This window comes from Anas platyrhynchos, chromosome 7 (genome assembly GCF_047663525.1).
Source record: "Anas platyrhynchos isolate ZD024472 breed Pekin duck chromosome 7, IASCAAS_PekinDuck_T2T, whole genome shotgun sequence".
NCBI classification, from domain to species: Eukaryota; Metazoa; Chordata; class Aves; order Anseriformes; family Anatidae; genus Anas; species Anas platyrhynchos.
This window is the reverse complement of record NC_092593.1, coordinates 11879628-12023806: the sequence shown is the minus strand read 5'-3', so window position 1 is coordinate 12023806 and position 144179 is coordinate 11879628. Positions and strand designations below refer to the sequence as shown.

General features: G+C 44.8%; 1 protein-coding gene and 2 long non-coding RNA genes across 21 annotated transcripts; all 3 read right to left on the bottom strand.

Moving 5' to 3' along the window:
- Positions 1-4639: 4639 nt before the first annotated feature.
- LOC106016403 (uncharacterized) lies at positions 4640-11101 on the bottom strand. The gene is made up of 5 exons (XR_001189061.5): positions 10912-11101; positions 10212-10334; positions 8412-8569; positions 6558-6752; positions 4640-5044 (listed from the first exon to the last, which is right to left on the bottom strand). It is a non-coding gene; the product is annotated as an uncharacterized lncRNA (long non-coding RNA).
- Positions 11102-46083: 34982 nt separating this feature from the next.
- BIN1 (bridging integrator 1) lies at positions 46084-136446 on the bottom strand. 19 transcript variants are annotated; one of them, XM_013097533.5, is made up of 20 exons: positions 136133-136446; positions 99788-99868; positions 92897-92951; positions 92406-92500; positions 90361-90456; positions 86243-86350; positions 83484-83576; positions 79357-79442; positions 77603-77678; positions 75737-75819; positions 72998-73048; positions 67765-67915; positions 63918-64046; positions 60890-60997; positions 59176-59199; positions 55221-55313; positions 54314-54424; positions 53578-53679; positions 52316-52366; positions 46084-49870 (listed from the first exon to the last, which is right to left on the bottom strand). In XM_013097533.5, exons 1-20 carry the CDS (start codon positions 136214-136216, stop codon positions 49763-49765), a joined length of 1785 nt encoding a protein of 594 aa, XP_012952987.3. In that variant the 5' UTR covers positions 136217-136446; the 3' UTR covers positions 46084-49762. The 19 variants fall into 19 exon arrangements, with proteins under 19 accessions (XP_012952987.3, XP_027317995.1, XP_027317996.1 ...); XM_027462194.3 differs by having other exon boundaries at positions 73004-73048; positions 136133-136443; XM_027462195.3 differs by lacking the exon at positions 59176-59199 and having other exon boundaries at positions 136133-136445.
- Positions 136447-137196: 750 nt separating this feature from the next.
- LOC140002910 (uncharacterized) lies at positions 137197-143018 on the bottom strand. Its single transcript, XR_011810550.1, has 3 exons — positions 142365-143018; positions 141798-141846; positions 137197-137703 (listed from the first exon to the last, which is right to left on the bottom strand). It is a non-coding gene; the product is annotated as an uncharacterized lncRNA (long non-coding RNA).
- Between the last annotated feature and the right edge of the window lie 1161 nt (positions 143019-144179).

Here is a 144179-nt window from a genome sequence, read left to right as displayed (position 1 = left end):
TATTATTTTGACTCAAGGGCAAGACAAGTAATAGCCAAAAGTGTTACTGCCCTCTTGAAATGACAGCATCCATGAACATGGGGAAATCTGGATGCTCTCACTTTTCTGCATAGTTCCTCTGGTACATCAAATCCAAATGCTCGCTTTGGTTTCCTTGTGAAGCCCCATGGGGCCCTCTTCCGAAGTCCACTGAGATAATAAAGAGCCTTTTGGAGCTGCTGCCCAAGTCCTCTCGCAACCCCAAAGCAAAGGCCCTGGAAGGGTTAACACATCCTGAGTGCTGGAAAAGGCACCACTTAAAACATTTAGCAGATGGATAAGACTGTGTGCATGCCTGTTCAGAGACTCACATCAGGAATTAAGCCTGCAGTGCTCATTAATAATAATGGGAGCTAAATGCTGTATTGCATGTGTCACAATGGGAACAGACTCCTTCTGCTACAGCATGGGGCTGTCCTAAACAGCTGATTTAATTAGTATATTACAAGTATTGATTCTGGGAATAAATATGAATTCAGCAAATATCTCTAATGAGCTTCTTAACCCAGCAGTATGTCCTCCACACAAACCAGAAGCATTTTCTAATTTAATATATGCCATATCCCAATACTGACAGGAAATCTTAAAACCACTGTTCATGGCAGGAGCAAAACTAATGGCTGCCTCTTTCAAATCTCTGCTTAAAGTTAACACTTGTAACTCATCTTTCCATATTCTTATTTTAATAGACAGGTTCCTCTGTTAAAAGATTCTTTTTATTTTTTATTAGCAAGCAGAATGTAGTTATGAGCAGTGCAGACAGGTTTCCTGTTTCCCTGTCTCTGGACATCTCCCTTGAGTAAAGATGCCTGTGAACCTGCAGACACCTCTCTCACAGGCTAGGACCATCTCATGCCCTGGGTTAAAATACCGTGTTCAGAGCAGTCCTTCTGTTCCACTGCCAGTTCACGTGTGCAATTCCAATTCTTGCTGTGTTGCTTTTCGTTCTGCACCTCATTTAAACTCATTCTGGGGCTAAATCCTACTCGCTGCTCACTCCGGCAAAAACACAAGTGCAGCAATAAAAAAAAGTTCATCTGGTTTCAACCACAGATCTTTCTCTGATCTGGTAATGCACCGAAGTGTTCAGTGGGTCTCCCAGCTGTTCTGCAAAATATGAGCACTTCCAGATCCTCCTTTGTATGGCCTTCTTTACTATCCATCAGCAAACCAGGCCTTTCCCATCTAATCCTACAAGTATGTAGCCCTGCATAGAGCCTGGAGTTGCATGCAGTGATGCTTGTGGGTCCCTTCCAGATCGAGATTGTGTATGATTCTGATACACCTCTTGATTCAAATTCTTTCCTCTCAATTACCCATTGCACCACCAGATCTTGCATCTGTCTTGCCTCATATGTGTAATTACATGCAAAGTGGAAAGGATGGAAGGTTTCTTGCTACAGCAGTGAAGTAACCGTAGCCAATGAAATAGAAGAGGCTTTGCAAAGATTCTACCCAACGAATCTTTACTTAACAGTTGTTTGTAAGTGTGTGTGTATATATATATATATATGTATGTATATATGAACCAAAACTTTTATCTGATGTGTCTGATTTTTTTGCAAAGGAGAGATTCCCGAGCTTCTGCATACAGTCATTAGCCGATGCTTTCCCATCTGCTCTTTGTAGGGAATATGCATGCTTGTTGATAGTATTAGATGTGTTAGTCAAGGGAAAAATCTCAGATCGTTGTGCATTAGCTCAGCTTTTCTCTGCTCTAGCAAGTTTGACTTATCATTAAACATCCCAGAAATGTCAGCTTTAAAAATCATTTCTACTTTGATGTTATTTTCCACTTCTTAGACATTGCCACTCTATTTCTGAGATTTTATTTTTTATTATAAACTTTTTTTTAAAGGCCAGAAAGCTAGAAATAAATTTAAAAAAAATAAAAAAAATAAAAAATCCACTTCTAATTCAGGAACAGAAACCAAACTCTTCTACATTTGGGCCATTTTTTGGAAAAAAAAAAACATTTTCCAATCTATTTCATTCTCCCTCATTGTTTGCTACACAAATGTATTGAAAGGAAAGTAGATTTTCTAGGCAAATAAAGTAATCAGATATTATGCTATGTAATAGCTAGTCTGGGTTTAAGCAAGTGTCTAGCCCAATGTTGATCCACAGTACATAAGCAATTCCCACTGGAGGTCAAGACAGAATACACAACACTTCAGCCCGAGCATTCCTTTGATCTGTGCAGCCATCAGAATTTTCCTTCTGTTCAGTAACCCTCAATTGAGCATAATAACTAATCAGATATATAGTCCACACAGCTCAAATTCAATGTTAACTTATGTTAATCAGCTGGTACAATGCAGTATCTGGCCTTGCACATGTGTGTTATTCCTACTTGCAGGCTGGAACAGAGTTTTTTTGGTTTTGTTTTTTGCTTGCTTGTTTCTATTGATTGTGATATTTTAATGCTAAGACTTCAGGGCTTGATTGTTCTCTGCAAGCCTTTCCTATAGACCTAAATAAAGATCTGAACTATATAAAAATCGTAGCATGGAGGCTCTGTGGAGACCAATCTTGGATCATTGCTACGAACACTTAATGATCCTTGAATTCACAAGGAGGAGAGAGGGGATTACTTATCCCATGAGTCCACTTTCACTGTATAGATTCAGACCCAAAGAAAAAGATGGCAATTTCCTTTCAGGAAAATTTCTGCAGATTTGATTCTGCAAAGAAAACACCGAGATGAAATGTAATTGAAATTAGTTGTTTGGTTGGCTGTGTTTTTGGCTGGATTTTCTGGTGTCTAATAGTGTGTGAGCTCTGAAGTTTTTTCCGAAGCTTGGACTGTAATAACAGCACACTCTTGTGTAGACTCACTACTGTCTAGTAAAAGCTGTGACTGTGCACTAAGAATACAGATAAAGTCTCCTTGGCCTCTTTCCGGCTGCTTCTTTTCACAAAACGTGTAAGAACCAGCTATATTTGAGATTTATACCCCTCTGTAAAATTTGGTGATAATTCAACTCACTAAAAATCATGCAGGCAGAAGATGGACACAGATGCCTAAGCACACACAGAACACGTAGTCACACAAGCCAAGGAGAGCAGGATAGAGAGAATCAAGGAACACAAATACAAAGGGTAATGAATAAAACAGTGCTCATTGAAAGACAGTTGTCACTTGGAGAAGCAAGACAGACTGGGAATGTAGTTCACAGCTGCATTCTGCTTGCTAGTGGTTTATATATATATATAAACCACTATATATATATATATATATTTATATATATATTTATAAAAAATATATATATGTGTATATATATATATATACACACACACATATATATATATATATACATATATACACACACACATATATATATATCACAGAATTGTCTAGGTTGGAAGAGACCTCAAGATCATTGAGTCCAACCTCTGACCTAACACTAACAAGTCCTCCACTAAACCATATCGCGAAGTTCAACATCTAAATGTCTTTTAAAGACCGCCAGGGATGGTGACTCCACCACTTCCCTGGGCAGCCTATTCCAATGCCTAACAAATACACACACACACACACACACACAGTAACAGAAAAAATGTCTATTAAAATGAAAACATGTTAACTTGCAGAGGAGGCACCCTGCTGTGCTGCAGACCCTGGCTTTGTGAACACCTTTCTTAAACCTATTTCCCTGGAAAATCTTCCCTCTTCCCGCAGAACTCCTGAGATGTGTGAGTGATGGCATGGCAGACACGATCTCATGGGAATGGAACCTGCTTTAAAAAATTAGCCTTTTTTACTCTTTTAAAGGGTCAGGCTCTGTAGTCAGAATTGTGGTAGGCAAATGTTATTTGATCACTAGGAAATTCTGTTTAAAGTTTTTCCTAACCAGGCAGGATGCCCTTGTACATGATACCCATCAAAGCTTTTTTCATGTGAATTTGTCCACTAATGTTTTGCACTCATGTAAACTTCCAGCATCTACACCATCCTGCTGCAAGGAACTCTACAGCCAAACTGTATTTTGTGAAGGTGATTTCCTTTTGTTTGCTCTAAGACTACATCATGACAGCTTCATGCCCCCATATTTAAAGGGCATGGGGCAGTATCTTAGATAAAGAAAACAACTCTTTGAAGTAATCTTCACCATCACAGTCAGTACAAGAAAGTATCTGGCCCCCAGGGTACTCTGGAGACCAACATAAGAGCCTTTATAGGGCACGTCAGATGTTCAAATACCTACAAATCTGAAAGTTACTAGACCTTGGTTTACCCCCACGTCAAGAGCTTTGAAAAGCCTCTGAGACCCAAAACGAGGAAGAGTGAAGGAATAAAAGTTCTCACCCTGAACTCCTTTTCTTTCCCTTTTTTTTTTTTTCTTCCTACAAGCTATCCAGCATGGTCTGAAACATCAGATATTTGATCCTGGCTTTGGAACTTTTTTAAACTATGTAAGTACCTTGACCATCTTCTGTATGTCTGCTATATTAAATATCATCCAGTAGCTATTGGCAGCAATGAAAGCCTTCCAGTTCAGCTCAAAATACTTAATTAGGCTCCTAAAGCATATTTTTATTAATCTGCCTTAAAAACCTAAAAATTAAGATTTGTTTTTTCTTATGAGGCTTCTCAATGTCTTGAAGAACTACTCAATCAGTCTCTCAGAGTAGATTATTTAATAAATTAAAAAAAATAGAGGGAAAAAATAAGTTTAATAAAGTCTTGAAGATTGATGAAGGTGATTTTCACTGACTCTCCATGGAGGAAAACTTAGGGCTGCTAATACCAAATATAATTCAATAAATCATTTTAGTAAGAGTGACCTAATTAACACTCAAGCTCTAATTTGAATGCATGAAGCTCATTATTTTGACACAAGGTTCACTCTCACATTTAAAAAAAAAAAAAAAAAAAAAACAACATTTTAAGGAGCAAAGTTTCTGCACAAGTTGGGCAGCAGATATCTTCCATGCAAATTCTGCTGCTGGTTTCCAAGTCTAGACTAGGAAATGATTTCCAGTAAATGAAGAAGAGGGGTTCCTAGAACAAGAGAAGTAGAGATCAGTAGTTTTGAAATTGAAGCTTGATTTATATGACAGTGATTACATAAAGGCTGAATTTTCTGTGGTGGATGCAGAGCTCTTCTGAGACCTGTATTCCTGCCTTTACATTTAGAAAGCTATACACAAATACAAACCTACGTACATTGTTCTCATTTTACAACTTTTGAGGAAGGTGTATGAAATTGGAAAATTGAATCCATTTATCTCATTAAACCAAAAAAAGAGTGGAATACTGTTCCATACAACTCACTTAATTAACTAACATCTGAATAAGTGCTTGATTGGAAAGACTGCCATTATAGACCAGGAGCCATTACCAGCAATTGTGCTTTTTCTGTTAGAGTAATTGAGGAGGGTGCCATGTGATTAGCCCATGGCTTTCCTGATTAATTTCTCATTTCTTTGTTTGCATTTGATTTTGATTGATTTTCTGTGCACTTTGCAAATGAACAGGTTGTCATGAATACAAAAGCACTCCACACACACAACAGCTACCAGAGCTCGGTTGTCTGTTTTCCTGGTATCTTCTTCACAGCTACTCATCCCTTTGCTGACCACCAGCTTTGACTTACAGCAACTGAACTAATGAGTACACCTGGATGCCGGTTTGCACAGAAACATGGTGTCCTTACCAGAAACACAGCAGGACACAACAGCACGGAGTCACATTGTTAATTTAGTATAAAATGGCAGACTATTCAGACACAAGTCTCAGTGCAGCATGGCACCGGATTTCTGCATACCTGTGGCATTTTTAGATAGCTCTGCTGATGCACAATAGTAAATATTTCAGGAAGGAAACAGAGATGAGGTCGTATCATAGGGCAATACCATACACATACGGTGGTGTCAACTTGCCCTGTTTGGTTTTGCAGTGAGCAGAATTACATGACATTGATAACAAAACCTTATTCCAGCTTTACATAGCTAGCTAGTAAATGCAGTGAGCTCCTTGGGAAGGTTGCAGCATGTTAGTATAAGTCTCATGGCTGGATTAGCAAGGCATATTAACACAACTGTGATGTGGTCTTAGAGGATTGGGAAGGAATTCACTCTTCAAGCTCTGAGGAAGTTTACACAGCATTTCTTGATCAACTCTAAGTCTTTTTGTTAATCAGGACATGTCTGGTTCCTGGGAGTCTGACAAGCTGAACTGCAGCTTGGAGCTTTGCCCTGACTTTGACAAGGGCAGATCCAAACATCTCCTCTAACCCTTTCCTGTAAGGCACAAAAGTGCAAAACATGAGCATGCTGTCCTCCAGGCAGAGTGGTGAGAAAATGTACTCAACTGCAAACATCTAGTTTTGCAAAGAAAGCCTCCCCTCACAAGCTCATTACCTGACACTGTGTTACAGCCCCTCCACACATTACTACCTCTCCTTCAGGTCACCATCCCTAATCACAGACCATTTGAAAGCTTCTTGCACTGACACAGCTAAGTGTTAATAGCCCACCACCAGGCTTGCAATTGTACTGCTCTTGGGACTCACAACACTTCACTGCAGATCAGTCAGTCAGGGGCAACTTGCTGAGCTGCAGTAGGTCTAGCACTGCTGTCACCTGGGCATGATCTTCTCAGCTGCAGATAAAATTCACCTTGCTCATGCACTGCCATATTCTTACAAAGCCAGTGGGAGAAAGTAGACATGTCCTTCCAGAAAGATGAGGATGTGAGGGCTACTGATCTGTAATACAAGAGAGAGTTCAAGGAAAAAGGGAAGGAAGTGCGCCACACTGTCAGTTCACCACAGAGCTTGGGTTTGCCTGGTAAGACAATGATGAATTGCAGCTTAGACTAATGAAGGGAAAGAGATCTCTGGGAGACTGCAGACCTGAAAACTTTCGCTGTTCAGTGACTGCAATAGCTCAAAATTTAAGGCAGTAAAGACAAAATATATCATGGATATCAAAATATCCAAGTTTTGTATCCTGCTTGAGGACTGAGATTTGAGACAGTTGTTTACTTTTTCACTCTTTTTGACCTCGTTTAGTTTCTTTGTGCCTAAATTTCTCCCATGAAAAAGCACATGATCGCATTACTTGACTTTATGTGGGGCTTGTGAGGAAGACGTGTCCAATATGGAGAAATACCATGCCTGTGGTTGGATGAGTGGATGGATAAGGTGAGAGTAAAACAGTATTAACAATCATAGAATATCTGAGTTAGAAGGGACCCACAAGGATCATTGAGTCCAACTCCTGGGTCCCCAAAGGACCACCCAAAAAAAAAAAAAAATCAGAGAGCATTGTCCAAACAATTATTGAATTCTGGCAGGCTCAGTGCTATGACCACTTCCCTGGGGAGCCTGTTCCAGTGATATCCAGCCTGAACCTCCCCTGTTGCAGCTTCAATACATAATACACTGATGTTAGGTAGAACTTAATTAACACTTTTTTCTGGGTAAGGTTTGATGCTGCCAGGTCATTGTATAAAGTCCCAGAAATACTTAAACACTAACTGATCAGAGATGTCTCAACAGTCCACTATTAAAGAAAAAAAATCTTATTAAGCAAAAAGCTTACACGCAGTTTGCTGGTTTCTTCATATTCACAGATTTCTTAGTCTAGCAGGGTAAAAAGCAAGCTGTTATTAAATAAAAAAATCATACTAGAGAAAACCCCAAAGAACCGCTTTCCACACATGCCCTTTTAGAACCGAGACTGGTTTCTATGTAGTTCCAGTTTAGTAATGTATATATATGTTCTTCATGCACTCATTAATAATTAATGTTAACAATATTTCTATATTTTTAAAGTCATATATTTTAAAATGTTCTACCAAATCTTTTATGGCCATATAGTCTCTTCACATTTTATCAAAACCCACCTGTCTGAACATTTAGCCTCCCAACCTTGTTACCAAAATTTTCTCATCACCTGAGAGGAATGCAGTCTTGCTATTCTCTAAACATATTCCATTTGAACAAATTAACAGAATATATTAACCTAATGCCTTTGATATGGAAGAAATCATTTTAATTTGTTTGGAAAAGTAATTGGCTAAACGTAACTGATTCCAATTTCCATTACACAAAGCACCAAAAGGTCCCAACTAGGCAGAACCTTTAGAAATTGAGTTTCCTCTTACTTGAAATTACCAAAGAATATGAACCCAAAATTACAGGCAGCAATATCAGATGGATATGCAAACAGGAAGATGAATTATCTGTTAAATCCAAATATACCATATATGAGTAATGGGAATTTGGTCTGATGTTTAGAAGTTCATCGGTCAAGAAACCTAGGTGTGACTTGTGACTCTTCCTTACATGTCATTAGGAAGGCAATTAATAGTTTTGTGCATCAGTTCATCATCAGCAAAAAATTGATATTATTATTCTCACCTCCAGAGGGAAGTTGTCTTGAAGATAAATATCTTAATGTTATGAAGCATTCAGATACTGCATGGACCAATTGTCTAGCAGGTTATGCAAATGTCAGTACTTTGTGCTCAGTTTCCTGAACCAGCAAGTGGTGTATAATTACCATTCTGTCCACAGCACTGCAAGAAATTAAATCCCAAGTGAGAATAGTTATACTTTTATTATCTCATGCTGCACTGTTGGAAAGATTGGAGGGGTTGTGCAAGTGGAAAATGAAACTGACTGTTAACAAGAAATGAGCTATAACTGTGAAGACCAATTAGAAAACAAGAAAAAAAAACATTCAAGGATATGGGGGTAAAAATGCAGAAACAACCATTTTGCTTTCAACTGTTTCAGAAACAGTGTCCTTTATAGCAGCACCATTAGGAATAGAAGATGGCAATTATGATTTTGTATATATGTGCCTGTGTATGTGTACTGTACTGTGTACTTGCACATTTGCATTTATTCATATTTGTACACTAGTACCTTCAATTGTACTTGAAAGTACACTTCAATTGGTGGTCATGAGTTCTCTATCCATCCCTCAGACATAGTTCACCAGAACAGAATGTATCATAACACGGCCTCTTACTAGTAGTGGTTTTAAAAATATGGAACAAGAGCCAACGTGGTATGATCCCCCTTAATGGAAAGCAGAATGAAGACATGGGGTTCAGGATAGAGAGAAGGAATAAGGATTCAAAGTCTTGAATTACTCCACATTTGAGTTTAGACTAATAGAAATTACATATTACATTTAAAGGATTACACTGAATTTTTAACAGCATGCCACAACACTATTCTAATGTCACCACTCAAACCTAATAGTAAGCAAGCTAGAGATATAGAGAGGTGCAACCCAGCTCCTCAGGGCATCAGAATCTTACACATTGAGCAAATGAGATAACAATTAAAAGCTTTTAGAGTGTGAAAAAGAGCACAAAAGCTCCTGAGATTTTGCACAGCCAGATACCATATTCTAGCATTTGTTGCTTGATAAGATGCTGATATACTCAAGATGATTCTTAAAAGCCAGATAAGTGTCCCTACTATTTTTTTCAGTAAGAAGCTGCTGGAGGAATAGTGAACATGGGATACTCTCCTTTTCACCTCATGAAAGAAACAATAATGATAACGATCCTGGAACTTCCATTCATACTGCCTGGTATTATGAACACTTCACAAAGACTTAAAATAATTAAATTGCCAAATACCTTACTATTTACAATAAGATATCTTTTAAAAGTTTTCAGAATCCCCACCAGACTCATTTTGTGATCTTAGGAAAATAAAGCACTCAACAATACTCCTAGACACAGAAAGAAAGGTGGGTCCTAAGCAGCCTTTTTTGCCTGAGGACAAAAATAACCTGTTGCTTCCAGTTTTAGATCTGATACACAACAGAAAACATCAGAGGGTCAACAAACCTAATTAGCTTCAAACCACAGACAAGCACATCTTAACTTCAGCCCAGATCTCCAAATAGCAGCCAGTTGGCAAAGGGAAGCTCAGCAGGTTAGCCATGTCCTCTCTGCCCACTTGCTAGAACAAATGGTGCTATTTCAGTAGCTATTTTCTGTGGCTGCAGGCAAGAGATTAACTCTCAGACTGACGAATTGAGAGCAGAACTAAATGAATCAACCCAATTTTTCCACTGGGTTCTCTAATTGCAATTCACCACCTAATAGGAAGAAGCACAATCTTTGATTTTTCCAGCATTTCTGCTGGGTAACACCATTACACTGTAAAGCCATAATACAGTACGAAAGTGCATACCTGTATGGATCTTCTGATGGTTTAGTGGAATTGGAAGAGTAAACCCAGCCCATATTACATGTAGAATATCTTCAACCCCCGTGGTAAAAAAGATAACCAGCAAACACAGTCTGCAAAACCTCCCTGCAATGAAGCAACATGGGAGAGGTGAACTCAGCATGTGACAGAAACTAAATTAGTGCATGAGAGAAATCCTAAGATTGTAGACAGGTGAGGGGGAGGAGTTATCTGAGAGGTAGAGAAAGCAATACAAGAGGATAAACAGAGGAACCAGGACACAGGGAAACTGAGGGAGAATTTCAAAGAGGTTGAAAACTGAAGATAGAGAAGAACAAAGATATGGAGATGGGGGGGAGGAGCAGGCAGGTACTTCAAGAAAGGGACAGAAGTGGAGAATGGAGAGTCTTGGTGGTCTCAGTGAAGGAGGCCCAAGACAGCAAATACAGGGTGTGAAAGCCAGATTGTGAAATTTGAGTTGAAAAGAAACAGGGAAAGGAAAGCCCAGGAGAAAGGCAGAGAAGAGCTGAAAGAAAAAAAATGTGTGTAAAGAAAAAGAAATGAATTAAGACTGAGAAGATGTGATCCTTTGGGAATGCTGTGGGATTGACATATGCTGAAGTATTCACAACCTAGCTCAGTGTTAGTTCTGATAAAGGTTCTTCTTTTGGCTCATCTACCACCCTAAACTAAAAACACTTACTAAAAATGTGACACACTTCCTGAACTTATTTTCTGTGGGATGGAACAGTAGGAAGCTTGTTTCAAGGGAGAAGCTGGTGCCATCCTCTGACTTGGAGATACACCTTCTCCATCCAAAAAGCTCAAACCTCACAGTCCTGACAACACCCTCCTATAAGGGAGGCACACAGCTGCCTACTAGACACCTCCGCACCCCCCTACTCAGATCTCTGGGGCTTGCCTGCTCTGTGATTATATCACTTCACTTGGCTCAGAGCAGCTGGCAGGAATAAACCTGATGGCTGTGTTCAGATCACTCATCTTTCACCTCCACCCCAATGGCATCCTCTCACACCCATCCATTAACACCTCCCAGCCTGGAGAGAGGGCAGGGACTGCCTCTGCCTTGCTTCTTGGCTGTTAATAACAGGCAGTAGATGGGAAGCCTGCAGGCTCCCTGGTGCTAAAAGGAAAGTTAGTTCCCTCTGGCTTGTCTGACCTCATTTCTGCAGGTTGGTTTTTTCACTTGACTTTTCTGCTACCCTGGACCACAGTGTTAAGGAGATGGCAAGTCTGTTCCTGCATGTGAGCTTTTCATCAGTTATCTAGGCAGGCTGCAAATAAGAGGTGGCCACAACGTTCAAGTAAAGTTTCTAAAGGGATTGATTTCCCGTTCCCCATGCATATCCTGAGATCATCACACCAGCAAAGAATAATTGCCACAAGTTAGCTATGGTCAAGTAAAGTCATTTCCCTTACTGAATCACATTCTCCAGGGTCTGTGGTATGTGTAAACTGAGTCTAGATCTAAATTGCTTCATGATCAATCAGCTATCAAATAATGCTTTAAAATAGCTGAAACTGAAGCCTTTGGATCACACCAGGAAATACCTGAACTTGTGACCTTATCATTTACATTTCCTACAGAAGCTGTTGAGGAAACAGGGCTAGTTTAATCCCTCCCAGGGAAATGGCAGTCCCCAAGCATGAATGACCCCTTAGGGGAGAGAAAGAGGTGCTTCTAAGGGTGTCCAAACAGCCAGTTCAGATGCAGGTGTCTGCTTTGCATTGCAGGTGGCTACGCTGGCCAGATGAACACCGGGGACTGCACAATAAACAAACAAACAAAGCTAATGAGGGCTAATCCTTCATTATCAGTACTGATTCCACTGGTCTTTACAGCAAGACTTTATCACAAGCCGATTTAAAGAGGAGGAGGGATTAAAAGGACTAATTTTTCTTGATGTTTTAATTGCCTTACCTACACGATCAGCTGTCTGAGACGAAATAGTGTAAATGTCAAAGGGAAGGAGTATCTAGACACAGAAGGGAATCTCCTGCTTTGAGAATTGATCAAACCTCCACAGAAGTTCAGAAACTTTCCAAAACCTTTTTTTTCATTTTTTCTTTTTTCTTTTTTTTTTTCTAATCTCTCCAGAGATCTTATTTATGGCAATATATTGGAAGTCTAATCTTCAGAGTGAATTGGCATACAACCTTTTCAGTGGCCCTAATGAAAGATACAATCTTGTAACGGTTTGCAAAATACTCAATATAAAGTCTTGGAGCACTAACAGAATAAGTTGCTTTGCAAATGCAGATCATTTTGGCAACTCTTGAAACCACCTGAACCACCCATAAACTGGAGCAGTCTGGGGGGAAAAAAAAAACACAAGCGCTACTAAGATGCTTTATCAAAGTTTTCTTCTGAATGTTTAAAGCTCAATGCACCATTAGCATGAAAATTGGACTTACTCGCATCCACTCAGAAGCAAGCTGGGGCCAGCTTGCAAAGGCACCCTGTGCATAACACCTCTACTTGGAAACCAGGGCTTACAGGTACTGCAAAATATTTTGTGGAAAGCCCAATTGCAAAAGGCAGGAACTGTAAAAATTCCCAATGGTGTTTACTGCAGAGTCCCTGCAGAGTCCCTGCCAGTTACACACACACCAGAACCCCTCAAAATATTGAAGAACAAGTTCCTGCCTTCTCTTATGAATTGTCTGAAAAGCTCAAGAAAGGGTGAGGTTGAGTGCATGTTTGCTTTTCCTTCCTACACCTTTTTATACTGCTGCCATGTTAAGGTCAGGATGAAGTGGAAATGTAATCAAACATTTCCTCACTGTCAGAGCAGAGATCTGACCATATCGTGAAATTCTGCTCATATATTCAATAAATCCCTTTAACTTTTAGTAGGATTATTTAGGTGCTGCGTGTGCCAATGTTTCAGAATGCTTGAGACATAGGGCCTCATATGTGAATATAACAGGTCTAACACAATTTGCTATTTTATCTGGCATCAAAAAAACCTTTCTCTACATAGTCTTGGTATGGCAATTTGGATGCCCTTTCTGCTGTACTTCTTATAAGGATTTAATTCCTTATTTCCTAGTGAGAAGACAACACAGCACACAATGGTAGTTTGAGTCCCAGGACATGGGGGTTTCCAACGCCCCTTTTCCCCCAGGGAAAGATAGGGAAAAGATCTCAGGGAAAGAGAGCAGAGATACATTCTCCCTATTTAACGGTGCTCAGCTCTTCTGATATAGGATGTACTGCTGCCAGGGCTTGAGATGAAGGTTGTATGTTTGTGGGAAGGTTTTGAAATATATGAGAGAGAAGCCCTGCTGCATCACCAGCATCCAGTAGAGTATTTTCCCCAGTGTGCAAGTAATGAGATCACACCACATCGAAAGTCAATTAACACTTCGAAGCTCTGAATTCACAAAGACAAACTAATTCTTACAGTTTTTGCCTTTTTGAGCTAGCATTTGTGGCAGGCACCTGAAAAGAAATGCTAACTAGACGGAGAGTAAATACAAACAATTACTGTGTTTTACCCATGTGTTATCCCAGCGGTACTTGCCATTTTAAGAGTTTAAAGTTTAATTACATTTTTGCTTTTGGTACATTGGATAGCCATTCACCTATGAAGAAAAGCATCAGAGAGGGTTTTGAGCTCATTTAAAACACTCAGAAGCAAAGACTGCTGAAGCGTGTGAGGCTGGCTTTGTGTTTTGATGTGCTATAGAATAATGTATGGAATTATTTATACATTCACTAAGTGGTGCATTTTCATTGTGATTTCAGCTAACTTGCAAACTCCACTGGCCCCATCTCAGAAAACTCTTCTTTCCACATTCATTAACGCTTCCAGTAATATGCTGAATTTTTCCTTGCCCCATCACGCCATTGTGTCAAAGGAGATATTTGAAAGTCTGCCCAGACTGCAGATGTTACAAGAAAGGGGGGAAGAGATGATCAAGAACATTTCAGTCACTCCATTGCTCACAAAATTGCTTATTTATTCAGATTTTCCACTCCTAGCTTCCACTGATCACCTTGCTTTCTGAAGCTTTTCCTACCGCTCCTTTGTGAGACGGGAGCTGGGGAACCTTTCAAATCAAATGTCCCTGAATGAGTTCACTTGTGAGGAACTGTCCTTACAGTAGGAACAAGAGGTTGTGTCCACGAGGCCCCCTGCCACACCTGGGTGAGCATTTAAAACTGTCCCATTGCCTGAGAGGAAGGGAGCCAAACCCTCCCTTCAGCATGGAGCCCATTCTACACTGGGCTTAGAAAATTCCCCCCGTGGTGCCTGGATGGATCTGGTGGTTTCAGGGTCCAGGCTGTTTTGGTGAAGCATTGCAGTGGTTTCCAATGCACCTGATTATCTCCAGAGCCCTGCTGCCCACAGGTCATTTGGCTTCTCCAGCCTTCGCTGGCTGTCCTGGTGCTCACCCGCTGCTGTGGGCATGGAGTCCCTGCTGGCCCAGGCTCCTCGAGCCTGTGCTTTGGAGTGGGTGAATTGATTTCACTAACACACATCTACAAACACTGCTTCTCTGCTTCGGTAAATCAACACAGCTCCACAGGATCAGACCAATAAAACACGAAGCAAGCTGGGGGTCTATTTCCTCTGCCTGAAGGGTGCTCCATCACTCCGAGCTATGATTACTACAGCCCCACACCAGCAATCTCTTTCATTTCTCAGTCCAGTCTCAGTAGCAGGGTGTAGGAGCACATGGCTGCTTGTTTTAATCTAACCACCATTTATTTTCAATTATCCAGGGAAAAGAGAAAATCTGTCACACACACAAAGCTCTGCATTTCTTCTCCTCTGGCTATGAGTGGGCTGGTTGCAGAAATACAGGTCCTGGCCACACAGGTTCTGATTTGGGGGAAAGATGAAAACTGTGTCAGTGAGCAAGAAAAAAAAAAAAGAGTATTAAGAAGCAGAGGGAAAGATAAGACTAAAGGGAAACTGTTAAAACAATGCCAAGGATTTTTTATATGTAAAGTCACTGTATACCTATGTATAAAGGGTGGTAGGTCTGTATATAAAAAGTTCACCTTTAGGATTCATTAGGAATGTCATTATTTTCATTCTAATCTAGGAAGGATTCATAGATGCTAACTCCTACATTTCCTTCTCCTGCCTTCAGTGAGGCTTTTTTCCTCACTCATAGATGTCCAAAGGATTTGCACATACAGAAGCATACATGTATACACACATACTATCTCTTTGCTCAGATGCTTGAAAGGCTGTCCTGGCCAGCAGCTATTCTCTAAGTCATAAGGAAGGTTTGTCTCTTAGAAGCATGCTTCGTGAGAGCCAGCTATACTTCCAACAACTCACTGTAGTTTCAGGTTTTGTTACTTTTTCTTATTTAGCTGCAGAAAATGGTTATAGAGAAGAAGTCCAGCTCCTCACAGTGCTTTTCAAAAGTATTTCAAATGTACCCCACTGGGCTGTGACATGTGTTTTTCCCTTCTTTAAAAAAAAAAAAAAAGCAAGTTCACATCACAAAGGCAGCATCTCCCCCACCTCCAGCAGCCTCAAAGCCTCTCACTATTGCATGGGGAAAGGCTGCAAGCACTGAAGATGTTACCTCTGTTTCTCTCTGCACTAGCTCAGGTCAAATCACAGTACAGCATCATGCCACATTACTCTTTGTCCCTGCAGAAAAAGAGGTTATGAGGGCACTTTCACTTCAAGGTCAAGAGCTCAAATGTATCATGGGTCAGGCTGGTTGCTACTGACCCTTCAGTAAACTATCTGAAAAGGCAGGGTGGTTGGGCTCCTAATCCATACGTCCTAATTACACCAGAACTACATGTGCTCTTACAAAAATACTCCAGAGAAACACCGAGGGTCAAGTGAGCACAGTCACTGCTGCACTCCCAGTACGGGCAGTCCAGCCACGTGCTGCCTGAGGTCACCTTCTCAGGTGCTGTAGGTGTTGCACCTACCCTGACCCTACTGGATTTCCTGTTAGGTCTCAGTTCTTGTTAGAAATATTGATACAAGCAATTGCTATGAATAAGGAATTCTGCTATGAATCAGGAATCTGAAACAGACGGTCCTGTTTCAGGATATTCTCATTCAGATCAGTCCTGCTGGCTCAAGGACATGCCAGCCCCAGACTCGCTCTCCCACTAGGGATGTTCCTCACCGTTTTGCAGAAGAAATGAGGTTGTTTGCAAGACCAAGACCTTTGCAGGACACTGGATCATGGACAGGACTGGATTTGACTGTGGCACCTATGCAGGATGCAGAACCACAAATCTTGTACAGAATGTACAGAATGTACAGAACCAGGAATCTGTCTGGTTACATGGGGCTACCAGGCTGATGAGTAATCTTGCTGATATCCAGCTTTATTTTTTGAGGACTCACTTCTCATCAGTAGCACAGGATTTCCCTAGATTGCATCAGGGAGATGAAATTCTTTCTAATTCTGATTTTGTTAAACAAACCTTCAGATTCCAGTTCTAATGGGGATGCTGCTGACGTCAAGAAAAGGGATAAGGAGTGTTACTTGATCAGCCCTTTCTAAAGCAAGGGGCAGATGGGTGGAATTTTAAGGCACTGGAAAGATATCAAAAATGATTTATAATTGTAGCTGTTGCAGAGCAGCTCCAATTTTAAAAAAAAAATAGGACTACTGTTACAGAAATAAAGGTAACTACAAAATAACCTTCCTGAGGCACTAGCATTCCCATGTAACAGCCTGAAACCAAATCTAGACTGCAAAGAAATAGTTTTCTGAAAAACCATGCCACAGTCCATTGGCTGGGTCATGCATGTGAACTGAACTGTGACTCCTGGATCTAATGGCATCAGTCACTCCTGTCAGAGCAGCCTCAGTTGTTGTGAAGCAGGAACCAGAATAAGATCCCTGCAAGGGGACATAGACAGGTTTGGTCAATATATTATTCACTGTGTCTACACTGACAGCTGGATTGGATCCAAACACCCTGGCCACCCTCTGTATTTACCAGAGGCCTTTAGAAACTGCATCTCTGCTTTAGCACAGTGGTGCCCAGAAGTACCAAGCCCTGCTGAGATCCCAAAACAAAGGTTAGAGTAGGTCAGGGCAGCAGTAGCCATGGGAAGAAAATGGCAGGTTTCTGTCAATGTCCAGTTAGAGGATTATCACAGCTCTGTGGGATACTTTTCCTAAAATAGGCCAGGTAATGATGTGTTGCCTCTGAGGCTGACTGAGCTACTGTGCAAGGATGCTGCCAGTTGCAATTGGAAGCAAATAGTTACAAAGAGGTTTTTTAGCTGAATTAAGATCCCTTCCTCTTGTCCAGCAGTGGATACTCATTTTCTCATGCTCTCAAAGAAACACCTATATTGGATTTCTAAAGGACCAACTTTGTGTTCTGCTACAGTGTTCCTGCAGAGACTACCTTGGTTTATTATGTCTGAGTTACCCAGTCCCTGCTGTAGGCTCTCATACCCTTCAATGTGAAAAAGTACAGAGTCAGGGCAGCACGGAAATAGATACTTCATGGAAAGTCCTCCACAAGCTTAACTAAAATACAGTGAGCTGTGAACCCACCCAAGGAACACTCAATCCTAATCACACTCAAAGCTCAGGCTCAACATCAGGTTGGAGCAGAACATCAATTCTATGATTCTGTGATCAAGCTGCTGATCAGTGCTTTATTACACAGCAGCTGTGCTACGGTAACTGTCTGCATGATGCTCCTTAGTCTGCACTAACATCCCAGATAACAGAGCATGGATTATCCCCAAGGGGAAAAAATAAAAATTAAAAAAATAAAATGTTACATCATGCTGCACCATTCACAGACTTAAAACACGTGAGCAGAGGGGCAGTCACCAGTGCCCATCTGCCTCCCAGTAACAGGCTGAGCTGCTTTAATTTGGAAAATATCCAAGCCCTGTATTTCACTGTATCGTTTTTTAATATATATACTGGAGGCAGTTTCAGATGTTAGGCTTTGTAGTTTAGGGCTCTTCTGTGGTCTTTAGAGAAGCACAGTGTAGTACATTTCCTGATAGCACCCTTTGCAGGCACTGGGGAGGATCACACTGCCTGGCATTACTCTCCATGCCAGGAAGACATGCACTGCTCCTCTCAGGCCATTCCCAGCCTCTCCAATTGCACAGGAGTGAGCCCTATGCTGGTTTATACATTTCGAAGTCTCATTAAGACTGACACACTAGTGTAAGTTTCTTATTCTTATTAAAAGAGACATTTAACTCTGAGGTCCTAAAAGAAGAACGTGCGCATGCTGTAGCCACCCAGAAGCCCTTCACATACTTCCTATGTGCTGAGAGAAATGAGTCACTTCCACTGGGCATCCACCTTCATCTCTGTGAGAGTACAGGCTGCCTGTTGAAGGCGAGGCACTGAGGAAAGCCAGAGACACATTGACACTGACTGACTTGTTCTGTACCTGCACCGAGAGTCGGTACAGACAGACATATTGTCCTTAATCTTCATTAGCACAGAGCTCTGCATCTGAAAGGGAAAATCAAACACTGGGAAAAGACAAGGAAAGCCTGACAAAATGAACACAGCCATCTTCCTACCCATTTCTTAACATAAGAGAAAAGGATACTGTGATTTAGATTGTAAAAGGAGCCCCCCTTTGAGAGAGATGTCTAAATGAGCTATTCTTCCCTATGCTCCATCTCTCACAGATGCCACTAAATGATAGTAATGGAGAGCTAAGCTGCCATCCTTTTCCTGGAGTGACTTCCAATTACTTTGGCTACATGTCTGGTTTTGGTCAAATTCTATGTTTTATTAAGTGACCTCAAAATCTCTTACAAAGATGAAAACTAGCATTGACTTTCTTTCAGAGAGGAGAAACTAAGACATATCATGGCATGGGATCTTGTCCATGGTTTCAGTGATTAGGAATAGCTGGAGATGATTTTACAGCCGCAGAGTAATTCAGGCTATATCATTCAGGTTGGTGCTGGGTAGCTGCAGTTAGCTTTTGTTCCTGCAAGGAAACAATTCATTGATCAAGGGATTTCTCAAACACATATATCTTGCATGCACACATGGAATTAATTGTAACTGCCTTCAATCTAAACTACATGAAGTCATTAAAATTCATTCCAATTAATGGCAATGAGCTGAAAACAAGCCCAACACCTGCAAGCCATGGAAGAATCAGCAGTTACAGTAGTTTACATATGCTACCCCACAGTGGAAATTCTTCAGGAGCTTTAATGTGCAGATTGTGCACTGAAAAGAAGGGTTTCTCTGCTCAGAGAGATCTTCCCACCTAAGGAAGCAGTGAGATTAGAGGAGCCAATGCCCAGTGTGCCTGTAGCATACTGCATGGGAAGTCAGGTCCTGAAGCACCTGACTGGGGGACTTTGGAAAACCTTTTATCCTACAGCCAGGGAAAGTGAAGCACAGAAGGAAAGGCTTGCTTGCAGTTGCGGTTGTATCTGAGTCCCACCTTGAGAAAGAGGGTACACAAAATTATTTGCCTGATTAGGGTTGGAGCAAGCAGGCAGAGTCTGCAGTCACAGTAGCTTATGCTGCTTCAGCAGAGAGTTGAGAAATAGGAATAACCAAAAAAAAACAGGATGCTGATAGCAGGCAGTGCTGGTGGTGAGAACAGCCCAACAAGCTGCTGAGGTCCAGTTGCAGCTTCCAACTTCTGCTCAAAACATCTATTTATCAACTATAGCTGAAAGCATGAGAGTACACAGATTATCTGCAACAGCCCACAACACAGCAGCCTCTCCCAGCACTGCACCAGCCTCTGAACTAGAGGGGTAGAGCTGAAAACTCTCCACAAAACCAATTCCCTTCCCAGGGATCTCCCCAGCCAGCTCTTGATATGTTAGCTCCTGGGGATTTCACATTATTCTCACCCACAATGTATATGCAAACTGCTATAAAACCACCTTTGCTTTGTGTCACTCCATCATCCATAGCCTGGGCTGATGGACCTTTTTGGGAAGGAAGGAGGAAAAAAAGGAAGAGAGAAAAATTTCTGAAATTCATACAAACTACTGCCTGTGCTTTTGTAACACAGCAGCACTTCAGAGACAGAAGTGCACATTGTGTTTGCTCCCTCTCCTATCTGCAGCATTGATATTCGCTTTAATGATCTTTTTTTTCATTTTTTCACTGAGTGTTCATTGGGAATCATCTGCGTCTCTGTTCACCTACCAGGAGTGAATGAACCACAAGTGCGTTTTGTATTCAACTTAACAGGCTGATTGACTTTAGACTAAGTTTCACTATTTCCCATCTGACTTTCATTACCTAGAATAAGATGGTAAGTCAACCTGAACTGAAAGTAATTAAGGGAGCTTTGGAGAGGAAAAAGAGAAAGAAAAGAAGAAAAAAGCATTCTTTCTTCAAACACATAATTGTATGAAAATAACACAAAATGCAAATGACTTATACATGCGCCAATCTGACTCTTTTATTGTCACATTGAAGGCAGCAACTACAAAGGGCTAATATTTGTAATCTGCAGACACAGTAGTACTACTAACATATGTTATTTAGCACCTTCCAAAAACATCTCCTGGGTTTGTCTAACAGTATCTGAAGCAAAGTTAAAAATTCTTTCCCATTTAAACCCCAAAACGATGAAACAAGCAAGATGTGAAGCAGACTCACACAGCTTAAAACCCCCCATCTTGTACTTCACAAAAAGTGAAGTAGAGCCTCTTTGTCAGCATGACTGTGTGCAAGATCAAACAGGTGGCTTTAAGGATTGTGTCCAAGGCTGAAATATTTTAAATGTGCTTTCTGCAAACTTATGGAGGTTTATGGGACAGTATGCATCAGCTGGGTGTTTAAGAGTGCTGAAGGAATGGATGGATGCATGAATGGATGGATAGATATCTTATGTTTTACTTACTGTTTTGCTTTTCACTGTTCATGACATGTATGATCTGCCTCCAGCCCAAAATAAATTGAGCTCCTTTCAAAAAACACTTTATGGTGATTTTAACCTAGATATTATGTTGCTTAGACCACAAGGTCTCCAAGAAGAGATAACAGGCTCAATATACAGCCCATCACTCATGTGAACAAGAGAGAGATTAGGCAGAAAAGGCAAGGAGTAATGACAGCAAATCCCCATGAACAAGGCAAGAACTGGCAGCACAAGAGGAGATCTACACGGTACCAACTTGTTTGAATCTTAGTTCAAACACCTGATAAATTCCCACCATTGAGTGAGCTTTGGGTCAGTCTTCTGAATAGCACTTCCCATAAAGGAGAAGGCTTCAGCAGACAGGAAAAGCTAAGCTCTGACATTAAAGCCTGCCTTCATTTCAGCAGCAGAACAGATTAAGGACAGAATTTGGGTCGGGGTTTTTCATCAGGGCAGGACAAAGCACAGAGTTTGTCCTCCCACAGAAATATGTAAAGTAAACAACAACCATGGGGCTGCTGCAGCTGTTGTGAGATGTCTGTGAAATCAACAGGTTTCTGGCCAGTGTTTTGCTCGCAATGCATCAACTGGAACCACACGTTGAATGTGCATCCATAGCCTTTGGGGGCTTGCTTTCGGATAATTTAATATGAAAAAACATTTTCTGTCTTGTTTCCAGGCAAGTCTGTATTGCTGGGGATTTATCCTCTAAGCAAGCTCCTCTGTCACATTAAAAATAGTCAAACCTCTTGTATCTTATTACAAAGAAGAATGTGTCTTTAGATAGTGTGTTTAAGCATCCAACATAATGAAAGAGGATAATTTATACATCAAATAATAAGCTGCCACTTTGTTCTGTGATGTTGAATGGTGTGAAATTCATCTCTTGTGATACCTCCCAGCAGGAACTGCAGGGAATATGGATGTGAGAAGAGTGCCCTGGGTAGCAGAAGTCTGCAAAACAGCATCATCCACCAGTTTTCTGTCAGGCTATGAGGTTCCAGCACCTCCTTTACAGATTTCCAAGCAAGAATTTCCACGTATAAGATACAGGCAGGGGATGCATGCTTAGGGTTGTCTGCTCACTTGGTTTGTTTGTAGGTTCTTAGTCTGTGTTTGTTGCTGGTACCTAAGTGCCTTTCTGTCAGGTAGCAGTAATATGATGAACCTCTCTTATGCTGGGTCTTTCAGCTGTGCTTAGGAAGGGAACATATTCTTGGAACAAGTCTTACTTCGTCAGGAATTTGCTTTCTTCTGTTTTATCAGGAGAGCAAGATCTCGTTTATCAAAGCTGTTGCAAGGCACCATAAGGGCAAGAGCATATTCTCCTTGAAGAGTGTATCAAATAATATCTCTGGAAATCAAGACTCTCCATTATGTGGATGACCCTATTAGCCTCATTTTGTGGGAGAATCAAATGCATAGGACAGGATACAGGATACAGGAAATCTCTGGCAGCTCTGAGAACAGAAGTGGGATTTCTTCACTCTTGGTTGCTGTCCCAGGACCATCATTCTTCAAGTCTAGTGCTCATATATAACAAATCAAATAGAAACAGTTCATCTTAAGCCCTGCCCATCGATACCAGAATTATCTGTTTCTCTATCATCCACTGTGAAATGTCCACCCTGTCCTCGGAGCCTTTCTGTGTAACAACTTTGGCTCCACCTTATGTGATACAAACAATCTTCAGACAGCATGCCCTTGATACAACAGTGCTTATCCTATGTGGCATGACAATGGCCAAGCAGCCTTTTACCATTTTCTGCTAATTTCTAGTGATGCCAGGTCCAGCTGAGCAAAAATGGTATCAGCTTTTCAGAGTTCTGGGTGCAGTGGGGCCATGAGTTGATGTTTTTAGCAGTTACTGCCACCTCCTCCTAACCCTACCGTAGTCTTGTGACCCAAAGGAAAAAAAGATTTTTTTTTCACAGTTTGCTTTTGAACTCATTTAGTTCCCTGACCCTGGTCACAGCACTTTTGCACAAGCAGTGGTGGCTGTGCAGCAAAGATAAGAGCAGGAAAAAACAGCAAAGGGAATGGAGGGGATTGAATACCTGACTCTGAATCATCATGAAAGATTGTCTTGGGAAATCAAACCTCAGTGTTCCCACCTGCTTCTGAGATTTTAACAACCCTTTCCTCTCTAATTGTTTAACTGATTCCTGAAATTAAATCAAAGTAGGACAATTGTGTCTGATGTTTATTTACCTGAAACGTTGCTGCTTTTATTTCAAAGAAAGGCTGTTATGCCTACAAGCTCCTTTGATTATATGTGTGTATATATATATATATATATATATATATATATATATTCGCTCAATGTGGATCTTGATTTAATAAGAAGAAAATATTACCCCTGTCTGCCAATCTTGTCTGGACTATTTATGATGATTATGCTACTAGGTGCTGTAGAGTTACTTATTTGTCAATATCTACTCACTAATTTATTTGTTCATAATATTTTTCTTAATTTACCTGCAAGGCTGGTTTTCCTCCATCTCTATTTCTGTTAAGCAACAGATCTTCCCTTATGAAGAATGGAGGCAGATTCAAGGCCTTTGGGATGACATTGGAGGATCTGGGTAGGTCTTTTCCCAGAGCTGCTAGGAATCTCAATACATTATGCAAATCTTATAGAGTAAGATACTGAAAAATAAGTTTTATAAAGGATTAGTCAAAAGATTTTCCTCCAACTTCACACCTCAGTGCCATCTGTGCCACACAAGGAACTCAGGGGGCTTTCATAGGCCAGGGTAGAGCCTCTGTCTGGAGACAGAAGACACAGGAGGGAGGGAGGGAAGGGAAAGCCATTCTTCCAGGTTGCCTGAATTATTCTTGAGGCAAGTACATACCTCTCAACTGCAGTGAGTTTTATCTTCCATTCACTCCATTGAGTTCCCAGCAGCTGGCTCTCCTTGCTTGTTCCTCCTCCACTCATCCTGGTTTTCAGCCCAATGGCCAGCTTGGCCATTCAATAATTTTTCAGCACCCTTTTTGGTCCTGCCACCTGATACAAGAGAGGCTTTTAGACAAAAACAGTTTTGTGGAAATACTGTCCTCTGTATTTTTTTCAGGCACAAAACCAGAAGCCCCCAAAACCTTTGATTTGGGTTTGCTTTTGGAGGCCATTTGCATGTCTGTAAAATTATGTTTGAATGGCAGGGTGGAGTAGAATAAATCCACATGTTGGGCAATTACCCAACTGTTAATTTTGATAAAAACACTAGCGTTTGATTTGAAATGCACTGAAAGCATGGGAGTCGCCAGCCACATTCAGCATGTTCTGGAGCAATCATTCCTTTAACTTTAGAGGAGCTGTTTTATCTCAGCACCCCAGCAGTGAGCAAGTGGAGGAGCCATGTCAAATGCGAAATAAAAATGAGCAATGCCTATAAAAGAGAGATATCATGAGAATCTGCCACTTGGGAATAATGAAAGGCTCGAGCAGGTTGCGCTGATTGTGCAACCTACTAGAGGCCTGTCAGCTTTGATAACAATGGCAGCCATCAATTCCTGTAAAAATGGCAACAGCATGAATTGGAAATTGTGAAGCACCATTTAGGGTCGAAATGAGATTTTCTTCAGAATGCATTTGTCTGCGTGTTCCCACTCACTTGAAAAGCTCTGGACAGATCAGAAGGAACGTGAAGTAGCCAGGGTTGCAAGGTTGTTGTTTTTTGTTTTTTTTATTCCTCCTTCATACAAAGCAGTTTTAAATGCCAAGAGCTTTCACAAAACAACAGCAGTTTCAAATCTGCCAAAGGGCAATTTAAAAGTGAAAGGTATTCTCTTTAAATTACCTTGGAAAATGATACATGTTATGAAAGGGGTTTACTTTTTGGAGTGTTAAAGAGATACCAAAAATCCAATTTTATTGTCAGATTACTGAGGCAGGCAGTGGCAGGGAAAGAGCTGCGTAAAATTGCCTGAGCTCCTCTTTATACTCCACATATGCCTACTTGCCTTTCATGGAGACCTACAAGGATGTAGCAGACTGGATTGAAATAAAGCTGTGACTGTTTGGAAAGTCTTTTTTTTTTTTTCTTTTTTTTTTTTGATTATTCAAAAAAGAGGTCAAAACTTCCACGAATGGTACATATTAATAATGGTGAGAGCACACAGCTTGAGATAATGCTGGTCGAACTTTCTAGAGACAGCAGTCATGAGCAATTTTTATATTGTCTAAAGGAAAGCTGAGCCAGAAGAAGAATATAAGTCTGTGAGTTTTAATGCCTGGTTCTAGCTACAGTATTTAGGATGTGGATTTTTGCATGTTTTATATATCCCCCTCCCCCCCAACCCTGTGGTGTAATGAAAGGGTTCTTTTAATTTTCATTTTTCTGAACACCTTCACACCTATTATTCCCCATGGGAAAGAGCAAATCAAGTTGGCCTCTCAAATGTACCTCTTTTAAGATTGGCTGAATGGAAAATAACAGCACAGGCCTTAAATAAAATAAAATAAAATAAAATAAAATAAAATAAAATAAAATAAAATAAAATAAAATAAAAATAAAAATAAAAATAAAAAAAATAAAATTAAATTTAAAAAGAGCCTGGAATCTAAATAGTATGAACATAATTGTTGCATTCAATTGTTGCATTGTTGATTTTCTCCCAAGACAAGCAGTGAAACATAAGCCAAGGGATGGGTTCATTCATATGCACTTTATATGCAATAGAGGCTCTTTGCTTATAACTCCCAAACCTATTTTCTTTCTTTTCTTTGTTCTTGAATCTCTTTTGATCTGTCAGAGAAAGAAGAATTGGTAAAAGGAGGCTACATCCTGAAGAGCCTAGCACACTTACTGTCCAGCCAGCAGACTTTTCTCCCTCTGAAACTGCAGAAGGCTTCTGCCTTCTCTTCCAGGCCAGTCTAGCCTGTGACAGCTTTGTCCCTGTGGCTGGAGATGATGCTCATCCACTCCAACCTGAATGTGACAGCAATGGATGTTGCCCTCATCCAGTTTCTAAGAGACAAATTCTTAACTCAAGGAAAGCCGAGGGATCAGATCTGGCTCCCTTGGGGCACAGTGCTCCACTCACTGATGCCAGTCCTGCAGCGAGCGCCAAGTTATCTCAGAGGTAGAACTGGGAAGCCTTTTCCATCTCTCCAACCAAACTTCTTGAAAACAGAACACCACAAGGCACTCTTCCTCTCAGAAAGTCCCTTTTCAGGCAGGATCAGATCTCATGGCCTTTTCCTATAGGACCACCCCCTGTGTTCCCCAGCTCTGGCCTTTGACCTGTGCAAAGTCACAAGGTTTGCTGGGAAGCTTTTAAAGCAAAAAGGCCAAAGTTGGCTTTGTGATTTCTTCGAGTGCCAAGACTTGCCTTCAAGGGACAGAGACAGCAGCACTACCCTGTGTGAAACACCCTGTGTCCTTACAATCCAGGATATTGCAAATAATTGTTATGAAAAAAAAAAAAAACAGCTGCAAACAGCAACTCACTGCTGGCTTTTAACTTGTGTTTTCCTTGCCAGCTTAGGTTTATAGAAACGCACTGGCCTTTACCAGAGAATCTTAAATCAGAAAGAATGACAAGAAAAAAAAATTTTTTTACACTTCCCCTTGTTTCTAGCTTGCTTTGCTATTTGAACTTTAAAATTCTTCCATCAAGTACGCTGCAAATCTGTGTTTTCAGAGTACGTGGTGTACATAGGCACACATACAAAGTCTGAGTCCATTGCATCTGTCAACTGCAGTGGGCTCTTTTCTCCTGTGCTTTTTGGAGATGGCTGGGGACCGTGTTCTCCAGCCTCCGGAGAAATAAGCAGTGATGCAGCTGAGATAACAGATTCAGACTAAGGGGGGATTGAAAACTTGTTTGGGAATTTGTCACATTAGAAAACTGCGTTAAGAGAATGGAAAGTTTAAAAAGCCAAATACACCAAAATAAGGCATTATGTCCTTCTTAAAAAACAAATCCTGATTTGCCATCATATTGAGAATAAGGACACACTTTCTAATTCTGGGACTGTATGAAGGTCTTCTCTTCACAGGACCCAAGTCTCATTGCAAAAGTAAGATGAACAGTGCTTCTGGAGTGCTCAGTAGTGGTATACATCTAAGGAATATCTGTACACACACATATGCACATGGGTATCTTCCCACCACCAGAAGCTCTGATTGTATCTGCTTGTTGAAAGCAAAGTTTGTCAAGAGAAGTTTCCAAGGATAAACAAAGCTCGCTGCAGGAAAATGGCATTCATGATTCATATCAGTGGCAAAATTGCTTCAGCTTGAGGGGCTGGGTGCATGGAGGGGCCATTTCCTCAGGTGGGATTGTGAAAAGCAAGGTATTTGATCATTTGCGGCTAGCCAGGGACTTTGCTTTTGAGGGCCTGAGGGCTCTCAGCCTCCCTGATTATTTGCTGTTCCCGGCCTGCAGCTGCAGCTGAAGCAGTATTTTTCCCATATTGTTTTATCTTCAAATGCTGGCTTTTCAGTCATACCATGTGTAGGTAACAGATGCTTCTCTTTGTTGTGAAGAATATGTTTGGCCAGGTAGAGAGGGCAGCCTTGGAGGAAAGATCAGCATATCTTCCAAACAGAGCTCTTGGAGAGCACTTGGGGCCAGTTGGAGTCTGGGTATCCACCTTATGGGAAAGCCTAGAGAGGTTCACATGGCAGAGATGGGTCTAGGTGAAATCACACAAATGAATGCATTGGGCTGTAACAGGGGCTGTCAGCACAGCAGTGATGGCAAGACATTTGCAGAAGCTACACATGCTTGTGCTGTTCTGGTTGTACTTGTATATTGCAGCCTTTCCCCAACACATCTCAATATCTCCTGGGTGTCCTGTGGTGTGCTTCAGTTGTCCCTTTCAGGTCACGGAGTGATGCAGATTCAGCTCCCTTCCTCTGCCAAGAGATTTCTATTAATTTTCATCAACTCCATAAGCCATATTTTGGTGATTCATTCCCACTAGAATCAAAGGGTTTAAGTTTCCCTTCAGCCCTTGCTTCCTCATTTGTCAGCCTGCGGTGGCACTGTGATAATGAACGCATTAGAGGCTGGGAGAAGTTCACACTCTTGCTGGATGCAGAAGGCTGGCAAAAGCTAATTTTGGCAGGCTGGGAAACAAAAGCCTTGAGAACAGCTTCAGGCTCAGTGTGTGCTTCCAGAACAGTGAGGGCACGTGGTACACTGCTCACCCATCTTTGATATTCCACTTCCATCATAGTCACAAAGAAGTAATCGATTAAAAATTAATACTCCAGCTCCAAGGTAGCAGTATTATTTCCTAATAAGTTTCTTGCCAGCTACTGCAAGGCAGTAAATCTGACATGACATGGTCATAAGAAAAAATAAAATAAAATTCACTTTTTTTTTTTTTAATGTCTGTTCAGAATTTACCCTCGTGCTTGTGGCAGTTTCCAGGTGTGGAGAATCTTGCCCATCCTTTTTAAGCAATGTGTGGAGCACTAGTGAACAACAGCTAATTGCAATATTTGGCCTGATGAAGCCTTTGCAGAGTTCAGCAACACCCACATCATTAGAGGCCCCTCTTTCCTCTAGGGCACGTAAGCCTGTTCATCACATCACCATCTACCCACCTCCTTAGCACTTCTGTGCTAAGCCCTGACAGCTTTAGACAGATTTAGGCTAAATCTGAAGTGGAGAAAGATCTCATACCTGGGGTTACCAGCAGATTCGCCATTCAAACACTCTTACTCAGAATTTCCTCACCATTACTGTTCATAATCCATAACGTAATTTCACCCCTCTGTTTCTCCTCCCTAATGTCTCATCCTTCCAACAGAAAAATGATGCTGAGAGCTGATATGTTCTCACCCCAAAAGCTTGGTGTTGACAGCTACAGCAGTGTTTATCTCTTACTAACTCTGTAGCACCCCCAAATTTAATCTCCATAGTACTTGGATGGACTGACTTACCTGCCATGAACCCAGTGACCCAGTGTTTGGCATCTTTAAGCCATTTGCCAAGTGTGAGCAGACTCTGACCAGCAAAGGGCATTTCTAGCTGGAGAGAGGATTTAGCAATGCAAGTAAGAAACAGCTGCAGTGAAATAAAGAAAATACCGATGTCCATTATGAGCTGAAAAGTCTAACCGTAACCAATAAAGTTCCTCTTCTCCCCAGCCTAAAAATATCTGTTTTTAGGATTAACTCATAGCTAGTCAACCTTCTCACCTTCATCCCTTTAATGTTTAATACACGATATTAAAGCAGAAATTAATGCCCTCAACTCTTTTTCAAGAAACAGTGTGAGGTAAACTATATCTTAATGTGTGTCTTGATCTTTTTGCCAAGGGAAGCTTTCCTCTCTTTCCTTCATAAACCTTCCTGGTAAACTGGTACTGCTGATGACCTGCTCTCTGTTGGACTGGCTTTATCGTTTTCTCCATGTAATTATTGTTTTTGCCATGGCCGTTGTGCTCTGAGGTTCAGTCCTCAAACTCCCAACAACCAACAAATACCTGTGTGTGCAGTTCTTTTCTGAAGCAAAGTGCTGGAGATCTTTGTTCAGATTAATACCAGGCTGGAAGAGGAGAAACCATCCACACCTTTTGGGAGAGCCCTGCCCCTCGCACGAGTGCGTGCGAACACACCTGGTGAGCTCCTGCATCCAACAGCACCGTGGGCCCCTCCCTGTCTCCTGTTCCATGCTGGAAAGTGGCAAAGCTGAAAGCAAAGACAACCAAGGGCAGCGCAAGCACCCGGCTTCCCAAGTGACAGCTGAGCCACAGCAAGGCAGCACGCCGAGCCCAGGCCCCCCGTCACTCAGCCCTCTGCCTAAACCACAGGGCTATTAAGCTAATAGGCATTAGTGTATGATTTTTCCCACAGGAGCATTTATTTCCTTGTGTGGTTAACAGCTCCGTCTTGTATTTCTCACTGCCATTGCTGTGTTGGCATTCTGCAAATCTTCTTATTTGTTGTTCTTTGCCCTTTCCTCTTGGGTTTCTGTCTGCTCTGGGATTGAGGTAGACGGAGGCGCATTTCCTCTTGCCTGCTGCAGTAATGATGTTTGCCATGAGAGAAAGGGTTTGATCAGGGAAAAGGAGGGGGGAGGATTTAGAAGGAGAAAAACGGCAAAAGGAACATGAAGAAAAAGCAGCTGAGACAGAGAGGAGAGATTGAAAATGTTGATTTGACATCTGATGCTTCAGAGAAATTCTTGGCCATGTCTACTAAACAGGAGCCTTTGCGCTCCCTCTCTAGCAGCAGCAGAAGCAGCACAGCAGCAGAGCTGTTCTGCAGAAAGTCTATAAAATCCCTTATCCTCAAAAAAAAAAAAAAAAAAAAAAAAAAAAAAAAAAATCTTATCTCTACACTGAAGGATAAAATGCCCTGCATGGATTTTGCAGGATTGCAAATCCTACAAAACAGCTTGGCTTCATTTTACACATTGCTACTTCTCCTCATTCTTTGTGCTCCACCTTTTTATTTCAAGCCAGAGAGTCTCCAGTGCCTCAACAAAATATCCCTGATGGTTTGTGCTTAGGTGAGGTGAATACAGAAACAGAAAGTGAGTCTTCTCTGATGGAGCCTTCTCCCCTTGGGCAACACCAGGTTTGGCTCCTCATAGCCACAGGGTTGTAGAAAACAGGTCTGGAAACAGGTGAAGATGGTCATCCACCACCATGACAAGCTCTGCCTGGGCACTGCTGACATTCTGCTTTATAAGCACACTGTTTCACCCCCTTATGGCTCAGGGTTGTTACCCCGCAGTTTAAAGAGAAAATGCAAGGGGAAAGCAGGTGGCAGAGGAAGCCTCTGGCTGGCTGAAGAGCAAAAGTCATGATTCAAAAGCCAACTAGCTGTCTCGGGCATTGCGAAGGCTTGGGGAAAGCCCCATGTTGCCTAGTGGAGATGTTTTTCTTCCCAAATCAACAGAGATTCATGGATATCTCAGGCCTTAAATCTGTCATTGCACCAGAACAGGATATTGCCTTTGAGACTGGAATAATCCTGAGTGATGCATTACAGAGGGGAAGCAGGCAGCTCTATATACATACTCACTCACACACCATGCCACACAGCAGGATGCCTGCAACAGGACACCTTCCTGAAGTTCCCTGCTACAAAACTGACAGCCACTGTAAATGGGGATGTGTTTGGATTTATGATTCATATATAGATATATAAATGTATTTCTGTATCTCTTTATATATCCTGAGGGCTGCATTATTTCCATCTGGCAGCCCCAGGACAAATGCATGTGCTTTTAAGCACATGGGCCACAGGTTCCACATAAACTGCACAGAGCATACACACAGCAAATCTGCTGTTCATGGGAAATGGAACTGTACAACACAGGTACTGTAAGTCAGACCACACTGAAAATCCAGAAAAAATAAGGCAACTTCAGAAAATCAAGCTGGATGATGATTTCTGGACAGATAAAGTGGACATGCCTAGGAAAAAAATGTGGTGTCTCAGGGCCTTTTTTCCTGTCTATACAACTGTATCTAACTAGCTAGGAAGGTAGATAATATTAGATAGATAAATAAATCTCATAGATAATAAATTGCACAGGAAAAGAAATTGAACATATTTAGCAGGCAGATTTTGCATCTGTACCTCATCTGTTTGAAGTTTCTCAAATACATGAAGAACTGGCTGTCATCCCTGGGAGACAGGACAGTGCTGAAAGCACAGGTGAAACAGCAACCAGCGCACCGAACAGCTGGGTCCATACAGACACTTGTGCCACCGCCATCTCCCAGCCAGGTGATGCAGAGTGTCCCTAAAAGGCTGTGCTTTCCTTTGGGAAAGCTAATGACTGATGGCTTGGCTTTTTATACTGCCCCTTTCCGATGCTTCCTACAGCTGTAATACATTTTTCCTTTCTATCACTTGTAGCAGAAACGAGTGTTTGGCATGTGCAGTCACTCCAAACACAGAAAATAGAAACAGCCATCTCTTCCTACAGGGTAGTGATTTTATATTGCCAGATGTGCGCCCAAACTCAGCCTTGCCATAAAGCCACTTTAATTCCAACACGTTGTGACTGCAGAGAGGTGTTACCCAACAGGGACTTTGTCAGTGTGCCCTTAATTAAGCCCAGCGTGGCAGGGCACAGCTTTCTGCAGTTTGCATCTGTGTCTTTTTCACGTGAAACCCCTGATGCTCACTCTAGGGATACAACTCTGTGCATCAGCAAGAAACAGATATCAGCCCAGGGAATGGTTCAAACCACAAGGCAGCACTGCCACCCTGAGCTGTTCCTGCAGATCTGCAGACCTGAAAGGTGGAGCTGTTGGGCTGACAGCAAGAAATTTATCAGCATAAGGCAACAGGATCTTTGTGCTTCCTGGCTTTGGCAGCAGCTCCTGTAGTCATAAAGAAAGCTGTCAAACTCCTTCTGGCTTTCCTCTCCACATCACCTTTGGATTACACCGCAGATGGTGTGAGACCCCAGGAATGATGCTTCAGTCCCCATGTACTTTCAGCAATGTGGATGTACTCAATGGCCTGGCTACTCACAATTTGCAGACTCTTAGTTGTCTGTAGGTTGGGTTGTTTCAGAGTCCTGAGCAGGGAGTGTGCCCCTCTGCGTGTATGCCACTCATTCAAAGTCATCCCAATACCATGCATCTAATACTGATGTGGCTGATCTCCTTCCCTCTTTGGGTACGTGTATGACTGAATGCTCGCGTATGTGGACTTATGTGATATTTCAGCTGAATAGATCATGTGGCCAAATAGGAATGTAAACTGGATGATTAGAGTTCACTTTTCTCCATTGATACCCAAGAAAGCTGAAGGGGAACAGGTCTAAATCTATTTAGAACTGGATGGACCTGACAAATCTAACTTCTGCTTTGTAGTCTGACTGCTCTCCTGTTGTGTGCGAATACATGGACATAAGAGGGCATGGAGGTGTCATCTGAACATGAGAAACCTCAAATCTCCTTTAAGCTCATGGAACAAGTCAAACTATTTCTGCCCAGATATGGTACAATTTTGCACCACGCTTAACCCAGCCCACCTTGCTTTATCTGTGCTAACTGGCTCACTTCTGTCAATGAGAACAACATCAGGTCTACATCAGACATCTACCACCAGACAAAAGGTCCCTTTCCTCCCCTCTCCTGTGCACTGGACTGCTAGGTTTATCTGTAGACATTTTCTAAAATAAGTTTCTAAGGTAAATTAGATGTACGTCATTCCTAACATCCAAGTCATATGTCAACCAGACATTGCACCCGTATCTGCGCTGTCTAAACAGAGCTGTCAGGTGTCACCTGTAACACCAGTCCATCAGTCCAGATTCCCTGGTTGCTCTGCACAGGCAGAAAGCGAAGAGGAATTGGAAATTTGGCAGAGATAAGATTGCCTTAACTCCAGCTGGGATGAAGGGGAACTACCCCAGGGACCAGAGGAACATTGCTGTCTCATAATTGAACAAGGTGTGGACAGACTATCCTCCTGCTCAAGCAATACTCATAATTAATTCTGTTGTGGCTGCTCCCAGAGTCCAATCATTATCAGGAATGAATACAGGAGTTTTTATGAAGGTGAAGTTTGAACAGGGTCCTGCTAAGAACTTCTCATGCTCAATAAGAAAGAAGCAGAATAAAGTTCTTGAGGGAAACATCTTCCAGGGGCATGGGTGGGTTTTCTCTGCAGCCACCTCCACACACAATCAATGGCCATTCAGTCAGGAGAAACACCAGGTTTGCTGAGACCCTTCTTCCAGGGCCACTCTTCATGCACCCTGTGCTGCTCACAACCTGCCTTATGCAACTTCCCCCCTTCCAGGAGGCCTCGATATAGCCACACTGCTTCCAGGGGACCTGGCCACATCCCAAGGATGATTTTACATTCTTACTCACAGGGGCTGAGCTGTTTGTAAGGAGGAAATACACCCTTGCACAAGGGGTCAGCAATACATACAGGTTCCCTGAAGGATGGTTCGTGGAGCCACAAAAATACCGTCTGCAGTATCCTGTGCAATACCCAGCACACTGGATATTTAGGCTGAATTCAGGAGCAAAAAGAATGATATTCTTTAAAATGCACAGGTCACTGCCATAAATTTGTCCTTTTATACATGCCTGATTTGATCAGCGCCTTTGCTATCTTTCACAGCATGGCTATAACCAGTCTTGTGGCTTTCACTCACCACAGGGTTTTGCAAATGGACTACATTGGACCAGCATCCCAGGCACTTTTACACCACTGAAATTTGTTTTGTCACAGAGTCCATTAAGAGGAAACGGTGCTGCGCTGCAAAGCAACTCTTTTGTACCCCTGTAAAATCATATAAATCTACCAATCTCACTGCCGGGAACGACTGCAAACAGGCTAAGGGACTTCTGTGGGAAGCCAAGGCTATTAAGTGCTACCGACTGGACTTTAAAACATAGGCCACTGCTGGTTCTTTTAAACTCTGCGTTAATGACTGCAACATACTCTCCCCAGCTCCTCATCTCCCTCCTTTTCATTGGAAAAAAAGTAGCTTTGTCTTCTATCTTTTGCTGTAAAACCAGCCCAGCTATCATTATCCCCTGCCCTCCATCATCTGATGGCCAGGCCACACTCCTGGGGCTGACCCAGCCTCAAATAGCAAAACTTTTATCCTCTGAGGTGCAGGCATCACAACTTCCTTCCTTGTAGTATGAAAGGAGGAGCAAAAACACAAAGCTGGCAGCTGTAGGGCTTTATCCTAATTACAGAGCTCATTTTCCCAGCTGAGATGAGGCCTGTTAGCTTTCCTCCATCCCAGCACATAGACCAGTGACACCTAAAAGATGATTTCCAGCCATATAATGAGGCTAAATGTGGTGACCGTGCCTTTTACTAGGGCTCTGCAGCATCCTTCCTACCCTGGTGGTATTTTTCCCCCAAGCCCAGAGCTGGGCTGAGACACTGCAGAGCTGAAAGCTGCATGGGACACTTGGGTTGAAGAAAGACAGCCATGACATGGCAGCAGCCCGAGGATCATAGCAAAAGCCCCGAAGGCAGTGGTTTTAAGTCCTACGCAAGCTGCAAAAGAACTGACTGTAAGTGAGGACTCATCTTCATCAAAGCCCAGCTCTCAATTTAGCCATGTCCGTGGTTGTAGCAAGAGAAGAGCGATATCTAAATGTTGGAAGCAAGAATCAAGTCTGAAAATGCTAGAAGAGGAGGATGCTGCTAATTCTCTGTGTCTGACAGCTGAAGACGGCCTCCTACCCTGTAACCTCGTATCATAAGAAGTGAGGTCACATAATGCTGTCTCTGGTAATGCAAAAAGACATTTTATCCTTTCTGCAATGTCATTTACTAGAGATGCACATTTCTTCCAGCCTGTCCTGAAAGGAGGATGAACCCCTAGGAGATTTCTATTAGCCTAGTGTGACAGTGGGCCTCGTGACAGTTTTTCAGCTGAGAAAATATGGACAGTATCACTTCTGAAAAGTAAAAGAAGCCCATCTCATCCCACCAGAGGCCTTTGGCTACTGCACAATGACAGCCATCAAGAAAGCATCGCCCTGCAACTGGCACCCACAGCAGAAGAGGCTAGTAACACCACATCCACCTGGATAAAAACACTTAATGCCACGTGGGGCCATTATGGAGGTACGTGGCCATCGAGGGCAGGTTTTGCACATGCCCAGTCAAGCTGAGTCCTGGCACGGGGCTGGGCTTTCCCCTGCAGACATGAGGAACGGAACAGATTAAAATCTTCCATAACAGAAAAACACATTTTATCCAAGCATCTAAAGAAGACCGATGTGTTACTAGCTCTTGATAGAAAACAGACACAGTGGCAGTCAAAACCTGTTTAGGGACTAAATAGCACTGCAGGTCAGAGAGCTTTAAACCAGCATCAGCCAGCACCAGGCCCCCTCAAGGGCCTGGGCCTCTGTAATTTCCTGTCACCACACAGCCAGTCTGGGGGACGGTGAAGACCAAAGTCAGCTCTCCTCAAGATTGCTCCAGCTGAACTTTCCTTCCTGATCCATCTACCCTTGCTTGTAGATGATCTCTAAGACTTCAAAGGCATCTGATCCAAATCCCTTTTCAATGGCATGGCACTCATCAAATTATACATTTATTTTGTTTACTCTGCCTTAGCGTGAAATATTTTTGTAGTTGCCAGCTCTCCATGACACCAGGTATATTACCAACATTTCTTCTTACAGATGGGGCTTTCCAGAAGCATCTCAGCAGCATATCAAAATGCCCATTGATTTCAGTAAGATTTAGATATGGAGGCTTCTCATGCATTGTCAATCCCCTTAGGCACTTATCTGAATCTTCCAGCACCTAAGCACCTTTGAAAATCCAATCCAAACACCACACTGCAGCCTCTCACTAGGATGTCTGAATTGTTTCATAATCGGCATGAAAAACCAGCAGCCTCCATGCAATTATCCAGCTGACAGCTGCTTCCACTACAGCACTGCTAACATTTGCATGAGTGAGTATCAAAGTGGGACAGCTTTTGTGCATCAGTACAGGAATATTTGGCCAGAAGACGACTAAGCAGCCTATGAAAGCTGATGCATGTCATAACACAGATAACAGACGGTGGTTTCCAAGTATGATGCAAGAGATTCATTCACCCTTTTTTCCCCTTATTTTCTTTGGCTTTTTTTTTCTTTTCCATTTTTTTTTCCACTTGAGCAATTGCTTAGAGACAGTCTCACACCTGAAAGCAGGCAAAGCTGAGGTGCTTTAGAACTGCTATTGCTGTGTGAGAAGCAGTGGTGTCTCAAAGACTTACCATGGCTGCCTTTCCTGCAGAGAAAGGCTGCTGAAAAAATTTTCTTTGCTACCATCGTGCAAATGTATCCCCTCACCTTTAGCCACAGAGAGCGTAATTTTGACATCTACAGTTCAAGGTCTTTCTGCTGAGCAAGCAGTATGGTTTGACCATAAAAATAGCTCCTCAGTTGTAAAAATTAGACTGAGTCTACATCCGTTAAGGTCAGAAGTGCTCTGCTGGGTTTTTGAAACATTCGAGTCCCTGGTCACACCATGTCTCTGTACACCATGTAAAAGTTTCTTAGATATAAAATAGCAGCATTCACAGACGTATGGAGAACAGAAGCAGGAATGTCTCGATGCCATCTGTGTATGGTGCATCACACATACACAGAGAGGAAGCATTGCGATCACTACAGCCTCTGTACCCACTATAATGCACCCACTATAGCTAATAGTTTAGGACGCATTTTATTCCTTCAGTGACAGCATCATTTACACACCCATACATTAATAAAATGGGGGCTATGGGAAGAACCACTCCTCTGCTTGTACAAGTGCTTTCACTGGTCCTAAATAAGGCCTTCCAGGAGTTAAAGAGCAACAAAACAGCAGAAAGTTCAAGTAGGAATGAAGAAAAGTCATTACAGATTTAACTGGCTGTGTAAAACCCCCAAAGCTTAGAATTAAAAGCTTTTAAAAAGCTTTGGCAAGACTCACTGAATCATCAAAATTTAAAGGCAGAAATATCGCTAAGGAGATGTTACCCAGACCTTTAACTCAATGATGGAGAAAGAAGTGGGGCAGGAGGGGATTTAAAAAAAAATAAAAGAGAAAAATCCCTTCAAAGCCACTGATAGACTTGGGCTGGTCAAGTTACTGCTAACAGTATTTCAGAATGGCTGTAAATCCTGCACTTAATGTGCAGTGTGGAGTACGAGGGAAATGTACAACTGGAAATTACACGGGAAGTCGCTTGGATGTGCTGGACCACCACACAGTCCCCTTCCAAGCAGCTTATATTAATAAATTAATCATACGTTTTCCTCCCACCAAATGCCCATTTCTTTCTTCTTCAACATCTCTTACATTTCTCCAGGTACTCTGTACCTACTCGCAGTCCTCATGTATCTTGATGTTTGTATGTAAAGCCACCTGTGGTTTTGGCTCCAAACTTTGGCTCCTACCTTTCATAAAAAAACGAACTTTTGTTATAGGAAAAACACTGCTCTGACCATCCCCCTGTAAACTGGAGATTTCCATATTCTTGCTAATTCCTGCACATCAGAATTACAGAGGATTAAAATTAATACACTTTATTTTCATGCTCCAGCTATTAACAATAAAATCATGAACAAATTTGTGCAGCATTTAAAACCAACTATGGGCTTAACCCAAAACCAGCTGGAATCAAACAGATCCTATTATCCTATTTGGTTTGGATCACTTCCTTAATCCAAGGGCCAAAGGCAGCTGTGGACACTGGAGGCTGAGAAGGCCTGCCTGGACCTGTTTGTGGCTCTGAACACTGGCTTTCATTAGTTTTTCCCTGTCCTTTCTTGTTATTTAGCCTAGTAAACATAAATATTATTGCATTTCAGGTCTGGGTATATCCTTCATGAAATTAAGAAACAAGCCTCAAAGAGAAGCAGAGGTACAAACAGCCCCAGTTTTGCCACCTGAAAAGTCTCCATAGGAAACTTTGTCTTTGGGCTATCCTAATCTTTATTAAAACCTCAGGGTTTGGTCATTTCTTTTTCTGGCTATTTTAATATCATCACATTTAATTGAGCAGACAATTGCATTTTCTTTCCCTTTGGATTTCTGTACTCTTGCTAGGCCCTGCAGGGTTCCCTCCTGCTGATGGAGGTAAAAATGGTGCAGGCCTTCTCCTGAGGAGTGCTCCTCTCACAAGCCAAGGAAAGCTGCTCAGCACTCCTCCAGCTGCATCACCTTATGTCAAAACAAGTTGATTCAACAGAATCTTAAATTTTTGTAGAGCTTTACCAACTTTGCTGAGAATTTTTGTAGTAAAAATGTTATGGTCTATAGCGTTTGGGATTTTGACAGTACAAGTTTCACTTCCACAACAGCATCATGTAATTAAAATCAGGTAGCAGACGTTTATAATAAAATGGAAGAGATGAAACAGGAAAATAAAGAAAATACGAGTTTTGTGTTTGGCAGAATGATATGTTTTATCAGTTCATTGAAACTGAATTTTAACTATTCATCTCAGTTTTCATATAAGGCAAATATGGAAGGATCAGGCTAGCCCATAAGTAGAAAGCTGCTTTCTGTTGTATCCAAATGATATCTACTCCTGCAACACCTTCATCACCCAGAATTCTTCCAGTCCAGACAATAATGGCAGGGGAAGACCCCAGTTTTGGCTTTTCCCCAAACTTCCAGCGTTAACAGACAATTGTTATGGATTGAGAAAGTTGCAGTTCCTGCAAAAGGACTTGGAAAATACACACACAGCTCTCTGAGTCTGCTCCTGAGGCCTCTTCACATAATTTATGTCCTTTGGCTTGCAACGAGCCCTTATGCAGATCCCATGCAAAGCCCACAGAAGATGATGTTTGTGAAAAGCTTCAGCACCAATGTGAATACGATCAAGTAACAGCACAGGAGTCATACCTGAAGAGAGGAAGCCAACAACTCAGTCTACTTTCAGACAGAGAAGACTTTCCGGCTGTCCCACACAGGCATCAGGAAGCCATTTGTTTATGCATTATTATTATTTATGATAAATGAAGTGTGCTGTAAACCTAAGGCCAGAAGAGGCTGTGCAGATGGAATAAGATGCTCCTCAGATGGCTGCTCTGGGGAGACTGAAATGTTTTTGCAGAGCTAATTGCCTCATAAATTGGTTTTATTCTCCTGGCTGAGTCTAATGTCTTCTTTTAAAGTTAATAAAAAGAACTCAATTTGCTGATTGTTCTGGACTCAGTACTAGCAAAAAGAGCACTCAGGGACTCTGGAAGGACCCAGACAATTCCTCAAAGCCATTGCAGCCTGGATGCTAAGTGGTGACAAGCGAGGTGTTCCCTGCTGCTCCTTAATCTGCTTTCCAGGGACACTGACACACTGGGCGCCTTGGGGATCCCCCACAAACATCTGTAGGGGAGAGATCACAATTGGCAGCCCCCTGCAACAGACTCCAGGGCATGGGGACTAAGAGAGCAGAGCACACACGTGTGCCAAAATACTATCAGCAGGCATGAGAGAATCTGCAGTGTCGCAGCAGCACTAAAATCCCAGCCTAGCTTCACACAGCTTGGTGCACAGCATCGTGGCCTCCTCACACGCTTCCATTTCAGTCAGATAACTGGCACCCCAGCTGGCACTGTGCCCCGCAGATAACTAGCACACCAGTTAGAGATCGATGCCCAAGCAACTCTACAGAGATTTGTCAAATGGGGCCCACAGAGTTACGCATACAACCAATGCTTACTGACAGAAACCCACACGCAGAGCCCAAGAGAGTGGAAACACCAGCATCCACTTTGTGGCCCTGGTTGGGTGGGACAGAGTGAGCTGCACCCAGCGTCTTGTCCATATCCCAACATCCAGAGCATGAGCCCCTCACAACACAAACTCCCTGCCATTATAGCCAGAAAGAAAATTAACTCCTTACCCAACGCATGCCTGAATGAAATTCCCAGTGAGATGACATGATCCAGACTTTAAAATCTGTGAACCTTTCACTTGTTTCCAGTATTTCTTCCTTTCTGGTGAACAAACCTATCTTAGCTGGGGGGAAAGAAGCGCCAAAACCTTTGTCACAGCAGTGCTCTGAGCAATAACGCAAACTAGTTCAGTGTGGGGTCATCTCCTGAGGGGACACCAGGTCAATTGCCAGCACTGCCAGGGCTTTCCCTCTTGCTTTGGATGCCCAGATTTCACCCAACTGCAAGTGTTGATAGTAGGAAACAGTGAATAACTGTTAAGTTAACCTTTAATGAAATCATTTTGATAGCACATTAATAGCAGGAGGGGCTGGTTAGTGATGGGGCAGAAAAGTTTTCAATGGGCATTTGTGAGGAGGGAGATTGCCCCCCCCCCAAACATTGGAAGGGTCAATTCTTCTCATAGTGCTGAATACAGAGAATTTGGCTCTGACGCTGAGCTTAATTAAATAGAAATATGAAGTAAGAAAGAAAGGCTAATTAGATAGAAATGCAGAGTTACAGGATGTGAATGCTGATTAACCTAATAATAGACAATAATGCTGTTAAAGGGAGTTAAATGGTTTGTTCAATGGATGGAATGATCTATAATATATAATATATAAAGTACTTAACAGTAAACATTTAATTGCCAACTTCAGTTGCATTTTTCTTTACTATGCAGAATAGTGTTTCATATAAGATTACTGGATAGGAACAATTCATAGTCCTGCAAAAAGACAATGTCTGTATCACATGGGAAAGAGCAACAGCATCTGCTTTGCAGAAAGCCTGAGACACAGCTAGTAATACTTGAAGCTGCCAGATAAGGGAGAGAAAAAATAAACAAAACTAACTGTCCTTCTGCTCTGGCACATCACTACCTCTGTGGGCAGGACATGCAGCCTTCCCCACATGCCTGCCCATAGGAAGGAGGGCTTGGGAGGCAGAAGATGAGCACTTCTCACTTCACAAGATGGCTCCAGGAGCAACTTGCTGAGGCTTTTGGAAGGTGACCACTTGTCACAGAGAGGCGAAGCCAGCCTGTGGTGTAGGTTGTGGGGAAAGCTCTTAGAGGGCTGAAGGCATCTCTGGTTAGTGTGATCCTTTTTGTGACCAGTGAGAGAGAATCTGTGGCCCAGTGGATAAAACACCCTGCCTGCTCCCATCATGGATGCTTTCAGCATGAGATTTTCTCAGATTTTTTAAGAGGGCACAGATATTTTTCATGCTTACGGCGTTCATCAGGTGTCCAGGATGTTTTGTATTGAGGTGGGGGACTCAGATTTAATGAGTGCCTTTGTGCAGCAGGATTGCTGCATATGTAACCACAGCATCACCTTCAGTGGCAAACACACCGTATTCTGAAAAATCAATAGTCAGGACTTTTCAAGCAGTCTCTAATAGAATTGAACAGTGGATGTAAGAGAGGGGGAGTCACACCAGTAGGCCAGCAAATAAACAGTCCTCGTTGATCTCAGAGGCTCACACAGATCTCCGAATTGGAGGTACAAAAAAAAAGACAAGCATAGGATGGATGCAAGGCAACAGGCTTGCACTGCTCCTCTCACTGGCACACAGACAGCACTGGTCCTATCACATTTATTTCACACCTCAGACTGCATCACATGGAGCAAACGATGTGAGCGTGGGCAGTTTAATACCTTACACTCCTTCTAGAGCTCTTCTTTCTACCACCACACTGCATGCAGCTGGGAGGAGATCATCTCTACTTGGTGGAGCTCAGCCCCTGCCTGAAAGGGTCACCTGTGGAAGGGATTGATTCACCTCGCTTGGATTTCCAAAACCAGTCTTGCTCACACGTCCTCGTTACTGCATGGCTTTACCACCCCAGGTGCCTGGCGCCTGCTTTGCTGTGTGAATTCATGAGGAAGAGCCCAGACAAGCAGAGTGCACGCAAAGAAACTGCTCAGCCACGGGAAGCGTGTGTGCTCCCAAATGCAGGCAGGGCATGGGATAAAGCCACTGCCAGGGAAAGAGAAGCTGGTACAAGACCATGCCCTGGCCGGAGAGTGATGCAGTAGCTTAGGCTCGGAAAAAAATCACTTCCGACTCTGATTTCTGTGCCCCTGTGGTTGTGACCTTCAGTTTTTTGCTGTTTACCACGGCACCATGTTGTTTACCATCTGCTGGGGGCCTTCATGCTGACCACCCTCCTCTCCCCTGCTCACACATCAGACCTCCAGCTTAAATGCACCTGTAGTCAAGCAACACAGATGGGAATTTCCAAAAACAAACAGTGGAGAGAGTTGGGTACCTGGCTTAAATAACTAGCAACCCCCAACAGATCGATCCCCTTGGATTTAGAAAAAAAAAAAAAAAATCACAAAATGCCTCTCAGCCACACACTGAAACAGCTTGCAGATCCTCCCCACTGCTCCCGGCAGCTGGCTGCCTCCCAGCCCAGCAATGAGCGATGCCAACTCCATTACCTGCACCACGGGGCCAAGGGGAGCAGGCCGGCCATTAGCTGCCCGTGATGAGCTAATTAATCACGGGCACTTGCTGAATTCCTGCTCCTGCACCATTATTAATGGCTCTGTGGATTGAGGCGGGCAGCAGAGGGTCCCCCACCTGCTGAAGCAGCAGTCCTGCTCTGCGAAGGGCACCGCTGCACCCAGCCAGCAAAGAGGAGACTTTGTGGAGAGCGGCCCCAAACTCACATCTCCCCCTTGGGTCAGAGAGGGGCTTCCCAGCTCCCCTCTGGAGCACCTGGGCTCAAACTCCCTGCCATGGGGTCCTCCTGGGCAGTGTGTGGCATCACAAGGTTGAAGGATGGCCCTGGTGGCAACTTCTCCTCCCTTCACATGGGGACACCATGGAGCAGCTGCGTGCTGCGAGTTGGGCACTGGCACCCCGACCCTTTTCCACACATTCCCATCCAGGCCTGGCAGCACCCAGGCACCCAGCCTCACCTCCTGCATCCTCCATCTGTAGAGGCTCCTGGGGTGAAGCCCAGCTCTCCTGCAGCGTGGTGAGGACTCTCGGGGCTGACCGGGGTCTCACAAGCCGGTTCCTGCCCCAGCACGCTGCCAGGGCTCACACAGCTGCAGCCTGTACGCGGCCACCAGCTGCAGCAGCAATTTCAGGTGCACAGCCTGCCTCTTCCCTTGTGCCTGCTGCAGGGTTCAGTTCAGGTCCATCTGAGTGCCGCAGAGGTGAGAGGCTAAAGGCAGTAAAACCCTCCGTGCTGTCTGGAAATGAAGGAACCACACAAACACAGTCTGGCCTGCTCCCCATGCTGGCTCTGAGGCTTGTGTGCCTGCATGCTAAAGCAGAGCCTGGCAGTCCATTCATCAAAGCGCTAATTGGCACCGGTGTGCATCAGATCATATTCCAACCTTTGGCCAGCGCTGGCTGTTTACACGCCGTGCCCTGCATGCTGCTGCACTGAGCCTGTCTGGAACGAGGTATCTGAGAGAATGGCCCCAAAACAGTCAGCTCTAAGAGTAAATCCCTCTCTAATCCCTTCCCTCAGAGGATCCCAAAGCACTCTGGTTGAAGGACGGAATCACTCCCTTTCTACACATGAAGAAATCTCCCCAATAAAAAGCAGGCCCTAGAGCAAGCCTGGAAACTAAGAGCTACCCCAAGAGTGCCAATGGGCAGAAGAGAGCTGGGACACGCTTGGCCGTATGGGGTAGGACACCCATTTGGCGTCACATTCCCATCAACAAACTTGCCTTAGAGCATAAAAATCACCACACCGGGGTTAGTAGCTATTAAAAAGCAAACATCTCCTATCCTTCCCTAAGTTGAACTCACTTGGTGCCTGCTCCTTCCAACAAACAGATTGCTGCTGGAGCAGTTTCTTCTGCTGTTGAACTCCTTCAGGGGAGGACCAGCAGCACCCTTTCCACCCCACGTGTTCGTACAAACTCCCAGCATCAATAGCACGTGGCCAAACCCAGCTCTTTGAGGTTACTCACCTCTTTCAGGAGAAAGGAGAAGTCCTGAATTGTTCTGAAGTTTTCAGGTGGGGAAAATAGAGAGAAACTGACACAGGACTTAGGATGACACAAATTGTATTTCTGAACATTGCCAAGAAACAAAATGGGACAAATCCATCTAGTACTTGTCACTGAAACTGGGCATCACAGCTCTGAATACAATGGGAATTGTTCAGCGTTGTTTAAACAAAACAAGAATTAAAATAATTAAAAAAAAAAAAAAAAAAAAAAACACCCAAAATCCAAACATTTCTCACATCATGGTGGTTAAACCCAGACACTGAATTAACAGAAGGAAAAGAGATTGCCAGCACATTGCCAAAGTCGTTGCAATTTGATTCAGTTAAAGAGAAGCAATAAGCCCAGACCTGCATCTGGCAGGTTTCATGTAGGGAGCATCTAGGTGAAATGCAGACTAGAGACAGGAACAGCAGAATACACTGTAAAAAACAAGTGAAGGAATTATAGCCAGAAGACACATCAAAATACAAACTCATACAGATCAGTCTTAACAGCTGTAGTTTTTCTCCACTTAGTTTCATAAATACAATTTCTGAATTGGCCTTCGAATTCTCAGCCTCCATGTGCCAGCTTACACGGGCTGGTGACACAGCCCAGCACCCTTCTCTGTCAGGAGTTTGCTACTCATAAATGTCCAAGAGCATGCAAGCAGAGGTGCCTGCGACAGCACTAGCTGTGATGGTACCTATGTGGCATGAAACACCTTCCTTTGGCAGCCCAGAGAAGAAAAGCTTTTGCTTGTTTTCCTGCTATCAGCATTATCAAGCTGCACTATGCAGGATTTGCTGAAGTTTTTGCATCTTCTAGCTTCAAGCTGGTTGAGGGTGCCTTATGTTAACATCAACCTCAAAGAGCACAAAAGAGGTTGGGAAGCAGTCTGAAAGACACAGACTTCTGAAGTCAAGAGGACCTTAGGCACCCCACTATTTGTGCGATTTTTGCTCTCACCTATTTTGTAGTATCTCTGGCAACTGCACCTCAAGGTCATACTCTGAGTGGGGCCAACAGCCACACTAAGGGAGCGGAAGATAAATGCCTTGGGCCTTTTCCTTTCAAAAGGCTGATGAAAAACTAAACTGAGCTGACACCCTGATTCCAAGGAGAATATGAAGCTCTTACAACCTGCTCCAGGCTATAAAAGACGCCTCTGACTTGGGGCTGTTTGCCTTGGGTATGGTCTTTGGATAGTGCAACAGGACAGGGTCCTGCTACTACAACCGGCGTACACAGAGCCAGTGGTTCCACAAAGCGTGGCAAACAGACCACAAAGCTGGACTAACTCTGCGCACCTGGAATGAAGCCTGCACAATCCCTTTTGCTCCATGACCTCCACAGCCAAGAAGGGCAAAGGTGGCAAAAGCAGACAGCTGAGGACTGCCCATGGAAAGAAACAGAGCAGGAGGGAGTCTGGAACAGCGCATTCATCTTCACCCTGGGACCTCTTTCCCTGACTCCACCTAGTAAAGATTTATTACTGACATTGCTAAGACAAAGATAAAAAGGGAGAAAGAACAATGCCTTATTTCTCTCATCACTTGGGCAAATGATAATTCTTGCTGCACAATGGGATTAGGCTCAAATAGGAGAAGTGTCATATCTACAGCCATAAATCCATGACCAAACTGAGATTGATAACGAATGTCTAAGTCAGGCTAAAAACCAGTCAATAGCAAGGGCTGAGAGATGCTTTTATTGTTCACCCAGTAAAACAATCCAGTAGAACATGGGGAAACAGCAGGTTTGCTGGTTTTAGATACCAGGTAATCCTTGAAATGCATCCAGTGTACCTGTCAGTGGAGCAGAACCGGGCAACAGGCTTCTTTGGGTTCTCTTCAATGGATAATGGATTCACCAAAAAATGCAGTTTGGGGTTAACTGAAACTATTCATCAGACTAAGAAAAAAAGGCAAAGGCAAAAAGACTATTAACGATAAAACATTTTCTTTCAGCATTTGCAGAACAGGTTTCACATTTGCGCTTCAAAGCAACTTTTTATAGCCCAAGTCATAATGGTTTTAAAAAAGTGAAAAAGCAACCCTAAAAATGAAATGTTTCATTTTTGTTTGAAAGTATTGGTTTATGTTTTGATTTTTCCCTTTTTCATTTCACTGACAAAATGAAAAAAAAAAAAAAATTGTCTCAAGGTCACCCTTACAACTTCAGGTTACCCTTACAGCTTTTTTTTCCCCAGGTTTTTCAGTTCAGCCTGCAAACTGAAAAAACAGTGGGCACAGCCTACTTGGGAGTTTACTGCCCCTCTTTCTATTTGAATCAGTCCTAAGCCAAAGAAAATGGGAATTTTATTTCACCAGGTAATACCAACCAGAATCGAGGTATTTAGTAGATGAAAAAATACTGAAAATCAGAGGAGTTGTGCCTGTTATGGGCTGAACATAATCCAGGAGATAAGAGACGTCCTGGCTCCAAAGAACACTGCCATCTACAAGCTTCCTGCCATGCCATCCTACTCTCATGTAAGGCAATTTACACAGTGCAGGCCCGATCCTGCATTTTTAGAATCTGTGATGTGACGTGCACCAATTTGCGAGCAATGCAACATCTAGGTTACCCAAGCTACCTGCTCTAAGCAAGGGCTTTTGGGGGCTGGGATTTTGGCGTTAGGGGGAAGCAAATGGAGAAAGATGCAACATCAACCCCACTAGCAATATTCGAGCATCAACCATGTGACCTGAAAACAACATCCCTTTTTTGCAGAGCGTTACCACTTCTGCAGGGATAATACAGTACTGGATAGTTGCTTTGCAAGCTCGATTAAATGAAAAGGCCTTACAAGGATTTCTGTTGGGACAGTCATCTGGTTTAAACACAGCAGAAGACATTATAAACAATAGCAAAAAAAAAAAAAAAGAAAAAAAAACAACAACAAACAATAAATTAGGTATCAGCACAGCTTTCTAAACGTTCTAGAACAATTACTTGCAAGACAAAAAAATCACAGCTCTGGTACTTAGAATCTTGTCTTTTTTTAAAAAACAATAATCCACAGGTTTTGCATAAAAATAAACATTTTAAGCTGACAGCATTATGTTAATTGGATTCAACCCGCTTTTTAATATATATATATTTCTATGTATATTTAAATGCATATTTTTCTATGAATATTCTTTAAAAGGAGTAATGGGAGTCACAAACGCATAAAAATAGATACTTTGGAAAGAAAAAGTAATAATAAAGACAACCCTGGTGAAAAAAAAAAAAAAAGCAATGTAACAGGGCAGTATTCTAAAGCAATGGCTCACCATACTATAATGTGTGGAGTCCAGTCCTTCTGTACTGTGAGCAATTACTCCTAAATACTATTGGGGTTTTTAACAGTGATGTACAATACAAATTCCTGCAAGTTTATTAAAAAGAAAAAAAAAAAAAGTGGGGGAGGAAGGGGTATACAGGACAGATTTTGACACTTGCTATATTGCTGTAAATAACTAACACAGGTCTTCTTCCAAGACGAAAGCTGGAGGAACTCCAGCACTTCCTGCATTTACAAAAATATACTTTTGATCAAAATCTGACCTCTCTCAACTAAAATTAAAAAATAAAAATAAAAAAATCCACATTTGCCCTATGTTTTTTTTTTTTTTTCTGTTGTCATACAAGTAATCAAAGCAGATCAGAAAAGGTGGGATTTTTAGTAGTGTGTGTCAGCATTCCATGCTTCTTTGATGAAAGCCAGCTGCTAACGGATATAGGAAGATTATTTCCGAGAGTGATCCTGTCCCTTTACAGCAGGAGGTAACCTCACTGTTAAAAATCCCTTCAAGGCAAAAAAAAGATCATGGGGTAAAGGGTGGGAAGCCATTAAAAAAATAATAATAGCCTGACCTGCTTGCCAGCTGCATCAGTATTCAAGTAAAGTTTAAAGTACCTTTGTAGGACTTCACAGAGTCTTGGAGGGTCAGACCGGCTTATTTTAACAACTGTAATACGCACTTTGAAACAGCTTTGTCATCTGCTTGTTTAAACTTAAAAAAACAAAAAACAAAACAAAACAAAACAAAAAAAAACAACAAAACAAAACAAAAAAAAACAGGAGCAAAGGAAAGGTCAAGGAAAGGTCTCAGCATCAGTATTAGACTGCGTGGTATCTTCTTGACACTGACACTTTGATATTCTTCCTTCCTCTTCTAATGCATTAAAACATCGAGAAGTCATGCAGCCATTTTAAAGGAGTACTTTAAGAGTCCAGTTTTCTTAGAGGTTAACTTGATCACCAGCACAGCACTGGAGAAAGCTGATCTAACAGTATTTCACTTACAGAAGTCTTCAAAGGAAAATAAGAAATACTATTCCACAAAAAAAAAAAAAAAAAAAAAAAGCCAATTAAAAACAGACAGCAAATTGTTTTTTCTCAGTGTTTTTTCTTAGACATTCTTTCAGAAGAAAAGTTTTCTTCCCTTGTCTTTCTTTAAAAGCACATTTTCTAACCATACAGATTTGAGAGCTATCTTCCATATATGTGAATCTAAGCTTTTCTGAAACTGTCTACAGGGTTTGGGAGGCAGGGGATTCCCTTTCCTAAATTTCAGAGCCATCTAAAATGCCATCTGCTCATTTTGTCTTGTTTATTTAATTTTTTCATTCTCCTTAGCTTTTTCCAGGCCAATACACTACCGTGAGAGTGTAGGTGCTTGCATTTGAAAGAATTTTGAACTGAGCACAGCTTCACACATTTCACCTCCATGCCCTTACTGTGTAGTTTCTTCTGTCTTTACTTGTATAAAATCAGTTTGTGTAACACTGTTTTAAAGGAATAAAATAAATGCACACGCACACACACATACATTGTATTGGTGAACACTATACACTAATTTTTTTTTTTTCAACAGCATTAACAGAAAGTTTGGCCTACTGTAGGTTGAACACGTGGGGAAGGCTGAATTTTTATGGTTGCCATGCAAGCCACCTTCAAGACAAAACAGATGAACCCACCCAAGAGCAAATGCAGTTTCTACTCTCTTTTTAGACAAATGCTGCTTTCCAGGGATCAGACTGACATCTCACCAATTCAGTCAATGCAGTATTTACAGAACCACATTGAGCTGCTTCTGTGTCAGTCCTCTGAATCCTAATGCTGTTAAACCAAAGGGGGAAGAAGGTAATTGATTTGCCTTAGTAGTAGTAGTATTCATATATATTGATAATGCTTTGAATTGCAATTTACTTCTGAAACCTTGCCCTTTGAAAAGCACACACCCTTTAAGTTGACAATTTTTTTCAGGCTTCTGTTCCGTTAAAATTATCTTCTTTTCATTTTGCTGCTCTTTTTCAATTCTCTACCAGAAAATTTTCTTTTTCTTCCAGCAGAAATGTGTCCGGTGGGCTTGGGCTTTCACTGCACCCGCTCTGTGAAATTCTCAGGGAAAACCCCTCGGCATTGGTCCAGTTCCTTACGCTGGATCCAGTCAGACTCCTTCACACCCATCAGCCATCCTTCGTCCTAGAGGAAAAAACAGAGATCAGGCACTGAGGAATAAACAAGAGTGGGGATTTTTCAAAGAGTGCAGGCCAAGGAGATGTCAAGGCACATCAAAGCCATGCTCATAGCTGGCTTGGAGACGATCCAGGTAGAGGATGGGGGAGAAGGAGAAGAATGATATTGTTTTCTTTAAAAAGAGAGAAGGCCACTTCCCCACCAGAGTCAATACCAAAACTCATCTGACCCAGTGTCTGGAGGCAGTGAAATGTTGTAAACAATCAGCAAGTGCAATAGAAATGTCATAATTTACCCCCAGTAAAGCAGGAGAAGTTCTCTGGGGCAATGGGATGGGAACCACCTGCCCTACTTTTTACCACCTAAATAGAATCATGGAATAGTTTGAGCTGGAAGGGACCTTAAAGACCATCTAATTCCAACCCCCTGCCATAGGCAGGGACACCTCCCACCAGACCAGGTTGCTCAAAGCCCCATCCAGCCTGGCATTGAACACCTCCAGGGATGGGGCAGCCACAGCTTCTCTGGGCAACCTGGTCCAGTGCCTCACCACTGCAGAGTAAAGAATTTCTTTCCAATATCTAATGTAAATCTACCCTTTTTTAGTTTAAAACCATCACCCCTTGTCTTATCACTACACTCCCTGACCAAGAGTCCCTCATCAGCTTTCCTGTAGGCCCCCTTTAGGTATTGGAAGGCCATTATAAGGTCTCCTAGAAGCCTTTGCTTCTCCAGGCTGAACAACCCCAGCTCCCTCAGCCTGTCTTCATGGGAGAGGTGCTCCAGCCCCCTGATCATCTTTGCGGCCTTCCTCTGGAATTTTTCTAATACTCCCATGTCCTTCTTGTGCTGGGTGGTGGTGGTGGCACTCTCCATCACCAGAAAAGAGATGGGCACCTCCACAGGGCAATTCATCCCATCCATCTTGGGCATGGGTCTTTGGAAAGGATGAATTGTTCCCTGGGAGTGCTCACCCTTGTTCTGGTGCTAATCCTCCAGATCCATAAGCAGGGATCAATTTTCACTGAGTGAGGCAAAGGGAGCCCTGCCCAGTAGGACTTGCTCAGCAGGAGAGCCAGGACTTCCCACAATCTCCCTGCTCTCTGCAGTGCGCCCAGCACCAAGATTTCTACTCAGGAGGGAAATGAGATATTCGAGGTAGGAAGGCTGCACTGTTTGTAGCTCAGGTGTGTGGCTGCCCTGTTGTCTGCATGCCTAGGAGCTTGCAGATTCCACAATGCCACCCCTGCAGCTTCCAAGTGCCACTCATGTCTGCCTTTTGCAGGAGGGCAGCCTGTAGGGCAGGAATGCAGCACGAGGCAATGGAGCTGCATGGGGGACCACCGCCTCCAAGCTTAACAGCTTGCTCTGCATCTGCTCCTCTGAGCGAAGTATACACCAGACTCATTTAGAGATACATCAACACCATTTAGCTACATAACTTGCCAGGGCAGAAACGCTCAGGAAACCAGATGCTATAAGCCGTGGAGATACAGGGCATGCATGTGCGCAGCTCAAACAGTTGTTCTCACACTTCTTTCGTGGAACTGGCAGGAGTTACCTGTGAATTTACCCAAGGACAAGCACTGCCTCCCTTGAAACATACTCTTTAAAAACATACCTGCACGGTGCAGGAGTGAAGCAGCCCTCACACCGGGGAAGATCCACAGGGCATGCATGGCTTTCCGCTGCCATTTTATAGCTTCTGCCCTTGTCCTGTTTTCTGTGCATTTCACATGGCAGCAGCTCAGACCAGCCACTGTACCGAGCTCCCTGCTCCATGCAGGCTGCACTGGGTGCCTGAGGCTCAGCCAGCCCTTGCTGCTGCCTCAGAGTTGAACATTCAGGGGATGTCATGGGAATGGCATGAGACAGGAGCCCATCTGCAGCAGCCAGTTGCAGGGGCTGCAGAAGGACTGACATGCCATATATCAGGAAGACAAACAACTAGGTGGCAGGTGCTGGGCGCAAGTGCCTGGAAGGCATCTTCCAGCTAACAGCACAGCAAGCACAAAAGCTCATCCATTTGCATGTAGCATCTGTGCCATACAGCATGCATCACTCCCACGGCATCCTGCTACCAAGGGTCTCCTCAGCTGGAGGGATCAGGCACCAGGACCCAGACTGACCCCTGCCTATTTTGAACAACGTCATTTGAAGTGCCAGCTTAGAAGCACTGCTGCCTTTAACTCCTTCTATCAAGAAGAAATAAATCCCAGCCTGCCTGATGAACACCGACACCTAAGCTGCAAGACAGAGACCCAGATCACAGCCTATTATCCTAAGCTTCCTCCACTCACGTGCACAGTTCATGCACATGTTAACAGCCAATGCTGTCTGGCTGGGTTTGGTCAGGGTTAGGGAAATGAGCTGTAGCACACAGTACACTGTAGGAGGGTTAGAGGGCTTCAGTGCAGCTACAGCATCATGTTAGCAACACTCAGAGCTCACCCTCTGCAGCTTGGAGAGTCTCGAGTTCATGGCTGTTGCACCCACATCCAGCTAGAGTGCAAACATAGGGCATTGAAAAACTCCACTCCACAAATGCCATCTCCTACCACTGAAGGGGAGCTGCCCCTCATTTCCTGTCCAGAAAGCTTTCTGAGAAGGAAATGCTCACAAATGCTTATGCAGGGCAGTCCCACCCAGTGAAGAGTTGTCTCCAGAAAGAATCACTGCTTCTTCCCCATACAACCCTTCCACCCAGAGCATCAGCTCTGTGGGAACTGCCGGCATATTACAGCTCCCATTTCACAAGCAGCAGCAAGATCTGACCCCAGAGTTCACAAAGGCAACAGCCGAGCCACAGAGGATCCACATGTCCTGTGGCCAGTGCACAACACCTTCCCTTCACACCCCTTGTGGAATCCAGATTTTGTCTGGGCTTGGCCAAAACCAAAGAGCTGGTGACTTCTGAATCAATTTGGAGAATTCCCTTCCTTTTCCAAACAAAAACCTGGAGACTTGAGAATGAATGTTACACAATCACCACCTCTCTCAGGCAAAATAATAAAGCTGCAGCAGTCTCTATCAGCTGGAAGCCCTCAAACATAGCAAGTGAGGAGGATTTACTCAAGGCTTTCAGAAATAACTGAGATTAAAGAAAAACACTGCCAGTTAAATCCACGTTGAAGATGGACAGGGGAAGTGTTCCGTGGAGCTGGGAATCCTGCTCACATCTTTGGCTCTGCTGCCATCTCCTGACCAAACACAATCTTTTAGAAATAGGCATTGCTATGCTGAAGCGTAGCACACCGACCCTAAGCAAGCTTCTTTCTCAGAGCCTCAGCATTTCTTAAAAGGGGAGAAAAACATCATCACAGGCTGTGGTCAGCTCTGGGCCAACACCACAGTCTGCACTGCAGTGGTCACAGAAAATGTTCATCAAGTTTAGGAGCTAGGTATGGGCTCTGTAGGATTCCTGGTCAAGAAAGCCATTGCCTTGACTCAAATGCCCTTCTAAGGGCAGAAAGCCACAGCTACTTCACATGCTATACACAGAATAAGGTCTCCACTTTTGATTCACAAGCAGAGTCCTCCTCTGTTGCGGGAAGCAAGGACAAGGACAAGGACAACCGGCTCTCCAGCCAGCTCCCAGCCACAAACTGATGGCTCTGCACCCAGCCAGCAGGCTGTTAGTGGAGGAAGAAGCAGCTCCAGAAATCCCTTTGGCTTACCCCAGCCCAGGTACGCACCCTGTCTTCTCTGCTCACCTGCTCCTCAGGGTTCTCAAATGGAATCACGAGCACCACGTCTCCGGCCTTCAGCTGCAGCTCGTCACTGTCAGTGGCTGTGTAATCATGCATGGCCTGGACCTGCAGAGAAAGGAGAGGAGAGCCACATGCTTGTTAACACAGCCCTGAAGCCTCACATGACAGAAAGTCTGTATTCACTCAAATGGTGTCCTGTATTATTTTTGCAGCTGGACTTCAAGAGTATTAGCGATTATAGCCTCCCACCTCTAAGCAGGGAGAGAAAACATAGGTAAGAGCATCAGTTCAAATCTTCAAGTGATTGTATTTTGTCATGTTTTGTTGTTTTTTTTTGTACTCGTCTTATCTCCTATCAACATCTGTATTACAGCCTTTCTACTTCAAGCCACAACCCTCCGCTTCAACTGCTGCAGTCTATAGTGCTGCCTGTAACCTGTCTGAATTTGATGAGCCTCCTATGGTTCCTCAAAGTTTTGCAACCCTCCTGCTTTCAGCAGATTTCCCTGAAAAAGCAGTACAGGGACATAACTAAGCAGAAGAAAAGAACTCCTGTAGCAGGTTAGGCAAACAAAAAAGGAGAGTGCCATATCTCACGTTCAGGACATGATGCATCTGTGCTGTCTTGCTACCAAGGCCCTTCAATGTGACATAGCCCATGGCCACGCTGAGCAAAAGTAGTTAACTTGTTACAAGAAAAAAATGTCAGAGACTCAGTGTCCCACCAGCATGCACTCACCTTGAACAGAAATCCTGGGGGCATGTCAGCTCTTTCAGAGGAAGCACCTCCTTCCACGGTGCCATTGACAGTAGCAGGGAAAGTTTCCACAACAACAGCAGGCAGAGAGGTCTGAAAGGCAGCAGACAGGAAAGGAAAAACATCACTGAGAAAGGAAAATCCCAAATGGCAGCTCCTAGACCCACCCTGGAGGATACACATCAAAACCATAACCTATTTGGGTCTCCCAACACTATCCAAGGATTCAGTGGGTTTTCCCAGCACACTAGGCAGTGATGGAAGCAACCGAAAGGACAGCAAAGGCAGCAGCGAGAGGGCAGGAGAGGTGACCACTGCCCTCCTGTGCTTAAGGCTGCAGAAGTGCAGGAGGATTCAGAGCATTTTTCTGGGACCATGTTAGCTACCATTTTCCATTTACTGCAGTCCTTGTAAAGCCCGTGTAGAAATGACAACTGACATGTGACAGTCTATAGGAACCGAGCAACCACGAGATGGGACCTACTCCAGCTCCTAAGAACGCTGATAGTGTCAGAAGAAGAGTGGAAACCTGGCTAGTCAGGGGTTACAGGCAGAGCCCACAAAAGAAAAAGTAAATGATGGGCAAGAAGGAGCCAGGCAGAAAACACAAGCTTAGCACAGCACAGGTCATGGGCTGGCTTCACGGCATGGGTGAAGAGACTGTTCTTTTTTGGGATCCTCCAGCTGAGCTTCTCCCTAAGTATCACACAGGGAAAACACAACAGCTACCTCTGGCCTCTGACTAAGACCACTGTAGGTGCTGCAGTGGCAGGGATGTGTTTTCCCAAGCCATCACACACGTCTTTTGTCAGCCCAACATCCCGCATGTCTGCTGTACAACAAAAGGACATGATGGGACATAAAGGGACTGCTTTATCTTGAGGCTTACCGATCCCGAATCAGCTTCGGTTTTAGACGCTTCAGCTCCAGCTGCTGCTTCAGATCCAGCTGCTTCAGCTCCTGCATGGGCTGCTTCTGCGGGCTGCAATACAAAAGCCATCCAGGTGGAGAGTTACACTCATTACAGTTACCTGTGTGTGTGCAGAAAGCACAGCTCACTCTGTCCAAGTGCTCTACACGGTTGACTGCTGCCATCTGCTGACAAATGTGTGAGGAACTTCAGGTTCTCACCATGTCTGTCTCCTCAGTTCTCTGCAGCCTAGTGGAACCACAGCAGAGCCTGCATTCCCTCCCTCCAGCCACACAGCAGGCGATACTCCAGAAGAAATCAATGCAACCTGCAAAACCTGTACGCCTCCTCCTTTTCAGGGCCTAACTTACAGACCTACTCACACATACATGCGCAGTATCTGTACTACATCTAGGTTTCCACTTGTATTTGAATACATGGCTCTGCTTACACTATTTCCAAGGATCAACAATCATGGAATATTTAAGCCTTTGCATGCTCCCAGTAATAGAAGTGTGTGCTAACGACACTGTCCAGATCTGCAACTTCATCTGGACCCAGCATCCTTATGACATTATTACTAAATCAAACAACTGAAGAACGTGACATTTTTTAATCCAATTAGGTTTTGAGAAGGCCCAAAGAGTCATTAACTTAGATTATGTTTGTAAGAATTTGCTGTGACTATCCTGCACAGTGTCTGAATGGTGGGGAGAGGAGAGCCTAGCACACAAAAGCTACCACCACCAGGGAGAAACATTCAGCATCATCTACAAACCACTGCCTGGCAGAGATTGCTCCTGGAAGCACGCTTCCAAAGCTTCAAGCTTTTAGTCTCTTTCACCTAAAGTCAGTTTAGCTCTGTTCTCATTCAAAATTAAAGAGGTTCATTTCCCGCTCCCAGAAATTGCAGCAACACAGGAATTAAATTAGATCTGATAGCATTAATGCTGCCAGCCAGGCATCATCTGGGCTAACTCCTGACAAGAATCTCAGGGGTTGAGTAAGGGAATGTCTTCATGAACAATCTATATTTGTTCCCTACATCAGGCATCACAAGCACCTCTTTGTATAATCTGCAAGATTCCTACTCTATACAGCACAACAGAGATTGCTACACAGACATCTTCCATTTTTAACACGTGAATAAACAGGTTTTGGCATGCCTACACACCTCACACATTTGGTAAACATGTGTGCCCCTAAACACAACCACATTCAGCACAAGGCATTGTCCTGATTTCTTCATGTTGTAATTCTCATCCTGCCAGCCCTACAGAAGCATTTAAGTCCAGGTTCAACTGATCAGTGAAACCCTCAACTTCCACCTCTTTCCCTGGAAACCCAGATAACTTGGTTGAACCTGGGTTCTGCAGATGTTCCAAGCCATCCCACAGTGACTGAAGCCCAGACACATGGTCTGTGGACTGATCCCCAACATCTCCCCCAACCACGTCTCTTCCCCTGATGAGAACACTGCCCAAGAAGACGATGCGCAGATCTACCAGGTTTTAAACCATGCTCTGCATAAGCACGTTCTTCCTTCACCACATCTTTCTTCCATCATATCTGGGCTGACAACAAGCCAAGATATGGCTCTGCTCCTACACCTGAGCAGATGCAAAGCACCGGTCAGGAACTCCAACACCTCCTGGGTTAACCTGGCCATGCCAGAGGACACACACTGTGTAAAGCACCAGCCACAGTAACCCTCAACTCCACACCCGTCTGGCTACTAGCCACACACTGACACAATACTCCAAGTGGTTTTCTAATAACAATAGAAATCAGCAAGAAATAAAAACCTTGATTTAAGAAAAGGCCATCACATGGCCTTCAGCTGTTCCAACAGTGCCATTTAGCACGTCTTCCTCTCCTGTCACCTCCTTCCTCATGTCCCCCCATCACTGCACCCACAGGCCTATATTGCCAGAGGGTATTATACATAGCAGAGCTGTTCCCATCCTGCAGCTGATTCCCAGAGCAGCTTGGGCAGTACGAAGGTAAACGTATGCATATGAAATGCTGCCATGGCTCCTCCTGTTTAATTAGATTTGCTCCCAGGTTGCTTTCTATATGGATTCAGTGAAACTGGAACAGATGCCAGCCCAGCTCTATCTGGTCAAGCATGATTTTTAATATGGACAAGTGAAAAGGAGTTCACATTTAGCCAAGGGTTTCTTAGAGCAGCTGATTTGCAAGAACAGTATTTAATAACCAGAGAAATTAAACCTCAATGAATTCCCTGGGTTTCAAAGGGCATTTCCATGTCAGCTACTTATTTTTCTATTTTATGTACCCGTGGGTGTGCCAAAGTCTATAAAAGTATTTACAGTCATGGTGAGATACTACAGGGAGAAGAGGGGCAATTGCTCACTGCTGTTGCCAGGTTTGAAAGCTTTATTTATGCCAACAGCAGCATCACGCACACCAGACGCAAGTTTACTGGTCTGCAGAACTAAGCAGATTCTCCAAGTTTCTATGCAGTTGTTAACCCCATAGCATATGGGGCTGTGCACCCTGGCAACAAAATCTCTCATCAACAGCTAAAAACAACATTAGAGCAAAACCACTTCAGAATGCTTGAGGAGCAAAAAGGAGGATTCCTCAGCTATGGGGAGCTCTGCCCTTTAACACTGTATGGGATGCCAAGGTGAGAACTGGGATGGTGAGAGCATCTCGTCTAGTACCATTCCCCAGTTATACTGTCCTTCGGGTTTCCAGAATGGGAGAAATGGCCCCAAACTTGATTGTAAGCACAGTTCAGTCACACACAGTCATACCTCTCGCACTGCCTGTCCACTTGAAAGGCATGATGAGATCTTTCCTTGCCAAAACACAGACTTTTATTTCTTTTTAAGACAGACTGACAATGCACATAAAATGAAGTGACAGATGTTAAACACTGATGGCTGACAAAGCACACAAGGGCAACATCTTTCAACACGACCCAGACTCATGTGAAGGAAAGCACTGGCCACAGTGAGTCCTTGGGCCAGACTCTCAGCAAGCGTAAAGCTGTTTCCTCTTATGCACTGACTCTAGATGCTGATCTGGCCTTTGAGAATTGGAAGGTTGGCAAGACTCAATCCCGTGGTGCAAGCCAAGGACACGTTGCTTACATCTACACCATGGGTTACAGCCAGCTCAAGTCACAGGCTTGAGTGCCCAGACCAAGTGTTTTCTGTCCACACTGCTAGCTGTTTGTGCAGAGGCGCTCAAAAGCAGCTGTGCTTGGTGTATCTCCACATGGGCTAAACTGCAGCACTCCGAGACCTTCCCAGGCCTGATATATCTAGAGGGCACAAATGAGTGTCCAGCTTAGGTTCAAGATGCAGAGCGTGTGTAGAGTCTCCCTTGCCAACAAGCTCCAAAGCTGGGGTTGTGGCAGGTGACAGGCAAGTTTTGGGCCTGCTCTTAACATTTTACTTAGACACAGGCTGGGCTATTTCACATCAGCCTGACAGTGATGGTCAATGAACAGCAAACACTGCAGAAAATCCCAAACAGGTATGTATACCCAATGGTACAAGTAGTAAGGACCAGGGACACCCGAGACATTTATGCATCACACACAAGACCAACAGGACACACAGAGTTTGGGGGATGGAGGGTGAGGATGATGCCACAGTGGGATTAAGTCTGGGGAGAAGGTCACAGCACCATGCCATGGGAAAGGTAAGTGAGTTAGCACTGGGGTGGTTTGGTGGTGGAGGCATTAAGTTACAGCGCCAGACCTGATTTGCAAACATGGCTGCTCCCAGGGCTTGACAGAAGGTGCAAAAGTGGGTTCAGCATTACACGGAGCAACTTTGGTTTGGGGGATGCATGGAAGAAAAGCAGTGAGGAAAATGGAACTGGTATGCACAAAGAGATGGCACTGGCACATGCACAGTACACATGATGAGAGATGAAAGCCATATGAAGTTCTTACCTCCCATAAATCCCAAGGTAAAGACTATGCATGTCAAAGAGCAACAAAAACAAAACATGTTTATACGTGATTATTTTAGTGAGTACAAACATTATAGACACTGATCAGTCTGAAGCAGGCATATGCATTCAACAGCACTTACCTCTGCATGTTTTAAAAATATTTTTAATGCCTGAATTTATCCACTCCTCCCCCCAGCATATCTAAATTAAGTCCCAAGGCTTTTTTGAGTGAGGGTTATTCCTACCTTTGGAATGAAAGGAAACAGACAAGCTACATTCAATCATCACTGGCAGACCACACAGGCAGAAAAAAATCATGAGTTTGTGGTCTATTAGAGCTAAATATGCACCCTTATCTCCCCAGACAACACAGTTAAGAACGATTTCAGATCAAGACTTCAGTTAGTGTCTTTGGATCAGCAGTGAAATATTTTAACCTCTCTGCCATAATGTCTGCACTATAGGAAACAAACTTGACTCCTTTGAAAACTGTGTGGTTTGTGCTAGGTTTTAATACTGTGGTTACCATTACAATTATTAATTTCAGACTCTTTAATGACCTTCTGACGCTAACAACATATATATTAGAACACCAAATAATCTATTGTTGAGCAGTTTTGAAAATCCTACTCAGTGTAATATTTGTTGCTTGCTGGAAGGGTAACAAATAATACCCTTTTAAAGTTGAATTTATACTAATACCTAATATCAATATACCTGATTATCAAAGTTATAACTGGTGGTTCAGACAAAAAAAAAAAATCCTAGTAAAGGAAAAAATAAGCTTATTCTGGGTATGTAGTTTGTTCAGTCAGGCATGCAGTCAGGAAATGCCAATCTGCCCAAAGTTCCAGAAAGTAGCAGTTTGGCACACTGAGGTGTATTAAATTATGATAATAACAAGCATTTTGTAATGTAGCATCTTAATTTAGAAGACTCAAGTGCCTAACAGAGATCTTATTGCTACAAAAATTTGTTTCAAACAGGTCTATTTGACATTGTGATAATGGAGAAATATTGTAAACATCCCAATTGTGTTATTACAAACTTTAATGGAAACCATGTGAAAATAATACCCATTTTGTACATATGAAGTGGAATGTCTGGGTGAAAGACAACAGCTGAATTTGGGTGCCCTTCACAGACTCCAGCCATTTAGAAAGAAATTGAAGCATGGTCCTCCTGGGACAGTAGCAGGTATAGGCCAGAGCAGAATTAGGCATCTTCCTTTTTAATACTTCACTGTGTTAACAGTATGTTCAGGGAAGAAGCTAGTACTTTGATGTGAACAAAGGCTGTTATACCCAGAAAAAAAAATAAAAAAAGAAAGAAAAAAAAGCACTTGATGTTACTTGAGTATCTGTCTACAGCTTTATTCATCTTAAGTAACTGCTATCAAAGAGCCCGCTTATTAAAAATCCCTTTGAGAGCAATTTATAGCAGGCACACAGAGCGTAGATTGAATGCCTATTCACAGAGTAATGGTTTAAGTCCATACAGCACACAGTGGATGCTAATCTACAGATGGATGAGTTGAGTGAGTTGTCAATCAATAGATCCTTAGAGCAAAGCACAGGCACCTAGTGCCAGCCTGTGGCCTAGCTAACAGCCACCTGACTCTCACTGGACTTACAGATCCAGCAGAGAAGATCGAGGTGACCCTTGGCAAGAAGTCAGTTTTGCACTGAGAGGGAATGGTGATATGAACCAACCTGGGAGGCAGGTGTGGGGGTCTTCCCCACAGTGGCATCTGGTTTAATGGGATCAAAATCCAGATCCAACAGGCTGGCTCCCTCCTGGAAGGGCCCAGGGGCATCAAACTTGGCAGCAGTGAGGAAGAAAAGCAGGACGAGCATTAGACACACACATGTGCACAGTAGAGGGTACGCGACATCCAGGAGCTAAGGCTGCAAGCGCAGAGATGTTGTGGGGATGCAGACACCTGACGTGACTCCTGACTGCTTTGTGCCCGTAACCACAGGCAGGAAGCATGCCTTTGCTATCAACCAAACCTGGGCTTTTTCCACGAGGCTCACTCGTCTTCTCACCTGACCAAACAAGCTCACACAGTGTAAGCACCTGACCTGCTACAGGCAAAAAGATCACCACCACTGCCAACTCAGGTGGCCTTCTCTGTATATTTGTTCCTTACAGCTCATCCAGCTGCCTCTGTGTGGAAGGCCCAGGACAGAACCCCTGCCCCCCACTCATAGGAGCTGCCATCCACACCACTTATCTCAGGAACAGGGACCTAGGCAGAAGAACAATGAAACTTCTGGAAGACAAGTCTGAGGGACCTGATTGCTCCTAAATCCCTCCAGAAACAGAAATACAGAGTATGGCAGCTCACCCTAGCTAAGGGATCTGAATCACTTCCCACTCCAAAGTGCCGTTTCCAATGCCTTCCATTTCAGGACATCCCATCAATGTGCACACACGAGACATCTAACACAGCACACACCTGAGAGGCTTAGCTACTCTCTTCAATGCCAGCAGAATACCTTTCTTTGAATAATGCTCTGGCTAAAGATTATGACGACACATTCACTGATTACCACTAATAAAACAGTCACGAAGGAATCACTAGTACTCAAAACAACTACCATCACAGCTGATTGTCAGATTTAGCCTAACCACTATGGCCTTCCTATTCAGCTTCAGAGGAAGCTGCAGTCCAGGAGGATTTGACCCCACTTTCACTGATCTTCCAAGCTTGCTTGCCCTACCCCTTCAGCTACCTGTCCAACAATACACCAAGGCTGGCAGGCTGGTCTTCATTTACATCATGGCCCCAACATGGAAGAACTTGTGGAAAGAAGTCACATGGTCTTAGTCACATGGTCTGAACTTTTGGGTAGACCTGTGCGGTGTCAAGAGCTGGACTTGATGATCCTTAAGGGTCCCTTCCAACTCAGGATATTCTATGATTCTAAGTGAGACATAATATAAGAGAAAGTCCTCTGCATGCAACACGTACCACCATCATCTTCACCTCCTCTAATTTCCTCTTACACCAATGCTCTTTTAGATTTTTCCCTCCCTTATGACCATCCTTACCTCACTCTTTTTAATATCCCCAGTTCCAGGAGGGCAAGGAACCACGTTCACCCGTCTCACAACAGTATGCTAAAACCAACTGGCATTCTAGTACACTCCCCCAGCACACACTGAAGCCATTGGAAAGGTTCAAACCCTAATCTGTAGCTTTTTTTTTTTGGCAGTTGGACACCAAAGGGTCCGGTCATGGAAGAATCTTACCTGCCATTCAAGACTTACATGCAAAGCCTAGCACCCTTTGCCTTTACCCAGATCTCCCACAAGAAAGCTCACTGGACCCAAGTCATCTGACAGGAACAGCCCTGGGCAATGCACTGAACACTAGTGGCTGCTGGGTGCTTCAGTGAAGATTGTTCTGGCAACCATAATACTCCCTCAGAAATCCCATCCAATTGCATGTCACAGCAGATCCCATCCTGGGTCAGGCCACTGATCAGGTGGAGAAGAGCATGTCTGGCTAAAGGCAAGCATTCACATGGAAATACATGATACAAACCACAGGGCACACAAAGTTGTCCAGTATGATAAAGGAGAACAGAGAATGAAAGAGTTGCTCAGCTGCCTGTGGTCCCCCCTTCCAATACTGCAGTCAAACCATCTCTCTGCTCTGCAAACTTAAATCTATCGCAATGCAAAATCTGACATTGACATCCCTTCCCTCCCCACTCCACCTTGGCTCCTCACCAGCTGGGTGGAAGGTGGCAAACCAGAGGCAAAGGAGCAGCATGATACAAAGAAAAGTTAGCGAGTCACAGATGAATACTGATAGAGACGTTACTTGTGCTTTAACAAGCATTTAGGAAATATATATATATTATATATACATGTATATATATAAAAAATATAGATGCATGTGTCTCATAATGCAGCCAGAAATCTGGTCAGGCTCCCCTATACATTAAGGACCACCATTCTCCTAGATCCAATACAGAATTCCCCATTTAGGCATCCTCTCTTCCAGTGATGCTAATAAAAAGGAAAGTGAAGATGAAAAACACATTGTTTGAAAATGTTGCTCCATTTTTAGGGCTTCAAAAGGTGCCATGTGGCTGGAAACATGCATTCTGATGGGAACCGCTGGCTGGTTAAGAGTGACAGAGTCAGGAGTCCTGAATTCACAGCAGGCACGGTCCTGCCTGTCTGTACTGCATCCCCCAATTCCTGTCGGCCCTTCCAGCGCAGGTATGGGCGTTAAAAGTCACCACAAAGCCCATGTATAAAGGCACTGAGATGGTACAAAACTGCCTTCTCCCACCACTGGCACAGCTGCCAGTGTCGTCACTTAGGGATGCACAGGAGCAGAAAACACATGCTTCACCCACACCCAGGATCTGTGGGCCTGGAAGGCACATATCATGGGATGCAAGGTGAGCCAAGCCATAATCCATGTGCACTGCGGCTGAACACAGTGATAACTTCATAGTATCTTCACCAGTTGCATTTTTCACGTTTCTCTGTAAATTAAAGTTCTCAAAGGGCAACGTCTTGGCCAAAGCTGCCTTCTAGCCACACTGCCCACTAAGATGGCCCCCCATCTATCCCTTCGCCGCCTGAGGTCTCATGCCGAGCTCGTGCTCCTCCTTTGCCTGACCAGGTTTCATGGCTTGACAGCTCCAGAGAGAATAAAGATCAGAAGGAAAAGTTCAGAGGAAGACAAGTATAATGCAGGGCATAGCAGCTAACCTGCGAGGGGGTTGTCACACTTATCTCAGGGACAAAATTGTCATCAAACAGACTGATGATGTTCTCTTGCTTGATCTCCTTGGAAGGGGTGACTTTTGGAGGCGGAGGCACCGGAGGCCCTTTCCTCAACTGCATGCAAGTGAGCACATGGCCACAGCACAGACGGCGACACCCAAAAAAACCAGAGACAGGAACCAGGTTAGCCACAAAAACTGAAGGTGGGGGAAATCACAACCACAGTCACAGAGAAGGGTTCTGTCAACTCCATCTGGAGAGAGGGAAGGAGAAGGGCAGAACGAAACGAAACGAAATAAAAAAACAACCACACGCCTCCAGAGAAGGTTTGGCATCATTAGTTACACTTCAGCCGTGGGCAAGTTTCCCTCTGCAGAGGAGAAGCGTAACACAATTAATATGCATCGACAGGACATGCATACATAATTAGAGCATGTGCAACCTTCCAAAGAACCACTGGGAAGGGAGCAGATCAGTTACTCAAAACAGATTCGATAGACCAGGCCAGTTCTGCCACCATTTGCCATACTTACCATACCTAATGGAACGAGAACCCAGACGCAATTTGTATTATGGGATGGCCATGAGGCCAGATTCTGATCTGCCCAGCAATGGGTTATCAGTATACCTTATGGAATGTCAGACGGAACCCTTCATGGCATCTTACCATATCTCAGTTTTGGGCAAGAACAAGTCCAGCTCCTGAGAAGCCGTGACTGCTGTGGGCCCAACTCAGCTCTCAGTTTCACCAATGAGCACTGACACTGATGAAGTCACAAGCGCAGCCCAAATGGAGATCCCAGAGAAGGCTCAATGAAATCTGACCCTGTGACTCTAACCCATCCTAATACCCTCTTATCATGCTGAAAGGCTCAGCCTGACAGTGCATCCACCCTCAGTGGATTTATTCAGATTGCTAAGAATATGTCCAGTTCTCTAATGGGTTAACCTACTTTAGACAGTGTAAGTGAGAATGCAAACACGCATTTTCCACTGAATGGCTGGCTAGAGGAAATGATGAAAAGTAGTGTATTCACTCCCAGCTTTTCACTGTTTGCAGAACATGATGCATCCGTGTCACCTAAAAACAATCCCTTACTGAAAACCTGCTTGCCAGGTACAAGAAGAGACCAGAAATTTCAGGGAAAGATACCCTCAGAACAGAGCCACCACCTGCAGAAATTGAAAGCTCCAATCACAAACCCAAAGCTAAAAAGATCCTGACTCTTTAGTGATTTACTTCTCTAAAACAGTCCATATTCTGCCCTCTTCTGTGCATTAGTGTCTTAGAGACCAGCACTTCCACATTGTCCAGCATTATCTCCAACAGCAGTTTAGTACCACTTCTCAAAGACAACAGGACTGCATACTGATGTCAGGTTATACCTTGAACTGCATGAAGCATGAAGAACTATTTTGCTGACTAGAATAAAATAACCCCCCTACAATCTTCCTGCTGATTTGGATCCCACAGAGCTTGATCTGTTTAAATTCACCACAGCCGTGCTGTTTTCAGAAGTGTCATTAGTGTCTGTCAGTGGTGTAACTGAGAGCAAAAGTCTGACCTTTACAATTTCACAGACCCTTGAAGTCCTGTGTCATCATCAAATTACTCGCTGCAGAGAGTTGTGGCCGCTTCTTCCAAAACACAGAAATTCCAAAACAGATGTTTTCAAGAATTAAAGGAAAGTGACAGTAAAAGAGCTCCTTTTTGGCACAGGGAATTGTTCAAAATCAAGCCAGTATTTATGTGGTCTCTCCTGTTTTGTTGTCTTTTTCTCTATAGCCTCTGCTTATGATTTGCATTAGTTTTTCAGACAGGGAGGAAATGGGTAGAGAACTACACTTGCTTGTTGCTTTTTGATCTGGCCTCCCATACAGTAGGAGGCCCCTTGCCTCCCTTGGAGGACCCTAGAGCAAAACACTTACCCGTGGGTCAAAAGTAATGACACATGTAAAGCTGAATTGGTGTTAAAGTCGAGCACTGTTTACAGACACTTGTGTCTTCCAGCTGGCTGGCAAGCTGACACGGGCTGAGTTTCTGGACCTTGCCATATAGGCACCAGGCTTGGCTCTGAGTACAAAAGCCCTGTCCTTGCCTTCCCTCCCTCTGAAGCAAGCTTCATCTCTCAGCACCTAGTGAGAACATGGAGAGGAGCTCTTGCTCTTCACTGTAGTGAGGCTTAGGAAAATTAATTAAAACATAGAGTGGGAAAGAGCGGCCAGACGGTGGCAGCAGAAGCTGCAAACACCATCTCAGTCTTGCCTTTGACCCATCGGAGGTTCCAGATGGGGCTCTGCTGGAACATTCTGCTTGCTCAACAAGGGGTGCTTCCAGCCCCATTCCTGTGGGCAGGAAGGCAGCAAGTGAATGAGCAAGCACTTGCAGCCTGGCAAAAACAAGGCTTAGGTGTGGTATTTAAAGGAAAGGGAAGAAACCAAACTCAGCAAGACAAGTCCATAGGCAGCACAAGTGAAATCTGCAGTGAAAGTTCAATAGATCTGGACAATGTCTTGTTCCACATTTCCACTTAGTTGTGGTGATCTTTGAAAAAAAAAAAGGAAGGCAGTTCTGGAAAAATATGCACTATCCTCTCTCCTTCTATCCATAGACCCCACTCCAAGGCGGGGTCTACCTGGGGGTGGTGAAGCCACTCTAAGCTGTACAATGCTCAGTAGTGCAGAGACCCTGGAGAAGTCCTGCAGACACAGCCAGACATCCTCAATTCTCAAATCAGGAAAAGACCTTTTGGCAATGTGAAAATATCCCTTTTTGTCCTGCTGAAAATCAAAAACACAGGGGAGGGAAAAATACTGTGAGAGGTTATTCCAGAAACAGGAAACAACCGTGCTCCACAGGCCTGGATTTGGAATCACATTGCTACATATGATAATAGCAAGGAAGTTCTGAGTTACTTTCATCATTTTATTTTATTTGTTTTAGCAGCAATAGGTATTTTCTTACCAGTTTGGCCAGAACACCTCTCAGCTTTAATTCTTCCTGAAGGACTGCTCCTTGGTGTCCCACTTATTGAAATGCAAGGACATGAATCTGGCCCAGCTAGCTTGTCTCCACTAAGCTTTTCCCCTACTCAGCAATAGGGGAAAATATGGAAAATTTAGGAAAAACAAATGTTTTCTTTTCCTTAAATCCCAAAGTGAAACATAACATATGATATGCTAAGTAGCAGCAGCTACATTTCCTATTTTAAACATGCTGCTGGGTGTCCCCCATGTAAGGGAAGTACTAACAAAGGCTGTGTGGAAGGTATCAGAAACCACATAACAGTCTCCTTCCTGCTACGCACCTAATTTCTTCATAGTGTACTATAATGCCTTTATTTTTAATCCCAAGGTAAAATACTAGGCTAAAGTAAAACAATGCAAAATAATTCCATATCAAAAAAAAAATCCATATCAATATTAAACTTTTTTCTTCAGACCCTCATAATTTACAGCAGTTCTTGGGAAGAGGCATGACCATTCAATTCCACAGGTTAATTCAAGTGTAAAGAACAAACTTCCTTGCCTTGCTACACCCTCCCTAGATTTTCTTGGCCATCCAACCTATATTACTGGCCTTCCCCCTGTAGAGGCATTCAGAGACAGCTTTAGTACTTCACTGTACAATACAAAGAAGATCAATGAACAACTGGCATCCTCAGAAACCTCATTCTTGCCCACACTGATGGAGAACAACCATCATGTTATGTTTTCTGTGTTCAGTAGCAGGAAGAGGTCCAAAAAAGCAACTGATGGACGTCTAACTCACAGAGCATGTGTCATCAGTGGTCATACAGCAGAGACATGGTCAATGTCATGGGGACGCTACCTGAGATGGTGACTTTGGGATGCTTGCCCCAGGTGCTTCCAAAGTGGACGGTTCCAGCTCATGGTTGACAGTCTTGGTCTCAGGGCTGGTGATGGGAGATCCATCTGGTGGAGGCGAGGGGCTTTTATTTGCTTTCGCTGGGGTGCTGTCACTGAAGGAAGGGGAGAGACGGAGAGAAAAGAGAGACAGACAGAGAGAGAGAAGAGAAGTCTGAGCCAGGCCTAGGAGAAGTTGTGCTAACCAGCACAGATCACTGGCCTCCTTTACCTCTTTGCTTCACTGTCCAGACATGTGATGAAGATATGTGAAGCCTCTACAAACTTTCTGAGAAGCATCCTCGCTGAGTCACTTCCAGCCCAACACAATGAAGTAGGATTACTGGGCAGCAGGTTCCCAATAAATTCCTACTGCATGAATACATTTTGGGGGGAGGGAGGGGAGGGAGGAGTGGAACAAATCAAAATAAAAAAACCCGCAGGCATCCTTAATTCTGGTAGATCCTAACTCAATTAATTTTATACATTTTACAGATAAAAATTTCTCTGGGTGGAATTGTACTGACACCCACATGTGTTGTGAGCAACAGATCCATATGCAGATCTGCAACACCCGAACTAAGGCAGTAATAAAACATTATCATATTACTCTACATAGGACGAACTGTCTGAGCTGGAAGATGGAAAAAGTTGCCCAAAGTTTCACAGATCATTCCAGACAGCAAAGAAACAGTGAGATTTTGGCTACTAATAGACTGTTCCCTACTATGGAAAGTTTCTTCAGCCTGTTTTCTACGATGAACCCCTGCTGTCTTTGTCTTTCCAGCTGGTCCTTGTTCCAGGACTGTTTCTAACACAGTCAAAAGGGACCCTTTAGAGAATTAAGATGCAGGAAGCATATGCCAATGGCATTTGTTGGTTCATAACTTGGCCAGATTTGGATTTTTGAAAGGAATGGCAAGAGGCAAATGCCTTTCCCTAAAGGCATGCCCTGGCTGAGTGTCAAATCTGTGCTTCAACCTGCAGAATCATGAGAGATTCAGCTAAAGGTTGGTTAACAGAGAGTTTCAACAGGGATAAAGCTAAACTCATTTTCCCAGCCTTATTCTCAGGAATAGCTTAAAAAATTGGCTGAAACTCAGCTCCCTAAAAAGCAACCAATCAGCTTATCTCAAGTCATGCAGAAGCACTCACACTAGTAGAGGATATTTTAGCAGAAGTGGTTGCAATTTGGCAAAACTATGCACAGCTGAACACAGAATATTACGGAATATTTCAAAAGGGCTGTGCAGCCTCATCTGGAGGGAGCAGTGTTTGCCTCCACTTACAAAAAAAGGGAGAAGGCTGGAAGAAGGCTGAAAGGCACAGATCCTTTGCTCCAGCCTGTGACAATAAATCCTGGCACAGAGCCACAACTGCAGCCATGTAGCCTGGTTCTGAGGAACACACAGATTATTTCTTTGCACTGTCCCAGGAGAGCCCAGAGCTCTGGAGATGTACGTCCACTCACGCTTGGATGCCCAAGGTGTGGTGGTCATGGGCTAACATGCACAATGGCCTCATTCCTAAACACTCACAAGTAAGAGGACAGCGAGAGGAGGAAGGGACAGCAAGACATTTCGAAAAACCTCCCCTCCCAAGCAAGCATCTCCCCCTGCTCAGCATTCCAGCTTTCAAGCTTCCCACCCCGTTCCCTCTTCATTCACTTTGCCCTCACCCATTTCTCCACCTTCCACCCCATATCCACACACCCCACACACCTTTTCCCACAAAGCACTTGCTCGCGGGTCCACATGCAGGTCGGGTGTTTCTGATGACACTGATGCCAGCAGTACACCGACATGATGCAACAAACCCAGGGGTGTTTTGTGCAAGCAGCTCTCAGTCAGGGGCACACACGCCAAAGGTTGAGAGGAAGAGGGAAAGGGGAAGAGGAAGGACTAAGGAACACATACATTGACCTTTGCAGCTCTCCAGGGTGACTGCACATGCCTAGTGTCCTTCCTAAGATGTCCCCCCCAAGTCACTTCAACACAGAGGGTTTTGCAGGAAGGGTTCTGTGACATTGCCAAGGCTGTGCTACAGATAATAATGTGCTACAGGTAATAATGGTTGGAGTGAAGGTAAGGAAGTCTTGCTCTAAATGAGAGTTACCAGGAAACAGCAGGCTCCATGTAACAGGTTCACAACATTGAAACCTCAACACGATTTCAGGAGAAGCATTATCTTGGTACTATTTCCACGGCAACACCATTTACAGCACCATCAGAGGCTGGAATGATGACCTTGCTGAGCCCAGCCTCACTGAAGACACAGATCCTGCACCCCAATGCATCGCCTCTGGGATCTCCAAGGGGGTCCTACCCTCATGTCAGTAAGGGTTGCTGCAGACGGATGAGAATGATAGCGATGAATTGCGTAGGACTGCCTGGGACTGCAAAATGCTCAGCCCAGAGAGGTGTCCCAAGGCATGGGCAAGTGCGTGTGAGAGGCTTCAAATGTGGCGAACAAAATCAAGGAACTAAACCGGGGAAAAATCAGGAAGAGGTGAGGCAATATGTTCCTCAATCTAACTGTTTTGCTTGTGAAAATGTAAAGAAAATACCTCCTGGTGCTAGAGTTGAGGAAAGAAAAAATGTTACTAGAGTCACGTTGGAGGAGATGGAGAGGACAGAGACCTGTGGCCGGACTGCCAGGACTTCTCAAACTCCTGGGCAGACTGGGGAGTCCTGGCTACCAGCACTAGTGTACGTTTCTCCAACTAAGCATGTGAAAGGGATTTTTCTCCTGGCAAGAAAGGAGTTCACACTCCTTTTCTAGAAGCCATGAAAGAGCTTTTTGGTAGCGTATTTGTGGTGTCTGGCAGTGGCTTAATTTGGAGACATATTGCTGAAAGACTCCCACGTGAAAGGCAGACCAGTTTCTTCCCCTCATCCTAGAAGGGCTGAGAGGGCCCCACACTAAAGCCCTCATTAAGTCACTGCTATTTACAGCTTGTTTGATGTGTTGGCTGATCCTCGTAGGAAAATGCCACTGCTAATTTTGACTTAGCCTCTACCAGCCCCACAAGCAGCACCTTCATTCCTGCACTTGCTGCTCCGCGCGCATTCAGCAACTTGGTGACCAGCACCAGGTCTGCCCCTCACCAGGATCCTGGGGCCTCCACGGGTCCTAGGCAAGCACAAGCTGTGTGTCCTGCACGGAGCAAAACCCTGTTTCCAAACAGACCGCTTTTCCCTGTGTTCCTGGAGCAAGCAAGTGTGGGGACTGACCAAATGTATCGCAGAAAATTGTCAGAACAACACCTTTTCATAAGCAACTGGAAAGGGGAAGGGGAACAGGAAAACCACTCTGCTCTTTGAGAGTCAAGAGCAAGGTCTAACACAGTTGCAACTGAAGGAAAACTGCAAATCGCCCAGCCTCTCAGAGTGCTGCTAAGCTTCCAGACCCTTCACTGGGCTGCCTCATCTATTCTGGAAGAGATGACTAAAATCTGCAGATGGGGTTCCTATATGCTAGTAACAATCCTGCATTAGAGGATGGAACCAAATCTCCAATATGGTAAAAACAGACAAGTCACCTCCTGCCAAGTTCTCAAGTTAAAAAGAAAAAAAAAAAGGAGGTTGGCATCTCCGCTGAGGCTCAGATAGCGTCTTTCAGCCCAAAGTAATTAGGCTGTTTTTTGTGGCTTTTTTTGTTTGTTTTTAACATCAAAGCTGTCTGAACACTAGAATTATTTCCACTCCCCAGAAAAGGAGGGACAGAAAAAGAAAAATAACACCTCCATACCCAGGCATCCAGTGGCACAAACGTATGTTTTTGCTGCAGATCAAAGAGCAACCAAGTCCCTGACCTTCCTTCCCTGCACCAGGGTTTGCATATTTCTCTGCTCCCCCTGCAGCTGCTCTGACAGCAGAAACCTCCAGATAAGCCAGGGTCAAACACCTTAACTGCTGGGCCAGCAGGACCTTGACTGGAGGATGTTGTGGGTAGAGCTCATCCAGATGAGATTTCCTAGGCTCTCCCTCGGCTGTGGCATCCATTTGGATGGAAAAAAAAGGTTAAAACGACTGCAAACACTACACCTCCTGGTGCAGTCACAGCAACACTGCCCAGCCAAGGTCAGACACATACACCCAGAGAAATACTCCTATAAATCCTCCTTTTTTACATGACATTCACTCACTACTTTTCATTTGAGGAAATAGTTAAGATGTGCCCATCAGTTTCCCTGTGAAATTACCATTTTATTCCCTCCAGCTTCCAATTTTACACAAGATGCCCAACAAAGAGAAAGGTTGTACAATTTGGCCTAGCCAGTGGGAAGCCAGGATCAGAAAGCAGGGATCCCAATTCACCAGCACTTACTTTTATTGCTGGCAGAACAACATCTTGAGATTTAAAAGGATTTTTTTTCATTCCTATAATGACCCCATAGAAGGAATATCAACACAAAGACTGAGAAAAACAAGAGTTAGGGGAAGTTTCTATGCCGCTATGCAGCAAACCCCACTTTGCCCCAAAGCACATTCTTGTCGGAGTCCTTGACCTTGGCTATGGGAACTCTGAGCACTGTAGCAATCCAGTTATTCAATGCCACGACTGTCTTGAAAGGCAAGCTGCTGCTGTTAGTCTTTATACAGGGTAACAGGCTTCCCTCTCCTTCAGCTCTGCACAAATCTTAAATGAATGGAGCACAACGGTTAGGATATCAAGAGCAGAACAAGTAAAGAGCAAAACCCTAGAAGTGTCCTTCTCCCAAATCAATGTCCTCCCACCACACCAGGTAGGATAGGACAGGACTACATATAAAATTGGTCCTCCTGGGCCAGGCAGGGAATGAGAATGCAGCATTTCAGAGCTGTTCAAAAGGGCAAGCATCACTAGGTAAGACTAGATATTGTTAATTACCACAATTGCCCATATTTCCCCTGCACAACCCAGCACCACACTTTTAGTCATCACAAAAACAACCGAGCAGACAACGCCTGAACTTTCCCAGTGCCTTCTTAGGGAGGAAAGGAAGCAAGGCTTCAAACCAGACACACAAGCAGTTAATGGGATTATCCAGACACAGAGATTTCAGCAGGACCCAGCAGGCCATGAACACACGGTATCATGCAGAGGACCCCTCTCCCGTCACAGGGTTAACACGTGCCAGGCTGTTAGAGTCCAGCAACAGCCTCTCCAGTTTTAGGAACTAAATCAAACACAGATCGAAATGCTGCTCTCCGTACCGGTACCTGCTCATCTTTTTCCTCAGCCTGGCGAACAGTTTAGTTTTCTTTCTGTTGAGGACGGCACGCAAATCATTTCCGTTACAGGATGGCACAGTCAAACCAGCGAGGAAAAGTCAAGCCTCCGAGCGTTCAGTCACTCGGTGCCACAAAACTCACAGCAATCCAGATGACACGCACTCCTCTCTTACTCTCACAAATACACACACACACAAACACACTCTTCCCTTGCTTCCTACAAAGCTTTGGCCTTTGAAGAGGGTGGGAGAGGTCTTTTTGTGCCTGTCAAAGATTTGCAGATACGTTAACAAACTAGATTTGTCCCCGTTTCTTGGAATATGGGGCTAGGGTGCACATGGATAAGAATAAAAAGGAAACTGCATATATCAGCAGAGAACTTTGTGACACTGATCCTTTTTTTTTCTTTTTTCCCTCATGGGTAATTGCAGCTCCTCAATCGCCCTTGTAAATGCTGGTACACAAGAAGCAAGCTCCCCATTCTCCTTTGTGCCATCTGTGCACCAGTCTTAATGTGGAACCTAATCAGCAGTTTTCCTATTGTGTTTTTTTCCAATCTGTCCAATTATAGTAGGATAATACTACAGATCTCCTAGGTTTTCTAAGCATCTGACAACCATGACTGTTCAAACTTCTTCAGAAACAAAATCCAAACATCTCTGAAGTTTCCTGAAATGCATCAGCTACTCTGTGCTACACAGCCAGCATCAGCTTTGTCAGCTGTAGTGATGTATGAGGATAATTGCATCTCTTCTCACACCTCCTAATTCATTTCCTGCCATTGTACCCATCTCCGATCCTCTGCCCAGCAGAGAAGGACGAGGGAAGCATCTGCTCCTACCCCGAGCCACAATGGGCAGTCAGATCGGTGAGGGATATTTCCTCCTGCATGTTCTGCCCCAGCCCTGAACCACAGTGAGAGGCCAGATGTGGAAGAGAGACACAAGTGCCTCATGGCATTTCCTGATCCTTGCAAAACACTTACAGTCCTGGCAGACCTTGGACACATCCTCCTACAATATCCTGTTCCACTTCACTCAGGGGTATCACAGCTGTTTTGGGGCAGGTCCATCCTCTCAGCTGAGGTTTGAGCAGGTGATGCAGCAGCACTCAAATTGCTACCTGCACAGGATCCTCTGTGTAGGCACTTGGGGTTTTGTTCTTTTTTTTAGGGCCAACTAGTCTCTTCGCCAAACAAAGAGCACTGAACTGCAACAGAGACACCTATTACCTCCCCAGATGAGACTAGCAGTCTGTGAGCCTGAAGTCATAAGAATATCTATTTGATTAATTGGAAGCTCTTTCAGGCCAGAAACTTCATGCCAGAGCAGTATGTGTAGGCCCAGCTGTCACTACAGCCTGCCATCAATTACTTGAGTAAGAAAGGCAGGAGGAGGAAGGAGCTGGCAAAGCAATGGCACTGGCCTTCATCTGTCCTGTTACCTCATCCTCTTGCAAGTGCCCCACTGGATGCTGCCATCAGAGACACCGTGGTGCATGGCACAAGAGGATTGGCACTGTGGCCTCCTGCATAAAGCTTCAGTCTTGCTGGTGGTGATCAACAGGCACCATGTGCTGACTTAAGATGAAGACACTTTCTTCGCAAGATGCATTGATACTCGCATCTTGGGAATTTGGTATTAGCAACCCAAAATTCAGGGGCCAAATTTGATTCAAATTTCCTCTTTCTTTAAAGTTGGCAAACACTACACGCATTGCCAGAACGAGACCAAAAAAAAAAAAAAGTTGTCTATGCATGAATGTAAGAAGAGGTTAAACTGGGAGGAGAGACGAGGGAGCACAGAGGTGTCAACAGCTCATCTAGCCCTTCCAAATCAGTACACTCAGACCACAGCTTGCCCTGACTTCACGCTGACTTCACCTCCTCCCTCCATCAATACACCAATTGAGGACCTGGGCTGTGCTCCTGCTCACCCGGCATGTGGGATTAGTGGCAGCTGGAAGCCAGAGCCCTACATTGTTTCATCACTCACACATTTGGATGGGAGCCAGCTGCAGCCTCATCCACTGCCTGACCTCTCCCTCCCCTCTCAGTGCTGGAGAATGTGCAGCTTTGCAGTTAACCTAAATGGACCAGCCCCAGCTGAGCAAAGAAAACTAAAGGACTGGAGGACACACACTCCTTGCATACACACAGACTGAAAGTGCTCTGAGATCAGAAAGCCTCGTATGAATGAGGCTGTAACTACATCCATAACACATACAGATACAGGCAACACACCCTAGTTTGGAGCACAGGAGGGACACGGGGCTTTAGTGAACAAGTTGGAGGAGGCTGGAAAATAAATGGGGTCTTGGGTCCTCTAGCTCACAAGCTACAGGTATGTGGGGGAAGCTTTTGAAGGAAAGAACAGGACGGGTGCAGGACAACCAGACTCAGTAGGAAAGGGAGCTCAGTGTTATAGCACTGGTTTATGGAATTTGACTTTAAAAACAGCAGAGGTGAGTCGGTTGCCTAAATATCAGCAAATAGTGAAAGTTGAGGCCTCCAGCTGCTATCCTACAAAGGTAGGAGGTATTGCATCGTGTCTCCCAGCCTCAAGTGCAATCTTGGATATCCTCTAGGGATTCTCAAGGCTGGCTATACGCAGACAATCAAATCACTCTTCAGGTGACACCATGCAGGTTTCAATACCCCAGCAGAGACCACCCAGTCCCTCCTCCCCTGCTGAGGGAAAGACATTGCTCCCAGTTACTCACCTGGGCTGTGCTTTAATGGGGAAGGCATTGCCTGAATACTGCTTGTCTAGACCCAGCAGGACATCATGGAGGTTTTGGTTCAACTGCAAAATACAAAAACAAAAAAGAGAAAATAATGAGAAAAGAGCCCCAAGTGCCATAAGAGAGCCTGCACTGGCCTGCATAGGCTGACCAAGCACTGACTTGTGCAGTCAGCTGTCCCATGAGAAAACAGCCCTACATGTTTCCACTCCTCCATGGGGTAAAGAACCCTACATTCAGACTTCCGAAGAGCTGCTGGCACCTCATGAGAATGCTCTGTCTTCCCAAGACACTATCCTCTTTGCTTTTGTGTCACCTGTCCCAACCTGTGTGCTGCCCAGTACTACTGCAGTACCAGGCCGAGCGTTCACCTGAGGGTCTTCTGTTTACTGGGACTGAAGCTTCGCTCTAGGTTTGTAGCCAAAGTTGCTCCTTATACCTTCTAATGAACCTGGGATATGGACATTTACAATGCAGAACTACAGGCAACTACAGAACTACTAAGTCAACAGCAAACCTTCACCTTGCAGGCTGCCTGGGCCATCCAGGTTTAGGCAGGACCTGGATCTCTTAGAAAAAATGCAGTATTAGGGGTTAAACTTTTCCCAACACCAAAGGCTGAAACATTCACCCTGGACACTCCTATTCTGAAACAGCCAATTCACAAACAAGATGAGATGCCAGATTTATCATCGGCAGGAGGAGGGATCCAATGCAATCAATGTCAGAGGCATTGTGCCGGCAACACCAGCAGTTAATTGGATGCTAGTGCAGTAATAAGAAACAGATGGTTTCATGGAACAAAGCTAAAGGCCTGCTCTCACACAAAAGTCACAGGGAAAGAAAAATCCAAGACATGATACAAGAGCAGAATTCCTTTCTAGCAGGCATCTTTCCCACATTTTGCTGAATATAACTTAACAGCAGACTGATAATTATAATAATCCTCCCTACTCTTAATGATAAGTTCATTCCCCAGTGTAGAAGTGCAGGCCATTAACTGGAAAGGTCCCCATGAAGTGTCAGCAGGGCTCCAAACTGATGCATTACACCAAGGCAGTGGGCCCCTGACTGCTGGGAATTGAATGACTATAAAGTTGCTGGTTGCTTAGCGGCTGTCTTGTTGTTAGGATGACATTAGGGAGGGAGGAATACAAGACTTTTCCAGATGGACTCTCAGTTTCTCGCTAAGATTTACAGAGAGCATGCATGCCTTAGGAGCAGCATACAGACCTAAGGAACACAAGACTTACTGAGCTTTTAGGAGAAGTAACTAATGATAGAAATGTTCCTCTAAAGGAAAGTGGCAATGGGAGGATTTCCCACAGCCTATTTCTGAGGTCTCCGCTGGGTGCTGGGACAACACCCAAATCCAGCCTGCCACCAGACTATGACACCACTCACTGCCCTGATTCCCAGCCCACGACCACCAGGCAGTCCATGCAAGGGCCATGCTAAGCATTCAGATGGCTTCTTTTGCAAACAGATGCCAGGCTGAGATGGCTTGGTCATAGGTTACAGATCCAGATTCTGGAGGAATTAGAAAAGGCAGCAAGACAGGCCTGAAAGTGGCTTTCCTCCCCTCTGTGGATCTTCAAGTGAGCCAAGTGACACAAACTCCCTGCAGCATGCAGTGGTACTCTACCCTCTCTCCCCTTACTCCATCCCTTCACATTACTAACTCAGATAGACCTTCCCCCATGTTGCTTGAAAAAGTCTGAGGGTTAACATTTTGCTCTAATACAGGGTAAATGCTTTCTTCTCTAGTCATATCATTTAGTTTTCTCAAATAGCAGTGATGAGAGAACAGGGTGTGTTAATAGGACAAGCTGTTAATTGTCTTACCTTGCTCATTTCTTTATGGAAGTTTTCTTCTAGGCCTGCTATACTCTGGAATGTGTTGACGTAGAAACCAACACGACTGCCAAATGAAAAACAAGAGAAAGAAGAACTTAATGGACACCATGCTCTCCCAAAAGCTTTCAGCTCTGCCTCACCTGCTATCTCCCACCCACCATTCCCATTTGAGCTCAACTCTGTCAGGCCTGGCACATGCTGGAAGAGAATGGCAGCAAAGAAGTGTGGAAGGGGCGGTGGAGCTAAGGCCAGGAGGAGGAGGCCAGGTATGGTAAGATCTGAATTTGTGATTTGTGCTGGCAAAAGGGATAGGGAGGTGCAGGGGGTGGGGGGGAGCACACACTAATGGTAGGGTGATGGAAAGCAAAACGATGGAAGTTGTGATAGTGTGGGGAAAACTGAGGCAACTGGCAGGAGAGAAATTAAGTCACTCCAAAGTCCCTCAGCACCAGGGGAAGAGCAAAAGTGTGAACTCTTTGCTTCTAAAGGCAGAAGAGTAAGAAAGCACAGGATATGCACAGAGAGCAACAGGAATGCAAAAGGATCGGCTGGACAGCAGGAGCCTGTGAACAACCTGTGGCACTTCAAAATCCCCGCAGCCGCCTGCCTCCTTGCTTCCTGTATCCAGCCTGCCAGCAGATCCCAGTGCCCAGCTGGAGGAGCAACAGCAGGAGTGAGACACTCTCTTCCCTCAAAGGCCAGCAGCATCACTATTCTGCACATGTAGCCACCAAAATGCCTGCATCCCTCCCAACTGCTTCCTCAGCAGGCCTGCATGCTGCTGCATGCAAACAGCCCAGGCTGGGAGGAAAAGGGGGTGAGGGCAGAAATCAGCACTTTGCTCCCCACTCTGTTGCTGTCCACTCTCTTCATTTCCCCCAGACTAGCACTGCAAACCCAGATATGGTCATTGTATTTAAAAATACAGAACTGAGACGAGGATTTGGCTTGCCTTCCCTATACATCACCTCCTAGTGCTCTCCAGTTCATCCTCCAAGCTACCTGTTAGTTAGCCTGCTTCTTCTCTCCCCTTTTTATCATCATAATCACTGGTGTGGCAAAACCCTGATCTATCACATCTTCCATCTTTTTTCAACCCAAGCTATGTTTTGTTAAATAGAGCACCACAGGAGGACAGCTGTAAACACTAGTTCTTCACTAGGTCCAGTGTCACAGCCAGAAGCACACGTTATGGGCTAGAGAAGGCAGTCACCACCAGGATCATTTCCCTTGGCTTTGTTCACCCAACTGCTCTAACCTGGAAACAGCATTCACAGATGACATCCAACCTGCCCGCTCACCTTCCCTGTTGTTTAACACCTGCTGCTTCACTGAGTGCTCATAAGCTTACATGGTGAGACACAAGTGAGCAAGGCACCACCTCCTAGCCTTCCTCAACCACAGTCACTGTATAAATCTCTCAGGCTTTTCATCAGTCAGCTGACGTACCCAGCCTCCTCTGTCTGATATCCACAGCAAAAGTTAGGGCAATGCGCAGGAGAATTGGGTAGAGTTGGTGGGGAAACACCATTTCTCTTTGTGGTGAAAGTTTGTCATTAGGATCCCGTACCAAAGTGAAGAAAGACCAAGGTGAACCCACCTGGTGGTAATCTTAGGACAGACTCTCTGAGATGATTCAGAAACCCAGCCCAAGCTGAGAACAGTGATACAGGAAGGTCCATGAACAGTGGAAGGTCTTTGCGCCCTTCCAACCATGCCTTGGGAAAACTTCCAGCACTCACCTATTCCATAGTGAAGGCAGCTCCTCCTGCAGATCAACGTTCATCTCTTCAAATACCTTCTGAGCCTTTACTAACTCTTCTTCAGCCTTAATAACAGAAGGAAGAGAATAAGCTCCAGCACATACAAGTACCCTGAAGGGCTGAGCTAACTGTAACTCTTGACTTTGCTAGGAGAACAAGCAAAATTCTGGCACGGGGTAATCCCCATTCCAAACAAGTCTCCCAGAAACCAGGGTTGCATCACAAGTGAGGTGATGCCCCTTCAGCTTGCCTGCACTGCCCTCAATGCATTTCCCTGTCTGGATACTCAGAAGAGACTTCAAACATCCACTAACATATTTTAAGTCCTACAAATTTCCCTGGCTCCCAAAACCGAGTGAAGGTGGTCAGGCAGTTCAGCCTCCAGTTTGGACACAAATGAAGATTTAGAGGCCCCTGCTCCTTGTTGGGTCTCTGAAATAGTTGACACCTATCCCAAATGAAGAAGAGACCTCCCTCGTGAGGGAGGTAAGGTCATTCCAAAGCACCACCTCTTCTTGGGAAGGGAAGAGGTCTGCCTCCTTCACTGATACATCCTTCTCACAAAGCAAAGCAGAGAAAGCAAGGAGGGATACACAAAGCTTAAGTTGTGCCAGCAGAAGGCTAGGTTGGAGCAGCAGGTCTTGGTCTCAGTAGCCTCACATACTCTTATTGGTGAAGACCTAATACAAGAGAAACCCCTGGCTGGCTGCTGACTACCAACAACAAAGGAAATATCCCTCATACAGAACCTCTTACTTCCAAAGAGTTTAAATTTGATCTGATCCATTTGACACAGACATTGACAGACCCCAGCAACGATACATGAATTCTGGTACCTTTCAGAGACAGAAATGACGAACCTGGTTTCTGTTGCTGACAGCAAGCATCAGCAACATGCATGTTCCCCTTCCCATATCAGTCCTTGATGGCTCCTTCCCTGTTTTCAGTGCCCTGACTTAAAACTGCAAGCTTGCTAAATAAAATGTTTATATCCTCTAGTTTGCAACAGCACAGCACTCTGCAGCTGGAAGCAGGACAGCAAACTCCTGCATGTCCCCTTGGTGATGCTTCTTAACAGGAAACTCAGCACCAGTGCCTACCTTCAAGCGTGACAACAGCAGGAATGTCACAACATGCTCTGAAGAGCCAGCAAGCCACTAGGGACCAGGTCGCTCTTCGCACCTCCAGTTAGATTCTCACCCCTTCTTTGAAATGAAATTTTATCTTCTTTGCACCAGCTTAACTAAATAAATCCACAACTTGCTGCTCCTTAATGCCAGGTCTGTGTAAAGACAGGACTGACAGGAGAAAGGACTTAAAAATATTGTGGAGTTCAGAGTCCTGTTCCTCACAGTGTTGTGCAGGATCCTTAAATTCTCCATCTTTTGTCTGACTTAGGAGCAGAAGCTCCTAACTTCCAACTAGCTTCACCTTTCAGAGGGTCACTCATTGCTGCCAAAGGCTCTTTGTACTCAAGGTCAGAAGAGGCTCTTCGCCCCAGAAAAAGACACCACAACTGGGTATTCAAAACAACTGGTATTCAAAATTTAAGCAGTCCCTGTAAGGAACAGGTAAGGGGAGAAGGGATCAGGATGTTTCCATCCAGAAATCCCTGTATTTTGCTGCTACACTTGTTGTGAAACCCAATGCTTTGAGAGAGTTTGCACCAAGCAAACAAAAAATCCATTTAAACGGAGACACAGTTTATGCTGGATCAGAGCTGATAATCACAAAAGACTCATTCTGCCTTAAAATCCCCCCATGCCAAATGTTTCCAATGCAGCCATTTTAAAAGAAGAGAAAAAAAAAATCCCATTCCAACCTTCGGTTTTATCTCATACTAGCTTCCACTATAGACTGGAACCACAACCACCCCAGGAGATGGGAAAGCTGGGACATGAAGCACCATTGAATGCTGTCAGTTTTTCAGACATGTTGAACATCAGTAAATCTTTCCCTCTCTCGTTTACCTGTTCAGAAGGCCAAAGAACCTAGAAAGCAACGTGTCAATATTGTGACATCCTGAGGCAAAGGCAAAGTCAGCAAGAGGCAATGCTCCCTCTAGAGCAGCTGTAGGAACCAGCAATCCACGAGGCAGGGGTAAGGACAGCTGGGCACCCCACGCCAGCCCCATCAGTCCCAGCCAGTGCTGCCTCTCCCCTCAAAGGGATCACAGCCCCGGGCCCAACTCCCTGGCTCTCCCCTATAGACAGAGGCACTGCTCCATTGTCACTGCAGCGCCAAGGATATTGCTTTCTGGTCTGAAGTCAGCATTTCAGGGATGCCTGAAAAAAGTCAGGAATTTGCTGTTCTAAGCTATTTCCCCCTTTGTTTCAAAAAGCACAGTCACCAGAATTTGTAACTGAGAGCTCGCAAAAGCAAACCTCCCAGGAGACTAGAGGAACGCCCCTGGATTTCTTGTTTTTGCTAGTATCTGTGAAAGGCCCAAAAAGCCAGCGGTCTAAACACTGGAGGGAGGGACTTTTTTTTTTTTGGCATTAAAAATAAATCTTGCTGACCCCGTTTTTGCTTGAAGGTTATATAGTAATAGGAATTATCAGACAAGAGACAGCAACACAGCTGCTGGTACATAGAAGGAAATTTTGTTAGGCATAATATTCTGAAGCTCTTCAATAAATGCAGTGTCATCAGCCCTCCTGCTCTTCCCATGAGCTTAATGAGATTTAGGGTTGCCATTAACACCTTCAGTCTTACAGTCATGTGAATACAAAGACTGAAGCTTTCTATTTTTAAACCCTCTGCCTGCTGGTGTTTAAGAAAAGCTGGGAAACCCACAGGTCCAGAATACAAACTGATCTTCCTCCTTAGATTTTTAGGTTAGACCAAATCAAAATTAAAAGAAAAAAAAAAAGCCTCACACAATTAGAAACAAAAACTTGAGGTTAGCAATACTATTATTTAAGGAATGCAAGAGGAAAAACTTAAAGGAGGACTTAAATTGATATTACAGGGTGACTGAAAATACTAATGCCACTTAGCAGGAGATTAAAGCCCCCACAATACAGCTGCTAGAAAGATTACGCACATCCTTGTTATCTGCTTTAGGGCAAAGTCACCCAGCAGACAGAAATTATCAGCTGACTCATAGCACCCTCAGATCACAACACAATGGATGAGGGAGCCCTCATGCTGCTTCTGTACTGCTTCTGCAGGTAGTGTGTGGGAGGTGGTATTTCCCCCAGTCATTCCAGCCAGTTTGAAAAGATAAAGAATGACCAAGACCTGATTTGAGAAACATCCTGCACCTGCTTTCTAGTCCTCCAAAATGACCACCAGGCAAACAGATCAGTCAAGATCTACAGCCAAAGAGATAATTTCCAGCACGGTCAAGGCACAGGAAAAGCCTTGGGAAGCCTGTCAAATGTCCTCCCTTCAGTCAAGAACGAATACTTACTTCCTCACTTTGCCATGCATTCTAAGCAGGGCTGCTCACAGCCATTCATTCCCAGGCTTTATTTGTGTGGTAACATGGTATTTTGCCAGATGTTCCATCATAATCTGACTGTGAAAATCCCAGGTGCTTTATAAGGTGAGACCAATTATGTTGACAAACTGCAATGCACTCGCTGATAAAGAATGTAAAGAAGTACAATCTTTTGTACAAGCTTTCATGACACAACTATGACCTCAGCCTGGAGCTCTGAGGGGTGCGAGTTCCCTGCTCTGCTCCCTCCTCTTCTACACAGACCGAACCTCTACGTACCTGGAGAGGGCTCTTTTAGGCCAGCAGAGTCAGGCCAGTGACAATTTCAGAAACTTGTATTTCACCACAGGTGTGGTAAGGAATAACTGGCAGAACTACACTATATCCCCTCTGCCGTGGCATTATTCCACAGCTTTTCTTCATCCCCATTTCACTTTATGGGGAGAGAACAGCCTAGAGTTACCACACCTGGTTAGAAATCAGCAGGGCAGGCATAGAGCCACGTCTCATCGATTTCAGTGTGTCCACTGCGGCTCAGAAGTACCAAGGACACGCTAACAGAAGGGACTAGAGTGAACGTTGCCTAGAGATTAGTTGCACAGTACAGTCTAGAGCCCGAAATAGCGCATGCAGGGTTAGAGGCAGGTAGATCAGCAGTCACCTGATTTCGGAGCAGATTAGTTTGCGCAACGAGGTGAGCTTGGAGCTTCCCTTGACACCACTGAGGCGCAGCTTTCTCAAGCAGCGAAACAGGCTGGGGGGAGGGAGCATGTTTGAGGGAAAAGAGAAAAAAATAAAGAGAGAACAAGAGAGAGACAAACATATACATATATATATTTTTAGGATAAAAAAATAAAATAAAATCACAACAGAGACTGTATCTAGAAGCTGGACCAAACCAGTGTCACCAAGGCAAGAGAAAAAAAAAAACAACAAATATCCTGGGACTGATTGGTTATGAATCCTTTAAAGCATGCCAAGTTTAGCAGTAATTAATGCTCCAGTGTGGGCTGGGATACTGTAGGCCAGCCAGGCAGCTGCAAAGAGCAACAGATAATAGTTGTTAGTGACCTAGCACACAGACAACCCTACTCCGAGTCATGACTGTGAAGTGGGAGCTCCTTGGAGAGAGGTCAGGATTAATTAACCATTGTAATTATTTGCATGCAACAGCTGAATGTCCGCAGCACTTTAATTTAATGGCAGGTTGTGAGTTTAGCAGTAAGTGGCGGGAGTCCTGGGAAAAGAACATTGTAAATTAGAAGAGAAAAAGAGACTGCATAACCCCAAAAAGTATTTCCAATGCTGTTTGTATTACCATAATACCGTGAAACATCATTCAAGTCAGTTCGTGATTGTAAGCTCTGTCATTTATAAATAAGATTTCTCTTTCCTCAGGGCTTGTCGTCACATTTCAAAGTACCTTACACTTGCACCTTACCCACTTCACAGGTCACACAAGCAGAACTGGGGTGACAGAAATGGAGAGGTGAACTCCCTGCATGAGTGCAGTGCATGACTACAACTGTGGGTCTGAGAGGCTGGGCTGTGAAAGCTGCCTATTTGGGAAGAGCGCACACACACAACTTTTGGGACTCTCAGTGATCCCATCACAGGATCAAGCTACTGTGATGCATCACAGATTACCTGTGCATGAGCTTACAGCCTACAGCACAGAGCAGGGGAAAAAACTGATGCAGTGCCTGCTTTGGCTAACGAGAAGGGTCCGACCAAGTACTAAAAGGCATTTGAACAGACTGAATCAGGAACAGAGCACCATCTCCTACATCTCAACACTTCACACTCCAAACCATAGTTAACACATGAAGGAAACAGTAAAGAGCAACAACAAAACATCCCCTGACAAAAACACATCTTATGTGAGCATTTGGGGCAACATGAGTGAGTGCAGCAATGACAAAGGCCAGCCTCTTGGGTGCAGATCACCAGCTACCAACCTGAGCAAATGAATTCTTACAAACACCAGTGCCACTGCAGCAAAGATCCCAGAGGCACACACCAAAAAATAGTATCACATCCCATGGAAATTCTTCTCTAACCCCTGAACACACTGAAGTACGGCCTTCAACAGACAACATCAAGTCTGTCGTGGGCCTCATGCCTTGAATACAGAACCACAAAGACACAAATAATGCAATGACACCTGAGCCATCAGTCTTTCACCCCTTTGTTTGCCAGGCTTAATCACAGTGCATGCACCAGGAGAGGAGACGACTGATGACTGGCAGCTTAAAAATAAAATTACTTGTCAGTTGGCTAGTAAATGCAGATTTTTTTGCTTGGGGAAAGAGAAGCACCTTATTCCTTCCATGCCAGAGCCATACTATTGTCTCCAACATAGCCTAAATCCTTCCTACCTGAAATAATTGCAAAGCAAAGGATGACAACCCTTCTCAGCCTTGTTAAAAGATTAAAGAGGCTCAGGCTTTTTTTTCCTTCCCTGCACTCCTCTATCCCCAAGAGTCCTGATGTGCCATGGTCTATATTAAAGAGAAATGAAAGGTGTCTCCTGACCACTAGACCTGTCATGTCAAGATTTGTCCTGTGGTGTGGAGCATGTGGGCTCAAATCCACTCGGGGTAAAGGAGTAATCCACAGCTCATTTTCTGGGCTATCCTAAAGCCACGAGCTTCCTCTAGAACAAGGTTAGCATTGCCACCTTTCTTCAGCTACAATTAAAAGACTACCTAAATTCTATTTCTAATGAAATTTACTTTAATTAAAAATAAAATTCTGCACTTGTGTGTTGGGCATGCTCCAGAATTAACACTGAAATGAAAGAAGCCATGCCTTAGCAAGACAAAATTCTTGCTTTCCTGCTTTCAGCCTTATTTATTTTCCAGTAATTGTGGTCAGCAGATGATAGAACAGGATCATCAAGTGCACATAGGTTGCATTTGCACCAATAAATTTGTAACTCACTCTCCCAAAGGCCTCTGTCCTAGAACTTCACAAATACCACCAACCTCAAGCAACAGTCAAACACTCTGATCTGCTATCACTGCTGATCTAAGATGGGGAGACAGAGAGTCCCAAAAAGCAGACAAACTGGAAAATTTTGCTGTGGCACTACAAAACTTTGCTTCCCCAGAGGCGCACAGGCTTTTCTGACAGACGTCCCTGCAGCATCTGAGGAAAAACATGCCTAGGCCTTAGCTGCTGACAGATGCTCGCTGATGATGGTGGGTGTGAACTAAGACAGCAGAACACATCCTGCCTTCTAGGAGAATTAAACAGGTGAGAAGAAAACAGCTAGTCAAGCCCCACCAGTTCACAACATCTCTCTGAACAAAGCACGTCCAGCAGAGAGGTACAGGTGTGCTTTACAACTGCTCACTAAGCGAAAGCAGACCTCCCCAAATGAAAGGAGAGTTGCACATCCTCTCTTGCTTGCTTTACCTTTGCGATTTTAGTTTCGTCCTTCTTCTTTGCAGTTTGCAGGGCTTCAAAGTGGTGTCTGGCGCTGTCGTAATCCACAAGCTTCCTTCCTCGCTTCGCTATACGAGACTACAAAAGATGGAGAAAAGAGTCATGACAATCTTCCCTGGCAGCCAAAACCACAGAGACTGTCAGCAACACCCCCACCTCAGCTCCACCCAACTCATACAGCACTGCATGCTCTGCCTGCACAGGGACACCCACTGGACACCCCACACAGGTTGCCCGGAGAGGACTTTTCCCATTTTTCATTTAGCCTCACCTAAGCCTCTGCTTTTTCGTTTTCCCAAGGGTTGCAGCAAGTCTCTAGCCAGCCAGCTCACAGCCCTAGTTCATGCAGAAACTCAAAAGAAGAACACAAGAAAGTGTCTCTGTTGCCAGCACAGCAGAAGCACTCCTCCACATGCTCAGGATATGCCTAGGACAGCATTTCAGACCCTGCAACCGGAGATCCAGACAGAAGCACTGTGTTTATCAGCTGGTGTGACCACAGTCACGGCCAATGGCCCATTACAACCAGCTACTATGCAAGAGAAGCGTGAAGGAGAAGCTGTAGCACTGTATCACAGATACACAACATCCCCCTTTTGTCCCAAGCTGTTACAAAGGCAAGGAAGGAGCCAGCTGCGTACCAGGCTCACGCTCAGGAAAAGGATCCTGACAGGTCCGTGGGTGAGAATCCAGACCTCAGAGCATCACGGCTGTGGCCTGTTACTCTGTGATACCTCTGTCATCCCCCTCTCCTGAGGTGCCCTCAGGCCCTCTCGCCCACCAGTTTCACCTCATTGAGGCTCAGACCCACTGGGCAGCCTTGTTTTAAGCACCACCAATCCCCCTGAGACCCTTGCCTCCTGTGCTTTCTACAGACACCCCGGACGATCTGGGTTGGAGCACAGGTCTTCCCAGGCTCAGAGAGGCCTGGTCCAGTGTCAGTGATCTGCAGCCTAGAGACAGACTGGAGAACTTGAACAAAAATGACACAGAAAGGAGCCAGAAGGGTTTCTAATTAACCACACAACTCAGAGAAACTGAAGAATCAGCTCTGGGATTTACTTGCAAAAGCAAATTCCCCCCCTCCAATCCTGCACTTGGCAAGGAAAGGTGGTCTCCTCTCCCTAGGCTCCTGCAGATAAAACTGCAAAACCATGCTCGGGGCTGATCTTTCTGCCAGAGCAGCTGGGACCAGTTTGCACGTCTCCCACACACGCTCCTCTGCGCTTCCAGCAAACGCTGGTGCAGCTCCGTGTGAGTCACCGAGGATCTGCAGGATCTCAGCCGCACGCACACCCAGCCTGATTTCAGAGTGCTCAGCTCGCTCCAGGAGAGGAATCACGAAGAAGCCGAGCCACTCCTCAATCAGGGGCTGTAGAAGACACCTCCCAGTACCCTGGTGGCAGCCTGCCCTCCTGGGAAATGTTGCCAGCTGGGCACGGAGACAGGGTGTAGGAGGGGGCTTCCAGCAGCATTACAGTCTCTGAGATGTGAGCTAACGCATCTTCCACACACTCCAGATCTGGGATCTAAGGGAATGAATATTTCCCTTACATCAGGCTGGCAGAGACAGCTGGAGTTTAGAGGGGTTTTGCCAATCTCTGTCTCAAGGCAAACAGCCACCTGTATGTAGTTCCCTTGTATGACTCCAGGAGAGCTGCTCTCCAGGAGAGCTGCAGCAGCCCACCACCACCTAACGGCAAAAGCTGAACTCGAAGATGTGTTTTATTCCTTTGCAATATATTCATCTTAATTTGAGCCTCCATTTAAAATAAATAAATAAATAAATAAATCCTTACTGATACTTGGTTTCAAGCCTAGTAGAAACAGCACATCAGTTTCAGTGCAAGATAAAATTTTGCCAATTCCACAGCTACTCAGAACTCAGGTTAGGATCCACCTTCCCTGAGCTCACTGTAGAGACCTGTACCCTCGTGGTGTGCTCTGCAACCCCAATCAAAAATTCACTCCGAAATATTTATTGATTATACAAGAGGCCTATTCCAGGAAGCTATAGATACTGACCCGCAAAGAAAGGATGAAGGACTTTTTGTGTTCCCATTCCTCAAGTTAGAAAAGACAGAGAGATTTTGTTCACTCCCCCCTGCCAAACTTGAAAAATGTTTCCCTTTAACTTAAACTCTTTACTAAAGGAATACTACGTTTTCACATTCATGCTGTGGATCCTGTTGGAGGTCCAAAAAATTCAAGGGAACTTTTCCAGCCTTCTTCAGCAAAAGAAGATTCAGAATGTGTTAGAATTCAACAAACAAACACCACGTGCATGATCTAACTTGTCACACATTTGAATTACTGGGCCATTAACAAAAATTAGGCTCTCACATCATTCAATTAAAATCATCTTCTCTCCATAAATCAATTTTTCTCATCATCCTAATACTAGAATTCCATGGAAAGCAGAAAGTTTGTTTTTGCAGAAAACACAAACCAGAAAACTATTCCCACAACAACAAAAAAACACCGAAGTATTCTATTAATTACATATGACTGTTTTTTCTTTCTTGCATGCCACCCCCTAGAACTTTAGTTCCTTACTTGAAGCCAAACTATACTTTTGTACAACTGTACAAACTTGTTGAAGTTTGGCTTCAACTTTCAACAACAGTCTTACAGTTGTTTCTACCAGTCAAAGAAACCAAGTCTGACCTGAGCACTTCTCACTGCTCTGTGGTAAGGAGAACACCACATCCATCTGAACTACCAAAAACCATCTTGACCTTTTTAAATGCATACCAATGAAAACATTAAACAAATGGCGAATGCAGTGAAATATATCCATATCTTACTGTAGGAACCGACAGAAACCCAAATTCTCACTCATTTTAGGAGGAAAGGTATAGGACAGCAGTGCTCTCTTTAAAGCATTTTTTTCAGTTGTGCACAGAAGTGTTTTAACTTCCCATTTTCTAGAGTATCACCTGAAGACTGAGAACGTGATATCAGTAATAAGCACGGAAGAAATGTGACACTGAGGTTACCCAGTGCACAGCCACAAAACGCTGGTAAAAAACTATTTAGTCAGAAGCAGTGCAGAAGTCTGAGTCTACAGAGAGCCTGAAACAAAACCTCCTGCTAAAGAAACAGTGCACAAACCTCTGCACAGGCTCACACTATGGGCTGTGATCAGCACTACAGCCTTCACCGGGTTGAAAGAAACAGCAAGCCTCTTCACCCTTCCCCACCTTGGATTTCCAGGAACAGAGAATGCTGGAAAAATGAAGCAAAACCAAGGAGCCCCAGGAGGCAGTGACACTGCTGTTCAGGGCTTATTTTCAAGCCTGTGACCTGCCCCGCTTTGATACAGCACAAGCCTCCTGGAGCAACAAATATTGACAAACGTTTTAAGAGCCATGTGGTGGGGAAAGGGTTGTTTTCACTGGGAAGAAGCCAAGCTGATATTTCCCATATGGTGATATCATTATTAGCACTTCCATATGGTGAAGACATTTCCTGCATAACCTTCTCAAAACGAATGGCGAGATGACAACAGCGGAAGGGGAACCTACATAACATCATTCAAACCCAGGTCCTTGGATACAACCTCTCTCCAAAAGACATACATTCAGCATTCCCATTCCTGGCAAAGAGCTGATAATATGTGCGGCAGGACTTCAGGGAACACAGAAATCTGCCTTCCACACCAGCCTCTACGTACAAAGTACATTTGCCACTAATCGCTTCCTCAACACATTGTACTTACAGGGAAGTTTTAAAAAAAAAAAAAAGCCACAACAAAAGACTGGAAAGAGAAACTGAGAGCTTGTGAGCTGTTGCTGACACTACCCTCCTGCACTGTGACACAGCAGGGTTTTGTACGGATCCTCTAGTTTTGTACTGATGTTTTTTCATCAGCGTCTTTCCCCTGGATTCTTCACTCTGTTGCTTCAAGCTCAAAGGAGAACATGGCATTTTCACATAAACCAGGGCTGCAGAGATCGTGGCTGCTCTGAAAGCGAAGTGTGCAACAGCACAGCACGCACATAAAGAACATGGGGTTGCAGGGAACTGATTCTTATGAATTTTCATCTGCTGTGACTCTAGATCAAAAGGCTTAAGGAGAATCTTACTTTAATATCTGGGAATTGGCCAAGGTAAGTATCCATGGTCAGAAGCGCCTGATCCACCAGCTTCTGATGGAAATCCGTCCAGAGGAGGTCATTGTTCTGAAAAACAAAAGTCATGAGCAAACTGTTAAAAGCACAGAGCTCTGCATTCATGCCTGTCTCAGTGAGTGCTGCAGATAACAATTTCAGTCCCCAGAGCTCTTAAGAAATAGTCACTTCTTAGGAAAAACTGAAGAGCAGAAAAGTTAATTGAAAACTGAGATCACGGCAGAAATGTAGATACAAAAAAGAAAGCCTGATGCTGCTAACTCAGACAACCTCCCCACAGACACGGCACCCTTCATGAGGCTTCCACTGAGGGCTTGTCCGTTCCTCTACTGTGCTAGTCCAAGTCCATAAGGCAGAATGGAAGATGAACATCAGGCTCCCTTCACCTTCTCCTCCAAGACCCCTTCCTCCAGCAGCCACAAAAATGGGACACCTGACACCACTGGGCACCATTTTCTTCTTTGCTCTAACACAGCTTTCTGAAAGATAATGAACAGCAGAAAGCCATAGCAACACTCTTCAGCCCTCATACCATCTGGCCCCATGGAGGTTGTGTTCAAGGCTTGCACCTCACCCTGTGCATCCTTCATCTTTTTTCAGCCACACTAACTTCCCATTCCACTGGATTAGGTGGAAATTGTCACTCCCTCCTGTTTTTCCAAATTGTCACTCTCTCCTTTTTTTTCCAAAAAGTTTTGACTAAACATTCAAGAAAAAAAAAGTCCTCTATATGGTGGAATTTCAGGGTGTTTGTTTGGTTGGTTGGTTGGTTTGTTTTTGTTTTTTGTCAGGAATAGCACTCATCTCCCACTTCCCTTTTCCCAAATGACACAAAGGCATTAAATGGGGAGCTGGAGGCTGGAAATATTCCTGCAGCCTCTCAGAGTAGCTGCAGGTATTTGTCAGGACTCGTGCTTCTTTTGACTTCTCTGGCTTCAGTTCTTTGATGGGACAGTCTCCCAGGAAGCAACACAGCAGCTCAGAAAGAAACAAGGCCAACAAAGAATGTGAAGCCAAACCAACTAAATTACAACTTTGTTATTTACTGCAAGACCACTTCATAATGGAAAGTTTCCATGTTAATGCAAGAATTGACCTGGAAACATTCAGTATTTTTTTTGATTTATCTGCTTTGAAGTCAGTATTTCCTGGGTAAGACATAAATGTTATTTCACGTGAGAATTCTGCAGGGAAAGCAGAAGAAAGGGAAGAATCCTTCTCCTGCTTTTCTCCCAATGCCTTCCCCACTGCTTCAACATCATAAACAGCTGCAGATAAGCTCTGTCCTGCAGCCTCATGGCAGATGGATCCACAGAGCTGAACTGCCACAGCTGCTGCTCAGCTGAACAGCTGAGCAAGAGAGCAGAGGGTGTCTGCTTCCAGCTGGACCCACCACACACACAAGCCAAGGGGCATCCAAGATGTCAAACGACAGGCTGTGCCCTAAGCTCCACAGAAAACACCTGGGCAAGTTGGACAGGCATCACCTCACTGAGGGATGAGAACAGCAGGTTGGGGTGAAATATGGCTCAGACAAACAGGATGGCAAGCAAAATATGGCAGCTGGCGATACTGCTGCGAGTAGGAGGGTGACTGCAGCTACACAATGGCTGGCTGGACTGACCATGCTTTGGGCATAGATTTTAGGTTTCCATTCCTCTTGCATGAAGCATGAGCAATATATCCAGACGATTCTATTACAGACTCTCATTGGCATCCCCTGGCCCTGTTTAGCGACTGTTGAGAGAACAAATTTGCTTGTGGACGTTAAGTACAGGGCTCTTTGCACCACTCAAGCACCTGGAAACAGTGCCCCACACAGACAAAAATACAGGCCACATCCCTTCAGCCTTCCCTTATTCCCAACGCTGAGTTTGTCTCTCTGATTACTGCTGTAAAGCTGTGTGTCTGAAGGAATTTAGCTCACAGACACAGCTTCCAAAGCCCATCTCCTCTGACACACCAAGCCTGGTAAGCCCACATCCTGGGCTGAGTCTTACCTCTGCTATTTTGTTTGTGTCATCTCTCCCAGGCCAATCCGGCTCATAAACTTCCTGCAAACACTCTGTCAGCTTCTTCGAGGCCTCGTGCATAGCTAGGAAAGAAGAGGTAAATGTCTCAGAAATGGGGAAACACTTTGTCCCTTACCCTGAGGAACAGGGACACAGGAGATGTTGAATGGGTTACAACTAATGCTAAGCTGTTCCGTATGGGATGTCTGCCCCTGGACAACACAGAAAAGGCAGGTAACCAGAGGGAGAAAGGATGCAGTCGCATCAAATCCTCTGTGTTCACACCAGCCTGGCATTAAAGCACAACCCCATCCCATCTCAGCAAATCCTGAAGGAAGTCTGAGAGATCCCCCACCCAGACAAGGTGGACCTTTCCTTAAAACTTGGGATAGGAAACACCAGAAAGGGGATGGCTGCAAAAGCCTCACTGCACAGGTAAGTCTTGAGCAGAAACAGTTTTCTGCATACACTGATCTTACCTTTTACGGAAGCCAAGTAAGTTCGGAGATCCTTCTGCAGCCTCGTGCCTTCCGACTGTGAAAACAAGAAAACCACCAGTTATCCTTCCATGCAAAGACAGTGTAAGAGGGAGGAGTCCAACATTTCTAAATAAAGAAAAATCATCTTGCAGATAAACTAAACATCAGCACTCTAACCAGCCTACACAAATATTAACAGGGAAACCACACGGCCCTCCAGCCTTCTTTGTAGGTCCACAGCTGGTGACCTGCATGCATGTTTGGCCAACAGTATCACCAAACTACTGAGCAATTTGATGTGGGTAAAGTGTGATTTGCTCTTCGCGGCAGAGCCAGTTTTAACATTTTAATTTCATATTGGCAACTAGACAGGGTCCAAAAGAAAATTAGTTTGTAAGCCAAGGGCTAGTAGGTCTATGCAACGCATGTAACGGAAGGGTGTCTGTAGGATATGGGAGATAAATGTAATTGTCTTATTTTGAACTGGTTTGGGAGCAGTTTAGCTCACCAATTTTTCCTATAACACTGCAAACCAAAAGCCCAGTGCAAAGTAGGTACAAGAGGCCACCAACACCACCACAGAGGATGTCAAAGCATGGGAAAGAGTAAACCAGAGGACACCTATAGAGATACAACTGCTGGGGTGTTCAAGGAGTACAGAGAAGTTTGAAAGGCAGAGATCTCTGTTATAAAGGGACTTCCCTTTCTCTGTGGGATCTCACTGGATCCTCACCATCTCCCCAAGTAGCTGTAAAAACAAGGACATGGGAAAGCAACAGCTACATCGCACCCCTTCCTCACAGCCTGCTGCCATGCCTCATTTTCCTTCCCAGTTTGTCCCATGGGGGGGCCCCCAGCACAACTAATTTTGACAGCTGAAGACAACTCCGGAGACAGGGAGCTCACAGGACCTCTCTGACAGCTGCCTCAGAGCTAATAGCCTTACAAGCAGATGTTTCCCATCAGCTTTCCCCACCAATCAGCCACCTCTTCCCTCAACCAAGCTCATGCCCTGATCCTTTGGGCTCTCAGTGCAGCTGTGCTCTCTAAGCAGAGGCTAAATCTGCCCAGCAGTTGAAGTGGCAGTGCTAGCATATCTTTGTGGAGAAATCCATCTGCTTCCAAGCACTACACCTGATTAAAGTTCCTTGCCTCAAAAGTTTGGATGAATTCACATTTGTTCTCTTCCTACTGACAGCAACAAAGGAAATGAGGGATGGCAAAGAGCTGGCTGCCTTTATAAAAAGAAGCCAGACTCCCAGTTGGATGGAGAAGCATTGGGAAGTGACCCAAAGAGAGCACAAAAGGAAAGGGACAGTGACCATATCTGCTGCAAAAGACCTAGGAGGCCTTAGAATACAAAGCAAGCAAATGTAGAGCTCTACTGGTTTAAGGTGAATGGGGAAACCTGGGCAGATGAAACTCCCTTGTGGTGCAATCAGAAACCACCAGGGATGAGATGCCAGTAATCAAATACACAGACGATCATCAGAGAGGCTGAGCTGACCAGCAGTAGTATGAGTTTGTGGCCAAAACAGCAAGCAAGAAGGGCTTAGAGAAAAGCAGTGATGACTTTGCTTAGAATGGGTCCATGCTAGAAACCACAGACTGGAACTGGCAAGGTCAGTTGTCACATCAGAGAAGAAATGGCACAGAAGCAAAACCCCTCATGCAAAACCCCTCAGTTGTATACATTTTCACCTTGCAGCTGTATTGTTTTTAAAGAATCACTAAATTCAAACACGCAACTTTGAGGTTATCAAAAACTCAGAGGCAGGGAAGGTCTGCTGCAGAACCTGCCTGCCACACTCTTGGGTTCCACAGCACCTTAAATTGTGATTGAAAACTATAGCACCTGAAATCAGAAACCACCTTTACAATTGTGCCCATACAGCCTTGAGTCCTGCCACAGCAGCACGTGAGAGAACCCTGATACCCTGGGACTATTCAAGACTAAACGCCAGTCCCAAAGTCAGGGTAACAAAAGGATCTCTGAGAGGTCCGCTGGCACTGCAGTTGAACATCAAATCGACAAGGACAGATTTTCAGATAGGTCACCTGAAAAAACTGCAAGTCGAGGCCCAAATACTGGAGGGTGCAATTACAGCCATGCCCAGGTAGCCTTGTCCAAGCACATGCCCCAGCGAGGCACTGTGCCACCACGGTGTGCCTTTGGCCTGTATGCAGTGCTGTACCCTGCAACCACCGGGGGCTTTTCAGCCAGCCCTTGCTGAAGGCTCTCCAAGGCTCTGGGGTTTACTTTCAAAGTCCTTAGCCTGCTAAGACACTGGATAGTCTTCATAGCCTGTAAGATCTGTAAGCAGAACGACTCAAAGAGAGGCCCAACTCTCAGTTTGTTCAAGAACCCCAGCTCTCCTAGGCACCTGGGTGGCTTGTACCTGGAGCTTCCCTCCAAGTCTCTTTTTGGCATTTCCATTGTTTTATTTCTTGCCATCAATGCAGCAGCTCCCTCCTTCGCTGCCACAAGGGTTTCTCTTCATTGTTTTAAACATTAATGCTTTCCCAAGAAACTCTGGCAAATGCTTTCTCTCCATGCGTGCACCACCTGCTTTCTTCAGGCAGGCTGAAGCAGGCTGTCACATACAGCCACAATTCTGCATAAACAGCTCTCACGAAGTATTTAGACACTGTCAAATGCTGTACAGAAGCTTTCTGTACCCTTGAGTGCACAGAAGATGCTTCCTACACTGCGAAGTAAAAGTAGACAAGAGAGTGAAACTAGAATCTTAAAAATGAATATAGCTCCCAGTTATCAAAGAACAGGAGGTCTAAGGGTGTGCAGGGGAAGTTATAGGGTATGGTTGGCCCTAAAGATGTTTGGGAAGGAAATGCCATGCTTGCAATCAGTGTAATGCAACAAACACAACCAGGTATAATACAAAGTGCTGTACGTGCAGGAAGGTGGATATTTAAACACTGAAGAGTTACACTGGGGCAGCTGGAAGAGCTCTCTCTTCAAAGCCCAAATGAACTACATATTACTTATAACTCTGTGAAAGAAAAACACAAAAGTATTTTGGGGACTTCTTGTTTTATTTGGGGAGTGTGTGTGTGTGTTTCATTTATAACACCTTTCACCCAGCACTATTTATGTGTGTAATTCTCAGTAGAGCTGTTTCTTGGTAGAAGACAAGTTTCCAAAAACATTCTCCCCCAACTTCTAAAGAAGAGATTTTGTGCCAATTATTTTTACAACAGCAGACAACTGTTCCAGACGATACTTCTCACCCCTCACTCTCTTGAACAAGGAAGCAAGGACAGAGGGCCCAGCAGACTGCCACGGCTCCTTATCTCAGGGCAGAAGAGGAGAGCATCACAGCTTTCCCAATGCTGACAGTCAGCTCTTGATAGCTCTGCACATGAATTAGCAATTCTGGGCACTGTGCCAGGTGTCCTGTAACCCTGCAAAAAAGTATGGCCATCTCTGCAACAGGCCACAGGCTTTGCACTGAATTTGCAAGGCCTCAGAACTGAGGCATCAATCTTGCCCTGTCTGAACTTTTCTCAGCCAGCCTGTAACTTTGTTTTGCTTGGTTTAGCTGCGACAGCAATTTCTCCAATTGACTTGGTAATTATGGCTGCTTTCCTTTACTTTTAGTTACCTTTGTGTGGCACAGCTATAAGCGCTTCTCGTGTTGTTTTTTTCTTTTTTTCTTTGTGTATTTTTTTATAGATAGCAGTAACAAGCAGTTATTCTATGTTGCATGAGTTATGAGTCTCATAACAAGACTCACAGGAGAGGAACACAGGTCTCCGAGGACAGCAGAGGACTTGAGAAATTAAGACATAGGAGATGGCTCAAAGGCACATTGGAAAACATACAAAAATGTCGCCAATCAGATCCTAGAAAGAGAATGACGGAACTGCCAAGAGGAGCATCACACTGTTGACAGCGCAGGACTTCAGGTGCTGACGGCTCACTCCAGCACCCCACCACCGCCAGAACAAACACTGACCTTTGGACCCAGAGGAGCAGTGGAAGGGCAAGCACGACGCCAGGAAGATGCGTAGGAGTGAAGCATGTCACAGTTTTAACTGCATTCTTTTTCTTTTTCTCTAACAATTCGCTTTGGACTAAATAATGATTTCAGTTTTACAAACCATACATTGTGGGATTTACTTATGTACGTGGCGTGCTTCCTCTCTGCTCGCAAACAGGGTTTGAGGTGTAGCATCCACAGCCAAACCTACACTGTGAGAACAAAGATTAAACCCGGGACCCCGCGGGGACTCAGAGCTGCGCAGCCTGCCCCGAGGCTGAGCCGAGCACTGTGAAGTGTGGGCAGCGATGGTGCAGCCCGTGCCAGCAGCAGCTTGTCTCCCGGGCACTCGTTGTGAAACGCTGTAAACCAACCCAGATCTTCCACGCGAGGGACGGCTCCCGAAGGTATCAAACCCAGCGGCTGTGCCAGGTGTAAGGGCTGCCACCAGCCTCCCCCTCGCTCCCTCCCTCCCGGGAGCATTTCAAGTGCAGGGGAAGAGAAGCCAGTGCCTGGCACATCTCAGGTCTCTTGCTCCCAGGTCTCCGAGGACAATTTGCTTTTGTGCTGGTGCCTGGACACAAGTGACACTGGGACAGGGAAGGAGAGGAACCTTCCAATGACCTAGCTGGGAGGCTAATTGCCAGAGATAACCTGTTGTGAGGGAGTAATACGTGGGCCAACTGTGCTGTTCGGTGGGCCTTCAAGAGACACAGGGGAGCCCTGTAGCAGCATTGTTATGCCCAGCTCATTTGTCATGTAGCAAATCCATCTGTCTGAGATCTAAAAAGCTGCCACTATTCTGAGACCTCAGAGTGGTGATCTCATACGAACCTGAATGGAGAACCCTCTGGAAAATGCAATGCCTTCCCTCATGTCCACTCATCCACCATTTGGGAGAACCACAAGATGCCTTAGTTGAAATAATAAACTATTTTTAGACCTGCTCCCCATTCATTGACAGTTCCCCCCTCCCAGGAACGTGTGTCAGTGTGGCCCACAGCAGTCATTAGAGTCAGAGGAGCCTCCAACCAACTGAGCAAACAAGGCCAGTGCCACCAGGATATTTTTCAAAGGTCCCCTCCTGTGTCAATAACCCTCTGGTTGCACCCCAGCCAGCTCCCCAGGAGAGCTATTCTGTTACAGGCCCACAGCAAAAGCTCACCTTTCCTCCAGACTTAATGCTTCCAACTGGAGCACGCTTTGTAAGGAAAGGGCACGGAGCTCTCACGCACACCATACCATACACACATATTGCATACATGAAAATGGAAGCAAGTGGCTTTATATGCACATACAGCTAACGTTGTTTCCCCAGTCTCCTTAGCACCGTAATTCCTGGTCTCTAGATAACAATCCAGCTAACTCACTTTTATGTAGATACCCTGTAGAACAGGCATTGCCTGCATTTATTTTACTGATAGGGAAACTGAGGGCCAAAACAAAACCAAGAGACCACGAGCAGCAAATGCACAGCAGCCTCTGACAAATTGTTTGGAGAGTTTAGCTCATGGCCTGTCCCTGCAAGACGGCAAAAGAAATTGAGCTGTAAGGGGTACAGAGGTCGTGCTTCTTTAACAGGCTTCTCAATGCACCATGGGGACTGATAGCTTTGGAAACTGAACAGCCATTCTGGACAGCCAGATCAAGGTTTGAATCCGAGTTTTTCTTCTTAAAAAGGAGATTTCCTAATTGCTGATAGTTGGTCTCAACAATGATATGGAAAAGTCACAACTGGCAATGTCATGTCCCCAGAAGGAAGCCAAACTGTATTCCCGTGTGTCCTAGAGAATACCATTGGTAGACAAGCTATAGAGACATTGCACATACTTCTGAAGCAACAGCTACTATTGCTGCCAAAAGAATGATCATTAGTCTCCAGGAATCTGTAGTCAGCCTTGGTTAGACACAAGTCCAAGTCAGACTGAAAGATTTGCATTATATTCAGCTGTGGCAAATCCTGGCTCAGCCGATTTTGGGACTTAGAATCACATCTGCTGAGTCCTAACAGACATGATGCAGCTGCCACTAACAGCTCCAGGAAAAAAAAGAAAAAAAAAAAAAGGCTTTAGATATGTCAGGAAACAAATGGTCTAAAGGTTTTCTTTAGCACCACCTGTGCTTTGGTGTTGCATGCACTTCCTGCCATGAAACAGAAGCAACGCTTCCCCTAACACCAAGCACGGCTGTGCTTCAGCCAGCCCTGTAAATTCCTCTTCTCTGGGTGGCTGAAAGTTCAGTTATAAAAACATATCCCAGGTCAAGACATAATCCTACTGCTGTCCATGGCAGGGGGAATTGCTACATTATTAAAATATTTGTGTGCTACAATAGAAGCAAGAAGCAGACACTTAAAAGAATGATGATTCGGGTTTGACGCAGGGATTGTGCAAAGATGGAGAGGAAGTTAGATTTAGATCTTATCCATTGAAGGATGTTCCCTTTTCACCATTTGCTTTGTTTGCCTCTCTTTTGCTCTTTGGAAACTGAATCTACCATTTTTCCATTTTGTTTTTCTTTTTTTTAATCTGTTTCCTCTCCTATCCATTTTTCAGAGAGGCAATGTTGTTCTTATGCCTGTTTCCAGCAGAAAAAAACTATACTGCACAGCAGATGTTAACTGAAGAAGATGTTCTGGTTGAAGTAATTTTTTCCCCAAAACTTGGGTCCAGAACTAGAATTAGTTTTTAGCATACACTCACTCACTCCATGATAGCAGAATTGGAAGATACAGTGTGAAGTCTTGTAAGCAAACAGTTAAGAGTTGTGGGTCACTTCAATATGACTATGGCATCATTTAATTTCATGTGCTTTAATTGCATATTGTAGGAGATGATTAGAAACTAATACTGAAACCCTGGGTGTAATTACATATCTCCAATTATCTTACCAGCTGTTTGTTGAAGTTCTGCACACACTGCTCAAACTGTTCATCTTTCGTTTCATCTGCTTTGCCAAGCTTCTGAAGGACCTGCAGAAAGAGAGAAAAAAGATGGGAGACTTCAAACACAGCTATAACAAAGCAAATGCAAAGAAACACTTGCAAGTTCTTGCTCATGAGGCTGAAAGAAAGAAGGTTAAAAAATGTCTCCCTTATTCTTTTACTCGGAAATTCTGGAGTATTTCTCTGCACAGTCACAATCTGAAAAAGGACTTGCAGATGAATCAGAATGCACTCAGATCTCTAATACTCTGCTGCACAGAAGAGCACAACTTTCTTTGCTCTTCACATGTCTAACGCTTTTTGCAAACAAGGCAGTAGTGACCCAGTTATCAATCTCCTAGACCAACCAGAAACAAACCACATCCCTCATACACCTCATGTTCTGTGGTTATGCTCATCCTGGTTTAACACGAGACTAGTCCAGATAGGCTGGGATTTTTGCTCCTGGAACAGCTGGAGTGTGCTGCTCTCAAACACATAAAGCTGTGCATAGACATCCTAAGAAAGAGAATATGGATGGAGCAGTGAAAGTCCATCTTCTTTCCTCCTCTTCTCACTATGCACATGCTTAGCAGGAGCTGGCTGCTGAGAGCAATCGGGGACCTCGCACCATGAGTCTATGGGACACTGTGTCACATCTGAGTGTCAGCAGCCAGCCCTGTTCCTCTCACCACCTCTCTGCACAGCACAGCTCCCCACAGCCTGCAAAAAATCCTTATCAGACTACTTCCCTTATCACATTTCTCTTTTAATAATCTCTGTGCAGCTAAGTGGGTCACTCCAGGGCTTTGAACAAAGCACTTTTGGGGCAGGAGGGCAGGTCCCATCACAACAGGGCCAGACAAACTGCAGCTGCGGAGAAGGGCAGCAGTTACTTGCTGTGCCCCAAGCAACTCTCGCAGCAGGAAAACAAAAAAGTACGAACTAGAGCTGGTTAAGCTTGATTAAAACACATTTTATAATAAAAAATAAAACCTGATCATGCCCAAAAGAAAGTCTGGTCTTGCAGAACCAATAAAAATGCAGAAAAGCCTACCCAGTCCTCAGCCAGAGGAGATTCTGGGGAGCCAAAGGTGGGCAAGAAAGGGTGCTGCAAGAGCACTTGGACAAGGAAGGGCGTGCTGTCTGGTAAGAGCGTGACTGCCAGAGAGACAGAAAGCACTGGAAAGCAGAAGTCTCTCTTGCTCTGCTGAACACAGCAGGCCTTTATCCATAGATCTCAACTGCCAAGTTCAGATAACCCAAACGAAGGAGCAGGTGCAGGTTGTTGCCATTGGGTCTACAGGGAGGCCACTAGTAAGCATCTCCAGCCCAGACCCTCTGATGGGCTGACTGTGACAGCCACCTAAACCAGCTTCTTCCAACTTCTTTTGCAACCTGCAGATCCTTTCAGAGAACACGAGGAGGGTTATCTTCCTGCAGAGCAGGGATCAGACTTGTACTTTCAGTCCCCAAAATGGCACTGAGACAGCCCATGAAATGGGATGCAACATTCACCTACTGGTCCACTCTCACCTTAATGCACAGGCAGGGTGGAGGGTATTTGTGTTACGTCTCTGAGGCTAATCTCAATTCCCCTCTCTCTCACATTCCCCAGCTTACCCCTGTCTGCAGTAACTGTCTCTAAAGCTGCGCACAATAAACCAGCGTAGCCATTCAGCTCAGAAATCCCCTTATTTAGGCTGGGATCGAATGTCCAGGAGAGAATCAATGATTTTCATTCTCCCCCTGTTCAGTGGCCTCTCTTCAAATCCAAGAGTCTTTGAGGTATTCATGTGGCAGTAAAGGATGAGGGGGAGACGCACGCACATGAGAACTGCCCTGCTTGTGACTGAGGACTGAACCAAAAACCTCCAGCTAGAAGCACAGCTCTCCACAGCTCAAGTGACAGCAGCAAGCACTGCAGCTATGAATGACTAATGCACTTAGTAAACTGTCTACACAGCAGGATGCAGACAGCATGAGTATTCGCATCTTCCTCTCAAGCCCCTGGCACACACGAGCTTGTTGGAGACTGGAAGAAAAGCAGCACAAGGTGGAGAGGCAGAGTCCCTTCCATCAGCTACTGGTGCCTCCTTTGCTCATGTGCATGCCACAGGAACGCTGCTCAGGCTACACATTTCTCTGCCATTCCAACAAGCATGAAGGGTTTGAAATGGCTTCATCTTCCCCAAATGGCATGGTGAGCCTCTTCTACTAAGGATGTTGCTCAAAGGCCCCATGGTCAGCTGTACTCCCCTGAGGTACCAGATCCATTATGGAGCTAGGGTTTTCCATCCGCTGGGTGACTTTCTGTATGTCTGGCACATGAAGAAAGCCATCGCACCAGAACTGCCCATCAGCAGTAAGTGCCCAGCAAGAACAGTAGCTGCAAATTGAAAAGCAGAATGAAGTTCCCAAAGTGAAGATCAAGAAAAATGATATGGATATAAAGGAGGTCTTTTATGGGACAATACATCTGTCTGGCTAATCAGGAGATGTGATGTTTTCAGGCCTGCAGGGAAGGAGACTGTTTAACTCAGAGGAATCTGGAGTATGTTGCCAGGGGTCAAAGGTTTAGAGCAGCCTCTGTACATCTTTACCCTCAGACCATTCATTGAGATGGCCTGCACTCCTGCTTCCCACATGTCCAAGAAGTTAATCTGCAGTTCCACTGCTCCCTAGGGGACAGGCACACTGAGTGCAGGGTCAGCTGGGAAGCTCTTGTACCACTGTGCTGAGAGACTCTGCATTTGTCCTGAAAAACACTCGGCACTGGAATGGGCTCCAAACTCACAGGCTGGCTCTGCGGAAAAAGCTTCTGCTGCAACAGTGATGCTCAGCTGAGGAGCAGCTCTGCATGGGGGAAACGGCAGCCTCGTGCAGTCTGCTGTCTGCCTCATTACTTGCTATGATACAGCAGAGACAACATTTCTGCGCTGCTCCATGGCACAGATTACGTTCTCCCACCACCCTCTCTCAAAAACAGATCTGCCTTGTACAATCAGCCCCGAAGTCAAATGTAAAAGTCATCTGAGGAGTATAAAATGATGGCTCCACAAGGCTGCTCATCAGACCTGCTCCCAGCTCTCCCAACAATGCCATACTGGCAAGCTGTACTAACGGATCCCTCCGGACCCCCTAAACCAGACAGGGATGGAGCAGATGGCCCTGGGTGTGCTGCTGACTGCAGGCATGCCTATTCTCTCTGCTAATAACCCGTGAGCTCACAGGACAACTCCCGTCCCCAGGCTGGTACGTGCCGTCATAGGTCAGGCTATTCCGGGTGAGCCACGGCTGCTCCCTCCCTTCCCCTGTGACGGTCTCTAATCCTCCAGCTCGTTGCAAAGCCAGATAAAGTTCGGATGGAAACTTCAGGCTCTTTGATAGCTATTAATGGAGCAGATTTACCAGGGTAGGAGTCAGAACCCCGCCGTGGCTCCCAAATCTCAGGGCGGATCAGGGCTGGTGTGATCTGTCAGCTGCTGTCTGGAGGCAAACCACACCAGGCAGCGACATGGATCTGGCATTTAAAAGATTAAGCAGCAACCATGGCTAGGCTCCTTGGTCTGCCCTTGACCTGAGAAATCCTGACCCTGCCTAAGGAAAGCAACCATTTCAAAAGGTGGAAGATGACAGCTCAGATGAAGGAGGGAATACTTTGCATGAATGAGGTGGTTTAACAACACGCATATAACAACACACCAATAAATCCAACTTGTGGATACCAAATGATGATAAATCTCTTACTCCACACTGCATCACAGCATGGGTTGTGGTCACACCTGATGGACATGGTCCCTCTGTTCCTAAATCCCTCCAGCTCCTGACCTCTCCTTCTCTCACAAATGCCTCTGACTCCTGTTGTATCTGCCAACCCCAGTGCATTATCTTCAGCTACCTACCAACCAGGCAAAGAGCCAGTAATACTGTGACTAATTCTGAATTCCAACAAGTTGGGATGTGCCAGTGGGTCAACCAGAAACAGAACAAATAAATCCTCAACCTCGGGCCATCCTTCCACAGAAGACACACAGAAGGCGGGGCGGAAGAAAACAGGACCCAAGTCAAAATGGAACAAGCAAAGCCCCATAACTTCATAAGATACAAAGGGAATTGCACAAGGTTTTTAAGCATTTTGTCCTTTGCCCCAGCGAGATGTGAGTTGCTCAACGAAGGACTTGGGTTTTGTGCTTGTGGAGAGGAGCAGGAGCCCCCCAACTGCCCCCCAGAGCAGGCCGCGCTGCTGCCTCGGCGCCCGCCTGTAGGCCCGGCGGGGGACAGCCCAGCCTCCTCGTCCTGGCCTGGCACAATCGAGTCTTTCTTTGGAATAAGTGGACAAAGGAGGATGAGACGGACAGGAAGAAACCCCAAAGGTCTTAGCACTGCATTTTAAATTGAGAAAATTATTCCCGGGGCTGAGCAATCAGCGAGATCACTGGAAAATGGGAAAGGGCAGTGTCACCCATAGCGCAGACAGAGCAGCTCTTGTTTGCCTCTGTTTGCTGGCAAAATTCAACAGATCGTTGGGAAAGCAGGGTTCAATACAGTGTTTTGTTAGAGACTTCCTGTATAACCTGGGAAATCCACGTCCAATGTCACTGCCATCCAGCTGAAAAGGGGGGCATTTGTTCAGCATGTCACAGGGTGACCACAGTTATCCCGGGCATCCCCAGCTGGCTAATGGGAAACAGAGGTACAGAGGGGTGGGGTGCTCTCTGTGCTCTTCTAATTTCACAGGTGTCCCCTCTCACTAAAGCCTGTATGAATTTGCATTTATTTGCCGTATTCTAAACCAAAATACAGCTATTAAAAATAATAATAATAAGATATAACAACAATAATTTTCTGGTCACAGTGGATGTTCTGAGACTGCAACAACAGCAATATAAAAAAACTGCTAACAGTGACGAACTTAAAGCATTCAAACGGACTGGACTGAATGGAGATTCTTTGCTAATGGCAGACTTCCAAAAAAATTAAACAACTATTTAAGGTGCGATTTAAGCAGGACTGCATCCACTCTGCACAGGGGAAGGATCTTCTAAGGCCCTTTCAGAGGTAGTTTCCAAACCCCGAAGATGACAGCAACAGAAGGTTAATCACCTGGTCTCTGAGTACCCGCTCCAAGACCTCACTCCTTCTTCTGTCAGAAATTCAGTCAGAAATGCAATATACATCCAAACGTGACTAAATAATAATGGCAAATATGGCTAATCATCAAAGAAATCTAAGTCTCTGTCACCTTCCCTACATGGCACTATACTGCTAAATATCCGATAGGAGCAAGAGTCACGCTGCACTGCTTTCAAGGCTCATCTCAAATATCTGCCTCTGACAGCTACTAAGGAGCAGTCTCACCATGACCTGCACCTTCAGGACACACCTCTCGAGTTTAACGTGACTCACTCTAGTTTAAACTCAAGTTTAATATGACTCATGTCATATTGAGTTGCCTTACAAGGTTCATCCTCCTTGCTCACTCTACAGCCAATACAAAAAAAAAAATCCAGGAAATCCACTTTCTCATTCTGAATTATTTCCTGGAGTAACCTGCTACCCCAAAATAGGCTCAGAGATAGTTCAAGGCAGCAACTTTCACTAGACTGAAGTTAGCATCTGAAGGATATAACCGTGTTTCTGGTCTCTGCATGCCAAGCGTAAAGTGAGATGTAGAAATACACACAGCAGGTATGGGACTTTGTTTCAAGTCTCGTGGCTGGAAATGATGGTCCGCTTATCCTTAAGGCTGAGTCATAGGTAGTGAGTAACATCCCTGAGAAAGGGGTACACAAAGGACCTGCCCTACTTTTGTGGCTGCACATTGCACCATCCTGATCTAAGAACACCCGCTTTATTTCTGCGTTTTCCTTTTGATACTCTGCTGAAAACTTTTTTTTTTCCTTTCTTTTGGTGAACTATAAGAAGCAGATTGCTTGGCTGCAGCAATTTTTATTTTTTTTTTATAGCAGCTGCAAACCTCCATCCAAACTCAGAGGCTTTAACTGAGGGAACTGCAGGGCACAAGCCTGTAGCGATAGCCTTCTGAGGATAAGCTATTCCTAGCTGCACCTTGCACTTCACTCAAGACCTCAAGCAAATCAAAATTACTCTGCTCCATACTGGATAAGGCAGCTAGCATCCATCATAAAACACTGCAAAGCCTCACCTAGCTGCTGCACTGGAACATCTCCCAATGCTTATAAACAAAAGCAGAAAGATGTACAAACTTGTTAAGCAACAGTACTACAGGGAGGTTATTATGTTTTCTTACAGTAACAGCACAAGAGATGTTTTGTATTTGTTCTGTAAAGGTACTTCCACTACTTCACAGTATTTGTTATGAAGACTAATTGGAGGAAGCTCATGAAGCCTGTCACTCTTAAGACGCTTCCTCCAATGCTTGGCTCCCTTTGGGGATGGGGATTCTTTTCTCAAGTTACATGATAGTGATGTGAATTCCTTGGTCAATCACAGCACTCATTGTTCACATCATTATCCAACATCCTAAGACTGTAGGTAAACTCAGCAAGAACCGGGCCAAACCCCCAGACCTGTTCAGCCCAAGCAGAGGACAGCCAGCCAATCCAGTAGATCTCAGCTCCTCCTGCACTTGGAGCTCAAGAAGCTGTCTCACACACTGTGTCAGGAGAATTGCTGTCTCACTCTCTAAGTCAAAATTGCCATGTGAACAGGCAGAGCTCTAAGCACAAGGTAAAAGCCTTCCTAGACCTGTGGCCAGAACCTCGAACTCATCCTCTGAACAAGGAAAAGAGGCAGGATGATTTTCATTACCCAGGTTACCCAATCCTCTATTTGTTTTACTCTTTCAGCATCTGCAGTTATATTACTTGCTACATTCCCCATCCCAGCAAGACAAACATCTCTGAGGAGCAGCATAAATGGTTCCTTTGTTTTTGTAGCCTGCAGCACGTTCCCCTAGCCCCACTGCTGCCACACTTATAGTACTCTTTTTGAGGAAGGTAGTAAGTACTTTACTTTCAATTCCAACCTGTGATCAAATCACTTTTCTAAATTGGGCTTTGACATTTCCCTGCCTTAATGTCACTCACTCTGGAAAGCCTGGGCTACCAGGATCTGCTAACGTCTCCAACTATAGTGTATCATCAACATACAAATTAAGGGAAGAAACTAGGAAGGACGAAAAAGGAACAGCACAACAGGATAGGCTAAAAGCCCCATACTTGGCTAGCATAAACTTCCTTGCAAAAGCCCTCCCTCTTAGAGGAAGATGTCAGTTGAGGACCACGATCTCCTGAGGACAGCATTTTCCTCCAGAAGCTGACATTTCCATTTTCAGAGAGAGCAAGTATGGTGAATCCATCACACAAAAGTAACATTCACCAGCCTCATTCTGCTTCCTGCTCCCCCAAATCAGGATAACGATTCCAGAAACACTGATATTGGATATTTACCCAGGTTGGAAGCTTCTCCTCCACCACGAAAAATAATGATATTCTGCCCAAGCAGCCTTTCCACATTACCTACAGGACAGGTAGTACCTTTTTGCAAGGTCAAGTCATGTTATTCAAGGGGTAAAGTGCAACTGCTCCCAACATCACAGGTGAGACCTGAAGTTCTGTATGAAGGGACTCTCCCTCTAAGATAAAAATCTGTGTGCTGTAAAAGTTCATTGCTATGAGGGTGCCCACGTTGCTCAAGTATTTTGAAGATGCATATATTCACACGCATGTATTTCTGTATAACTCTCTCACACTTTAGGCACCTAACCTCTCTGAACCACCGTAGGTAGCTACTTAAAGATGATGCTGGAGAAGCAGCAGTTCAGAGACCTGCTGCACCTATGAGTTCAGTAAGCCCACAGACTGTACTTGCTGCACTGAAGAAGGCACTTATTAACCTGAGAAAGGTTATGCAAACTGTTATGGAAGGCAAAGCCATCAATATTGCAGCTTGCTAGGCAAAGTAATGCCGACTTAACATTCAGAGCATTTTTACATGGTTATTTTATCCAGACGGTCTACAGGCTTCAGAAAGACAAATCCCTCCAAAAGATTGCAGAACCTGGCAAATCCTCACGATGTAGGAATGAGCAGTCATATATTGCAAACATTAATTTAGGAGCCCTCTAAGTCTGAAATCTCCCATCTCCTAATATCTAACAAGTTTATTCTCCCCCTCTGTTTGCCTGCAACTATGGGCTGCTACTTTTGGGAATCCTAAGAGCCCACCTGCCAAGAGGTCTGAGCACTGGAAGTCAGTGAGTTGTCTGTGGTTTGTGCACTTAAAATACAAACCAAGACACGCCTGCAACTTGCATTTTTAGCTATTGCCCACTTGACAAAAAAAAGCCCAGAGAGCTTTTTTTTTTTTTTTTTCTTGGTGCTTGCACCAAGCAATAAGCCCAGAGAGCTGGGCTTTTTTTTGTCAAGAAGCAGGGTGTTTCCAAAATAGCTGTCTGCTGACTGATTTCCATGATCCTTCTCTCTAGGCGTAGGCTGGAGGACCTCTTTGTTTCTTTAATCTACCACACTGCCTGGAGCCACAAGCCAACAGCTTCTCTCTCATCTTTCTCTGAAAGCTTCGTGCTTAGAGCTGCAGTACCTCTCAGGCTACTACAGCACAGTCCTTTTTATCCTCCCATCTTTGACCATACAAGTACAGCATATCCATTGCTATTTGGCAAGCATTACACAAGTAGGGAAGAAGCCAAGGTTAAAGCTATCAGCTACACGTCCTGCCTCCAGTGGCCAAGGACTCCCTGCAACGCTTCAGTTTCCTACAGCCACCTTGTGAACAAGCTTGCGTTACATGTTGGAGGCATGTGATCAATGAAAACATGCACAGAGACTTCTGAAATTTGATTTTATTGCAATAAATATGGGTTAAAAAAGAACAGTGTAGCATTCAGAATTATGGAGGTATTTTTTGCTTTGAAGCAGAAGGTTGTTACTCATCTAGTCCTCTCCTCACCTTCAGGAACCCGAACTAACAAACTGTTTATTCTGTGCCCCTTACATTGGTTCTCACATGCTGGCATCCAGATCACTTGATGAGTGCAGTGCAGACACCCAGCCAGCACACTACCAACTCCCATAACACTGGGCTACAATGTCTAACCCTCGGCAAGTTTGATGGATTGAGTCTCAGTTTTCCACAGACCAGCAGTGGGACTCCTTCTCCAAGGCACGGAATCAGTTCTGCAACCAAAAGGCACAGGAAATACCGCGTGGTTAATCTGTGCTAATTCCAGGCTCACACAGACTCATTAGAGAAAGAGATAAAGATGACATTCAACTGTAAGCAAAGCCCAGGGGCTCAGTCAATTTTTGTGGCATCTGCTCTGGCAAAAAGCCTGTAAATAACAAGGTCTTTGAAGGAACGGGCAAGTTCTATAGGCATTCCCTTGCTTTTATTAGGGAAAAATGTTGTTCGTAGTACTTTTGAGTAGATCTAGCTACATTTTAAAGCAACACCAGAACAAGCAAACAAAAAAAAAAAAAACAGACCCTAAAACACAAACCCTCACATCCTCCCAATAGCATTGGGATATATTTAAAAACTACACCACAAACACATTGTTCACCTAAAATGATACATGACTTTCCAAAAAAAAAATTACTTTATGAATAGAAGTGCTCCCTTAACAGTAGGGCATCCGATGTATCTATATAAATACATAGATATTTTATTAACTGTCCTAGGGGAAGGCCTGAAATCCTTGCAAGGAATGTTAAAATTGATCACGTGGAAGCCTTCTTTTATGAGAGACCCTGCAGTGACACTCTATCCGTGGTTAACTGTGAAATGAAGTTTCTCAAAAATCAGGTTCTGGCGATCACCAGGCCTGACATCAGGTACACTACAAACTGGGTGCTACATGGTGGTGGAAGTGGAAAGAGTTGAGCCCCCTCACCTCCCCGTCCTGCCTGCAGGACAGATTTACAGGCAGTGTGAAAGGGGAAGCTCTCCCCTTGCTTCCAGTCATGTACATGCACCCACAGCAGGTGATGACAGCGGAGTTCAGCTGCTCCCTTTTCCCAGCTGGCCACAGCTACGTCTCAAGTGTCTTTTTCACATGTGGCAGAAGGTATAAAGGCCAAGCTGGAGAGCCCAGCTCAGCTCCTTTGATTCTGGGAAGGCCCCAGCCGACAATGTTATCTCAGAAAGGGTGCTGTGCAGCAGCTCAGCCGTGCTTGCACCAAGCAATAGGTTTTGCTGAACACCTGTATCTGTGAGACTGGCACACAAAGACATTTTAGCATTAAAAAAATCACTGAGTTGCCTTTTTAATTTTTTTATTTTTAGTTTTTTAAGAGGAGCAGAAAAGTGAGAGTTCCTTCACATGCTAGTGCAGCACAAAGTTTGCAGAATCCTTAAGCAGAGCACAGGACGCAGCAACCCAACGAAAGCAGTTTGCCTCGCTCATCCTCCCCTCTCAAACCTTCACATCAGGACCTCCCAACCAAGTCAAAACATTAAGTGCTCCTAATTATCAGCCCAGTCGCTTCTGTCCTTCATGCAGTTTCCAGTTCTCAGATAACCAGATCTGATTTGAGCTCAGCAGCTTTTATTTTTGACAGCGGTCTCAGAGCTCAGTTACCAGCCTTGGATAAGCAGGCTCTCTGCTCAGCTCTGGGCTGGAAAGGTGTCGACAGGCACTGAATATATTACACACAAGTGGACGTGAGCTGTCACTCCAAAAGGAGAAGGAAAAGGCAGACTGAGGAAACTTTTTCACTAAATCAATTGGGGGGCTGGCTGTTAAAAGAACTTCAGACCACTGTTGTTCCTGCGGTGCACCATACATTCATCAGCTTTAGAAGTAGGGCCAGGAAACAATACGGAGTGATTGTTTAAAACTGCTGCAGAAGATCTCCAGGAGAGTATAAACAAAGCATGCAGCTACTTAGAAATGGCTCCAAGAATCTCTCTAATCTGATGGGGAATGAAACGAAAGCTTTCCGTCCCATCTTGCTCCAAGGCAGGTGGTACCAGTCTATCACTCGTGTCTTCACAGGTGTCACAGAACAGCTAGAGATTTCAGCACTACTCCATGGTTAGCTATTGAAATAACAAGATATGTCAGGTCAGCAGAGATCTGCAGCTTTCATGTCTCCCTCTCACCCACAGCTGTGTATCGTGACCCAGAAAATCCCGATTCCAGGCAGCAAGTGGCTGATTGCAGCATCAGTGCAGCTGCATGCTCGGTCTGCCTGCAGCATTATTCATCGTTATGCAGCCTCATGGCAAGAGGCCCTTCTTGTTCCCGAGGTTTGATTGCAGTGGGATCCTGCTCTGTCATTGAACCCCTCTGCGTGAGTCGCTGTTAGTGCTGTCCGAAGGCACAGGTGAAGTCTCCAGGGTCACTGCTGAAGCATTCACAATATTCACAAGGTATTAAGAGCCACCAGCCTCCAGAGGCCACATTTCCTCATAATCATAAGGGAATATAACATGCAAATCCTTCATGCATCTAACGGAGAATATCGCATCTAGCCTTCAAGGATAAGCCTAAAATACAGTTATTTCTGTTTGGGTTGTATGACCTCCTGCCACAACAGGCCTTGGAGAAGACAGTGCCAGGAGTCACGCCCCTAAAAGAAGGAAGGCTCACCGAGGGTCTGTGATAGGAAACAAACCTGTTCCCCTCTAAAACATTCATCTGAAACAGGCTTTTAACCAACAGTGACTGAAAGCTCTGCCCCCTCAGCCACCATTCAACAGCATAAAGCTACAGAAAAGCTCAGGACACCTCTTGCTCGGCCATCACTGGGTGAGGATCTGATTTCTCATCTGCACAGACCTTCAGCACTGGCAGCCTGAGCAGGACAGCTTTCCCTGACAGTGCTCATCCCCCAAGGCCAGGCTGAGGAGCGCCTTGCTGGCTCTGTTCTGGGCTTGTCTGCTGCACAGGAAGGGATGGAGGAGGGCTTGGGTTTCTGCTGGTAGCGGGTTGGAGTTTTTCCTTCCTCTCTGAGGAGAGGTTCACTAAGAGGAGAAGCTTTTGAAGGAGTAATATGGATGCATGGAAAGACACGAAGTCTCAGCAGTCAGCTAAGCTCAGATGCTATTTTCAGATGACTTATGGACATACCCCCACAATACATGTCGTTAGCTGGGCACAGCTGGGGCTGAGGCTACCAGCCAGCTCCAAGTGCAGGTTGCCCCCCAAAAATAAAGAACACCATCCAACAGCCCTATAGTTATGAATATTTACCACATATTTCATGACAGCAAAACAAAAAAGTGTCCAAGTAGGTAATAACCCCCCAACACCTGGAGATCTTGAACAAGGATCCACAGCAACCAGACCAGGAAAACCCATGCAAGTTGAAGGCCTCCTCCTTTCAAATCCCAGCCATGGTTTGAAATTGCTGTTTCATTTTTATTTGCAGGGGTCCTCTCCTGCTTTATCATCTTATTAAGCTGATAAAGCTTAATACACATGCAGACAAACACAGAAATCACCATCTAAACTTAGACTGGAGAAGTCAGCTCCGCTGTAAATGTCACCAGGTTTAAGCCATGGCTGGGAGGAGAGCAAGTTTGTGTCACTGTCAGTCAAAAGTCATGCAGAGACATATTGCTGTATCAAACACCATTGTCAGCTGTCCCCTCTAAAGCAAATGCAGAGTCTATTCTCAGAGCCCGTGAGTCCTTGCTGTGGCCATTAATAACCGGGGGGACTGTCAGCAGCCTGCAGCCCTCCCCAGACCACCACTGCACGTTACAGCCTCGCTCAGAAAGACTGAAAGCTGTGAGTAGACTTGCATCACTCCTAGAAAATGAAAACATTTTCCAGGTGAATCAATGCACCTGCCTCTGGGCTGCAGGACGCTACGCAGGAGCAGACGGAGCCAAGCCCAAATTCAGCTTCCTGGCTTCACTCACTCAGACGCGAACCACAGAGAACTGACATTTGATTTCCACCTCCTCCCCACAAACCGCATCCTATTACAGAGTGGGAGAGAAGCAGGCCTGCACCTGCAGCCTTTAATCTCTCAAAAGGGCTCTCAGGGAATATCTGATAGGTTAGGAAGCAGACAGATTTGCAGTGACCTGGGAGCAAGCTCCACCGCTTCTGGCTAAACAATTCCATGTTCATGTGTGCTTGCAGACAAAGCCCGGCCCCCACACTTTTGTTTGCATTGCAAACATGCAAGGTGCAGAGAAGGGGAAGTCTTGTTATACATGAAGGATCTCAGATTTCCCATACAGACCTTTTAGAGCAGGACAGAAATAGCTCATGGAGAAGCTGGGTAACTGGAAAGCAGATGTGATTTTGGCTTTCTGCAAAGGTGAGCAGTAGCTAACGGAGGGGAGGTAAATCCCTCACCCTTTTCTCTACCTGTGTGCTTCACAAACTACAGCTGTCAGCACCTGAGCACTCCTTGCCCAACCCATTAACAACCTTTCTGTGTAGCCAGCATTTGAAAAGCACCCACTAAAAAGCACCCACGTGTCTACAGACGGCACAGTCATTCCCGCAATCCTTCTGTCATCGCGTAAGGCTGATACACGTATCAGGCAGAGTCGTGAAGGTTGTTGTGACACCCACTGGCTCAAGTGATGCCACCCAGCTCCACTCTCCTGGCCTCTCTGGCTCTGCTCTCTCTATTCACCACCCTCATACACTTCTATTACACGCAAATCCCACCACGTGTTACAACCAGCACAGCGATAAGCGACCCCAGCTCCTGCCAGAGAAGCGAGCCCGCACCTCTCACCCTGCTGACATGGATGACTTGGCGCTTTGCGTGCTTTCAGAAGAGGTTCAAGGAGTTGCTTTTTTTTTTTTTTTTTTTTTGGAAATTTGGGGTAAACAAGCATCTGGGCTTCTTCATCCTCTCCTGCAGCAGTTGTGCAAATTAACGCTCCTTTAAACCTCTTGAGCTGTTATGAAGCAGACCCATAAACCTATCACAGACAGATAATAAACAAGAGGGGAGAAATTAAGAGTTACAAGGAGGCTGTGCTGACTCGCCAGAAATTATTAACTCCAGTCACATTCTCATTAACAAGCCAGGGTCTCTACTTTTAAAATGCAACTCCCTTTCCCATGCTATCACACTACTTGATAAGATAAAGCCTCCTGGTATTTATTTACACAGGTCACTGCTTCTCATTAAATAAAAAATGGGGAATAATTTTACTCCAACACAGGGAAAGTTCCAGAACATTTTCAAGACAACAAAAAATTGATATTTTCAGGGTTGCTCATGTTACTTTTTTTTAAAGTGTGCCAGTTGCCTTACTTACAGGACGCTTGAAGTGGAAATAAAGGTGTTATAAGGCTGGATCCCAGTCCGTGCCTACAACAGGAACAAAGTGCTGTGCACACCACACTCATAGCATAATCACAGAGGTAATTAACAGAAAGGGGAACGTCTGTGCTGCAACACACACTCCTTTAGCACAGATTTCATTTATTATGGGGATTCACCTACTTATTAATACTATAAAACATTAAGTCTTCATGAGCTCAATCAGTCATTGCAACTGGTAAGTAGATGAGTGAAAACAGCCCAAGGGTCAGAAAGGAACTTGGCTTCCAGAAGAAAATCTGATGCACCTTGTAGCTTCAGCAGTGCCCTCCGTTTCACCCTCATGCCTGAAGCTCAGGGCATAGGGCTCTGCTCAACCACATCAGGGTTCATTGCAGAGCTAAGGAGAAAGCATTGCTTTTACCCCCACCAAAAACTTCTGCAACAAAGCCCTTTTCATCGTTTCTTTATGAGAATTTTCAGCTTGATTTTAAAAAAAAAAAAAAAAGAACCAATAAAACTACCTTTCAAAGCTTTGTTTTGGTTGAAGTTGAAAGCTGAGTGATGAAAGAAGCATTTGCTGTAGGAAGACCCAATTTTGTCAAAGTTTTCAGCCACACTGTCATAATAATGAAGGTGCTTTCACACCAACCCAGTTAACACCACATTAAAGACCACCTGACTTGTTCTGAGTTATTTGGTGCTAACCTGATACACAGGCTATCAAGAAAGTCAAAAATGTTTGTCCAGAGCCTAGAGCCCTGGCCTTAACCTGCAGTTAAGGCACTTAATTTAAGGTCCTGGCCTCAGCCTGCAGCAATACAGACACCCCTGTCTCAGCCACCCACAGAGCCGTGTTAGCTCTACTGGGAAGCTGGACAGACTCCTTTTTTTCTTTTTATTCAGTGCTGCCACAAGGCACAATGGTGCTGTAGGAAAACACAAGGGCCTGGCTATGTGCTTTGGAACAGGAGCAAACTTGGCAGGCTCGACTCTTCACCTCGTACTTGATTTGATACCATTAACCGGTCAGGCTGCGCCTTGAGAAGCTGAGCTATATTCTGCACTGCCGAAGAAAAGCCAGTTCACCACCACAGTGCCAAAGGCACCAGGCTGAGATCTTGAGGCAGATTTGCTAGCGGAGCTTTTACAATGCCTGTACGCCCCGCAGCCAGCTCTGCTGTGCTCTGGGAGACACAGACCATCACAAAGCCGTGTGTGAAATCCAAAGAGCAAGAAAGGAACACTCAAGCTTTTGTGCCGCTATTGTACAGGATGCATTTAAATACCTTTCTAAAAGCTAACAGCACGGGTAATCTACTCTAAAACCTTCGTAATTTAAACATCATCTGTCTGCAGACTGCCAAGTACAGCTTTGGGTAACAATCGTTGTCCCAAGCAGCTTTTGGAAAAGCTTTTGCCTCTGGAATGGGGAGAAACGTGTTTGAAAATTCACAAGAAAGTCACCATTTTAAACACATATTATTCCAGATTATTATGTGCAAGTCAGTTTGTCCTTTCTCGTCCCACAAGTTAAATACAGCAGGGTGGGGTTTTTTTCCCCACTTGCCCAGTTCCCTGCAGCAGATTTGGTCCATTGTTAAGGTAAGATCTCCTTTTTGCTTTGACATAATCAGCCTTATCCTGGTGGTTCCCCATTCAGTGCCTATTCTTGCTGCTTCTGAAGTCAGGATAAAGGTAGAACCAGCAAAAGAAGGGAACTGAGATTGCAGTGACAGGAGTGATTTAAGGTTTTGTTCAGCTGCTCAAAAAACTAAGCTCCCAGAGAACAAACCCCACAGAGTCCAGATCTGTGCTGAAGGGGAGCAGGGAGGGCAGTGATGAACAGATCAAATGGGGCACAAACAGTGACAGATGATCTGGCTTTCCAGCGAGCAGACGAAGTTGCTACAGCTGACACACAGGAATCAGAATCACAGAATCGCTAGGGTTGAAATGACCTCCTAGATCACCTGGTCCAACCATGCCCCTACTACCAACATCACCCACTAAGCCATGTTCCTAAGCACCAGCTCCAACCTCTTCTTGAACACCCCCAGGGATGGTGACTCCACCACCCTCCGGGCAACCCATTCAAATGTCTCATTTCCACGTGAGGGCACAAACCCTCCACAAGCTTCCTGTACAGCTATTTGTTGGGCAATGAAAAGCCCAACTTGAGCAACATTTCACAAACCCCTTAAAAAAAAAAAAAATAATCAATCACCCAACAGCAGGAACCACAAACTGCAGCCTCTCCATCCCTTGGTGTCTGTGCTACAATGCCAGCAAGTTAGCAGGAGGGATGAACTCAGCTGAGGCTCAGGGATAATCCCCTCAGACACAAAACGTGTTAGCTTGCATTCTTCACACTTCCAGGGAAGCAGGATTCCCCTTCTGCTGGGTTTCCATGGGTGGTAAGAGGAGGGAGGAAAACACATGGGTGGTGAGCTAACAAAGTTAGGAGACACATTACAAGAGAGAGGAACCCAGGGAAGTGCACTCCCACTCTCCAGCACTGCTCTGCCACAGGGGAGTTTTTCCAAAGCATGCAGAGCTCTTTAACATTCACCTGGCATCAACACGGAGCGAGAAGTACAAGGCCTGGAGAATCACCCGCTGATGCCCACGGACGGGAGGCCAGTCACTGCCTCCACTAATTCCCACCCAGAGGGTAAAGGCGGCTTTCCTGAGCATACGCGCTTAGTGTCTTAAAGGGCAGAAAGCACAAGGAGCTAACCAGGCAGTAAGGCCAGAAGATCATGGGCTGAAATTACAGATTTGATAATGAAGGTAGGAGAATGTTGCCTGACTTTCAGTATGGGGCCTGCAGGCTCCAAGGCCCACAAAGAAGAGCCATGAAGAGCAAGCTGCATGTCTGACATTTAATGAGAAGGCTAAACCTCTGGAAAAGAAAATTAAGGGCCCCACAGTTCAAGAAAAGGTTTGAAACCCTGCTGTAGTCCATCTCTCAGGGGCAGGTATGAGACATCTTCATGAAGCACATTCCTCTTTATTTTAAAGGCAGGGAGGGAGGGAACACAAAGAACCGCAGCAGTAGGAAGCTTTATTTCCAAAAACCTTACAGAGGTGTTTTCTTACCATTCCTGGCAAAAAATCAGGTGGAAAACAAGCAACCTTCCCTCCTTGATCCCCCAACACAGAGCCACTCGAGGTGTCTGAACGTGGCCCAGCCTGGTTACACGCCCTGTAGCATCCTGCAGCCAGCCTCTGACCTGCAGGCACCGTGGCCATGAGCGGGTGAAGACGTTCCTCCCTCAGCACGCAGGGCGTCACCAGCAGGATGCGTGCTGGCCCACGCTGCTGTCTTCCCAGCACAGTCACATCAGCCTCCTGGGCAGCTCCTCTATACTAATTTTGGCTTGGCGTGACTTTAATAAAAATGAATCATGACAGCAACCAGCAAGAGCTCCATGGCTGCTGCTATCCACACTGCTACAACAGAAAAACAAACGCCGCACGTACACGCTGCTCCGTGCCTTCATTCCTGTGAGGCAAGTGCCATCACCTAAATATTTCTGCTGTCACCTGTGAGCAAGAGGTGCAGGCACTGAGGCTACCGTCAACAGCAGCTGCCTGGTTCCCCAGCCACACTGGATGATGCTGCAGGTATCTGCTTGGCATGCGGGACAGCCTTTCACAGATTAAACAGAAGCTTTTGGTATCTCATTTATCTCATTACCAAGAGATGTGCTCTGCCTCCTCCCTTCCCCGGGGGAGCCAGCCACAGACACAGCATAAAGCCTGCCTGATGGACCTGCCACAGGTCTCACTTCCGCTCCTCAAACAGCCCCGTGACTGCAGCCGAGCAAGGAGAGGAACCAGAGAGCTCCCGCCAAGGAGAACAGAAAACCAAGCAGGGAGGAGAGGTTTTTGTACCAGTTGGGTGTTCCCCTGCTCCCGAGCTGCTGCTCAACCTCTTCTCCCCAGCAATCATTGAATGTGGGTACTAGTGCTGCATGGCAGTATTTGTGCTGCATGCCCTCCAAAAGTATTAAATGCTAGGACTGCTTAACCAAAGACAAGTTTCAGGGGAAAAAAAAATAAATAAAAGATTTAGCTGTACAGAACATCTTTGACAGTGATGATAGAAGAGAACAAAGGTTGCCCAGAGGAGCTGTGGCTGCCCTATTCCTAGAGGTGTTCAAGGCCAGGCTGGATGGGGCCTTGAGCAACCTGGTCTAGTGGAAGGTGTCCCTGCCCATGGCAGGGGGTTGGAATTGGATGATCTTTAAGGTCCCTTCTCACCCAAACCATTCTGTGAAAGTCCCTTAGTCCCAGCCCACTCACTGCTTGTTATCTGCACCTGCCAAGAGAGGGTCACATTCACACAATATTTAGATTCCTCTTGTGCAAACCTTTTTTCTCTTCCCTCTCCCAGAGCAGGGTGATCAGAAACACCCCTGGCTGGGGCAGCAACCCCGAGCTGAGGGACACGCACCCCCAGAGGCCGCGCTATCACTGCATGACACCCTGCGGGAGAGACAAGTGCCGAGATGCACGTCCACATACAGGGCTGCAGCTCCCAACAAAAGGAGCCTCTGTCCATGGGAGGCTTTCAGCACAGCCGCACCAGAGTCACCAGGGACTCATTCCAGCCATGCTCGGAGACAGGATGGGGGCAGGAAAGAAGAGCCTGGGCTGCTCCCAACCTCTGGGCATCGCTGCCTCACACAGACAGGGGCTGCACGCTGAGGGACCCAGACCCTGAAGAAGGCTACCATATATCCTACAAAATACTCATAGGATATGAGCCTTCAGGCACTGGCTCGAAGATGCAGAAGTCATCTTCAGCAGTGGGCTTGTACACAACACGTTCAGAACTACTGCCACCTAATTGCTGCCTGGGGAGAGGGCTGATGGTTGCAGCTTCCTGTAAGAAACAACAGGACCCTCCCCAGAAGCACGTCCTCCAGCAGAGATGGATAGAGCATCTCCTCCACCCTTACTTCCAGAATGTAGCTGTGCTGTTCAGGGATGAAAGGAAGCTTTGCCTGGGCCTGGAAAATTAGAGCATGGAGGAGACTTTGCAGAGGCCACAGTTTCGTGAATACTTCAAGCTCTCCCAATGTGGCCACTGAAACAGTCACATTTCCCACTCCCTTTCCTGCCTCTGCATCGCTGTCACCCCTTGTGCTAACCCAAGCACATCAGTGGCCACGCGCTGCACAGGATTGAGAAACAAACCTCAATTAAAAATAGCAATACCAATCTGGGTTTGAAGAAACTGATGGTTTCTGATTTCCCAATCTGGCTTACAAGCAGTGGAAGTGATTTTCCCAACAGCAGGGCCTGCCTATGCGCTCTCGCAAAGCATTTAGCCATTGCTTTCACTAAGTCACACGGACTGAGGATGGATCTTTGGCTACAGGGCTGGATTTCAGTGTCCAGGCAGTTTGAACAGAACGTGTCCTGTCTCTGCACGTGAAGTCCCTGGAAAACACCAAGATTTAGACTTGCCAAACTTGTATTTCAACAGAGCTAAAAATTCATTCCCATTTCTAAAGAGGAAGAAATGCAGCCAAATCTTTTTGTAATCAAAGACAATCTGATGAATTTTAGTCTTGGTATTTAAATCTAAAAAAAAAAAGAAAAAAAGAAAGAAAGAAACACAACAAAAAAACACTCTGTTATGCAAGGAAGATGGAAATAAATCAGCCAGCCACATTTTCAGGCAAACTCAGTCAACCTGAAAGTGTTTCAGGAACTAGCTTATTTACTGAAAACTTTGGCTTCACTCACCAAGAGTTTTTGCCAAACCTCAGTTTCTGCACACTTTCTATAATGCCTCAAAGGTTTTGCTGAGACTCAAGTTAGAAAAAGTGGGAATCTCCTGCTCTAAGCTACATACAGTATAAAATTATGCCACATGCTGTATAAAATTATGCAGATAAATCTGTAATGGCAAAATTCCAAAGTACTTTTTTGTGCCTAGCTTCCATCTAGCTGCCCCACAGAAAGAAAATAAATGCCAATCCATGACAGACACAACTGGTTGGATTATCTACCAGAAAGCAGATACTGCCAGAAAGAAGGTTCTTAAGGGAAGATGAAACTCAGAACCCAGAGACTTCAAAGGCATTATAAGCTCAGTGTTTGTCACTGAAAGTAGGTAATGTTTATTGGTGGTGATAAGGGCTCATCATCACAGGATGGCTGCGGTCAGGAGGGACCCCTGGAGGCCACCTGGTCCAAACCCCCTGCTCAAGCAGGGCCACCCAGAGCAGGTTGCTTGGGGATGTGTCCAAGCAGTTTTGAGTATCTCCAGTGATGGAGACTCCACAATCCCTCAGCCTGGTGTCCACCAAGACTCTCATGTCCTTTTGTGCAAAGCTGCTTTCCAGACGATCGGTCCCCAGCACGCACTGGTGTGTGGGGTTGTTCTCTTCCAGGTGCAGGATTCCCCTTGTTGAACGGCACAAGGTTCCTTTCAGACCATCGAGGTCCCTCTGGACTGCAGAATAAACTTCTGGCATATCAGCCACTCCTCCCAGCTGTGTGTCAGAGCAACCTTGCTGAAGATACATTAACAAAGACATTAAACAGAATCGTACCTAGGATGGACTGCTGTGGTACGTCGCTAGACTCCACAAAGGTAGCAGCCCTGCAGAGAGCTGGTCTGGCCAAGGAGCGTTTTGACATTTGCTCTGTGTTGGCTTTGTCAGAAGACTGTCAAGTGGAAGCAACTAAATGAGCAGAAACAAGACAAGGAAGAAAAACCCAAATTAATTCCCAGAAGTGCCTCATCATTTAAAGGATGATACCAGCTGAGACACCCAAGTATGCAAGGTCCCTAATTTTATACAGCCATTCCAGTGCACAGAGACTACACTGCCCCAATCTCTAATTAAATTTCTGAGAGAAGAGCCAATGCAGCTCAATGTGTGATCTTCTCACAACCAGAGCCCTGTTACTAAATGCAGGCTGGATCACAGAGGCAGCGTCACTGGATTCTGGGAAGGTGTTGAGTTGTCTGTGTTTTGGCTGGTCTGGAATGAGAGGAAAGAAAATCCAAAGAGTGAGTTGTTGGAGGTGACAGAAGGAAAATAAGGTTAAAGCAGAGGCACTTTTTCCTATAACAAAAGGGAGCTGGGAGCACAGCAGCACGAACAGGTTCCTTGGGGCTCCCTGGATCTCACCAGGGGAAGCCCTCCTCCTTGCAGGCTGCCCGATGAGAGCATCCAGGCCCGCAAGCACTTGGCTTCCTACCAAGTCCTGGGGATTACAGAGTGGAAGAAGCGCCCGAGAGGAGGAACTTGAATGATGTGTGGATGATGTTATCAAAAAATGCTCAGGTACTTTGCTAAGCAGATGAAGGGAGAGAAATACGTGCAGGATGAGCGCTGATCACCAACACCCTGCCAAGGACAAGTAACCCGCCGCAGCTGTTCTTCCCCATCAGCGCCCACCCACTGGGACATTTTGGGATGTTCCTTCCTCCCAAACAAGCACAGAACTTTCCTCCGCACCAGACGAACAATGCGCCACACAAAGCACTGGTGCTGCCCAGCGCACTGCCAGCACAAAACAAAATGCTGCCTTTCTCATCCCAGGCTCCAGAGCAGGGGCATAAACAAGCCAAAGACACTCGTTTAAGGCAGGCAACCCATCTCTGCCAACCTTCAGCACCACACACAATGCAGGCATAAGCAATTGCTGCTTCAGGGAGCAGGACGGTCTGATCAGCATTGTAGCAGAGCTGCCGGGAGAGCAGAGCAGGCAGCGTGCACTGCCTCGGTGCGCTGGGCAGCGTGCACACAAAGATTTTTCCACTCCAGCACAGAATCGCTTCCTCTTCACCGTTTGCAGATGTCAGAATGTGATCTCTCGAGAACAAATGCCCTGCCTGTGGCTGTACAAGAGCATACAGCAGGAATAAGAAGTGAACTTAAATTATATGTAGGTCAACACATTTAACATTACAGAAGGAATGGAGAAACTGTCACAGCTCCCCTTAAAAACATGAAAAGCTGCATTGAAAATGTGCCTCTGTTCCAGATGCTGTTTGGGTCCGTACAGATCACGCTGCCTTTCCGTATCAGTACCTTTCCTTTCTATCACAACAGGGCTAGCATTTTCACCAAGCCCCTGAGGAGGCACGATAGAAATCAAGTGCACGATTCCACAGCTCCTAAACGCTGCTCCTTACCACTGCCGAGACCACTGCGTTATCAGAGCACACTGGCAAGATAAGATTTCTGACACAGGCGAGCCCAGCTTTTGCTGGAGGAAACAAAGACGTTGATTGTGCTCCTGGCTCCCTTTCAGCCTCCAAGAGCTGGGTGATGGCAGGATGAAAAATACAGCTTACTTTTCTAACCTCCAGTCAGCCTTGCATCGGCTGAATCTCAGCCACAAAGCATCCTTTCCTTCCAGAAAGCAAGGACACGAGATGTGCAGCAAAAGCCAGTCTGCAGGGTTCGCAGATATCCCCAGGTGGTAATTCTCAAAGTGAGACTTACTGCTTGAGAGAGACAGGATCGAGACATACGGGATGCATAGGTATTAATCCCAAGACATGCTAGCACAGGTAAATACAGAGCAATTTCCTCAAGCCTCTCATTTTGTTGCTGTTCGTGTATTGCTGGCCACAGCTAGTGCCAAAGCCCCACGAAACGAGCTGCATCAGTCCAGCACGCTTCCCTGCCAAGCCAAAGGCCAGGGGAACTGGCCGATCTCATGGCAGCAACTCCTCTTCCTCCTGCAAGACCCTCCCAGAGCAGCTACAGCTGAATTCAACAGATGATATCCTGATTTACACCTTTTCAAAAAAAAAAAACAAAAAACAACACAACAGCAAAACCAACCCAAGCCATCCCTGACTGACAGCTAGAAGAAACACCATGGAGAATGACAGCAACAAACAGAAAGCAGATCAAGGGATTTGAGTAAAGCAGCAGCAGAGCCAGGCTGTGAAAGCACCAGAAAGCATTATACATCAATTTCCATCTCTCAGCCTGTTGCCATGAAAACAGATGCTGTTTTCATACATCTTCCTCAAGTTCCCAGCCACTTGGTAATGTCCCTGCTTGGCCTGGCCACCGCTTCAGGATAACACATTAAAAACCAATTAAGGTTGGTGCATGCTCAGAGTTAGCAGAAAGCCTACCATTACCAGTGGGGATAATAGCCTATGATTAAAAATCATCTTCAGATGGTTACTACAGCCAGAAAATTAAAGAAGGTTGTTAAAGAAGAAATTAAAGGGGCAAAGAAATGAAGGAATAATCTGTCTCATCACACACACCCTCTTCCATTTTTTAATCTTCTCATCCACTGACTTCTTACAGGTGAGAGCTCAGGTAGGGCACAGAAGCCCACAGGTCTTTCAGAGCCCAGGTTTGCCCTTCCTGCATCTCCCCCAGCTGCTTCATTGCTGGAAAGACTTTATCTCAAAAGTGGGAAGAAACAGAAAGGGCTTAGATACACGCTCCCAGTCCAGCTCTGCTAAGCAACAATAACAATACAATACAATAACAAACCAGAGGAATTGAACAATACATTCTTCCTGAACAGGGTTCATCTCACTCTATTTTTATTTTTTTTAGGGTGAGGGACATTAATCAAGTCTTTAAGTTCAGAGGGTGCGAGGGAGCTGAGGTTTACATGAAGAAGACGTCAAAGTACCACAGCCCCAGCAATAGCTCAAAGGAGAATGGAGAAGGAAGCAGGGGAGGCAGCAGATACTGAGCATGACAAATGCACCTCTCCAAACAAGCGCTTGTTTCTTCTGATAAGGAAGAAAAGATGTTTTGCTTTCTGTTCTCCACACCACAAAACAAGGAATTAATAATTCCTTGACAAGGAACTCCTTGGTCCTCAGCACGATGGAACTGAAAATACCAGAATCGCTAGGTTCTTCTCTAGCCCCCTCGGCCCTTGTCCCTACTCATTCTGCCCAAAAATATCCCTCTCTGCTTTTGATACCCTTCTGCATCTATGCCATGCCTGGCTTCGGAGCCGTGCCACCCCCGGGGCCTGAGGAACATGCTGCAGGGTGCCTGTCCCGGCCGGGCCATCAGCTGTCCCTTCGCCTCGGGCTGCCCATCAGGCTCTCGAGCAGCATTTCATTTCCAAGGCCTGCTGCTTCCCCAGCCCCTCTTGGCAGCCCCGTCCTGCTTTTCATTCACAGCCCCATGCACCACGGTGAACTTTCACTCCCCCAAGAAAGCAGCTCGTGGTCCTGTCCCTGTGTGTGGGGCCAGGGGCACAGGTATTTGTGTCCCAGGGCTGGGAGGGCAGACAGCGAGCACTGCCCACGCAGCCCCAGCTACCCATCAGCTGCCATTAATCCTCCTCCCAGATAATCGGGGTAATGCTCTTTAAGCACGCAACTGCGGCAGGGCAGAGCCACTCCGGCTGCAGTCTGTGCTAGAGGGCACGGCGACCCCGCAGGTAATGGCAATGGGAATATCGCACTCCAGAGCCTCCACCCACGTACCCTGTTCATGGAGCCAGCTCTGCAGAACAGAGCTGGAGCACCGCAGAAAGGGCACTTTTGCTGGAAGAGCGTCCTGGTTCACCCTGGGACACCTGGCTGGGTAAGCACCTTACTGCAGTCCTGCACCGACACGTTGCCTCGCCTCCTCCGCCCACTCTGTGCATCTTCTCGCCTAATTTAAGAGTGACTTTGGATGGAACATTTATTTATCCCTGTGTGGAAAAATCATCCTGAGATGACCTAGCAGCATCATTTCTCCGCTTTCCTGGCAAGTTGTTCACACATCACTGGCATCCAGACTGCACTGCAGATGTCAAAGCTGGTACTTGTGATGGTAAGGAGTCCTGGCTTCTCTTCCAGCATCCCAACAGGCTGCATTTCTGAAGATTAACCACTCCCAGCAACATTCACTTTTGAGCACGAACTGAAAAGGAGGGTTTGGGGAGAGGAGGCGGGCTTTGGCACTCATCATAGGAGAAACCACCCTGGTGCAACACAAACCAACAGAAAAGATGCTGCAAGCACCCAAACACCATACAATCAGGGTGGCAAGGAATTGCTATATTATTTTGCTTTCCCTTTTATCCCAGAAAGAGGATCGGCTAAATTTCACTAATCTGTGCAGCCGTGGGCTCACTCCTCATTCTCCCTTACGCGTGTGCACTAAGGCCCAGCCGGTTTACTACAGGCACGACAGCGCTGGGTGAGGTTGTACCATGTGCAACCTGCCAGCCTGACCCCAAGGCTCACTGTGAATTCAGCCTGGTAATCAAGGATAAAGGCACCACTTTTTCATTTGAGAGTTAACAACTCATTTTTTTGCTGCCACTTACATTACAAGCGAAATAAAACCCGTAAGGAAATGGGGGTGATGGGAGCGCTTTACCTGTTGAGGCAGGAGACTAACATTAAGGATGTGGTTTCTTAACTACAGCTAAAAAACCCTCAAGTGACTTAACAAAATGACCAAGATGTAGCAAGAACCCCTTTGAAACTGCTCTTACAACAACATATGGGACGGTAAGAGTGAAAGAGTGGTGCAAAAGCACAACAAAAAAAGCCAGTCACGGAAATAAGTCAGTATTAGCCAGTCAGTCTAAACTGCAATCTGAGCATAAGCAAAGATTAACTTAAAAATCTGTATCTTAATACATATATTACATATTAAATACATACATTGTGTCTTATAATACGTTGTTGCAAGAGAAAATTAACCCACCTTCTGTATTTCTAATATTAGCCTTCAGAAGAACTGTTTCCCACATGAGAACAGCCATCCTGGAAGTTAAGGAAAATACACAGCACATCTCCGGTATGCGAGAGCTATTTTCCTCAAGGCAGTTCTGCAGTTTGTACAGAAGTACACAAATAAATCGCCAAATCTCAGGATGTTGTGCAAGCATTACCTCTCCCCACCTCTGTGCAGGGCCTATCAGTGGAGCAGAAGTTCTCCTCGGTACGTAACCACAGGCCCCAGCCAACCTCTTTCCCCAGAGGTCATTAAGAGGGACAGCTCTCGGGCATGCACGTAGTACTGACCCAAATTCTTAAGTTCAAAGAATTTGCACGTGAAGATTTTTATCCCCTTGACCATTTTCAACATTTCAAAGCGTTTCTCCTTTTACCCAGGGTTTTTGCAGCTTAGCTTCTCGCAACTTTCAAGCCTAGATTCAGTGATGGTGTGGTGGGACCGGTGCTGTGGCGGCAGGGGAAGGCCATTTCTCATCTTGCCGACACGGTGGTGTGGTTGGGTCAGTGCAGGCACACCACGCTGCTGCCCACACTCACATAATTGCAGCTAACTGTCCATGCCTAAGCCATTTGAGCACCTCCAAGCCCAGGTTCCTTTTAAACACTCCTGCTACATTAGCTGAGATTTAGGTATCAAAGCAGAGACCAAAAAAGCAGACAACTATGGAGCTGGGTTGTAACTGCGTTGAAGCTGGGTAGCTCATAATGCCAAATGGCAGCACTTAATTCAGCTGGCATCAGTGTGACATTCCAGGCAACAGGACTTGAGCAACATCCACGTCTATTGCTTGGGTACGCATTTAACATCGCTTAATTAAACCCTATCTATAGCCGACAGTAACACTAGTAAGAGGAACAGATAACATAAATAGTGCTGTTTGCACAAATCCCCCTTCTCATGTCCTCCGCCTCCTCCCCAGCAACCCTCATTTTAAGTGCTGATACATTTGCAAGAAGTATTTTTATTTTTGTGCAGCCACTGATGCAAAATGAAGTAACCAAATCAGGACAAAACACAAAAGGCATTTGGGGCCATGCTGAGCTGAAGAAAGAGATAAAGGAGCAGGTGTGTGCTGGAGGAGAGGGGGCAGAGGAGCTCTTATAAGGCAGAGCCATGAGCAAAGGGACTCCAGAAGCCACAGGCTAGACGCAGAACCCTTAAGAGGCTAGGAAAGCTCCTGTAAGGGTTGCTGGCTGCCTTGCTGAACAGGGATGGGAATTTCTGAAATGCAGGATGGATCTGGAACATGTAACACACAGCTGGGCAGAAGGAAAAGGCAGACATCTGGATCAGCAGCTGGATCTCCCCGAGTCAGAAGGAGACAGCAGCAAAGGATCAGATGCAGGAGAAAGCTTTAGGAACACTGCCCTCCACGGCCACGTTGGGATACAGGATGTGGCTTGTCCCAGCAAAGTGGGAACATGTGGAGTAACACAGATGATTATCTCTTGTTGCTTCTTCCAAAACAAGTCACGTGTTATCCTCTAGTGAAAAAAATCTGGAGTCACAGACTACAAAAAGCCAGAAGGGAGCAGCTTTTGAACAGCTCTTCTTTTCCCCCGAGAGGCCTGCCTTCAAAGGAGTTGTAGGATGAGTAACAGTAAATTTGAGAGCCTGGCCTGATGGGCAAAGTTCTCCTTCAGCAAGCGGGTGTAAGCCCCCTGGCTTCCTTGCCAATGTACTTGCTGAGAATTTGTCCATATTGCCATTGGAAAGGAAAAGCCCCACGATGCCTCCCCGCAGGGAGCCTCCTCAACAAGTCAGGCCTGAGCTGGAGATACGGGATGGGCTGCTTCCAAGGCACCCCACTTAAATCCTCCCACCCCAGCTCTGAGGACCCAGCAGAGCAGCCCAGCTCTTTTCACCTGCTAATACCCACAGCCACACCGTAATGTCATCCAGCCCTGGTAATGCTCACTTCCTTCCGCAATTATTTATGATCACTGAGGGTCAGGGAATGAAGAGCAAAAGCCTCCAGCTTGGCAAAAAGCTCTAAGTCCAGCACTTGACTCCAGTACCCATCTGCAGACAAGCCCTAGTCTATAAGCAGCCCGGATGCAGTGCACTGACGCAGCACCCACAATTGACTCATCGCATCACCCTCAGTTTTCTCTGACCTTGCCCTTCCTACCATGGTCAGCCTCCTCATTCTCCCCTCTCAGCCCCTGCACATACAGCTGCTCTTCTTCTCCAAAGAAAGCCAGTCTCTCTTTCACAATTCCTGTGGCTTATGCATTTTCATGAATTTTCCGACGTTCAAAAACAGCCCTGCACCCCTACCTACAAAACCACCCTTACTGAACCTCTGCAAGAATTACCTAAAAAGCAACTTGAATATGGATTCTGCTGAAATAAAACAGAAGCATCTTAACTAACCGAGGCTGTCCAGTACTTACATTGGAACAGTTACAGTATGGGGAATGTCCATTTTCAGCAGCACATAACGCAATCGCAGTGCTGGTGCTAACAAGCAGCCATGCCGGCTGCACGTCACAAGGACGAATGTTATCAGCATGGGTACTTTCTTGCAGTGGTTCACGTCCATTAACGCACAGCGAGGCTCAGCCTTTTGCAATGGCTACTCAGCTTAAGGAGGCAAAAGAAAAAAAGTCCCCAGTCGTGTTGGCTCAGTGTACAAAGTAGGTCGTTCATTCCTCCACTGAGGAGCCTATACCTTGAGGAGCATTTCCGTGCAGACCCCAAATATACTTTTACATCTGAAAAAAACAACTTTTCCTGAGCATTGTTTCCCTAATAGAGCTTGGCACTGTTCTCACCATTTTTATTTTTTTTTCCCCAAAATCTGTTTCCAAAGTAACCCTTGAAACATGCTGTCCCCTGGCACAACTCGCTCCCCTTTCTGGTCTTGTGTCAGAATCAGTATTTGGACCAGATGGGCCATGTTCCACCACCCAAAGTGGATGGGATGAAGGAATCTGCCTTGGACACTAGCCTACGGCATGACAATTCAAACATCATGCACTAAGCATACAAATTACAGAAAATTAATTCCCTGCATTTCTTTTTTCATATTCTATTTTTCCCCCTCACAGTTTTGCTCCTTTTATCCATCATAATGGCTGAGGAAGGAGGGATAGAAATAAGTTTGGTCCTTCTACACTCAGCCTCCTGGAACTCGCAGTGTCACAAGACTTACCACAATTTACAGGAATGTGTCACATGCAAGGGTACCAGAGAGCTACACCATCAGCATTTCTGTTAAGGAAGAAGATGCAGAGATCTACACCATCCTCATATCCCAGCCTTTATACTTCATAAAGTCTGTGTGTTCTGCATACGTGCACATCCATCAGTGGCACCATTCCCAAGGAACCCAAGGGGATACAATCACTCATTCTGCAGATACCAATCAACTTTGAGCTGAGTTGGTTAAGTCACACGTTATTGTTTCTGGCCTTATCAACCGTGCAATCATGCCAAATGGCTTGAAGACCAAAAAAAAAGAAAAAACACTTTCAGCTCTGTTTTCAAACACTCTAGTCACTGTAAGATTGAAGTTCCCTTTCCCTTCCTGCTGGCAAGCAAGTATTGCACTTCTGCCTAATCCAGTTTGAAAGCAAAGCGCTAGGAAATGCCCAGTGAAACGTGTTTGTACTGCAGCTATTCCAGCCCCTCATCTCCCTCCTGTAAAGGTAAACTTAGAAGAGGACTGGTAACTAGCATATCTCTTAGGCAATTCTAACAAGTTCTAAACCTCCTTAAAATGCATAAAATCAACACAATCAACAAAGAACTGGCAAAAAAATAAAATCACTTCCAAACAGGTTACCAGCTTTCTGAACCCGCACGTCAAATCTTTGCAGAGAGGCCAGGCTTTGATATCTGCGTATCATCAAGAGATTAAATGCAGCCTGTGGTTTTACGGCAGGATTAGATGCTGTTAAGCTCTGCTTTCCTCCCTGTTGGTAAAGTTTGCACTCTCCATCCCGCCTGGCAGCCTATATTAAGAAACTGCCACCCAGACTTCTCCTTTCTACCAAGGAAAGGGGCAAAAAGAAAGGCAGCACTGCCTAGCTTTTGTGACTCTCCTAAATGCCTCTCAATTAATGTGCCCTCTAGAAGTGCCTAATCAAAGGCTTTAACCTACCAGCCCCAGGGCTGAGCAGGCTTACTCCAGCACATCCTAAATAGTGAAAAAAAATCTGTTACACATGTGTACTTGTGTAGGGTTTTGCAAGCATACGACCTGTTCCTCAGTTCCTAGAGCTTGCCATGGCTGCTTCGTAATGACTGAGACCTGTCTAGGTCTGTGTAACGCTCTGAGCCCTAGCTTCCAAGAGTCCCTGAAGATGCAACCAGTGGCCAAAACCCTCCTGAGCACTCCCAGCAGTCAAGGAGGAACTTGGGAGGGAGAAAGGTGGGGGAAGAGAGAATTAAACAACTGTGAAAACTGTTCAGGTTGGGCTGCTCCTATTTGCATTACCAGGACAGCTCCTTCAGAGCACAGAAGTGCAAATCAAAGCTGTGCTTTCTGAGCAGCAGCTAAGAAACTACACAAACAAGTTGGCATAATAAAACTGCAACCTAAATCAAAAAAAGATCCATTAACCCTATTTTCTGCTAATTACTGTATTTCCATTTTTTTTCCTAGGAATGAGGCACTGGACCTGTCCTGCAGCACTCGTCAGCTTTGTGAAGATCAAGCAGCTCCAGAGGCAGCAAAGCCAGGAGATGTTCCAAGGGACACCTGAGCTGTCCGAGACCCATCAGTCACTCATATGCACCTGCTGAAAAACCACCTGCCAAGATTTATCTATCCCCTGCACCGCTGCCAACAGTCCAAGCGTTTCTGCAGAGGTCCCTCGCTCCTGTCCTGGCAACGTTACATGCTCAACTAATAGCGTGTTTAAAATAGATTTTAACTAGCAGGACAATGTAAATGACCCTCTTCTCTCTTCCAGTCCCCTCCTCGGAGAAACAACCCCTTTCAGCATGAGTATGAACACCAGAAGGGTATTGCTTGCACTCACACATTCAGTACTGCAGGTGTTGAAGAAAAGCAAACACGAAGTCCCTCAAGAGAAACCTAAAGCACAGGCTGACATCAAAACGGACCTTGGTCCCTACTCCACCTGCCAGCAGCTCTCCTAGGAAGCTTTATTCATACTTCAGCACTTGTCCCCATTTCATTACTTGCAGGTGGACAACGCAGACTCCTGGCCAAACCCAGCGCAGAGCAAGGCAGCCTGATCCCAAAGCAGGTCTGTGCTCCCTGGCTTTGCCAAGGCTTCCTAAAAGCCCCCTGTGCTGAGCCCTCAGGCTGCAACCAGGTGAAGACTGGGTTGCCAGAGCCCATCCTGCCTGGGCAAACCGAGTGCATCTCCACGATACCATCAAGCTGCCCGTGCACACTCGTGGGGAGGAGGCCGGACCCCGGCACGCACAGGTAGGCAGCCAGCACTGTAAGCTGAGCCCTGCGAAGGGCAGGACTCACACGGCACGCGGCTCAGGTGTCCTTCCACCACCACACAGGGGAAAAAATAGCCTCGCTGATAGCTGTCAGCCTCAGTCACCTTCTTGTTTCTCTGACAGTTTCTGGAAGAGGAGCTTTACGACACGTTTGGGCCCAAACAGCAGGATCTTGTCAGTCTGCCCACAGGGTCAGGAATTAAACAAAACCTGCGTTATTTGTTACTACTGCCTTCCACCCCAAAACCCCAGTCCTGCAAGACAGCAAACACCTCAGGCTGCTTTCCTGAATGGTTTGGCCAGTTACATGACAAGAGCACTTGTGACGTTGCAAAAACAACATTTGTGGCTGGAAAAATCAACATGCACGAGGGACGGAGAGGACAGACAGGTCTGAGGGCACCTACCTGACTGATGAGCTCTGCAGCACTAATTCTAGTCTGCCTAGAGCCTCACCAAACCTCTGCATTGGAAAAGAGACCTCACAGCCACTATGTGAACCTGACCTCACAAGAGCTGTGCTGAAGAGGACTGGCTGTCATATCAGAGCTCACGGGGCTGAGAGTGAGCAGGAACACGTCTGGACTTTTTCTAACCACAAAAAAATTCATCCATCCATGAGATTCTGCTTAAAAAAAACCTGCTGCCAACGCCGCAGACAGAGGGGCACCTTCAGCAGGGCAATGTAAATGCCCTGCCAGTCAACCCATTCCATGGCAAGGAAACATGCGGAGCCTGGTTTCCAATTTCGCCTCCTCCCTGCCCCATGCAGATTACCCGATACCCAGTAATGCAGCCTGAGCTCATACTGGAAGCATCTGTACGTGAGGGGCATGAATTCAGATCTCTCTCCAGTGCCTGTTTTCCAGCAACCTCTATACACAAAGTACCTTTGAGATTCTACCTGTCACGTTAGCCTTACCCTCTCGAGAAACCAAGCCAACACGAAGAAGCCTTTCCTAGGGAGTTCTCTAGGAGTAAAAGCAAAAAAAAAAAAAAAAGTTTCATGCCAGATCATCAAGAGAACTCCTGCAGCTTGTCAGGCTGTCTCACATTTTGTACTTCCCTGATTCAACAAGGTTAATTGCTGCCAAACCATCCTATCCTATGTAAAGCCAAGTGAAAACTGCAGAAGCTTTGAAACTTTTTGCTGAAGGATCAATCAGTATGGAATTCCCCTCCTCCCAGCCAGGTAGATGTGGTGCTGGCTTCTCAAGGAGAGAGCTTTCTGCATCCACCCTGCTGTGCTTAAAACCTCCTTTCTGCAGAGGTTCCACACAGCAGGCAGCCTCCCGACAGCAGAATCCTGCAAACATCTGCATTTACACGTGGTTTAAGGTTCTTGGTTGCTGTTCCTTGATAAAAAAAATAAAAATAAAAAAAGTATCTTCTGAGAGCAAGCTTAAAATGCAAGCCATGCCTCCTGCAAACTGTGTTCCACTCAATTCACAACCTTCTCAGCCTTCTCATGTTCACAGCAAAGGGATATCAAGGGAAGAGAAACAAAGCCTAAGATCCTGGGAAAGGAAAAGATCCTTTCTGGACATTCCCTTTGCTACTGAAATTGTTACATGAGAAAAATTAATTTAAAAAAGAATTGGGAAACCAGGCCACATCAGCCTGCCAAAAGCACTCCTCTGCCTTCCTTCTCGAGGCCAATGTCCTTGGTTATTTCTCATTGCTGGGCTGCAAATACTTTAGTGAAACCTTTGGTTTACTGGCATTCATATGATTTTTTGCTCTGTAGCTGACAGGGAGCGAGCACTGGCAAGCCTAGCTCTAACCAGCTATGCTCACAGCAGCCCTGCGAGGCCAAGAGCACAGCCCAGCTCCTCGGGCTGTGCAGCTAGAACCATGCTCTGACAGAAGGTTTAATTGGGGAAACTCTGCAAAGATGTGCAAGGGTAAACATCGCTGGGATAAAGTAAGCCAGGAACAGAAAGCAGAAGTGACATCTCACGGTAACACAGCAAGGCAGTGAGTGGCAGGGTCTACAACCTCAGCGGCACCCCCAACACAAGGGGTACTGCTGAACTTCAGCAGGTCCTGGGCCAAATCCTTCCCCTTTGGTGAGGGACATCGAGGGAGAAAAGGGGATGTACTGACGTGTTGGTACAGAGTGAAAGAATGAAAAAATACAACAGTCTATTACCATGGCAAAAAGAACAACCCCACAGAAACCTGGTTTCAGATCTCTAACTTGGCCCAAATGAAAACAGCAAGCACAGCCCCTGCAGGACACACCGACTGTGGGAAGCTGCAACATCTAGAAAGGGAAACACAGCTCATCCCATTCCAATCCTCTCCACACACACACACAACAACCTCCAGAGAAAAGCCCAATGTCAACTTCACAATTTGTCTCCGCAGAAATGTCTATGAATCTCTGAGCAATTCAGATCCCTGAGCCCGCCTCCCTGCAGCCAATACCCTTTTTTCCCCGCTCTGAATCCCCGCTGAACCTGCTGGGGAAAAGCAAGGAGCTCGATCCCGGGACGGGGGGCTCCTGCTGCCAGCCAAGCATCAACAGCCCGGTCCATTTGCTTCATGAACTCAACCCACTGCTGGACTGTCCCAGAGGGAGTACCTGACACCAGGACCGCAGCAAGTCACCGAGATGTGATTTTATTTTGTTTAAAATAGAAATGTTTGTGCATGTGCAGATTTACACACCCAAGAATAGGACACTCTTCGAATAGGCTGAGAATTGTGTAAATGGGGGGGGGTGATTTTTAATGTTTTCCAAAATATAACATAAAAACTGAACGGAGAAACATAAATTCTTAATTGAGATTACAGACATAAAGGACAAAAACTTTCAAATCCTTATTGTCAAATACTTATTGGCAAAGTTAAAAGAGCATGCAAAGACTGGGCTCTCCAAGATACTACGACACTGGAGGCATTAAAATTTTACTCCGTTTTAAGTAGCTGAAAACCTATGAAAGGCTCTGAGCTCAAAGTCCAGGTCTGAAAATGCTTCAGGTAACAATAGGATGAACAAAGTCCAACTCACAGCCCAAATCTCCTAGCTGTTGAGAAGGACGATGTACAAGTTCGCAATAGTTGCAAGAGTTCTTTCAGCCAGGTACACTCCTCTCAACAGATGCATCAACTTATTGATACGTTTCACTAGACAACACGCAAATTTTGGCCAAGTATTACAATTTGAGGCTACATTTAAATGAAAAGAGGGGTTAAAAGGGTGCACCACCCCTTTGCAAACAGCACAGTCAACCATTCTGCCCCATATTTCCTGTTGAATCGAGAAAATGCCTTCCAAAAATAGCTTATAGTTTTGCTGAAAGGCTCAAAACAAACAGCACTTCTGAAAGAATATCTTACATGCTTTACATAATAGCCATCTCAGAAGGGAAAAAAGGATGTGTACAGCGTTTCAGTGTGAATTCTGCATTGAACAAAAAGACATCATTCTTTGCTTAACACAAGGCTTAAATTCACCATGAAGGAAATTGCCGAAGTCAAAGCCTTAGGGCCGAAGTTGGGAGGGAGATAGCACTCTGAAGGAAAGAATTTTTATCCTAAATTCGGACTGAAAGAGGCTACATCAAAGGAACACTGTCAGCTTGTTTAAGCCTCAATTTATTCCTGCCTCAAAAAGGAAAGTTCAAACTCATTTAGCTTCCCTTCAGAAAAATCCAGTATTTTTTTAAGTGCTTCGTCTGTTGTGCACCCAGACATACCTCTGCAGGTTTCTGCTTAGCCTTTTCTCTTTTTTAAAGACCTGGTCCTTATTTCTCAATGTGTGGTTTAACCTTCCTGATGAACAGCAGCACATATCTACAGTTTCAGATCAAATGCCACAGTACTAATTCCAGCATCATGCCATAACCACTGACATCTTCACTCCATGGTCTACTGTGCCTTTCCTCGTAAGTTGCAAGCTTGCATTAACGTGCTTGTCCTGGTGAGAGCCTGTCCCTTCAAGACAACTGTAAAATACCAAACGCTCCATAAAAGAGGACTCATTGGAGACGAAGTGCCAGCAGTATGAAGGAGCCAGTCAGATAAACCACGCAATGCCTTTTTGCTTCTTCTTTTTTTTGAAGAACCGAGAGAGCAAAGCTGCATCGTTTGTATTCGGATGGCAACAGCCAAAGGGCCTAGAATTTGCGTTGGCTTATAAGGCAAGCGCTTTGGGTTTTGTTTTCTTTTTCTCCTCAGAGGGAAACTCGCTGCGTGAAGCGACAAACAACCGACTCCACATCATGTGAGCCCCCTACAACCTGCAGCAAAGCTCTTAATTGCTATCGCTCCCATATCCCCTGATGGTGACTGGGGATGAGCAAGGACACGCGACGGACTTCCAGACTTTGTGGAAAACTCTTCCCTTGGGAAAAGCACCTGCGTGTGTGTTCAGACAGGAGGCAGGGGAAGGGCCCGCCAGCCACATCGATACACGCAGCAGGTTCAGCAGCAGGCCAGGAGCCCAGCCTGCACCACCTACCTCAGAATTAACCAAAAATATGGTTGCCATCTGGTGGCTAGAGCACATCAGTAGCCGCAAGGAGCTCGGGGCGAGCGGCTGCACACCGGGGGCCGGCTCTGCCGCCCTGTCACCCCCTGCAGCCGCAGCCCCGGCTGCTGGAGCAGGGCAGGCAGGGGGCAGCCGCCGGGGCTGCTCCTCGTCCCCTGCATTTTAGAAACCTTCCAGAGCACATCCCCAGCCCCAGCAAACCAGCCCAATTCCCTGGCGGCAGCAGCAGCACAGCGTTAGGCCCGGGAGGCTGCGCTCGCCCTTCACCCCGGCACCTTTCGGGGACCCCAGCCCTGCGGGGCGGCCAGCACAAATTCCCCCCGGCTGCCGACAGGGCAGGGGGCTGGAGGACAGCGAAAGGCTCCGGGAATCCCAATCCCACCCCGCAGCACCGCGCCACCGCCGAGCCTCCCCCTTTCACCTTCTCCTGCGCCCGGGTCAGCTTCTTCTGCACGTTGCTGGCGATCTTGCCGGCCGTCACCCCCTTGCTGCCCAGCTCGGCCATCTTGTGCTCCTCTCCCGGGCAGCCGGCGGCGAAGGGGGGGATAAAACCCGGCGGGAGACAATGGCCACGGCCGCCGCCGCCGCCGCCTTTTAAAGGGACCGAGCGCGGCCGCTCCGCGCCGCCTCAGCCCGCCCGCCCCGCCCCGCCACCCGGCCCCAGCGGCCCCCGCAAGGCCGCAGCCGGGCGTGGCGGGGGGCCCGGGTCCCCTCCGTGAGGGGAGAGCCCTCCGTAAAACCTCCAGCCCGAAAGGAGGGACCCTGAGGGGGCTGCAGCTGTGGCCGGTGCTGCGCATCGGTCAGATTTGGGCTGACAGCCTCGTGAGGGATGGTGGCCGGGCATGGTGGTTCACGGCCACGCTGGGCTTCGATGCTTTTCAGATTGTACCTTTGAAAAACACAATGTGACAAATTGGTATTCGAGTGAATCAGCCCCCCTCCATGTAGAAAGCAAGCTGAAATTCCAGATTTCATCCTGTAATTTTGACTGTGCCTCACGTGACAGCTTACTGTTGGCCCCAGGTAACTGCATCACCTCCGCTTCTCTTTGAAAGCTGCAAATAATCAGTTGACCAGCTCGGTCACAGGCACATTAGGGTGGATAATTACTTTGCACAGAGCTTCCAATGTGCTGCAGTCGCAGCTTTATGCTCATTTTTGGTTTTGTACAACGAACTGGATCCAACGTGCCTGCAGGTGACGGCTGCTCCCACTCAGGAGTCGCCACGCTGCTGGAGTGAAGCAGCACTGCAGAAGACATGGCAGTGCCAGGCACTCACCAGGAGAAATCCAGCCATGACTGCCCAGAGTGCCTCACTCAGCTGGGTTCCCCCGAAATCCTGGAACCTCAGCCTGTGTGGTGTTTTTCTTCAGCTGGGACTAAACTGCTCGCTATCCCCAGCCCAGGTGTGTACACATCCTGCCTCTACCTGCAGCGAGCCCGCGCTTCCTGGCCACGTGCGCTGCAGCTGGTCCTGCCAGAGGGGCTTCAGTCTTCTCTCTCCTATACCCACTGAGCAAATAATGTCATGAAACACTGTTCCTTTACAAGATAGGACAAAGTTCCAAAGTTCTGTTTCCCGGAGCACAGGAAGCCACCTCAGCGCTCTTATTCAAATCCTCATGCTCAGCACCAAAGCTTCCTGCAGTTCCACACACTGCAGTGTGGTCAGGCAGTGGGGAAGCTTCCTTCCTCATCTGCTTCTGAACATTTATTTAATTTTGCCTGAGATGGCATCTACTTTGTGTACACCCAATAACCAGTACAGCATCAACCAAAGCAGTGCTCTAGAGACAATTTAGGTACCTAAGGAATTTGCATTTGTCCTTAAGATGGAGACTTGCATCTCTTACACCTATTCGAATTAAAAGATGGTAGTAAAACCTACCTGTATTCCAAGATGATTTCACAGTCTTAATTTTGCCAGATGAAAACAGTTATCTCTGGAGTTTCATATACACAGGGAACAGTGTAGCGGTCACTACTGCAATCTAAAGCAACAGAAAAATGTTGGCAGTGATTACTTGAGAGCTAGGCCAGATTTTTCATCTTACATTTCATTTATTGTTTCCCCTTTCTGCTCCAGTACTATTTCTGTTCATTGAGAACTTGAAATAAAAACGATTGTCTTGCCAGAGCCCTTAGAAACTGTGAGCAGAGAACCTGTCAGCACCTCTTTGTGAGGCTTCATGATATAATGACTCTGCATTTCTTATCTCGTGTGACAATGGCATTTAAAAACAAAGAGTAATAATAATTTTAAAAAGCCCTAATTCAGAAACTTGCTTGAATCCATGCTGTACCTCAACTGTATTAGTAGGCATACTATTTAATATAAATATATAATATAAATATAAGTATTTAATAAAATACTTAGGCATGGTTCAGCTGTATATGCAAATAATGCAGTGATACAAGCTATATTCAGACTCAAGTGCCTACATGTACATACCTGTGATACCATGCTGCATTGCAAACTACAATTTTATTAAATTCCTTTCTGGCTTTGCATTTAATGTCCGTAATTGAGTCTGTTTTTCTGTAGATTGGCAATTGTGTATTTGGCCCAAATGCAACTTGTTTTGCCCACAATTTCAGCCTATGTATCTTCATATTACTTTTCTTGTTTACTATTAGATAATAGTTTTGCAGCATCTCAGTATCACAGTATAATCTGGAAAAATAATTAATATGAGGTTTTCTTCATTTCTTGCTTCACACACATCCCCATCTCTTCCTCCTCCTCAACCAAACTTTTAAGAGAGAAAGATACACATGTGGTTAAATATTTGTGACATAAAGAATAAAAGAGCAGATGTTTCAGGGTCAGAACAGCATTCCTCTGCATTCCTCATACATTTGCTTCTCCTGCCTAGCTCTTTTCTTCAGTGAAACTAGTTTTGAAGGAATTTTTGTCTGATTACGTCTTTCAAGTGAAAAGAGAGGGAGATTGCAGCACATGAGCTGAGAAGAAAGTCCATGGCAAACATCAGAAAACTGTAAAACAGAGGTGACCAGACACCCATATTCACCATAATGAAAAATAATGACAAACTGTGTACTTTTTAAAAGCTAAGATTATCAGCAAGCATCCACCATGAGTCATTTCCCAGTTGTTTCTGTGCTTGATTGGATCAGCACCAAAGCTGCAAAGCATTTGCCAGGCTCCAGGTGTGGCACAAAAGGCATTCCCCTGGCATGACCCAGTGAACATCACATACCATGACAGGCCAAACATTTGAATGAATTCCACATAAACTGTTTTAACCAGCTGATATTCCTCTGTGGACAGGAAAGGTTTCAGTCTCACATCTACCCACATTGTTCTGATCTCAATTTTACTAATACTGTTGGAGTTTTTTTTATGTACACTTACAAATGTTAATAATTTCACATAATAAGAGACTGCATATAAAAATAAACATACTGATTAGGAACTTAATGCTTTTATTCGCATGAGCTTGTCACCGTGAGGCACAGCAGTCTAACTTTTTAGAAGACACTTTTAGTGGCTAATTGAATTTCTCAGTGACAGATTCTGTACAAACTGAGTTTAAAAAAATAGAATTTGATACATCAGACTCCTGCAATGAGGCTCATTGGGTTCAATGCACACATTTATTGTAACACTATGACACAATTTTACCTAATTGTAACTGGCTAAACATGCCTAGTCTAAGCTAAACTGAGGTCACATGGGCTTCCTCTACGGCCAAAAGAAGTGAGTACCTGCAAAGCATGAGTCAACAGATAAAACAGCTTCTAGGAATGTCTCCCCTCCTCCTTAACTACAGAGGGAGATGAGATTAATACCTCAGATACCTGAAGTTATGAAATCCACTTGTAGTCCATCTCCCTGGTGACAGCATGATTCGTTTGCACAGTTCATAAGCAAGAAACAAGGATGTCAAACACAACAGCCCAAACGCACAAATTTACAGGGTATGCCTAACATTGCTTTTTTATTATGTTCTAAATTGATTAATACTCCAGTCATTAATGCTTATGTTATGTCTAAACCTCATAAGTGCATTTCACTTCAGTCGTCTCATTAAAGACAGATGAACTGCTCACCTGTTTACAATTAAGCATATTCTTAAATGCCTGTTGGTTTGGAGTCTATTATTTCATGGGTTAGATAAAATTTATTTCCTTCATTATACAAATTGTTACATCTCTCTCTCTCTCTTTTTATTCCTGTTTTTGCCAAATTTGTCCATCTGGGAGCAGGATGTTTTTGTCAGGACTACTAATTTAAATTAGTATAAAATTTTAGTTTTTAAAGAGTGTTTTCAGTGGTATATCTTTATGTTCTCTGACTTGAACCTTTTAATTGCAGCTTGACAACCAAAATATGTCTTTTTCTGCTGCTGGTGGCAAAGTCTTTAATGTACGATACATTTCATTTAAATAAATGAATTTTTAAATAGCAATGGTACTGGCCTCTAACATTCATGCAACTAATGTATATATTCCCGGTTTCAATTAATCCAAAGAAGAGTAAAACCCAGTAAAATTGACTATTGTTTCTCTACATTAAGTTCTGATTTTAAGTTCATAATTGTTGTGGTTTTGAAATGTTTAGTAGAGTTTGGTTAAGTAAAAATGTTTGAATTCTTAAAATTGCTATTTTCATGCTAAACAGCACTATTTGCAATAAACTCTTCAGACAACTCTAAAACCCTACTCTCCAAGTACTAATATAATGCAAGATAGGTCTATTATAAATTGTGATTCCTTGTTTGTATTCAAAACCAAGACTCACATTCTTAAACTACCTGAGAGATTCTGGCTGCTTGGAGCCATAGGCCTGTCTCTACCTCTAGCCATAACAACAAAAGTCAGAAGGCCTAACTCATTGCTTTATGATGCCAGCTGAGGGATTAATCCAAGACATCAAGTCCAACACCTTGAAAAGAACAATTATCATAAAACATATTATTTAGCAACATCTAACCACATTAATGCAACCTTGCTTGCTCTAAACAGTATCTTCAGTTTTTAATTTCCATTTCCAGTAATACATTCTTCTGTGACAACATTCAGAAAGAACCAGCCAAGGGGATTTCTATCTTACCCTAAACAAATATTCTTATCAAGTTAAATGGAAATTCAGACATCAAATTCACCATTATCTAGTTTGTCTTAGCATTCCTTTCTGACTATATTCTCATGCAAACTCTTCCTTTGTTCTCTCGTAGAAAGGTGCTGGGAAGGATAAGGAAGTTTCTGCCATAATAATTTGAGATAAGACATTACTAATCATGTGTTCTACCCCTTAAAACAAAAACAAGATGAAAGTATTTTGATTTTAAAATGGTGTCTAGAAGCTGTTCTCTCTCCCACATAAATTCACAACTTCTGTTGTGCGTTTCTCCGCTGTCATGAAGATGAGAAACAGAAGATGATATATAAATGACTCTTTTTGTATCCAAAACACAAAAAAATCTACTACTACAGCATACGGAAGGCTCCAAACTCTGCTCAGCTTTGCCAGTCTAGTTCAGACAATCCCACTCCCCTCAGAGAGGGTGGGAGGCAGGAAGTAAAACAGCACTAAAACTCTCATAACTCACTGAAGCCTGTCCCTTGATTACAAGCTTGCTAGAATTCCTGAGAATTGAGTGTTCATGATATATCTTGGACCTCAAAACTACAGCAGATTTTTCAGTGAATTTCAAAATTTAAAAGTTTTTTTCCATCCATGTGCCATTTTGGATGCCTGATTCAGCTGCAGGTAGCTATTTTCTGGATAGTGTCTATGTGCATTTGTCCACCACAAAGTCAGTTTTGGCCGTGAAGATTAACCTCCCTTTGCTCACAAATGAGTAGAGCGGAAAAGATTAGTAAGCTTTGCATAAATATACTTCCAAGAAGCTTACCAAAATTTCTATATGCTCCACCTTGTAGGAAAAGACTTAGCACTTATGAAATATATATTTTTAGTTTTTCACTATCAGCAAACAACAAGGGAGTAGGTAAGCAAATCACGTGCTTGCTTTGGAAATTAATCTGAGAATTCTGGAAGCCTTCTAGTATTTATTAAAATATCTAAAAAATTGAAATTAGTTATAAATCATCCCACCTATTAGTCTGTATCTCAGTCTTCAGCTGCAGAAGAACACACAGACCACCTGATGGAAAAACACAAAGGATATTATATCACCAGCACAAAATATCAGTGAAATTGAGAAATATTTTATACAGAACACACCAGTTCGGGCTCTCACATTGTTTACAGCCATACCATGTAAAATTATGAAATGGTAACAAAGGCCCCAGTTGCAATGTCTTTCTCCCTGCTTCCATTTAGTGATAGCCTCATTTCATTTTCCTTGGCAACCAAACTGAGTGACTCATTCGCTACAAGTAACGTATGACAGCTATCTCACCTTCATTCATTATAGACTCATTATCCCTTCAGATCTGCTCAGTTTTCAAATTATCCAACACTGCTGTAGGTATTTGGGATTTGATTTTTCAGCAAATGAGGATGGCCACTTTCTGCTTTGGACACGAAGAGTATTCTGCACATATTAAATACACCATTGCTCTACACTCTAATTAATAATTACTGAAATATAAAATAGCGTTTTCCTAGTTCTTGATGAAGGCTGAACTGCACAGACAAATGCAAAAAAGTGATACTTACCCATAACATCTCAGCCATCTCCACCAGTTGGTTTTGTCAACTCTCTAAGATTTTCATACAGATTCAGGTAAAAACAAAGACCTCAAAAGGAATAAAAAGCCACAGTAAGTAACTTAAAAGCTAACTGCCCCCCAAAAACACTGCTCAGAGTATCTAATTTTTATTAAAGGTATATCAATACAATGTATTGGATTTCTAATTAAAAAAAAAAAAAATCTGATAAAAACAATGCTTCTGGGTATTATATGGACTTCAAGGAATTTTTCAAACTGTGCACATGCCTTTAATCTTGAAACCATTATTCAGTGCACACCCAAGAGTTAATTTCTAGTAGAAACAAAAGAACAGGCTGAAGAGAATTAAAGTAGATATTTACTGCTTGTAAGCTTCCATGCACTGGAATCAGTTATATTACCAAGCTGCCTCTGCACCACTGAAATAGCCCATCTGAAAAATAATGCAGGTCCCAGGCATTGTGAGAACATATGCCTAGAAAACCAAGAGTGAAGCGTCGGCATTTCTAAGGGAAAACAGCAGATGATCCCATCAAAATGGCTTTTAATGTGAATAGCTCTTTGCTATTCCAGCCTGGATTCTAACCTGAATTCTAAACACTGTACTCAATTACTGCAGTTTGCTGCAACTGATTCAACTCTTCCCAGCTTGGGTAAATGGGTAGTTTTCTTTTATTCGTAGACAAATATTTGATCCATGATGGAAAATGAAATGCTATAGAGATTTAGGTGTAAAATTGAGAAAATTCTCTTCACAAACAGATTATCTGGCATTTTTACATGTCATTGAATACTCTGACATCTTGAAGTGTCCCTGCCAAATTTAACAGACAATATTTAGAGTCTTAAAGTAAGCATCCTTGACGGTTTAATGAGTCACAGCCTTGTGTATACAGATATCAGGGTCATCACCATGCTAGAAGGAACAAACATAAATGTCAAGCTACATTTCTGCTTTGTTTCCAAACTCTATTTTGAAACAAGGCAACTCTATCAGATAAACCAACCAAACATTTTAAATTGTGAAACTTTTTCCTAACGTATCACAGTGTAAGTGACTGCAATGCATGCTATTTCTTCTTTTCTATCCTGAAAGCCAAAGAACAAGTCTGGAAATGTTGCAGCACCTCAACATTTTCACCTGGATTTTTTTCAATGCAGGATGTTCTCTCAAAACCACACTGTCTGGGATCACATTCATATGTTTCAAGAAGGAAGAAAACTTCAAAATCTGAGTCAAAAAAAAAAAGCAAAAAAGGGTAGGTGGAATTAAGCCATCATTTCAATGTTTTCATTTATTTTAAGGCATTTGTTGTGGTTTCTTTCCCAGCATACTTGAAGGATAGTGATATCAAGCCCTAAGCTAAAGGAAGACACAAGACATGATACTTTTCCATTTGGAGGTGAAGAAAAATTTACTCTATACTACAAAGATATGCTGCTTGGAAAACTACCAGAGAACCTCCTGTTCTTTTCCCCACTGCTCCTACTGTGTTAAACAGGAACAACCCCCTTCCATCACTTGCACATGCAAGTCACTGGTCCTTGTACTGCATGAAATCCTTGAATGCTCCCATTTTATATCCTCTCACACAGACTGCTTATAGCTATTGCAGATGGAGGCCTAACAGTTGAAAGGGGATCTCTTTCCTACCTAAGAGTGTCAGAGGGTTGTGGTCACAATCAGCATCACTTGTCTTGTATGTTTTTGGCAAAAATATCCCACAAAACCACACAGTGATGAGAAAGGCAAGAAAGAGCAGCACAAAATGAGGAGGCAGCCTTACAGTTCCACATCCAG

What these genes read in the sequence shown, in the direction of transcription:
- BIN1 (XM_013097533.5), bottom strand. Translation starts at nt 136,216, where the DNA reads ATGGCCGAGCTGGGCAGCAAGGGGGTGACGGCCGGCAAGATCGCCAGC. An exon ending in ACACAAACAAAATAGCAGAG is followed by an intron (nt 90,457 to 92,405) that starts GTAAGACTCAGC and finishes TTTGTTTTTCAG; the next exon opens with AACAATGACCTCCTCTGGAC. An exon ending in TTGAGAACCCTGAGGAGCAG is followed by an intron (nt 52,367 to 53,577) that starts GTGAGCAGAGAA and finishes TTTGCACTCTAG; the next exon opens with CTGGATGTGGGTGCAACAGC.